At 38.1% G+C, this 144179-nt stretch overlaps 1 pseudogene; it reads right to left on the bottom strand.

Moving 5' to 3' along the window:
- Positions 1-29157: 29157 nt before the first annotated feature.
- Positions 29158-91291, bottom strand: LOC131874461 (aspartic proteinase nepenthesin-2-like; annotated as a pseudogene).
- Between the last annotated feature and the right edge of the window lie 52888 nt (positions 91292-144179).

Raw genomic sequence — 144179 nt, 5'->3', positions numbered from 1 at the left:
AATCTGATATCCAACAATTTTTCAAGCTCTACTTTGACTAATAATGCCACCTATGGATGCATCTTTCTTAATTTCTGTTTCACTGGTTTTGCCCCCGATTTAACCATCAAATGATGCATTACCAAATTCGGATCCAATTCAGGCATATTAGCATATGACCATGCAAAATTGATTTGTCACTCCATGAAGAAACTTATGAACTTTGATCTTTCTGTCTTTGTCAGGGATTGAGCTAGGAATATGTTATGTGGAATTTCTTCTGTACCAATGTTTGTTTTGATGGTCTCCTCTACCAACATAGATGATTTTTCTTCATATGAAGCTGGGAGAATGTCTATTCTTCCATCCTCGAGTGCCTCAGAGAGGTTTTTGCCCTCAGATACGTCTTTTCTTTTTACTTTTTTGGGGTCATATAGTGCCACAACGTGGTTTTCACCATAAGACCCTTGATTTATTTTTATGTTTTTGCGACTGGAAGCCCTGACACCCTCACCAAAATATGCTACGCTATTGAGTTCTATAGTGTATCCTGCCTTATGGTCCCCAAGGGGGAGATCATCTCGTATGCCTAGATAGTCAATAAAGGCTTCATCATTTTGGAATGTGTCGAACTGTGCAAGTCCTTCATGGTCCCAGTCAATAAGTTGGTGGTGAACAAGGGGAAAGCCTTTGATGTCTTCAAAGTTAGTAGGGCTAAGGGTGAAGATGCAGTTATATTCAAGTATATCGAGGTAATTGTCGAGGTCATCGTTGGCACTCTCCTCATTTGTCTTGATCGTGAATGAGTCCAAATTGTTATTACTAGTAGCACATTCTGGGACAGGTGTCCTCATTCTATGTGATTTCAACCTAGAACCTAGAGGCAAGGACTGTGTGGGATCCTCAGGGGTTGTTTCTTGACCAACTTTGAATTTTCTATAGAATTCCTCTTCTTCTGTGGGTTCACCTGGTTCTCTGAATGTCTCGGTGAGTTCATAGTCACTGGAGGACTTGTCTAAATCCCATTCCCATTCATTGGAGTCTTTGGAATAGCGATTCTCTTGTTGAACTTTGATGGCTCTGATTTGTAATGCTTCTTTTGTCTTTCGAGTGTTTTCCTTGGAAGACATGAAACCAAGTCCTTTCGAGCATTCCTTATTGAATGTTAATTCTGGTTGTAAAGGTTCAATGATGCCTTCCTTTCTTAAGCCAAGAGGACTTTTTCCATCATACCCAAATTTTTGTAGGATCTTGAACCCTTTGCCATATTTTTCACATGGTATGCTGATGTGATCTTGTGTATCATTTTTAGGTCTTTGTAAAGAATTTTGTATAAGTCTTCTTCTTCCACTTCACCCCACTTTTGGAAGATAGTAGGATCCCATTTCAATGTAATGATGGATATTCGTTTAGAAGGATGTGGTCATCCATATTATTTTGGTGAACTCATAACTTGTGGTATGTACATGGTTTGATTCAAAGTGTATTCACCCATGCCCTTGTCCTGAAACTTCCCTTTAAGCTCACCTTGTTTTGATATCGAAGGTTTTAATGATTCGGGATCAATGTATGTAGAAGAAGGGATAACTTCCCTATTACTTGGAATGATCGTCTCAGTTTTTTGTCTCAAGTTATTGCAGTATATGAATGGATTAGGATAACCATTAACTATTATTTCAACTCCATTGTGAGGAAACTTAATGCATTGGTGATAGTAGATGGGACTTCCCTCATTTCATGAATCCAAGGACGTCCTAGTAATATATTGTATGTGAGATCCAGGTCTAAGACTTGACAAACCACATCCTTTGTAACTGGACCAACTCTGAGAGGCAAGGCGACTGTGCCTTTGGATGAACGCTCTTCATCATCATATTCTTTGATGGTAATTTTGTTTGTAGAATTCACAGCTTTATCTGAATAACCCAATTGCTTAATAGTGCTCAATGTGCAAATGTTTAGACCTGCTCCTCCATCTATCAAGACTCATTTTATTCATTGTTTGTGTATGAAGGCTTCAATGTGTAAAGGTGCATTATGTGGTTGGCTCATGGAGGCATCATCAGCTTCTATGAATGTAAGGGAGTGTGGAATGGAAAGGTATCCCACCATGGCTTGAAACTGGTCCACATTCAGATCAGTGGGGACAACAGTGTCTCTCAAGATTTTGTCAAGAATAGCTTTATGTGTGGGGGATATGCGTAAGAGCTCAAGGATTGAGATAAGCGTGAGTGTCTTCCCTAGCTATTCTACAAGGTCATACTCAGGTTTGGTTGATGAGGAAGTGGTGTTTTTAGCTGGAGCACCTTGCAAAGTGAATTTACCTCGATGAGTTGTAACATTACATTCAGAGGTAGGTTCATCCAATGCCTTTTAGGACAATCTTGGGTCTTTGGGTAGAATTCTCAAGTGTTTTATCCTTGATGATAATGGTAGAGACATAATTGTCCATCGAAATGTGATTGATAGTTGAATCATAGTTATAAGATTCTTTGGTATAGTTGGTTTGGTCATCTGTGGCTTTAGATTTTCCCTTGTCATGCTTTGGGAATGGTTCTTTAAACATCTCATGTTCTTGATTGGATGAGTGTCCCTCAATCTCAATGTCACCTCTATCAATGAGATCTTGTATGATGTTCTTTAGTCGATGGCAATTTCCTATTTTATGACCCTTGCTCTTATGAAATTTCACAATACTCATCATCATTCCACTAATTTGGTTTAACCTTTGGCTCATATGGAGGCAAATCTGGAATTGTTATTATTTTGTTTGCCACTAGCTTCTTGAAAACTGATTCTAGTGGTTCTCCCAATGGGGTGTACTTCCTTCATGATTTGGAAGTTGTTTGAGTATTCACTTGATTGTTTGTATAGCTTGATCCAGAAAAAATGATTTTGGGTCGTATTGTATTGGCATCCACAACATCATCATTGACCGTGTTCTTGTTTTTATTCCAAAATCTTGGCTTATCTTTTCCTTTGAAGTCCTCTTTATTTTCTTTGAATATCTTAATGACTCCTTGCTCAATTAGGACTTTCTCTATTGCTAAGCCTTTTTCAATGACATCCTTGAAGGTGGAAAAACAAGCTTTTCTCAAGTCATAACCAATGTCTTTGTTAACATTTTGGGTGAACATCTCTACCATTTGTTTTTGTGGAATTTCACAAGAGCATCTGTTGGCTAGATTTCTCCATCTTTGTAAAAATGATGAAAAAGATTCTCCATCCTTTTGCTTGGTATTACACAAGGTAGTGACTGATATATCTGTCTCTATGTTGTATGAGAAATGTTGGATAAATGCCTCTGCTAGATCACCCCAAGACTTAATTCCAGGTGGGAGTTGGGAGAACCATTCCATAGCTTGATCACCTAAGCTTTGTGGGAATAATCTCATCAAATATGTCTCTTTTGTTGCTACCTCAATGCAGGCTATGAAAAACTATCTTATGTGTGCCTTAGGATCCCCTTTTCCTCTATACTTATTGAACTTAGGTGTCATGAAATGTGTAGGAAAAGGAGGCATTGGAATGCTTTTGTCAAATGGATAGGGACATATGTCTCTCATTGTGTAAGTTGGCTTTGGTGTATTTATGTCCTCCATTTTCTTTTGTAAGTCCTTGATTTGCTGTTCCAAATTATTCTTAGGTGGAGACCAACTTCTTGGACCATACCACATGCCTGAACCACTGGGTGGAGGAGGAGAATGTTGCATATATGGATGATATTGATCATACACATGTTCATATGGAGGAGGTCTATAATGATTCTGCGTATATGGACCACTTGGTATAGAGTCATGGTTAGGAATGGAATATCTGCTTTGTCCATGTATACCATACTCTACAGGAATATCATGAGTTTGTTCTAGTGTGTTGCCCCCAAATTTGACGCGAGGTTTTCTTGTGTCCAAATTTTGAACATGACTTTGGATATCCAATTGCTTTGGTGGTAGGTCCTTAGCATTAGCATGTGATTGAGTATATTTTTCTGCATAAGACTTCCATAATGGTCTACAAAGGTGATTATCATATGCTTGACCATGTGTGTATGGGACCTTAGATTTTTGAAACAAAGATGATGGTGATTCAAGCACCATATGTGGTCCTCTATTGCCTCCACTATTAGGCCTCCTTTGATCCATGTTGAGGTGAGGTTGTTGCAAAGGTCGATTTTCCATTATTTGAGACATGTCAAAATCATGAGGGATCTTGGCTCCACTTTGTGCCATCACTTGTAATAAGTATTGTCTATCTCTCCTCATTATTTCCTCAACCAATCGATTGAAACAGGGATCCATAATGGAGTCTTCCACTTCTGCTGAATGTACGAAAAAGCTGTCCATATTGTCATTATGTGTATCATTGTTGTTTGTATTATCCATGTTCTCAACATTTGGAATGTTTCTATAAGCATCCATGTTAGGTAATGTAGTATGATCAGAATTGAAAAAGATATCATTGTCATACTCATAGGAACTCATGTTTGCGGATTCTTGAACCTCTTTAGCTTCTCTCCTAGATTTTTGGGAACGGGTTTCAACCATGAACTAGGTATTGACCAAGATGTGTGAGATTAGATGAAAATGGAAAGATATGAAAGACCAAGAGTTGGATGGAATGTAAATGAATCTGAAGTGTACTTGCAATGTCCAATGTGTGAGACCAAGTATGTATGTAGTAGAGTAGGTGTGCCTGTTGGTATTTTGGTATGGTTTTGTCATTGATGTCAACACCTACTAAAACTCTAGCACTCTGGAGATCCAGCAACATTCACCGGCAAGCAAGTGACTTTTACACAGTCACCGGTATATGGTACACCGACAAGATATAATGATCACCAACACTTGGAATAGCATGGAAAACACTTGGTAATGTCGAAGACATTGTTTGGACATCTTAACTTGGAGAATTGTTTATTAGTATATTCATATTTGCATATTTGTTGTTACCAGCAAATAGGTCCAGGTTATGCACCAACAGGTTTATCTTTTCCAGATCAGCACGACACGCTATGGAGATGATTAATTATTGTTGTAAATGCATTAAGCCGACATGTTGAATCGGTTATTGCATCGGATATTGTATTGTTTGTAAAATGCTTTTATTGTAATATCTTGTAGAGCCGACCTACTAAAATTGGTCTTAGGTTATGGTATAAATGTAAGATCTTATTTGTAAGATCATGTGTGGAATACGAAATAGATTTGAGTGAAGGTATATGCAAGATTAAGCAGAGCTATACACACAGACATCATTTGAAGGTGAAGCTAGGTTTTTGTGAAAGCATATCAGAACTACACCGGTATTGAATCTAGCATATGAAGATGCTATTTTGTGCAGTATATTCTTATTGGATTTAACCATCCAATTGTAGTCAGTGTGACTTCCATTTGTGATTGAGCAGTGAGCTCTAGGTGCTTGGCCTTTCTGCATGTGCAGACCCCATCTATGTACACTTACTATCTGCAGTAGTATCATCTGATTGTGGGTAAGGTTTCCCACTATGGTTTTTCCCCTTACAGGGTTTCCACATACAAATATTGGTGTTATGTGTTGTGGATGACTTTGTCTTTTTGTTTCATGCTTTAATCTTTACCGGTATTGCATTTATCTGTTAAAACTATTCACCGGTATAACAGATTGGTTCACCGGTATTAAGTGATATTTTGGTTAAGTTGTTTTGGTTTAAATATTATTAGACAACTGATTCACCCCCCCTCTCAGTTGCCACTGGGACCTAACAGTGACTTCCAAAGAGATGATAGTTTCTCTTGATGAGGTAAGTTGACCTTGACTCTAAGTAAGACCAAATGAGACCCAAAGGTGATAGACCTTGATGAGGGACCACTTAGCAAAATGTTGTTGTATGTAGTGTGTTGACAAAGTATGATGAGGACAAGCAAGTGACCTTTTGACTCAAGTTTAGACAAATGTGTATGTAATGCAAGATGTAAAGCAATGATGGACTTTGTGAGACCCAAAGACAGGTTGAATGCTAGATGAAAACCCAGAGAGATACCTAGGAAACTCAATAAGTCTGAAACTGACTGTTCTTGTTTGTTAGACTATTAAAGTTTTTTTTAATTCTGAACACAGACGTGCCTGTATACTTCACAAACACGCTTAAATGACACAGACGTGATTCTGTCTGACACAGATGCGTTTCTGAAATGTTGTAAGTGCAATGTTGCTCAAAGGACCCAGACGCGTTTCTGCCCTTCATATACACGATTAGATGAAACAGACGCGGTTCTGTCAGACATAGATGCATTTCTGAAAACTTTGTGCAATTTTTCTAATCTGTGAAGTGACTTGTTGTGACCAAATCTGAATGTTTGACTATTTTCTGCAACAAGAGGACACAATGCCCCACCAGGCATGCCAAAATGTTTATGGTGAAAATGGATACAACAATATTGAGAAACTAAATGAATTCAACCACAAAACCCTAGCCTAACAACAAGAAAGATCCACCATAACATATGAAGATTACCTAAGACAATGCAAATCAAATGAAATCACAAAGATTATACCATCACATGTCCAATAGGGTTTGGATCTCCATTCTTCCTATCTCCATTGATCTTGTTTGATATATTTGCTCTCAGATTTTATATGTGCACAAGAGCTCAACAAAGAATGAAAGTGTGGTTACAAGTAGGATCGCATATGAAAGATTGAATGCTAGGATGCTTGATTAGAATGTATATGTCCAGGGCCTGATAATGAAGGAAGCATCTCCTTATATAGAAGACACTATATGAAATGGAGGGATAAGATTGAGAGGTGTAAAAGATAAATGGTTGGCTATGATTAGAGGGTAGGTAGAGAAAATAAGAAAATAATGAAAGGGTAGGTAGTGTAGGAATTAAGAGATGAATGACATATGTCATGGGTAGAAAAGGTTAATGAATTAATTAAATAAATAAAGATTTAATTAATTAATAGAAGAAGTGGGATCAATTAAATAAATAAGATATTTCTTTAATTTAGGAAAAGAGTAATTTAAATAAATAAAAGTATTTATTTAAATGAGAAATAAGGCTAGAAGAGGATAAATGAATTAATTAAATAAATAAGGATTTATTTAATTAATAGAAGAATTAGGCTAAAGTAATTAAATAAATAAATATATTTATTTAATTAGACATGACAATTTTAGGTGTCTACAGAGATATCAATGTCGATTAAAATGCAGGCAAAGGTAGAATGACCCATGGTAGTTGTGGAATCATCAACTTTCAAGAAACAACCAATAGAGTTACCAATGGCCTCATAACAAGAACACTCCTAGAAATAAAGAGGGGTGGGGGGTTAGGAAGGAAAACCCATACCGGGCGCACATTGAGTGGTTTAGTAAGAGGGCTAAAATAATTTGTCCAAGGTTTGACAAAGAGAGTTAACTCCCCAAGCCCACAACTTTCCCAACACTAAGTGAAGCAGTCACCGGTCAGGAGAGACCTCAAGGAGATCAGTCCAAATCAATCAGCAAGAGTAAACACAATAGAAACACAAGGACATGATGGAGGCAATGCAAAATAGATTGAATTATAACATGAAAACTGATTACAACCAACTAGTAACAACCAGGTTACAGAAACTGGCTCACAGGCCTGCTAAAACATGCTCAAAATACAGAACAGGTCACAACCGGGACCTCAAATCTTAAGATCTATCTTCTATGGTCAGTCTAACTTATTGGTTACATTCTAATGGTTGATTAAAATGATTTATACAATCCAAGGGGATCCGGTCGACCCAAAAAAGGATCAAAACCCAAAGAACAAAACCTAACATGCAAAACCAACAAGGCCAGCCTCCGCTAACAAATTCCTCTGGAAAATCCAAAGGATGAAGTGTAGATCATGGGAAAAGGTCGGCCACATGCCAAGGAACATTACAATCAATGCTTAGGGCTCTGCAAGAAATGGAAGTGATCTAGTAGATCACCAATGCAAATAGGTCAAGGCAACCAGTAATATGAAACTATCAACAACTAAGAGGAAATTGTCTCAGAAACCGGTAGCGATAACTTGTTGGAAAATGATCCAAATTCTCTAAGGTTTGGGAGTAAGGAAGATGATGATGTCTTCAAGCCAAAATCCAACTCCACAAGATCCAGTGAGCCAAATCTGGGACACATAGAAAGAAATGTTGACACTGCAAATAGAAAGCAAAAATGGAAAGGAAATATTTTTGGTTGATGCAAGATCGCAAAAATTGCACCAAAAAAGGAGCAAAAATGAGCAAGATATGGCCATTTGAAGTTGAACTGCAAAATCAAAAAGCTCAACGGGAGGGGCTTGTCAAATTTTCAAAAAAAAGTTGACGTCAACAATCTGTGAGGTTAAATTTGACGGTCGTATGGCCTTTGCCAAAACTTCGCCTCCCTGCCTACATGGAATCTGTATAGTGCGAACTGATGATGTGGTAAAACAGATGGTTCCACGTGTCATACGAAAAATCCAATGTGGTAGATGATAGGGTTTGTTGATTGTGTGTATGATCGTTGATATGGCTGTATACGTGGCAGACAACTGTACTCCACATGTTAGTCTGTACATTGACTATATCCTCTTGTGTGGTAGTCGATATGGCAGATGTATAGATCATTTAGTTGCAGGATCCACGTGGCTGGGTCGTGGAGCCCGTGTGGAAGTCTCACGATGTCGAGGTGTCAGTATCAATGACAATCGAGGAAGGAGAGATGCAGTCGGCCAATGGTGGAAGGAGCTAGTGGTCAAGCTCAAGTTGGAGGTTGAAGAGGTCAATGACGGTGTGGCGGCCCGGAAAAGGAAGTCAGGGTGCTGGACAGAAGCGTAGACTAGCCGGAGAAGAAGCAGCAGCGGGAAAGTACATGCTTGCACACCCTTTTCCTCAGATTACTATTCCAGCAGACCCTCCTCCTAGCTCAGGTGATGAGGAGGATGATTTAGATGATGCCATCATCAGAAGATGGAGACAAAGATGAAAGCTTATATTTCTTCAAGAGGTTAGAGGTAAGGGAGATGAAGTAGGAGATGGAGGAAGAGGCGATAGGAGACCCAGATGGAGAGGAGGTCAATTGAGAGTCTATGGAGGACCTTTTGGACTGATTGGGAAGGTTGAGATACCACTTCCCCTAGGAGGGAGAGATGCAGGACAAATTGAGAGGGATACTGGCAGGGTAGGTATGAGACCAGTGAGAGGATTACCCTCTATAGGAGGAGGCATGAGCATTGGAGTAGATGGGGGTTGTGGGAGAGGCATTGATTTTGTTCAGATTTAGCCAAACCCTAGGGTTATTGCAGCTCATGGTGGAGTGAAGGAGGATTCAGAGGATCATGTTCATTCTATGAACTTCTCTGCTAGTTTGACTAGCTTTTCTTCTAGTTCTATGACTTCCTCCTCTAGTTTGTCTAGTGAGGATCTTGCATCCCCAAATTCATCATTTTATTCTATGTTCCAGCCTTTGGGGTTTAGGGTTTAGGGTTTTACGCTTTTATAATTAAATCTTGTGGAAAAAATCTAAGCTTGTTATAATTTTGTATTACCTTTTTGTCTTAAGGCCTGAGGGTCATGTCATCGTCGGCGGGGCCATTTTATCCCCTAATTTGTACTTATTTATATTATCTTAGGCAGATCCTATTTAACATTTCAACAAACCCCTTTGTTTTTTCCTAAGTCTAATATTTTAATATTGTAGTCGGCAGCTAAACCGCGAGAAGATCCTACAACCCATGCTCCCCCGCACTTGAAGGTGTATGGTGGTTAAGGACCACGACATCACAAGATGATGCCATGTGTCCTCAGCGGGGAGGTTAAGTTGGTAGTTAAACCTTTACAACATTTGTTGTTACTGGTTCCCAACAAGTAAAGTCCAAACTACTAATGCTTCATCAATCTACACATGCTTATAATAGACGAAGATGTTTTAATTTCTACAAAGAAGATGCTTGACTGTTAAGGGACTTAAGAAGGTAGTCATTGTGGCTAATAGGTAAAGTGAGTCGATCCAACGAACCTCGTAACCTTGCGATGAAGAGATGCAAGGGGATTATGGACCGCGACATCACGAGATGATGCCACATGTCCAAGGTGGGCCAAGAAAAGTCGATGGTGGGGTTGCTGACCGAGGTGAAGTAAGCAGCGAGTTGGCTATGCCAAGTCATACTTTGGATGGACCCATTTGCCACATGGAAGGCCAATGTCAGATTGAATGACGATGATCGTGTGATTCATCGAGATGGATAAGATCTACAATGGAGTTTCAAACAATTCTAATAAGGGTGTTGTAAAGGTGTGGTATGTTATCTGCATGGGAAAGTTAGAATGGACAAAGTGCAAGCTTGTCAACTTGGAGAAAATAGCAACAAGGTAGGACGATTGGATGCCGACTCATTTTAGAAGGCCAGTTTTTTGAAGGTTTGTATTTAGTCGAAATTGATTTGACAAGCAAGGACAATAGTTTCAGAGGCATAAGAGAATTTGGATAACCTCTGAGTTGGAAATGAAAGATCACGGATTTCTCTGTAAAATCAGAGTTTGCTTGTTGTTAGGGATTCTCATGGAGAGATAGTAAAAAAAGCCTTCTTTGAGAAGATCTAAAAGAGGATAATCCGATGTTTTAAAAGAATTCTGAAGCAAAGTTGCACAGTCTTAGGATGAGAAGATCAAAACAAAATCATCCATGTAAGGTGAATCTTGAGAGAAAAGCACTGGATTGATTTTCCTTGTGAAAAAGCTGGAATTCGACGGTGCCTTGGGTATGACATTCATGATTTCCCTAGTTCATAGCTTGCATGGTGAACTCAAGCATGAATTCATTAACTTGAGTAGTAGGGTGTTGTTTTAAGGAAAAACCTTAATTATTTTCACATCATCAAATAATTATCAAAAGAAGGGTATTTACTAGAGCATCATCACTACATCATCTAGTTATTAATTTCAATCTTTTCACATAATTGTTGAACTAGTAACATGTATTTGACCAAAAGAATATTCCTCATGAGGTGGATCACCCACCGAAGGTGGAATGTAACAACAAGATCACACCATAAAAGGTGGAAATTCTCCTACATACACACTCCCAATGTATGCACATCTCCCTAAGTGTCTCATATGAAAACTACAATGCTACGCATGTACCTAAGTAAACTTAAGTAAAGTGTAATTATATCGAACATGAATAAATAATTACACCAACACTCTCATTCTTGTTTTTTAACCAGGCACTTGTTTTATTAGTGTGCAAGGGTGAGGAAGAATCTGCCCCCAAGACACTCACAATATATCTCCTAGGGTAACAGGCCAATTGAGGAGAAATCTTCTTTGGTCTAATTTCTGGAAAAAGGCAAAAAAATGGGTGTACCTTAGGGTGTGATAGGGTTGTTTATGCTGACGGAGTATCAAGATGTGGGTTGTGATAATACTTGTGACCTTTTGACCTTAGGAGAGTTTGCTTTATGTGATATCGAATTGCCCAAATACAATGAAAACAAAATGGGGTCTTGAAAAAGACCAACATTCATGCAAATAAGATTCAACATGCACTTGGATGGCCACATCTGATTTAACCATATTGCACTGTGCCACTGGAATTGTGTCAAGCCACCTTTGGTGGAGATGGATTGATGCAGACCTTTAGAGAGTGTTGAGCAGCACCACATAGCATGAAATATAAGTTGGCATTACTACAAGCCATGAGAATGGGCTTGGAAGTATGGTTGAAATTGTATATGAAGAATATTCCTAAATCACTTGTGGCTTGTTTATATCAAATTAGCCAAGTCAATTTTTTTCCGTTGCTTGTTTCTATCAAATTAGCCAAGTCAATTTCTTTCCATTGATAGCCTTGTCAGAGGTGGATGAAGATATGTTCTATAGTGAATTGTAAATTCTGCAAGGCTTTTATTTAGTACATTTTTTGTTTGTTTTGAAATTGATCTTTTGCTACAATGGAATAGTATGTGCCTGAAAGAAACTATTTGTTTTAGCTTATTATAGAACAGTATAATATGTGGGTTATTGGAGAAATATACATTGTGTAGAAAGCTAGATGATTGATTTACTGATATTGTCAGCGAGCTTAACTTCATTAAACAACTAAGGAAGCATGATACATTGGGGAATGTCAATGTCAAATGGTTGTCCACAACTTATACATGGTATTTGGAAGGAAATAATATGTTTACCTATGCCTTGTTAAGAAACCGTATTTTACGTATGCGATGAAATAGTGGATACAACATGAATTGAGATGGCGATTTGATGGCAGATATATTTCATAGATTTAACTCCACACTTGAGACAACAATAATCTCTTTCAAGGAGAGGCATTCTTTGTATTATAGCACTGTTGTTAAACTTTCTATATTATCTGGGCTGCCGCTAGTATTTGTTGAAATCCTGTCTCTTCTTGTGGATTGATATAATTACATTTCTTTCAACCATTCTACCATACTTGTTATCACCATGCCTTGTAAACAGACTACATGATGTGATCATATACCCATTACCCTGATATTGGAAATAACTGTATTATGTTATTCACCACCTTTCTCGGTAGTATAAATGTTGGAGTCTAATCTCACCTACTCCATCCACATGCTCTATATGCACAAGTGTTTACAGAATTAATGGCAGGATTTGTATTAGTTTTCAACATCTACTCCAACCTGTCCATCGTACCATCTATAGTCTTCAAACATTATTTTATATGCAAAAATTCTAGAAGTTTCCAGCTACCTCCTGACCATTCTAGAAACATCTAAGACCTCCATTAAAAGAGGCATTTTGTAATCATTTTGGGTATGAAAGGAAGAATGAAAATATGGTCTGATAATTAAAAATTTGTCTTCCTTATGTGCTGCTCTGCTTTTCTTCTTGCTCTGTTTTTGTGTTTTGTTTTGTTCTGTTTCATTTCTAGCAGTGGTATTAGAGCCGAAGGTCAAGAGTAGAAAGTGTTTTTGTTCTGCTCCATTTTGTCTTTGCTTTGTTAAATGTACTGCTCTGTGAGCACTCCAGTTTGCAGCTAGCGCATTGCTCTGTTTCTCTGTGTCATGATGCTTCTCTGCAGCCAGTGAGCAGAGTTATGTTTTGTCAACTCCTTGTGTATTGCCTTGCTGTGTTAAATTGCAACTGGCATGGATTGTCTAGTGTAGAACCCAAGCTCTATTGGGTAGTGTTGTTTTTGTGAACGACCAAGCTTGAGTGTCATTTAGTCTTTCGGTGGTTTGCACTTGTAAATGATTTGTGAAGAATGCAAAATCTATTAGGAGTGTTCTAAGTCTTGGAAGGAAATCATTCAGTTTGACTGTGGCAAAGAGTAAGTTGCCCCAATAGACAAAATGCAACAGCCAATAGTGTAGAGGAAAATTGCTTGAGTGAAGTGTCTAGCATCATAGCATTTCTGAGAAAAATTTCACCAAGGAAGAAGGAAGTGTTGCTGATCTCAAGAAGATTTTACAGGAAGGTGTCGAAGCTTAAGAGCTCACTAGTAAAAGGAAATTGATTGAAGCCAAGTTCGTGAAAAGCCTAAGAGATGAAAGAAGTCATTGATGAGAGAGAAGTTGTACAAATGTAGCACCTGTCAATTTGTTGTTTGAAAACATGGAGTCAAAGCCAAGATTTGTGAGATGCAGAAGTTGTTTTGTTTAAAGAAATAGTTCACAATCAAGCATAAAAAAAAGGAAATTCACAGTACAAAAATACAAGTGTCTAAACAAGGTAAGTTTAATTTTTTTTTGTTTCAATGGGTAAAGTGGACAGAGTAAAGAAAGAGAAAACAAATGATTTGGAAAAAGAATTGAAGGAATGTAAAAAGAAAATTTCAGAAATGATAATGCTTTTAAAAGAGAAGCAAATGGAAAAATGTGAACTGTTAGATGAAAATTATAATCTTGAAAAAGAATTGACTAAAGTTAAAGATAAAAATAAGGAATTAGAAAAGAAATTATAGTTATTTGATGATGTCAAAAGGAAGTTTGATGATTTGGAAGAAATGTCAAAAAGGTTAGAAGAAGAAAACAGTTTACAGAAAAGGGAACTCTTTTATCTGAAACAAGAGAATGAATGTTTGAAGTTAAAACCACTAGTTAGTAATGTTTCATGTGACACAAAAGATTTGTGTTCATCATTTAGTGAAGGTGATTTAGTTGAAACTCTTTGTGATAAAGAATGCAAGAAAGAAAATGAGAATGTGTTTGCAAATTATGTTAGTTGTGATGATGAGAATACTGGTTTAAAAATCATGAAGAAAATGGGTTATAAAGGTCAAGGATTGGGAAAACAAGAACAAGGAATTAGAGAGCCTATTGAGCCTATAATGAGGCCAAAGTATGAAGGTCTTGGATATGTCACAGGAAAAGAAAATGATGCTACTAGTTCAAGCAAAACAACCCATAAAAGACATTGTACTAGGTGTTCTCATTGCAATAGAGAAGGACACACAAAAGAAATGTGTTGGGACTTGCATCCATGTAAAATTTGTGGTTTGAAAAATCATTCTGAAAAAATGTGTTGGAAGAAAGAATCAATACTAAGTTGTATAAAAATGGATTGTGGATGGACCTAAGGACCTAGTTGGCAAAAGCTCACAGGTATGTTCAAAAGATTGTACAAATGTTCATATGTGAAGAACAATAGCAGTAATGAAAGCTTTGAATGTCCAAAAGGGATTAAAAATGTTTTCAGCCAAAAAAAACCATTGTCTAGCAAGACAACTACTGATTGTATGATGTTTTGAAGACTTCAAACCAAAGAGATTGAGAGACTACAACAGCAGTTGAAGAAAAATGGAGCACAAGAAAGAAAGAGAAGTTGATGAAAGAAATCAGAAAATCAGAGCAGAATATTAGTTAAAGAGAAGATATTGTGAATGCTGAAAATTGCAACAGCTATAGCAACAGCAAGTTAGCAAGAAAACCAAAGAAGAGGTTATAGACAAAAAGGGAAGATAGTTGAAGAAAGCTGGAAAGAACAAAAGAATGGATAGAATATTGGTAGTTGAGATTAAGGGGGAGTGTTGGAGTCTAATCTCACCTACCCCATCCACATGCTCTGTATGCACAAGTGTTTACAGAATTAATGGCAGGATTTGTATTAGTTTTCAACATCTACTTCAACCTATCCACCGTACCATCTATAGTCTTCAAACATTATTTTATATGCAAAAATTCTGGAAGTTTCCAGCTACCTCCTGACCATTCTAGAAACATCTAAGACCTCCATTAAAAAAGGCATTTTGTAATCATTTTGGGTATGAAAAGAAGAATGAAAATATGGTCTGATAATTAAAAATTTGTCTTCCTTATGTGCTGCTCTGCTTTTCTTCATGCTCTGTTTTTGTGTTTTGTTTTGTTCTGTTTCATTTCTAACAATAAATGCATACAAAATCAATGGATTTTGATTTATCATTTAATGAATGAACCATATGGATATGCATCTTTACTAATGTAAGAACATATGCATCTATGTACGTTTTCTTCATATAAATTTAATGTCAAGACTTTGGTGTGTAAATATATATATTTTCAATGATCATGTCCACTGATAGAGACACCATGATGGTGGAGACACCATGATGGTGTTGGAGTGTAATTTCTCCCTCATGTAATACCATTCAACCACCGCATGCATGCAGTCAGCCACCGTTAAACTCCGGTTCCATCATGAGTATGTAGTTACCAACAGTTCCATCAAATTGGAAATCATGCAAACCAATTATCTCCATCGGTCATGCAGACTTTTAGTTATTAAAAAAAAGACTAAATGTTATAATTCTTTCTAGAACTTTATTCATGCTTTTGAAGTCCTCTATAAAAGAGGCATATGTAATCTGATTTTTATAAGCAATCAATAAAATATGGTTTGGTGCTGTAGCACATAATTTGCTTTGTAAATGTCTGTGTATTTTCTGTGTTAATGAATAAATAGAAGAAATCTATTTTCATGATGTAGCATGCTATTAGTTTTTGCTCTGTTTTTATCTCTGTTGTAGCATAATATTGTTTTGCGTTTATTTTTAATCTATTCTTTCAGATGGAGGATCTGCTTGGATGGCACCGTCTAGAACATTTGTAGAGTTCATGATATGTGGATGGGACAATCCTCCTCGAACACTGCTCATGTATCATGTATATGTGATTTCTTCTCCAGAGTTTTACTTCCGCACACTTCTTTGTAACTCTCCAGGATTTTCAAACACAGTAGTTAATAGTGATCCGCATTATATATCATGGGACAATCCCCCAAAGCAACATCCGCGACCCCTTGGACTCAAAGACTTCAGAAGGATGGTCCTTAGCAATGCTCCATTTGCAGAAAGTTCAAGAGAGATGATCCAGTACTTGACAAGATAGACAGAGAGCTTCTGGTTCGCAACGTGAGCAACATTACACCTGGTGGGTGGTGCATAGCAACGGGGAGCGATCCATGCTCTATAATGGGTGACGAAACTCTACTTAGGTCTGGACTGCCAGAAACACAAAATTTATGTTATGTATTTCGCTTCTTAAGTTCTTACCTTACCTTGAACGAGAGTTGGGGCTCTCGCTGTGAGATAGTTCTTCTGGGTCTGAAATCTGCATATGTAAGAAGTGAATTCATTTCTGCATATGATTAGATCTAGGTGGTAAAAAGATATGTGGAAATAGGTGTATGAGTGAATATGATAAACGAAGAGATAAAAGGTGAATTTAGGGCTTCGGCCCTAGCTCACCCGGTCGTGGATCGCAACTTAAGGCGTGGGTATGCTCCCCATGGTCTTGAGTTCGAGTCCCTGGCTGTGTTAACTTTGTGTGTGTTGCTACCTTGTGAGTGGGTTGTACACACTGGGGGATTAGTCTTGCTTCGGCAAGGACACCTCCAGATTCCACGATAGTGAATATAAAAAAAAAGGTGAATTTATGAGAGTGTGTAGTAGGATAAGTTAAGATTATGTGTATAGGGATAAGCGTATATATGAATAGTTTGAATTTTTGGAAATCAGTTCACACAAGAATGTACACATGTTAAAACATTATTTCAAAATAAATAAAGAGTTAAATGAAAAATTATATGATTTATTATTATACTAATCAACATTATTAATTATATATAATTTTTTTAATTGTTTATCTAATATTTTAACAAAACATTTCCATTCAATCAGTCATTTATCTACCTTATTTCTAATGATAGCAAAGTCTTTCACTCAACAAGACTTGATCTCTGATAAACTTATTAAGAACCAATCAACTTTCTAACAGACTAAATAACCATTGACAATTAATATTATTTTAATATTACTTCTGTAAATAAATTAGAAACAAAAGTTAAAAGAAACAAATACGAAGCAGTAAGCGGCACCTGTTTAGCTTAAGAGAAAGGTAGGTTTCATTCCATAAAATGTTAACAACGGCTTCCCTTAGGCCTTAATTTAGGAAAATGACGGTTGCAAATTTGTAACTGAGCTCGAGCAGTTCTTTTTGTTTTATTTTCTGGAATAATTTTGTACGAATACATTTATTGGGCGTGCTCCTGAATTAGAAGCAAATCGCCAAAAGTGAAACAGAAATAAAAAAAGCAACGATCAACTGGAACAACACTATCGGGCGAGCATGCCCACTCGATTCTGTGGAACTTGCAGGCGACTCTGTAGAATTTGCAGGCGACTCTGTAGGCAGAAAGCTTTGGTCGAATGCTGGTTGGAGTAAGTCAGCACAAGTGGCGGGAGCTAAAGAGAGCGTATAATTGCCAATGTCATACAAAATATGATAATTCTGTTGCTGATAACTTCCCAGAATGGAAGGTGATTTCACTGCGGAAGTCTCCTCAATTTCCAAAATTAGCATGCACACCAAACCTCTTTGCTCGTCCACCAAACGGAAGTTATATTTCTGATCCACCACATACGGCACATTTCTGCTAAAAAAGAAGGTGATATCCGGAAAAACATACGTTGTATTACCTTGAGGTATCTGATAGCAGAGACTAAAGCCGCAATCAGAACCATCTGCTCGATCCCAACCCAGAGCCAAATCAACGGCCTCTGCAACTAGACTGAATGCCTCGGGTATCAAGTATGAGAAGGCGGAGCCCGAATCGATGATGAACCCTCCACTTCCATCTTCTTGTATATCAAGCCTCCCCTGCGATATATAGGCCATTCGGTTTCCCACAGCTATTGCTTCCACGGAGATGTAATAGAAGCTGTTGAGCTCTGGTCGGAATACGTTTGTCCTCAATGGCGTAGACTGAAGTCCTACCAGTTCCCTCAAACCGGCTAAAGAAAAGAGGGCTCGTATCTGAGGGAGAGTCGTCCATGAAAGAGGTGAGACAATAAGAGAATCGAGATCCCATCTGCGAGACGAGCGAAAAACTGCCTCGCCCGAGCCCTAACACACCGTCCGCGTCAGTAAAACCATCTACTCGTGGCGTGTCGTGGCTGCAGCCAAAAGTAAGCTCTTCAATGGCCTGCGGATTTCCGGTGCTGTCCTAGAGAGTTAGAGTCTCGTTTGATAAGACGCCGGTCGTATTGGAACCCTCGCCGAATGAAGAAACGTATTGGCAGTCTTGCGGGTAGGTCTTGCGGGGAAGGGTCGAAGAGCAGAGGGAGGAGTTACAGGGGATCTTGGCGTAAGTGCTCGACTTGGAGGGGTCGAAGATGGGGTCGGGCTGATCGTAGCAGTTTTTGCAGGGCTGACACTGCGTCCAGATGAGATCGCTGCCCGTGTCCACAATTGCAACCATTTTTTGCGGCGGTGTTCCGACGCCCATTGATACCAGGAATGCGCCCACATTATTTCCCCGGTTCACAGGACCCGTCATGTCCATGTCTGCAGGTTATCCTTTCACTGATGTTCCGATTTCTCTCAGCCTTGCACTGCTTCTGTGGACAGCAGCGCTGAGGCGTTGGGAAGAAGTCATACTGCTGCCATGCACACGCGGCTTCGTATCTGCTCGCAAGGCATTTGCGTGCCAGTCCATCACTGTTATCATCACTAATAACGATAACGCTACATTATTCCTGAATACCATTGCAGAGCCTTACAGCTAATTCAATTAAGCTCCAGACGGTGTATTTCGTAAGGGAAGGAAGATTTCCCTTTATAAGGATCAGCCGGATTGTTCTTCAGACTATCAACTGACTTATCTGTTTGGGGTCTTGTTGACGTGTATTTTGTACGCTGCCTAACACAGAATAAAATACCCAAGGGTACCTTATCCTCTCTTGAATAAAGTCTCTGATTGCTGAAGATGTCGCAAAAAAGGATCAATCAGGGTGACTCCAATGTTCTTTTATGTAGGGTCTCTACGTGTGGATAAGCACCAGTGGTCGTTGTGATTGCTGTTTCATCAAGGGGACTTACGTATCCGAATTGCAGGAACAAGATTTCCTAATACTAATGAATTCCAAAAAAGATCAAAAGGGGTAGGGTTTGCAAGAGATAAACTCTAATCTAATCCTAAGAATGACTCAATGCGGGCAGGACTTGGTAAGATCCTACCAACTTCAATATTGCCATGAAATAACTACTCAACTGAAATTGATGCGATCTTCTAAGGTAACAAATGATCTTTCAACTCATCAAGGATCATGGACACTACCACAAAGGCACATATCCAAAGCTCAATGATGATTGAAGGTTTAAGTAATTCAAGTTTTTCCAGTTGACCACACAAGGCGTTCCTACAATCAGTAAGAAGCTAGTGGTTTGGAATGCGAATCTCACCAAAGATCAAGCCCAACACTTAGTCTTCCGAACTTTAAATACTATTTTGACTGAGAATGATTCAAGAAAGTAAACAACCATGAAAATAACCACAAGAATTGCAATAAAACACCATAACTTCAATATTTTATTGATCTCAAAGCCATCATAAACAACAATTGTTTGAAATTCCTTCTTCAAAGCTCAATCTTGCTACAAAATAACTTGCTTCTCAAAAACTCTAACTATTTCTTATTGCTCTCTCTTAATTCTATATCTCTATATCTATATATCAAAATGAAAATGAATGAGGGTATAAATAGCATCCTCAATTACAATGAACGGTCCAGATCAAAAGAAGATCAATGGCCAAGATTATGACACCTAAACCCTATTTAGGGTTTATTACAAATAGCCCCCTTTTTATTGAACAATATTAAATGCATAGCCAAATATTAAATTTGGCACAAAAACCTAGGAGACATAGACCAATGATAATTAAGGTGCCACATCATCTATAACAACCTTTCTTCTAGAATCTTATTCCCTTTCCAATGCTCTTTCTTAGCATATGCAATGAATCTAGACACGATTCCTTCGATCTCAGCAATTGGAATCTCGAGAAGATTCCTCATTCGTTCTTCCAAGTGGATGACCTGATCGAAAGCCTTGAGAAGAGCAGTGTCCCATCCAGGTTCAAGTTCTTTGATTTTCTCAATCAAGAGCATGGTAGCAAACATCTGATCCCGTTACTCATCTGTAATAACATTCTCATCTTTGCAAAAGATGACCTTGACTCTATCTTCTAATTCTTGCAAATCCACATCTGTCTCAACTACAATCCTCCTGCCAAGAATAGTACATAATACTTCAAACACTTTGTCCTGGATCGGATGGATAATCTCTTCAACTTGATTGCATTTGTTACTGATGTCCTCAAAAAGAACTTCCTTCATCTGAAGTAAAGTTGACCATTGGAGTAAACTATGAGGTCCTCCATCCATTATCTTTTCTTGTGCTAGGACCTTCCTTGATGTTTGCCTGATTACTTGCAGGACAGGAATGATAACATCCTTAGTATGAGCAAAAGCAGCTACAGTTATCACTAGGTTGTGGATGATCTCAAGAACCTGAATAGCCCGATGAATAGTCTGCATCATTCTTGTTGCAAATTCAATAGCAACTGTATGGAATTTGTCAATCTAAGAGCTCATAAGCTGGACCAAACTCCTGACTCTCTCTGCCTCACCAATTGATTCAAAGGGAAGTGCCTGCGCAGGAGATACTGCTGGATCCTGACGCCTCAAAGGCTGATTGAGATGGCTAAAGTAGCCTCTCCAAGCACTGACCTCTCGCTCAAGCTTTCTATTCTTTTCCATTTCTTCTCTAAGCTTGTCCTTAAGTGCCTCAAATGAATCAGTGGCATCATCCAACGTCTGCTCGGCTGTGAGTGGACCAAGCTCAAATGTCTCTACATCATATTCCTCTGCGAGGATCTCACCTTCATACTTGTCCACTGCTGGTGTAGCTATCTGCAATTTCCTGGATCTTGTCTCATCTCTGATCATCTTGGACATCTTAGTAGCCTTCCTCTTTTCTGTCACTTCCTGAGAATTTCCAACAAGGCTCTCTAAATCAATCACATTATCTTCGTCCTTGATCACAATCACCCTTGTTAGTCTCTCTTTTAACCAATCTGGAATGGCAGATCTTGTTTCTCTAACCTGTATCTCCTTAGGCAAGGTTTCTTCTTCTCTGAGAGGAGATGTCACTTCGTCATTATTCTTGTCTTCATGTAGCTCATTGACTTGGAGAGATCGGCTTGATGAACATTGAGGTGCCTGTCCTTCTTCATGTTTATCGTTCTGTACCATTGATTCCATAGATTCCTCCATTTCAAGTGTCCTCTTCTCTTGTTGAGAAGATGTGCCGGATGAATGATCTCTATTGGCCTCTTGCTTCTTCTTGGAGGATTCTCTTTTTTTAGGTCTCTCTTTCCTTTTTGAACCTCTAGGATGGGGAGTACCTTCACTTGCACTTCAAAGATTGCCCTCACTTGTGTTTCTGGGATTAGGATTACCTTCACTTACACTTGCTCCTCCTTCGCCTGGCCTTTCCTCCAAAGTAAAATTCATAGATATGCCCTACTCTCTCAACTTTTGATGTTGCACATCAACCCATCTGCGAGTACAAGACAAAACTGGAGCCATCAAGGCATCTAGATCCAAAATTTCAGGTTCATTCCAATCTAGCCTCACTATTTTGCTTTCTCGGTCATAAGATGATTGGAGATGTCTGCCACTGTCCTGAGCTTGGTCGGCCACTCTGTAAATTTTGCATTTCCTGATAAAGTCTAAAGGCAATCTGGAATGTATCTTTCTTTTCACTTCAAGATCATCTGAGAGATTCATCACAAAGTCCTCTATCTGAGGTTCATGTCTGTATTTCCTTCCGACTGTCTCTTCTATATACCCATAAGGATCAAAACTCTCTCTCAAGGCAAAGAATGAAAATGAATATAAAGCTAACTCCTTTTCTGCATCATCCATGGCTAGAGCATTAGGACATACCTCAACTGAATTTCCTAGTATGATAGGTACAGGAACTCCATTTCCATGCCTGTGTCTGAATGCCTTCGCATAAGCTGCCAACTGTCTAGTTACCTTAAGTAACACTATTCTGTCTGTTGGATATCTCGGCAACATATAGGGAGGTGAAGGACATCCATGAACTCTAATATATGTAAACTTCTGAAATTGGATGAACCAAGCACCGTACCTCTTTACAAGCTCTTGTGCATCCTGAGATAGCCGATTGTGAATCCCGCCTTGCAATGTCCTGGTGATGTTCATCGTGAAGGTATCATTGACTAACTTGTAGTCACTTCCTGGAGGATGATGCAAATGAACATAGGAATCACAAACTCTGACTTCCCCGGGCCCTTTTCCGATCACTCCTCTGTGAGGTAATCCTGCATATTCAAAACTCCTTATCAAGGCATATATGATGTATGAACTCATGTGGAAGGACTTGGTAGCCTTCAGTCTTTTTAACTGCACGTCCAAGCAATGGCTAATCATTCTAGCCCAATGAATTGTTCCTTTTCCTTGAACTATCACTTGGATGAAGTAGAACATCCATTTCTCAAAATAGAAGGCTTGAGGAGCCCCTGTAACTCGGTTGAGTAAAGTTATCAAATCTCTGTACTCCTCCTGGAAGTCGATCCTATGTGGTGTGTTCGGAATCTTGCTCAAGCGAGGACGACTCTTGAGTAACCAATTCTTGTTGATGATGCTCAAGCAAGTGTCTGGATCATCTTCGTACATGGACCTGGCTCCTTCTAAGCTTTTATAGATCATATCTTTATGTTCTGGCAGGTGAAGAGCTTCACTGATAGCCTCCTCTGAAAGATAAGCCAAAGTGTTTCCTTCTTTGGACACGATCGATTTGGACTGTGGATCATAATGGCGAGCACACTCGATCATCAACTCATGGCACTGTATTGTTGGAGGGAAGCCGGCTGCCTTGATAATGCCACTTTCAATTATTCTCCTTGTGACAGGTGATGGCTTGCCAATGTAAGGGACCTCTCGAAACTTCTTCACACTGAAGTTTCCCAAGTTGGTATCTCCAATGTTGCTCCACTTAGACACGATCTTGGTCTCCAATTCTTCGTTCTTTTGATCTTCCTTCATGAGGGCTGGATGACTGGTAGATGCTCCTACCTTCAGGGTTGCCATCGTGACACCTACACAACATTTCATAATAAGTAATGGATTTTGCAATATAGAAATATAGATTAGATTAAAGATTGAATTTTAGGAAACTTCATGATAAATCCTTGAATTATCATTTCCTAAATATAACGACGCAATTTTGGAATTCAAGATTCAAATTTCAAAATTCAAGATTGAGGCAAGGACGATTCAAAATTCAAAATTTGGACAAGGGAGATCTTGCCATACCTTTCTTGAGAACTAACTCTAAAAAGATGCAAAATTAGGAAATTCGCCTAGGCAAAATGAAGATTGGAGTCTTCAACGTGAGCTTCTCCTAGCAAATGCGCCTCCTTTATCAACTTCACCACCTTGGGGTCTTCAATGTCTTAAGGGAAAATTCGCTCCAACTCTAACCACAAACAAAGCTCGCACTCCACCTTGGATGGAAATTTCGCTCCTCTCCTTGGACAAAATTCGCTCCTTTTATTGCTTCTCCAAAATCGCATATGATAATGATTGAATGATGGTTTAAAATGCTTCAAAGTACCCTTCCTATATAGGCACTCATCTCCTTATTCTCACATAGGCTGACTTTTAGAAATAAGGCAAATAATAAATAAAATTTAAATAAAAATGGAGGCCGACTTTTATAAAAAATATGGAAATATAACCCCAAGCGCTCTCCCTTTTTATTTAATTTAATAATTAATTAATTTAAATGCCTTTGTAATTAATAATTTTGATTTTTTTTAAAAAGGCCAAATTAATTATTAAATGCCTTATGCGCTATTTTAAATGCCAATTTAATTAAATAATTCAAAGTTTTTATCGAATTTTAGCATTTAATGTACTTCAAAATTCATTGGCGCCAAAACATGAGAGATATAAGGGATACTAACCACATCGCTTTGGTCCCTGGGAGAGGGACAGGAGTGCCTTAGCCAACTTGGATTGATTTTCACGTTCAAAGTCACTTCCTTTACGTCCAAACTAGGATCTTCATTTGTAACTTGGAGTTTGATCTATTCAATTTTTGAAATGAATGCCTCTTAGACCCTTTTTGCTCTGGTCCCTTGGTAAGGGACAGGAGCGATTTTTGCTTTTACTCCTTGGTCTTTGTCTTTTGAATCGCCAAATCAACTTGCGAGGTAGGCAATGATCATCTTTGTTTGTTCCACGCATGCCAATCTTGTCCTTTGCAAAGCAAAATTGATATTCTGGAGATTTTCGCCCTGGTCCTTGACTGAGGGACAGGAGCGAACTTTACATTTTAGCCAAAATTTGTCGAGCCTTGGGGTCAATTCCTTGTTTATCATCATCGAAAGGCATTCCTCACTTTGCACAATTCTTGCCTTGGCGTGATTCTGGAGGGAGATGTTTGATTTCATAGAAATCGCCTTGGTCCTTGACTAAAGGACAGGAGTGATTTTGTATTTATGGCACAAAATTGTTGATTTTTGACGTTAACTCCTTGTTCATCATCTTGTTAAAGACATTTGGGATCCTGCGTGACCTTGCCTTGACGTAGTTTTTGAAGGGAACGGTTGACTTTATTGAAATCGCTTTGGTCCTTGACTGAAGGACATGAGCGCCACTTTGTTCTTTGTGTGAACCCTTGATCATATCGACTTCCAATTGCCTTCTAAGCGAAAAATGTTGTTTCTTATTCCTTCTTCAGTCTTGCAAACGATAGTAATACTCTAAAATTAGGCACACTTGAAGAGTTCGCTCTGGTCCCTGGGAGAGGGACAGGAGCGATTTAGGCAATTCCATCAAGTTCTGTGGTCCTTTGCAACTTCGTTCTCCTTTAAAGCATTCCAAACATCATTTTGACTTCGTGTCTTGACTTGGACCCATTCAAATTCGGAGGGAGAGGCTAGATAACCAAGATTTCGCCCTGGTCCCTTGGAGAGGGACAGGAGCGATTTTGCATTTATAAGCTTATTTGTGTTTCGCCAACTTTCAAAATCATCTTCAACGGGGTGATCACGCCTTCCTTCCTTCATGTCAAACTTGAAACTTGTTTCGCTCTTGCTAAAAACTTATCTTTTAAGAAAATCGCTCTGGTCCCTGGGAGAGGGACAGGAGCGAACTTGTGTCTTGGGTCAATTTTCTCCTTCGTGGTCCATCCAAGTTATATTCAATGGAAAAAACGTACTTTACTTGATCTCTTCCAAGTCGTGAAATCATTTAATCTTGCAAGAATAAGGCAAACTTGGTGTTCAAGCTCCGGTCCTTCAGTGAGGGACAAGAGCGATTTTGTCATTTTAGCATATTTCCTTGTTTGCAAATTACTTCAAATTATCTTCAATGGATGAAACATGTCCTCCTTGATCTCCTCGAATCAAAGAATTGTCTTGGCCCTGCAAGGACAGTGCAACGTTGAGAAACAAGCTCCGGTCCTTCAGTGAGGGACAGGAGCGATTTTTGTCCTTAAGGTCAAAACTCAACTTTTCATTGCAAATGACTAAGTCTAGATACTCCATCATGTTGATTTCACCCCTTATTGCGTCCTTGACGCTTCAATTTGATCAAGTAAGGCCAAAAATGCCCCAAGTAAACCATTTCGCCCTGGTCCCTGGGAGAGGGACAGGAGCGATTTGGCCTTAAACTTAAAAAATTTGCCATTTTGAGTCTCAAAAAATCTTCAAAACCTTCAATTCATGCTCGATTGCATCTCCTGGCGACCCTGCACAAGACAAACGAAACAAGTCAATAACCAAGATGCATAAAATACCAATTTCGCCCTGGTCCCTGGGAGAGGGACAGGAGCGATTTTACCTCTATAGGCAAAAATATCAAGAATTTAGGCTTTCAGTCACTTCACAAGGCATAATTAGATCATCTCCAAGGCCAGGGGTCAATTATCAAACTTTCCAAAATTTGGTCCAAATTCACCCGGACAAGATTGCACAATTCCATCATTAACACTTAGGTAAAATTTGAACTTGCTTTCAAAATTCCGACTGGACCTAGACAGACACACCTGATATCCTGACAGACTCATCCTATTTCAAAATTGCAATCCATGCAAGGATGCTCAATAAACTTTCAAAATTTGACTGGACTTCGGCTTGAAAATATCAAAAAATGAAACCCTAAGGCTTAGCCCTAGTCCAGATGACTCACTCACTTACCCAAAACCCTAAAAGCAGAGAGAAGAATAGGCAAAATCGAGCAAAAAAGAGGGGGTCCCCATTTCAATGGGGTGATGTGTGAAATGGTCACAACAGGTCTTTGGATGACTTTACAAAATTTATTGGACGACAGTCATTGTTTTGGGTTTCACTAACTTTCTGGGCGTACGTACCAGTGCGGGTTTCATGGATTTGGGTGTTTGAATAGGGAATGCGGTTCCTGCCAAACACTAAAGATCAAAGTCCTTATGGTGACGCCAAGGAAGCCCAGCAAGCAAAAGATGGCAGGGAGTTGTCCACTTGGAATTATCCCAGAGTTATAATCTAAGCAGGATCTTTCACTCTTCAGAATAACAATCTGACCCTTCATCTATGAAATGCTTTTAGTTTTGTAGGATTCAACAATAATAGTTTTATATTTTTTTAATAAAATTTTGTGAAATTTATCTATGATTAGGCATTCTTAATTAACTGGAATCTTTAAATTTTTTATATAATCTGTAATTAAAAAAATATGTAATGGTTATGGCAATAATGAGAATGAAATTTTTTAGTCCTCTTGTTTCAAGAAAAGGAGTCTGGGGAGATGGAATAAATAGTTCTGATATCAAATGAAGGAATTAAAAAACACACAGAAGATTGTTGCTCAACAGCGATGAGATCAAGGATCATCTGATCATAGAGATCAGAAACAAAGAAAACATTACAATTTTACCTCAACAAATAGAGGTCTTTGGCACATGAATGCTAGCTAAAAATAGAAAAATAAATATTCATATTCATGCACAACTACAGTTAGCTTTTCATGTATATTATATTTCTAGGAAAGCATATCCTTAACTACAACTCTTCTTATGAAGCAGGAGAAATAAATAAAATTCTATTTTTATCTAATGCAATGGATTGCGGTTCAAACTACAGTTGATCGGATGCAAGTGGAGAAATTAGCATGCCAACAATTTTTTTGGGTTGTTCCAACATTCCTTCTATGATTAATGTTTCTTCTTTCTTAACGTAAAAGGTTCTATGTCCTTTCAAAACCCTACTTACCTTATAAAAAACAACCAAATAATGAATACCTTAAAGTAAAGAAGCTTATATGATCAAACTTTGAATTCTAAAAAATGATACCTATATATTAATGAAGTGCCCTACTCTCTATGTTAAATCTATGCTACATATTAAAGAACAAGTTTTTAGATTAGTTACATATGTATACTCTAAGTTAAGAAGTAGATCATCCCTCCATAATGGTGGTATGTTTTATAAATTTATCTAATGGATGATAATTTTCTCTACTCTTAAATATCTAGGGACTTGATGATATTTATAAATACCTTAATGAATATCATTTTATCATACAAATACAAGTTCTCCCAAATCAACTTCCAAAACTTAAATCAGGAATGAAAATAGTAATGAAGAACCCTAAGTATATAGATTTGTTGCTCATTTTATTAAATGAAATTGAAACATTTCACTATTATTTCCTCTAATTCTTGAGAATAAAGTGGTTTCAAATGCTTTTGTGGATGATTAGAATGAATGCAACAAACATCTTCAAATACTAGCACATAGTATCAAATTTTGTCAAATGTATGTTAAATTGGCTCAAATCTAGAGCTAAATGAGATCAATCATTCAAATTTGAATTTTATATGTTAGAATGAAACAGAACAAATATGTGATTGTGGAATTATCTTAAAATGGGCCAATGATTAGATCTAGGGGGTAAAAAGAAATATAGAGGTAGGTCTATGAGTGAATGTATTAAATGAAGAGATAAGGTGAATTTATGAGAGTTTGTAGGATAAGGTAAGAGTAAGTATACAAGGACATGCATATATATTGAATATTAGGAAAGGAATTTAACTTTACACAAGAATGTACACATTTCAAAACACTAACTCAAAATCAATACAAAACTAAATGAAAAATAATATGAATATAAATTTCACCCACATATATGTGTGTGTGGATTGAATATTAGGAAATGAACTCAACTTTACATAGGAATGTACGCATATCAAAACATTAACTCAAAATAAATACAAATAAATGAAATAGAATATGAATATAAATTTCATATATATATATATATAAACACACATACACATATACACACAAGCACGCACGCACGCGCACACACACATATACAGATATACATATACAGTTGATGGTTTTGTATCAAACTTAAATACGTTTTGCAGTTTGATATGGGTGCACAAGCCATAGGCTGGATCTCTTCAGCTAAGAGCAAAGGTTTGAGGGGTCTCCATTCTACCAATGTCATCTATAGCATGATTCCAAACATGATTCTGGTTTCATCCCTTGTGATGTTGAGACCTTGCATGTGGTAGACTTATTAAGAACCAATCAATTTTACCAGCAAACTAAAGACCCATTGACAATAATACTTTTTAATATTACTTCAATAAACAAAGTAGAAACACAAATATAAAAAACAATTACTAAGCAGTAAGCGGCACCTGTTAGAGAATGAAACATTTCATTCCATAAAATGTTAAAAATGGCTTTCTTACGCCTTAATTTAGGAAAATGACGGTTGAAATTGAGCTCGAGCAGTTCTTATTGTTTTGTTTTCTGAAATAAATTCTGACGAATGCATTTATTGGGTGTGCTACCGAATTAGAAGCAAGTTGCCAAAAGTGAAACGGAAATCACAAAAGCAACGATCAACTGGAACAGCACCATCGGGGGGGCATCAGCATATCCACGTGATCCTGTAGAACTTGGAGGCGACTCTGTACTTGTAGCTAGAAAGCTTTGGTCGAATACTGGTTGAGATAAGCTAGAACAAGTGGTGGGAACGAAAGAGAACCTCTGATTGCCATTGTCATACAAAATATGATAGTTCTGTTGCTGATAATTTCCCAGAATGGATGGCGATTTTGCCGCGGCTGTCTCCTCCATTTCCAAAACTAGCATGCACACCAAACCTCTTTGCTCGTCCACCAAATGGAAGTTATATTTCTGATCCATCACATACTCCGCACCGCCTCGCAAATAGAAGGTGATATCAGGAAAAACAAACTGTATTCCACCTAGAGATCTCTGGTAGCACAGACTAAAGCCGTAATCAGAACCATCCTCTCGATCCAAACCCAGAACCAAATCAACGGCCTCTGCAAATGGACTGAATGCCGCGGGTGTCAAGTATGAGAAGGGGGAGCCCGAGTCGATGATGAACCCACCACTTCCATCTTGTTTTATATCCAGCGTCCCCTGCGGAATAATGGCCAGTCGTTTTCCCACGCTGATTGCTGTCACGGAGATGTAATAGAAGCTGTTGAGATCCGGACGGAATGGGTTTTTAATCATGGGCGTAGACTGAACTCCTACCGCTTCCGTCAAATTAGCTGCACTGCCGAAGAAAAGAGGGCTCGTATCTGAGGGAGAGTCGTCCATGAAAGAGGTGAGACAATAAGAGAATTGAGATCCCACAGTGGACCCCATCTGCGAGACGAGCGACAAGCTGCCTCGCCCGAGCCCCAACACACCGTCCGCTTCAGTAAAGCCGTCTCTTCCTGGTGTGTCGTGACTGCAGCCAAAAGTGACCTCTTCGATGACCTGCAGATTTCCGGAGCTGTCCCAGAGAGTCAGCGTCTCGTTTGATAAGACACCGGTCGTATTCGAAACATCACCGTATGAATAGACGTATTGGCAGTCCTGTGGACAGGTCTTGCGGGGAAGGGCAGAGCAGAGGGAGGAGTTACAAGGGAGCTTGGCGTAAGTGTTCGACTTCGAGGGGTCGAAGATGGGGTGGGGCTGATCGTAGCAGTTTTTGCAGGGTTGACACTGCGTCCAGATGAGATCGCTGCCCGTGTCCAAAATTGCAACCATTTTACGCGGCGGTGTTCCGATGGCCATAGTTATCAGGAATTCGCCCACATTATTCCCCTGGTTCACAGGAGCCGCCATGTCCATGCCTGCAGCTTTTCCTGTCACTGATGTTTCGATTTTTTTCAGCCTTGCACTGCTTCTGTGGACGGCAGCGCTAAGGCGTTGGGAAGAAGTCACAGTGCTGCCATGCACCCGCTTCATATCAGCTCGCAAGGCATTGGCGTGCCCGCTGATCATCACCGTTATCATCACCAACAACAATAAGGCCACATTATTCTTGAATGCCATTGCAGAGCTGCAGGGCTAAGTGAATTAAGCTCCGGATGCAGGCGCATTTAGCAAGGTAAGGAAGATTCCCCTTTTATAAGGGCCAGCCGAATTGTTCCTCGGATTATTAACTGACTTATCTATTTGCAGGTTTATATGGGATCTTTTGATGTCTACACAAAATTTATTGGACAGTAATCATTGTTTTTGGCATTCACTAAGTTTCTGGGCGTACGTACCAGAGCGGTTTTCGTGGATTTGAGTGTTTGAACGGGGAGTGCGGTTCCTGCCAAACGCTAAAGATCGAAGTCCTTATGGTTGCGCAGCAAGCAAAAGCCTACGCCGTTCTCATATTTCAAGAGTAAAATAAAAAGATGGCATGGGGCTGTCCTCTTGGAATCATCCCAGGAAAAAAATTTAAGCCGGCTCCTTCACTCTTCAGAATGACAATCTGACCTTTCATCCATGAAACGCGGATTCAAATTATAGTAATACTTTTTTCCTAAAATAAAATTATTTGAAATTTATCAAAGATTTATAATCATTCTAAATTAACTGGAATCTTTTATTTATTTTTATATCTTCTAGAAATGTAAGGGTTATGGCGATAATGAAAATGAAATTTATGTAAAAGCAGATAGTAATTTATCAAATAATTTACAAAATTCATAAAATTTGATTTCTTTAATTCAAGACAAGCTATTTTTAATTTTATATATGAAGTTGGAATATAAATTCAAAATTATGTCATATTGAAATAAAATAATCAGATTTTTAGAAATTATTTGCAAATATTATTTTGAAATGTCTTCCTCTTGTTTACATAAGATTACATACACATATTTCCATGCATGTATACTTTTGGAAAGAGAATGAGTAGCACATATTCATAGATTTGACGATTTAGAAGTTATTGACATTATCATGAAGGTAAGATTCTAGTGGTCTATGTTTCCAATTTTTATTGTTGTTTTATTTATAGTTAGAGCTTATGTTTTATGGGTGATTAGTGTCTAAATCATTTTTAAGCGGATTTCTTGTTAGCTACTACATGTGGTTGGAGCAATTGGAGTCATTTATGTTTCTTATTTGTTCCATGCAAGTCTAATGTAATGTTGAAAGTTCACAAAAATAAAGAGGTAGGTCAAGTTATTTACTCTTTTTTTTTACATGATAACAATTACTTCATCGAGCACGCCATTGACAAGTCCAACTACAAGTAAGTCTTAATGCAACATGACTTCTTGTTGAATGTGCAACATCATATATGCCTATAATTATTCATCATCTAAATTAAACTTGATATGCCCCTTTTTCCTCAATAATGGAGGGTGCTACTACTATGGCCATTAATTTTAACATTTTGTTGGTTATGTAACCAAATTATATCTCAAATAAATATATGGACCAAAAAATTATATATTGCCCATTCACAAAAGGATTGCTATCAGTGTGTAGCACAAGGTGTTGTTAATCTAAGTAAACCTAATTTATCTCTTTTTTCAACAATAACTTCTAAATTTGCTAAAAAGTTCCAATTTTTCATGTCCATGTGTTTTCTTAAACAAAGAAAATGGATATGCTATTATTTATGTAATATGAATGAACACGTGTAATGCCCTGCCAAGAAACCCCTAAGGACAAGGTTAATAAGGTAATTACAATCATACAAGACGCTCCCTAAAGTTACAAGACATAATTCAAAAAATAGGACCACCTACTAGGTCCTAGGTGCCACCAATGGGCTCTAGCAAGCACCGAATTGCACTCGAATGCCCTCAACATCACTCAAACTCACCCTAAACAAACTAAAGACAAGAAACTAATATCTTTGAAATACAACTAAAACAAAGTCAAACTGAGATCCCAAGACCCCAAAAACCTTGTTAAACTCAACTAAAGGACAAGGGCACCCAAACTAGACATAGGCGCTTAGAAAGGACACATGCATTCCTGCAGGATACTAGCACAATGCACTAGTATATACAACTTATGCATTATTCCAAAACTCGCTATAGTCCTCAATCTGCACATAAAATTGAGAATCTTCTCATACAAACAATAATGGTGAGCATGCAAGTCCCAATGCTACATATGCAAGAATAGCACTCTAGGTAAAATCTAGTGCCTAAATGTGTGGCATGCCTTCCCAATACATCCTTTGCTTCATACTAGCACTCAAGGCATGTTTGGGGCACCAATTATCTTATTAGATGTTTTAATCAATCCCAAATTTTAATTAAGTTATCACTTATCTCCCTCTCTATGATGTCCCCATCCAAATGCTAAAACTCTAGAACAAACAATTTTAATAAAAGATTTGTATATTATCTTTATAGATGATAAAAGACATGAATAAACACTTACAAAGATATATGAAAAAGAAAGCAATTAAGATAGTCTCATTCAGATGACTCTTAGACTAATGAAGATTATAGATATGAAGACACATATAAATATGGATAACAGCAGACCCACAAGCAAGCATTCAAGACTATGATTAAAATCAGCAATGACGATATGAACAAAGTTGATGAAATGAGAAGAAAGCTGTTGGAGGAAAACTGAACATACAATGATAATGAGAAAACTAATGGTGCAATTAATGTAAAGTCCAGTGATGCATTAAACAAGAGGTTTAATGAACCATTTCTTAGTAATATATCTCCACATAATGCCTCAAATGAATGATTAAGGCGATTCTTTGTTGAAGATAAGATAGTAATCAACAGATGGCAAGCAATCTGCTTTAGACTATCATGACTAATCGACAATGCAACAGTCACGGATCTTTATGTCCTCAAGGAAGAAAAATGTGAATAGTTTCACACATGTGGCAACTTTATTATGAAGTATTAAACAGCGATAGATTAAAGGAAAGAAATAGCGATTATTTCTTCACAAGGCAGAGATTCTATATTAATCAAAGAAAGGACTTGATGAGGCAATAAAGGATCATATATATAAAATAATTATAGCATGGTAATTAAAACAATAATTAATGATTACATGACATATGGTTTGCCAAAGGTGCGATTCAAACTAAAAGGAGCGATTAAAGTTTATAAAAAGATAGCACAATTAATGAATTCTGAGCAGCGATTAAGACGAGAAGTAGTGATTTTGTAAGAGGTCATGTTGTTACGAAAGATCTCAATTTAATAAATGAAAGACAAAGTTTAGAATGCGATTAGAAGACTAGTCAAGAGGGGAGCCATTTAAATATCATACATTCAGTTTATATTTTTTGGGTTTAAAAGTATTAAATATTCAGAGTTGACTGATATTTTCTAGGCTTAATATGTTGCTTAATGTATATGATCATATTAAGAATACACTTTTATACTTAAAAGTGTTAAACATTAAAAATTGACGAACACTCTCTAGACTTAATATATTGCTAAATTTGACCGTCAAAAGATATCTTTTTTAAAGAAAAGAGAAAAAAAAAAGACATGACCTATTCGATTGAAAGGTGATGACCTGTAAAGAAAATCGCCTCTTGGGGCAGATATAAGATCATAATAAGAATAGGAAGAAGAAAAAAAAGCATCGAGGAAGAGTGATCGGATTATATGGATATTCTTAACAAAGATGGTTGACTAGATTGTCATATCTACAAAACAGTTATGGCTAACTCAAAGCACATTCATTATAAACTATGGTAATTATTATGCTCGCCGATCATCAAAGGTAGTTAATAAGGTAGACTATTTAAGAAGTTTTATCAAATGTTTCAAAGGGTGTGATGTATTTTAAGTGTCTAGGCGAGTTGTGATTTGTAAGTGACGAGATGCGATTCATTATGTGCAAATGAACTAAATTGAGTTGAGCAGTCCTTAAACAACAATTTATAAAAAGAGAATCAAAAGATTGCCTCTCTTGGAGAACGCACGTCATATGTGAGAGGGTATGTCTTTTAAAGAACATTGCATGTTTTGAAAGGTATAAATAGAGATTGTGAATTGTGGTGAGTGGTCAAAACGTTGAGGAGACAAATGAAATATACAAATAGATCTGAAATGAAGATTTAATGTGAAGGATTTTCGAGAGAGGAGTAATTTGTGTAGAATTTTGCAGCTATCCATGCAAAATTAAATAGGTCTAGCAGAAAAGAAAGAAACAAAACTTGCAAATAAATTAAAGAAGAAAATAAAAAATGAATTAATGCAATTCAATCATCTTCATTACAAATCTGTATGATTACAAATGATATATAGATTACAGGAGCAGAAATTATGCATGAGATGCATGAAATTTCTGAAGATGTAAATCAGTTAAACTGAAATAATAAGGTAGATTGAGTTTAAAACTCTTTAGTTAACGTAAATTCACAATGCATATGCAACGCCTGTTCTTCGTAAATCATAGGCAGAACAGAAAGTTTATTGTGCGCTAACACTCCCCCTTAAGTCTAACTAAGGAGAGATATGGATCCAGGCAACAAAGCCTGATTAGAAACCCAATTACAAAGAAGAAAGGAGAAAACCCAATTGAGAAAAACTCCTAACCATTATTCTAACTATAGAAGAAAGTTGTGATTGTCGATAACAAAGAACTGCAAATGAATCCACATTGCAACAGGATTGTACAGAATCATAGAAACCACTGCATGAGTACCTCTGGGATACTTTGAAAATCAGTTGTACATTATCTGGATTGCTCACATGGATGAACAGACAGGTACATAGTCTCTAAATACAGAAACTGATCATCTAAAGACAGGAGGATATGAATCTGCAGAAATGTGCTCCAAACTGAAGAACTTCAAAATGTCCTCCAATTAGGATGATGCCATTGCTTATCCATTGCTCAATAATGTCCCACTAGAAAGAAGCTCTGGAAGCACTCGATGATGCGACTTTGGAATCTCATGTACTCAGGAACCCTGCTAGAAAGAATCTCTAGGAGCAAACAAAGTTGCAACATTGGAATCTCATGTAGACAGGAATTTTAAGCAAAAGAAGACTTTTGGCTACCAATAGAAGAAGAGTGCAAATCTTATTGGTTAATAACTGTAGACACCTAAAATTGTCATGTCTAATTAAATAAATATTTTATTTATTTTATTATCTAAGCCTAATTCTTCTATTAATTAAATAAATCTTTATTTATTTAATTAATTCATTTATCCTCTTCTAGCCTTATTTCTCATTTAAATAAATACATTTATTTATTTAAATTATCCTTTTCCTAAATTAAATAAATATTTTTATTTATTTAATTATCCTACTTCTTCTATTTATTAAATAAATCTTTATTTATTTAATTAATTCATTAGCTTTTTCTACCCATGACACATGTCATTCATCTCTTAATTCATACACTACCTACCCCTTTCATTATTTTATTATTTCCTTTACCTACCCTCTAATCCTAGCTGACCTCCTTTTTACACCTCTCAATCTTATCCCTCCATTTCATATTGTGTCTTCTATTTAAGAAGATGTTGTCTTCATTGTCAAACCCTAATGACTAATGACTGATTTTGGAGTACTTGGCTACACTACGATCCTACTTGCAACCACATTCCGTTCTTTGTTGAGCTCTTGTGCATATAAAAATCTGAGAGCAAATATATCAAGCAAGATCAATGGAGATAGGAAGAATGGAGATCAAAACCCTATTGGACATGTGATGGTATAATCTTTGTGATTTTGAGTTATTTGCATTGTCTTAGGTAATCTTCATATGTTATGGTGGATCTTTGTTGATTGTTAGGCTAGGGTTTGGTGGTTGAATTCATTTAGCCTTTCAATATTGTTATTATTATTATCCATTTTCACCATACAAATTTTGGCACGCCCGGTGGGACATGGATTTTTCTTAGATCTGTGTTTTTTGCAGATTTTTCTAACCCTATATTGCTATTTTGTAAAACAATTTGGAGAATAACCTTGTGATGCTAGGGTTTTGGACACAAAATCAAGATCTTGGAGAGATTCGATCATATCTCACAAACGGCTAGGAAATTTTGCACCAAATTTTTTTTGCAGGTTGAAGAATGTATCAGGAGCTCTCAACCCAAAATTCAAAATTTTTGGAGCACATTTTCATTTTCTAGGAATTTTTTATTATTTTTCATAAAAAATTAATTTTGAGAGCAAATGAGAGAATTTTTCAGATTTTCTTACATTTTTGGAAATATCTCATAATTATACATAGGATCTGTTCTTTGTGAATTTAATTTTGATGCAAAATATTTCCCTAAAAATCGGATCTTTAAAAATTAGGGTTTTTTTTTATTTTGATCAGATCTCACAAACGGCTTCGAATTTTGACATAAAATGTTTTTTACAAGTCAGGAAAAGTATCATAAAGATTCAGTAAAAATTTTAGATTTTTTGGATCGAGTTTGCATTTTATATGAATTTTTTATAATTTTTCATAAAAAATTAATTTTGAGAGAAAATTAGCAAATTTTTTGGATTTTCTTACATTTTTGGAAATATCTCAGAATTATACACAGGATTTGTTATTTTTGATTTTAAATTTGATGCAAAATTATTCTTCAAAAATCAGATCTTTGAAAATTAGGGTTTTGCATTATTTTACTCATATCTCACAAACTGCTTGGATTTGTTGCAAAAAAAATTTTGTGTAGGTTTGGAAGACCATAAAGACTTTCCAGTAAAAAGTTTAGATATTTTGGATTAATTTTTCATTTTATATGAATTTTTTATGATTTTTCATAAAAAATTAATTTTTGGAGCAAATTAGCAAATTTTTTGGATTTTCTTACATTTCTGGAAATCTCTTAAAATTTTACAGGTGGTCTTTATTTATGATGAATCAGGTCTTTGAATTGGTCAACAAAACGCATTGTTGAAGGCCCCTATTTCACAAAGTCTTTTGGATCTAAAATTTACCTAACTTGTGTGCTTGCAGGAAGGGGTGATCATTTGAAACAATCCAAACTACTAATAAATCTTTGTTGCAGATCCTTGGCAAGGGTTTTTGGATTTTTATTGTGTGCCTTGTTTTCATAGACTAGCAAACACTTCAATTGGTGCACTAAAATTGAATCATTGTCTTTTGTGTCTTGAGCAATAGGCTCTTTTTGTTTAATCTTTAGAGGGCCTGTCTTCCCGTGTGGTCATTAGGACTACTAGTGAGAAGAGAATGACCCAAGTGGTAGCGAGGAAAACCCACCTCATCCAAACCACTATAATCAAATGTATTCATGGTAAAAACTATGAATAACGTGTGCTGATTAGTTCATACCGACACTATGTCTCCCCATAAACCCGTTTGATCAAATTTATTTGATCATTTGTAGGGTGTAACCCCTACCGGCTGGGAGCCTTCTGTATTTACAGAGCTGAAAGTGCCGCATGTATGGCCACACGAGCGGATGCCCTTACTAGCACCTTTTTGTTTTAGAAGCCCAAATCCTTCTAGTTGTTGAGGCAGGAGGTCGGACCTCTGGTAGCGGCCCACACACATACGGTTCTTAGTAGAGATACAAAGTTCGCCATGGGGAGTTTTCATGGGGACTGATGCTTGGCTGACCCGAGAAGTGAGTGCCGAGGGTGGAGCCAGTGAGGTCAAGCATCTAAGTATCCGCTCTGAATAGCGTAGCCTCGGGGGTAAAACCCCATGTGGGATCAACAACTATTGTCTTGGCCAGCCATAAGAATTGTGCTTGACTTATTTTAAACATTCAAAACATTCAAGACCAAACAACAAAACATTGTGTCTTTTGTGTTTTCAAGTGTATGCAAAACAATTTTACATCAAACAACACACTTTCTTGGAGTCATTTTGAAGTCTAAACACCTGCAAACATTGAGTCCTCAACAACATTGTGTCCTCTTGTCATGAAAAATAGTCAAACATTCAGATTTGGTCACAACCAACAACTTCACAAATTGGAAAAATTTTACAGTCCAGCAAACAAAAGAAATCAGTTTCGGAATACTTGAGCTTCCTAGGTTGTTTCTTAAGGTTTCATCTAGCATTCAACCTGTCTTTGGGTCTCACACAGCCCATCATTGCTTTACATCTCTCATTACATTCACAATTGTCTAAACTTGAGTCAACAAGTCACTTGCTTGTCCTCATCATACTTTGTCAACACACTACATACAACTACACTTTGCTAAGTGGTCCCTCATAAAGGTTTCTTACCTTTGGGTCTCATTTGGTCTTACTTAGAGTCAAGGTCAACTTACCTCATCAAGAGAAACTATCCTCTCTTTGGAAGTCACACCTACTCTACTACATACATACTTGGTCTTACACTTTGGACATTGCAAGTACACCTCATATTCATTTACACTCCATACAACTCTTGGTCTTCCATACTTTTTCCATTTTTCATCTAGTCTCTCACATCTTGGTCAAATACGTAGTTCATGGTTGAAACACGCCTTCAAAAATCTAGGAGAATAGCTAAAAAAACTCAAGAATCCGCAAACATGAGTTCTTATGAGTATGACAATGATTTATTCTTCAATCCTGAGCACACTACATTACCAGACATGGATGTTTATAGAAACAATCCAAATGTGGAAAGCGCAAACACTATAAACAACAATACTACACACAATGACAATGTGGACAACTCTTCAATACTATCAGCAGACATAGAAGACTCCATAATGAATCCTCATTTCAATAGATTGGTTGAGGAAATAATGAGGAGAGATAGACAATACTTCTTACACATGATGGCACAAAGTGGAGCCAAGATACCTCATGATTTTGACATGTCTCAAATAATGGAACATAGACCTTTGCAACAACCTCACTCCAATATGGATCAAAGGAGACCTAATAGTGGAGGAAATAGAGGACCACACATGGTACCTGAATCACCATCAACTTTGCTTCAAAAACCAGAGGTCCCACATACACATGGTCAAACATATGATACTAACCTTCACAGACCATTATGGAAGCCTTATGGAGAAAAATATGCTCAATCACATATCAATGCTAAGGATCAACCACCAAAGCAATGGGATATTCCAAGGCATGCTCAAAATTTGGACACAAGGAAACCTCATGTCAAATTTGGGGGCAACACAATGGAACATGACATGCCTGTAGAATATGGTATACATGCACAAAATAGATATGGGGTTCCTCAACATGAATCTATACCAAGTGGTCCATATATGCAACATCATTACAGACCTCCTCCATATGAACATGTGTATGATCAATATCATCCATACATGCAATATGCTCCTCCTACAACAGGTGCCTCAAACATGGGGTATGCTTCAAGAAGTCGATCTCCACCTAAGAGCAATTTGGAGCAACAAATCAGAGATTTACAAAAGAAAATGGAGGACATAAATACACCAAAACCAACATACACAATGAGAGACATATGTCCTTATCCATTTGACAAGAGCATTCCAATGCCTCCATTTCCTGCACACTTTGTGATGCCTAAATTTGATAAGTATAGAGGAAAAGGGGATCCTAAGGCACACATAAGACAATTTTTCACAGCTTGCATTGAGGTAGCGGCAGAAGAAACATATTTGATGAGATTATTCCCACAAAGCTTAGGCGATCAAGCTATGGAATGGTTCTCTCAACTACCACCTGGTATTAAGTCATGGGGTGACTTAGCAGAGGCATTTATTCAACATTTCTCCTACAATATAGAGACAGACATATCAATCACTACTTTGTGCAATACCAAGCAAAGAGAGGGAGAGTCTTTTGCATCATTTTTGCAAAGATGGAGAAATCTAGCTAGCAGATGCTCTTGTGAAATTCCACAGAAACAAATGGTAGAGATGTTCACACAAAATGTTAACAAAGACATTGACTATGATCTAAGGAAAGCTTGTTTGTCCACCTTCAAGGATGTTATTGAAAAAGGCTTAGCAACAGAAAAGGTCCTAATTGAACAAGGAGTCATTAAAATATTTAAGGAAAACAAAGATGACTTTAAAGGAAAAGACAAGCCAAGATTTTGGAATAAAAACAAGAATACAGTCAATGATGGTGTTGTTGATGCCAACACAGTGCGACCCAAATTCATCTTTTCAGGATCAAGTTCTACAAACAATCAAGTGAATACTCAAACAACTTCTAGATCACGAAGGGAGTACACTCCATTGGGAGAACCACTTGAGTCAGTTTTCAAGAAGCTTGTGGCAAACAAGGTAATCACAGTTCCAGATTTTCCTCCATATGAACCAAAGGTTAAGCTGAATTGGTGGAATGATGATGAATATTGTGAATTTCATAAGAGCAAGGGTCATAAGATAGGAAATTGTCATCGACTGAAGAACATCATACAAGATCTCATTGATAGAGGTGACATTGAGATTGAGGGACATTCGTCTAATCAAGAACATGCGATGTTTAAGGAACCATTCCCAAAACATGACAAAGGAAAAGCTAAAGCCACAAAGGATCAAACCAACTATACCAGAGCATCCTATAACTATGATTCAACTATCAATCACATATCGATGGACAATTATGTCTCTACTATTATCATCAAGGACAAAGCGTCCGAGCATTCTACTCAGAGACCCAAGATTGTCCTAAAAGGTATTGGATCTTCTTCTGAACCTACCTCTGAATGTCATGTTACAACTCGTCGAGGTAAAACTACGTTGCCAGGTGCCTCCACTAAAAATACCACTTCTTCATCAACCAAGCCTGAGTATGACCTTGTAGAACAGTTAGGGAAGACACCCGTGCTCATTTCAATCCTTGAGCTATTACGCATATCTCCCGCACATAAAGCTATTCTGGACAAAATCTTGAGAGACACCGCTGTTCCTACTGATCTGAACGTGGACCAGTTTCAAGCCATGGTGGGATACCTTTCCATTCCACATTCCCTTACATTCACAGACGTCGATGACGCCTCCGTAAGTCAGCCACATAATGCACCATTACATATTGAAGCCTTCATACACAAACATCGAATAAAGCGAGTTCTGATAGATGGAGGAGCTGGTCTAAACATTTGTACATTGAACACCATTAAACAATTGGGATATTCTGATAAAGCTGTGAATTCTACAAACAAAATCACCATCAAGGCATATGACGATGAAGAGCGTTCATCCAAGGGCATAGTCACCTTACCTCTCAGAGTTGGGCCAGTTACAAAGGATGTGGTTTGTCAAGTCCTAGACATCGATCTCACATACAACATACTCTTGGGACGCCCATGGATTCATGAAATGAGCGCAGTCCCATCTACATATCATCGATGTATCAAGTTTCCACACAATGGAGTTGAAGTGACCATCAAAGCGGATCCAAATCCATTCACATATTGCAACAATCTGCAACCTAGATCTGAAATAACAATTCCAGCTAATCGAGAAGCTATTCCTTCATCAGCATATGTGGATCCTGAATCCTTAAAAGCTTCTACATCCAAACAAGCAGAGCTAAAAGAAAAGTTCAAGATTAAAGACCTGGGATGTGGTGAGTATATATTTCATGTTGACCAACTTCCACTATCTCCTAAGGTATTCAGTCTACAGGAACAATCTATAAACAATTTGCAAGGAATTGGGTGTGAACCACCTAGTGTTCTGGCTACTAAGTTTGAATGCAAATCTCCTCTAGTGGTGCAAGCATCTCTTGATATCAATAGTCCTAAGAGTGGTTTCAGTGAAGAATCTAATGAGCGTATCGCTAGCCCTCTTGAGAACTCACATAGCTTTACCATTTCATCCACTCATTCCATTTCCACTCCACTCCCAGACTTGGATCAAAAAGAATCACAAAAGCCCTTACTCATTAGGGATCAAAAATCAAGCTTTGAAAAGAAAAATTTAAAAGTCAAAAATAAAGAAAAGTGCTTCAGTCCAAATCAAAATCAAAAGCTATTGGACTCTACAAAAATCAAAGTCAAGGATAAAACTCATATGAAGCAAAAAGAGCAAGAGTTGATCTCCCCTAACACCAAAATAACTGGGGGCAAAAGTTCTACAATTTTAAGTCAAAAAGCATACTTGTTGATCCTAAGTCTCCATCATGCTATCCTACTTTCACTTCTTTTCACAATCATAAGCCTTCATAACTCATCCACTTGTTCCACACATCCTTTTCCTTCTGGTGATACATCATGGACCTTTAATGGAGCTTCCTCAAAGGACTTTGCTATCAATGATGCCCAAACTTCTTTAGGTGACACGCATATGGGCCTGTGTAGTCCACACACTAGTAATTCTATCTCAGTTCTTTTATCAAGGAAGACAGTCACTCAAGCTACACATCATTCAGTCAAGGAACAATGCAGTTACAATCACAAAGTCAAGCCTCGCGCATTTGAGGTAGGTGACTTAGTACTCAGAGAGAACCCCAAGAATCAGCAAGACAGAGATAAGAAGGGCAAGTTCAAACCAAACTGGCTTGGTCCTTACATCATCACAGCGGTATATGGATCTGGGGCATATCAGCTCTCAACTACAGAAGGTGAACCTTTGGAGGATCCTATCAATAGCATGCACCTTCGTAGGTTTTACACATAGCTCTTCAGAATATCCTAATTCAAAAATTAAAAAAAAATTTATAAAACAAAAAAATCGTTACCTGGTGAAAACCTGGCAAACAGGCGCCTTGTGACAACAAAAAACATTGAAAAATTGAAAAAAGTAAAGAGAAATAATTTCGTCCAATGGTGAAAACCACTTCGGTGGCGCCCTGGGCAAGTACCATGGTGAAAACTGGGTCACCAGCACCATGTGTAGAGACATTGCTCCTCCCTCCTTCAGGATTCTCTTTATCATTTCACTTTGCACACACTCACAACCTATTCGTTCATAATAAACTTACCCATTCCCATCATGGCTTGTTATTGATCTACCCAAGATTGGTTAGCCATTCATAATAAACCTTCCTTTTCGCCTCCCTTTCCATCCATAATAAATCAGATCCTATATGTGGCTAAGGCAAATCCTACGTCTAGTGATGGGTGTGGAAATGAGAACATCACATGTTTCAAGGAGTACAGTTTCTTCCAGCTTCCTTCAGTCTGTTCGCACACAATCCACAATAAAGCAACATTTGCATCACAGATCCGCAATAAAGTTTCATCTTCTTCGCAATAAAGTATCAGTTTCATGGATTTAGTCAGTTTCAGATGAGACACAGCAGCAACAATGGGCTTCAACAAATCAAATCTTTCAACAGACTCAAACAACATTATGGTTCAATGCTATCTATCCTTTCTGTGAAAGTAAACATTGTGACCACAATCAAATAAGACTTATACAAGTGACAAGAGACACTAAACTTGATGACTACAGTGGATGTTGGTGTCGAGTCTTGGTTTTCTTTTGATTTCATCTTTTTTGGTGACATGTCTTTTAGCTTTTCCGGGATGTCTCTGACTAGAGATTCTATCTCCAGGATGTCTTTGACTAGAAAGGCGAGGATGGGGTATCGTCACCCATTTTCTTTTGCTGTCTGTGGATTGTCTCTTAGTAATGCTATGACTTGTCCAAGGATATGAGGACACTGTGAGTCTAGTATGAACTGGGGCATTCCTTGTTTGTGACTGTCTTATCTCCATGCAAACAGGTACAATGACTTTCTAGGTCGAACATATGCCTCGATTGTCATAACCTACTTACCATAATAAAGCTCAATGATGATAATGCACAAGAAGCTCTTTCACTTTCATATCTTCTATCTTCCATCCCCCTTTCTTGATTGACTTCCATCGTCCTTCTCAAGTCCGCGTAGCCTACTATCACATGACTGAGTATAATGACACACCAAAAACACTTGCATTTCATATAGTTGCACCTGCATTACCACATATAAGCATCTCATACATACATATAGATATCACAATTGCATCACATCCTGCACACAACACCTGTTAGCACAATTTACATTTGCATTATCATATTCATCTGCATTACATACATTCACATTTGCATTAGCATAACATATAGAATCATAAAAGAACAAAGATATTGCATTGCATCATATACATATTTGCATCCATATCATAAAACATACATCATGAAAAATCTCATCACATCGGTACACATGCATATAGCTTCCGCAAAGATGAATCATCTCATATATATATAAAGTGTCATGATACAATGATGTCAAAATCATATGGCTACAATCACCTGCAGGTGTCTACATCATTATATAAAATGGTACAAAACTGATACAGAGGAACTCACTGATCACTCCTGCCAACACTATTGGTAGTGCTAATCCTATCCATGTCATGGTATCCCATGCCACGTGTCTTTCTCTCATCTCCAGCCCGGGATCCTGGAATACCCGTCTCAGGGCCTCTCTGTCGCCATCTTGATCGTACGGAATCAACTCCCCATCAATCGGTATTCGCATAATCCTATATACATCCTCCAGGGTGACTGTCATCTCACCCATCGGCAAATGGAACGTGCATGTCTCAGAGTGCCATCTCTCAGCAAGCGCAGTCAGCAAACTCATGTTTGCCCAAAACTTAGGCACATACAGCACATGTCTCAATCCCATCTCCTCAATGGCAGCTCTATCCTGAAATGACAACACTGGTCGCAACCTCTGTGTGGACGGGAATCTCTCCCATGACTCCAACATAGGCAAATACTCCTGTAGTCAAGCAAATCAATCATGTCAGTTATAGTGGCATTCACTGTTTATCACAAAATGCTACTCACTATCTAAATGCATATGGCTATCTACCCTAGTGACACTCACTGTTCATCACAAAGTGTTGCTGATTATCCTAGTGGTACTCCCTGTTCATCACAAAGTACTACGTGTGTGACACTCCCTGTTCATCACAAAGTGTTACTCACATTTGCACTCCCTGTTCATCACAAAGTGCTGCTCATATTTTAGTACTCCCTGTTCATCACAAAGTACTTTATCTTGGTACTCACTGTTCATCACAAAGTGCCTTGATCTATCCTAGTCTTCCTAGAGGACCTGCTTGAGTGTATCCTCTTAGCAGCTTATCCAATCGACAGCGTATGTTCATCACAGAACTGCCGATTTGACCTAGAAGATGCAAATTCATACTTTTCAAATGCAAACGCGCTTTCCTGACATAAACGTGCATTTATTACATTACCTAGTATGCATTAATGACAAAATTAAATGCATCAAAGTACAAGGAGGTTTTGTGGTACTTACCGGCTCTCCTGCCTCTGCTGGCCTCTGAAATCGGCGAACGCGGTCGAATCTATGCACGAAGGCCATCACTGCTGACTGCTCCTGCTCTATTTTCGCTCTGCAATATGCTCTTGTGGATGCGTGGATGACAATGAGGATGTATTTTCCCCCATGGTCTATCTTATAGACTACCCCTAGCCCTCACTTTCGTTTCCCGAGTCAGTCTTCTTTATCCCGTGACTTTGTCACCTTATCCGGTCAGTCCATTCTAGCCTTTCTTTCTTATCGAGAGATTGTCTGCAATCTTTTCAGACATTTTCATCCAATCTCTCGAGGGGGCATATCATTCCCATTTTGGGGCAACTCTGTATCAGTTCATCTTATCTTCTTTGAAACAACGCGACAAGCCGCATTGTCTCAAAGAGGGGCAAAATGTAGACACCTAAAATTGTCATGTCTAATTAAATAAATATTTTATTTATTTTATTATCTAAGCCTAATTCTTCTATTAATTAAATAAATATTTATTTATTTAATTAATTCATTTATCCTCTTCTAGCCTTATTTCTCATTTAAATAAATACATTTATTTATTTAAATTATCCTTTTCCTAAATTAAATAAATATTTTTATTTATTTAATTATCCTACTTCTTCTATTTATTAAATAAATCTTTATTTATTTAATTAATTCATTAGCTTTTTCTACCCATGACACATGTCATTCATCTCTTAATTCATACACTACCTACCCCTTTCATTATTTTATTATTTCCTTTACCTACCCTCTAATCCTAGCTGACCTCCTTTTTACACCTCTCAATCTTATCCCTCCATTTCATATTGTGTCTTCTATTTAAGAAGATGCTGTCTTCATTGTCAAACCCTAATGACTAATGACTGATTTTGGAGTACTTGGCTACACTACGATCCTACTTGCAACCACATTCCGTTCTTTGTTGAGCTCTTGTGCATATAAAAATCTGAGAGCAAATATATCAAGCAAGATCAATGGAGATAGGAAGAATGGAGATCAAAACCCTATTGGACATGTGATGGTATAATCTTTGTGATTTTGAGTTATTTGCATTGTCTTAGGTAATCTTCATATGTTATGGTGGATCTTTGTTGATTGTTAGGCTAGGGTTTGGTGGTTGAATTCATTTAGCCTTTCAATATTGTTATTATTGTTATCCATTTTCACCATATACAATAACAACTTTAATCTTCTATTTTATTTAGGAAGAGTGCATGCATCTAGAAAAACAAATTTACATCTTTCATCATGATGATGACATTCTTCACATAAAATTGCCTGATGCTTCTTCTTTCTAGCAATCTAGCTCTGATACCATGTAGAATTTTGCAGCTATCCCTTCAAAATAAAATAGATCTAGCAGAAAAGAAAGAAACAAAACTTGCAAACAAATTAAAGAAGAAAATCAAAACTGAATTAATGCAATTCAATGGTCTTCATTACAAATTTGTATGATTATAAATGATATATAGATCACAGGAGCAGAAATTATGCATGAGATGCATGAAATTTTTGAAGATGTAAATCAATTAAACTGAAATAATAAGGTAGATTGAGTTTAAAACTCTTTAGTTAACTTACATTCACAATGCATATGCAACACCTGTTCTCTGTAAATCACGGGCAGAACAGAAAGTTTATTATGCGCTAACAAATTTTTTTAATCATATACACAAGAGGTGATGAGAAACATGAATGATTAGTTCTAGAAGACTAGATATATGAATTTAATGTATGCAGATATAAAAAAGAATGTGCCAAGTTGATAGGTGAAGCTTTTAAATGAAACACCAAGCAGATTTAAGGAAGAATTTTAGGACAGATTTATGAGGAAGTTGTAAGAAGTTTTGTAGCAAATTTGTAAGAAGATAGTAATCGATTTCATGGGAGATTTATGATTAGCATATATTTATTGTCAAAATAGAGAAAGCTATCAAGATAAGTCTATCTTTCAAACTATCCTTCGAATTTAAGTTAAATATTGTAATAAAAATATCTTTAGTTTTGATAAAATTACATTTATTAATAGATTACAATTCTCACTTTAAGTTGGAATTGTTGTTGCAAGACTAAATTATGGTGAGTCCCAATCGGGGACATTATACTCTCACTCTCCAATGGGTTTGATAATCTTAGAGGATCTGGTTAATACTGAGAGGGGGGGTGAATCAGTATTAACAATAATTTCAATTCTAAAAGTTGAACTTATAAAACTTGTTTGAATCAAACATAAACTAGTAATAAACTCTTTACCATTACTGATAATCACTGATAACAAACTATTAAATTGGTTTATCAGAATAGCTCGTTAAGTGTTCATCAGTATGCATAAACTGAAAGTAAAACATAATAGCACATAAAAACATTCACTATATGAACACCATAATTTTCGCATGGAAACCCAAATAGGGAAAAACCACGATAGGAATTGGTACCCACAAAAATTGTGCACTCTTTCGGAATGCGCCCTATTAGGAGCCTAGCTTGGTTGGAAGCTTACAATGATGCCTTATTAGGAGCAGACCTTGTCAAGAGTCACCCAGTTAAGGGATTTAGATGATGAGCCCTATTAGGAGCTTTGACCTGTTAGGATCAGCCTCGCAAGAGGATTTAACACTCTGATATAGAGCTACTCGGTTAAGGGATTTACAATGTAAGGCATGTTAGGACCTACCCGGTTAAGGGATTTTGACTACTGCAATTGTTAGAGAACAACAGTGAATGATCTGGGTACAACACTTAACTGCTTGCTTATTCAGATCCAATTAAGCTCCAAATCTGTTACTCTCTGGCAGATCACATACTTTGGTTCGGCTTCACACTTTTCTCAAAACCACCGACACACCAAACATCAACTATACCGACATAAATAACCTTTACAACTTAGTTAGTTAAAAAACCCTAAGACTTACAACATAGATCATCATAGATCTTTTAGAGCTCATTACAGATCATCATTGATCATCATATGGATCATTACAATCAATTAAAAATCAATTACAACCAGTGAATGATCATTGTATCTTGATCTGATATAAAGTCAAACCCTTAGAACACTTCGCTAAGTACTTTGCATATTCCCAAGAAATTTGCTCTCCAAACGCGCCAAAAACATATTTCAAACACTTCACGCAGTTTGTGCCACATCATCACCAACATTTTAACTTGATGTAGATCACCGCCAAACCAAAAATCATTACCAGTTAAGAGAATTGTTTACCGGTCCTTACACCCTTCTTAAACCCTAGCAAAAATACAACAAAAATCATAAACATGATTTCTGATAACCAAAACATGATGCGGTTTCGATCAGATACATATTACAATGATACAAGCTCACATTCCAAACCACAACACTTCAATCATCACCAATCGCAAGATCAAATCAAAACATTCCTTGTTTACCGATTAAGGTCCTAATTCCCAATTCACTATCTATAATACCGGTAAGGCAGTTCCAGTAGACCAAAAAGACTTAGATGAGAAAATACAACATAGTAAACATCAGTTTCCATAAAAAACAACACAAATAACTGATCAAATTCATCCGATCATGCAATCTCAATCTCTTCATTACAATGTCATCACAAACAGTCATTTACCAATTTAGCCACCATGCTTGATCTACATCAGTTATGACAATCATGCCAATAGGGTTATCTTGGTAGCCACTTTGGGCCGCAGCCCCCAATTAGAGTCACTCCCATGACCCACTTTAATACCTTTTCCTAAGAAACCCCATTCACAATGAATGATGAAATAAATCAATCCAATCTATGATGATTTTCACATACATTTATATTGCCAAAACCAAGGCACAATAGCTCATTATCTCATCACTATTCACATCACATCACAAAATTGGCATAAAACTAGGTCGATCGCCTTGCCACCATTGATGAACCTTCAAAAAGCTTAAAGAATCAAAGTGAGAATAAAAAATACAAAAATAGCCTTTTGGTTCAAATATATATGAACAACACATTCCAACCATAAAATCCTCGTTTCCATCATTGTACATAATTTTTGATAGCATAACCCTACCTAGGGCATCATTTTGGATTTCAAACAATGCAAATAATACAAGGTGTGAATGGATTTGGCTTAAACATAGAAATTATTCTAAAACCAATTACTATTCAAACAAAGCATATTTGAATCAAAAAGGAGTAAATTGGGAGAAATAAATAAAATCATACCTCAACTTGAGAAAATTTAAAACTTGAAGAAGAATGCACATAATAAATGGTTTAACGAATATTGTGAACAGTGACAAGATTTCCTCGAGAGCAATCCAACAAGAAAATACCCACAAAATTCCTCCCATTCAATTTCTCCGAACAAGCAATTCAAAATCCAAGTGTAGTGTGGCTTTGAGAGCAAAATTACAAATAAAGACTAAGTCTCAAAAATGGTTCCAATTCCCCATTGTAAAAGGCCACATTTCATATAAGATGAAAAAATAAACTAAAATCAATATCAAAATCCCCCAATTTAACCCTTGTAGAGTCCTAAATTTTACTCCCTTACGATTTAGTCCACATTTTGGGCCCTCACCTTAGTGTTCATCTCCCAATGGTTAATTAAGACCTGATTATGCTTGCATCATGCAAAAATGGCCTCATTTTCATGTCATACACTACATGGTCCCTTAGTTTGGTACTCAAATAGGGTAGGACCAGGGCATGGTGATTTGGTCCTCATTAGAACTAGGGCTCCATGCTCTTGTCCTCCTTATTTGGGCCCCATTTTGAACCCCTTTTGCATTTTCAAATTTGAGTGGGAAATTTTTCTGTGTTGACTTATGTCAGAAAATTAGCATTGTTTTTGGCAGGAAAGTATATGAGGAGGCTTTCCCCTCTCATTTGGATATATAGATGATAGGGGATACATGAAACAAGGGCGAAATTATAATCATCAGGTGTTCAAGCATTGAAGTATTCATCATCAAGCATCTCTAGAGGTTTTCAAGTCTACCTTCTTCATTCATCAATTGTGGAGCAATATTACATCTTTCATATTCAAGCATGTGTGTGTGATTAGGGTCTTTTCATGTGCATGCCATTTCATATGACATATGTGATTATATTCAAGAAGAAAAACATCATTATTAGTCATTGCAATCTAAGGTATATCCTTCCATTATTTATTTTAGTATTTGCAATATTTCAATCAAGGTTAATTCCTAAACTAGGGTTTGACTTAGGCAAGCCCCTATTCCCAACCTATTTCACTTTCTCTTTGTGTGCAGGAAACAGGTACAGAGCTACAATCTTCAGAATCAGAACTATTGACAAAGACGAATCAACCCCTTTTGGTGTGCAAAAAGTTTGAAGGACTAGAGCAGCAGGCATTATGGACCCAACATTTTTGGAGCTTTTTAGGGGATCAGATCCAAATCTTCTTATAATTCCTAGATCAAAGTGCATGCCTTAGTATCTCATATGTAGCTCATTTTTTCTGTGTTTTTATCTCCATTTTCAACACTTTACCCTAATTTCAATAATTCAACTCACAAAAGAGGGAAAACAAATCAACCCCTTGAATCCAATTAGTATTTATAGTCTTTATCATTACTAGTTTGTGACTAAATCAATTGGATTCAACCCTCTTTTGAATGTAATAGGTCACTAAGCAAAAAGTAGCAGTTTTCATTCTTCTATGATGGAAACCCTAATTTTTGACCCATTACATTTTGGTGAACCCGACTCCTTACACCTTTAATTTTGATTTATGTTCTCGGATATGATTTTTTATGCAATTTAAAATTAAAATTTATATTTACAAGTTTAATTTCCAATTAAATTTTAAAAATTGAGAGGTTAATTTCACAAAAACCGTAATTTTTAATTCTAAAATTAAGCTTGCGATTTGCCTAATTTGGATTAGTTGTTTCAAATCTGATTAAGAAACATTTCAAAATTCAAATTCAAATTCATAGATCTCATTTTAATCAAATTATATAAATTTAGAGGTTTAATTCATAAACCCTAATTTATTTTGGTTAATTTGATTTGTGATTTACTTTATCTTTCACCTTAATTTTTAGATATGATTTTAAAAATTCATTATGGCACTTAATGTATCTAATTTATTTTCTATTTCACATATAATTACTTTTCTTTTCACTTATATTTATCAAAATCATGTGTTGGATAATGGCTTCTTTCATTTCACGTTGCTTCTTTTCATTCATAGCACTTTGGCATATTGTGTTTTTAGGGTTTCAAAGTTACTTTCTTTCAATCAATTTGATCTCAAATCTTTCATATATAGTGCATGTTTTTTTATGTTGATGTTTTTAGGAAAGTGCATTTCATATATATATCACCTCAAAGCTTTGTAGATCCCTATTCTAAAGATGTTAATAGAAAACCTAAAACTTGTACCTCTCCTAGGGTATCTAATGTGAATAAAGAAAGAGCTAATACTCCTATCAATGATCTCTCTAATGGAGGGAAAGCATTGAAGAGAAACATGGCCCCATCTTCTTCTCATAAACATACCCTAGCTCAAAGAGGGCAAGATCAACATATTGATGTTTCCATCTCTCTAGATCCTCCTTATTCTCCAAGAGCCTATCTTAAGCATCAAAACATTTGTAGAGAAGATGATGTTATTTATTTTATTCATGATCTCTCTCCCCACATATCATTAAGAAAAGATGAGGCCTTAGATGATTTTGATCTTCCTTCCCAATCTACCAAAGAGGATATGCATGATGAAAGAAAGGAAAATCTTCTTTCACAATATATTCCTTCTTCATATACTAACCCCTTTGTTCCTTCTTAACTTTCTTACATTACAAACTTCAAATAAATTTATTATAATTCTCCTCCACCTTATCAATTAAAATATTCGTATAGGAGTGGATTTAACATAATATCAAAACAAGGTTTTAGAGGATGAGGACTTGGAAAATTTGAACAAGGAATTAGAGTCCCTATAAATCCTCCTACACAAATTACCACAGAAGCCCTAGGAAACGATAATAAATCACCTCTAGATGACTGTTAGGAACCAGGAAGGACAACTAAGAGGGGGGGGTGAATCAGTTGTGAACCAGTTATATATAATTTGTAATCCAAATGCAAATTATTCCAACTTAAACTTAGAGTCGGTAAACCAAACTTAAGTATCGGTAAAATAGATTAACAGTTATAGTAGTACCGGTATAACTTAATGCATGAAACAAAAAGAGAAACAATATCCATAACACATGACACAAATATTTTGATGTGGAAACCCGGTAAGAGGAAAAACCATGGTGGGAAACCTTACCCACAATCAGATGACACTACTACAGATAGTAAGTGTAACATCATAAATTGTACGCACTTGCTAAAGCGGTACAATTTAACACCTAGTTTAGCACCCACCTTGGGCAGTTGCATTTTGCATTACATTTCCCCTTTAGCACTTAATTAATCAAATTAATTAGGTCTAAAGGTTCTATTTCATCATTTTCCACATCATAAAGTCCGGCCCTTTCATTTAAGTGTGCCCCTTTCATTTTATTCCTCCAATACATCATCTAATCAAAAACCCTAATTAAGCCCTATTCTGAGCTTGGGGGCTTTATTTCGGGGGTCAAAACATCTCGAAATCACCTGTAACTTCGGGATTCTCTTTAAAATCATCATATCTGACGGCCCTGAAAATTTGGTGAAAAGTTGTCGGGACCGTGGCGCCCGGAGTGCACACGGTCCTGGACATTTTTCCCGAAATTTTAGGAGCGCGATCCAATCATAAAATAAAGCTTAACCCCAAGAAATTGGCGGGATATTCGATCTCTAGGTCGGCCAAAAGACGAAATTGCGATCTAGGGTTTCATACATAAGAGCTCTCTTTCTTCATTTGAAAGGATCGGATTTTTGTTTCCAGGAACCTCATATGCAGCGAAAGAGAAGATCTTTGAAGACTTCAACATCTTACAACATCCCTCTATCAAGTATTTATCAATTCCATTCATCCATCTAGGGCTTGGAAGACATTGAAGAACAATAGGAGATTACCGACTGAAGATTGGCTTGTACCTCTCCCTTGAGGGTTGGGTATGATTTCATGTTGTTTTCATGTCTTTGCATAAAGCTTAAATATATCCTTCATTCATGCTTTAGATCACTTTGCATCTTGATTTAGAGCATTTACATTATCATTTACAAGCAATTAGGGTTTACTTTCTAGGTTGCTCTAGTTTGCTTTCTTGCATTTTAGGACCTTGCACACACACTAGGTTTGCACACACAATACATTTTACAAAACAACTTGGCTATTCGTGGAGGTGGAAATCATCAAAGTGGGGGTTTGAATAAGGCAAAACCCTATATAGCCACCCATACACCCTTTTTCAGATATAAGTGCAGGTTTCGGGACTCGGACGACGCCGCAGGATACAGATCCGGAGAGAACAGGTCGAGACAGCACTCTGTATCAAATTGCAGAGCAGAAGGCTGGGACAGGAGCGCTGGGTGCCCTGGTCCTACCAGGATAGGGGCGCTGGGCACCCTGGTCCCTGGGACAGAGGCGCTGGGCACCCTGGTCCTCCGGACAGACAGCTTTCCGACAGTGTTTCAGAGTGCAGAACGACAGTTTCCGGTGCAGTTTTCAGGACAGTGGCGCGCCCGCGCCCCTGTCCTGCACATTTTCAGTCCGATTTTGACTCTGGGTACACATCTGCATTCTTATTTCATCCTTGTATTTACAACTTTCCATTGTTTAAGTTCAATTCTGTAATCTTGTTGTTAGCTCATACTTGCATTTTAGGGTTAGGAATTGAACTTGCATAATCTTACCTTTCAATTACAACAAAGGAATAGAAACCCTAATAGGTAGCCCGTGGCTCTCTCTTTCACAAAAAGAAGTAGCCAATTGTGCGATACCTCTAGGCTCTTTCGTATTCCGTAGTGTGTGACAAGAGGTAGGATTAGGGTATGATAACCTAGTCTCACTTTTTCCCCCACACATTTTGGTGAACCCGACGTGAATCTATCATTGCTTCTTCTTGCATTGCATCTATTAGATCTAGATCTAGATTTAGTGTGTTTTCATTTCATTTTCATTAAAAAAAGAGAGAAAAAAAAAAGAGTGTGTTTCTTTGCATTGTGTGTTTAAATTTCATGCACTTTTTATGTCAAAATGTCAGACTTTTATTTGCAAAATGTTCATGCTTATGATGATTATTATGAGTATAGCCAAGATGAATTAGATGAAGCTTTAGATGAGTTTTTGAACCCTAAAGATGCCAAACCTTCATTTTACCAAAAACTCATAAACCTTGTTACTATGCCATTTCGTTGTGATGAGAAAGATAAGTTGAATGAGTCCTCTCAAGGGTACATTCCTGTCAACTCTTCCACTAAATCTAGTAACATGGTTGTTTTCAACAATCCCCTCTATGAGGAGATGTCTCCTTTTGAATCAAAAGATAAACCTTTTAATAGATATGATCATGCTTTGTTGGATGATGCTCTTGATGACTTTGTGGCTTTATCGAAATCTCTAAACAAAAACAAAACTTCTAAATTAGTTAACATGATAAACTTGAATGAGCGTAAAAAGCCTCTCTTTGAAGTCCAAGGAGCTTATCCTTCTCCCACCTTTCAAGTTCCTAAATCACCTCTCCTTACTGTCCAAGGAGGGTATGATCATGATTCCTTTCGTACTCCGAATAAACCAATCATCACTGTGCAAGGAAGAAAACCTATAAGTCCTTATAATTATGCCAAGCAAATAACTAGAGAGAATTATCATGCGGTTGCCCATACTTATCATACCAGAAATAATAGGCAGCCTAGTCCTCCTTCTGTTATCCCAGTTTCTCTTCCGAATCCTCAACCGATTCTTCCACAAGCTCCCCGTATTTCGCAAGTTCTTGGTAAGGAATATGATCTCATAGAACAACTTAAAGCTACCCCTGCTAAGATATCCCTTTGGGATTTGATTCAAACTTCTTCCACTCATCATGGAATGTTACAAGATGCCTTGAAAGATTTGAATGTTCCTCCACCGAATACATCTAGTAATATAGCATCTTTGGTTAACTTTGTGATGAATCCTAAAGCTCAAATTGTGTTTACCCAAGATGAGTTGCCTACTAGTGAAATCCAACATCAATATGATCCCTTGATGATTGTGGTTATCATGAAAGACACTGCTATAAGACGAACACTAGTAGATAATGGCTCTGGTCTTAATGTGTGTAGCATTAATCTTTTGCATAAGATGAATGTGGATACATCCTTAATTGAACCAGATTCTCGTCCTATTCGAGGCTTTGATAATGTGGCTAAAACTTCATTAGGTACTATCACCTTACCCATCACAGTGGGGCCTGTTACTTTGCCTACACCTATCCATGTTATGTCAGGAAATCTAACGTACAACTTGCTACTAGGGAGACCTTGGATTCACAGTATGCAAGCTGTCCCCTCTACATTGCATAGACAAGTTAAATTTATTTATAACAATAAGACATATACCTTGATAGGTGATACTAATTTTCAAGCTTATTTGCAAACATCTACTTCCAAGGGGGGTTCTTCTAAGCCGTCCTCATCTAGTGATGACTCTTTAAATAAGATACCTATCGGTGAATCCTCGCTCTCCGATGATCAAAATTCTTCGGATGAGTCTGGAGCTCTTGAAGAAGATTCTTCTCGACTTGAAACTACACATAAGAAGGATTTTAATCCTAAGAAGGTTCTCATAGACGACGATTGGGGATCCCTTGATTTTAATCCTACCTTTGTAGGTGAATATAAGGTTCCTTCTAGAGAGCTTAAAGTTGAAAAGAAGGAAGAAGCTAAAAATCAATCAATCTTACCCGAACCTATGAGTAATAATTTTGTGGCCGCTTCTCAAACTTCTTCTCCTCACACCTCTAATTATGAAGAGTTTGATTCTTTGTCTTATGAAAAACCACCTTCTCTTCCTGAAATGGCTGATCGTTATGGTCGTGGTTTTCGCATTTTTGCTAAGCATGGGTATCATGGAAATGGTTGCGGTGCTCATGAACAAGGGATAAAAGTTCTTCTAGAGACTAATTTTCACAGTTATGCCTTTGGACTTGGCTATAATCCCTACAAGTGCACTAAAGCTTCTAAAAGACCATGCATTAGTGTTAATGTTATTTCTACCTCTCTATCAATGCAACACCCCGAGTACATTGATGGGGATCCTTCGTGTGCTTGTGCTTTTGACGTTTTCCCTACCGATGATGCTTTAGCTGAATTTTTAGGAGCATATGACACTCTTCCTCATTATCATCACAATAGGGGACTCCCTTATTGTTTGAACACTGAAGCCTACTTTGGAAAAGAGACGGATAATGATGAGATTGTGAAAGAATTCCCTCAGCTAAAGGATACTCCTCAACAAAGTAATCTTCTCATAAGTGACACCACTAATGTTAAGATGGATCCTTGCAATGAAGAGAAAGTTATTAAAATTGGAAAATGTTTGGATGGAGAGGAACAAAAACAATATGAAGATTTATTGCATGAATTCCCCGAGATCTTTGCTTGGACATACTCTGACATGCCTGGTATAGATCCTAAGATTGTTACTCATAACATTGTCCTAGTTCCTGATGCTAAGCTCGTGAAACAAAAGATTCGAAAAATGAATCCTAAGGTAGCTTTGCTTGTTAAGGCTAAGATTGAAAAGTTATTGGAGGCTGGATTTATCTGCCCTATTGACTATTCCCCATGGATTTCAAATATTGTCGTTGTGGCTAAACCAGATAACAAAATAAGAATGTGTACCGACTTTCGGGATCTAAATAAGGCTTCTTTAAAAGATGATTTTCCTCTTCCAAACATTGACATGATAGTTGATTCTATGGCAGGACATGCCTTGTTATCCTTCATGGATGGTTTTTCAGGGTACAATCAAATTTTTATTAACCCTCAAGATCAATTCAAAACCGCTTTCACTACTCCTTGGGGTACGTTTTGTTGGATAATGATGCCTTTTGGACTTAAAAATGCCGGTGCAACTTATCAACGAGCAATGACCCTTATCTTTCATGATTATATGCATAAGATTTTAGAGGATTATGTTGATGACATTTTAGCCAAATCCTTTCTTCGCATGGATCATATTAAAATCCTTCGTCAAATCTTTGAAAGGATTCGTAAATATCACATGCGCTTGAATCCCCGAAAATGTGTTTTTGGTGTGGATAGTGGAAAACTATTAGGATTCATAGTTTCACATCGTGGGATTGAGGTGGACACTAAGAAAATAGATGCTATTGTCAACATGCCACCTCCTAGAAATGTGTCTCAACTTAAAAGCTTACAAGGAAAGATTCAAGCTATTCGTAGGTTTGTATCTCAACTTGCGGATCGTACTTTTCCTTTCACTCAACTTCTCAAAAAGAATATCACTTTTCAATGGAATGAGGATTGTCAGCAAGCATTTGAAGATTTAAAAATGTATTTAGCTAATCCTCCTATCCTTCGACCGGCTAAACCTTCTAAACCTTTCCTTATTTATATGGCTGCATCCTCTCATGCTCTTGCAGCATTATTGGCACAACATGATAAAGATGGTAAAGAATGTCCGGTTTATTACATAAGTCATACCTTACTCGATTATGAGACCCGATATTCTGCGATAGAAAGACAATGCTTGGCCTTGGTGTTTGCGACTCAGAAATTGAGACATTATCTCTTAAACTCAGAAGTCCACGTCATGGTAAAGTTTGATCCGTTGAAGCATCTTTTCTCTAAAACTGATTTATCAGGACGCCTAGCTAAGTGGGTTATGATGTTAACTGAATTTGACCTTAAATTTGTTTCACAAAGAGCAATTAAAGGGCAAGCATTGACCGATCACCTAGCTGAGGCCCCTTCACCTTTCTCCTTCCCTAACCCTGAGTCTTTTCCTGACGACTTCATTCTTTCTATAGAGAAAGATGAAACTTGGGAGTTATACTTTGATGGCTCTAAGTGTCGTACGGGATCGGGGGCAGGTGTTGTTTTGATTTCTCCTACAAAGAAACCCATTCCCTTATCCTATCGTCTAAATTTCTTGTGTACCAATAACATTGCTGAGTATGAGGCTCTTATAGCGGGAATAAAAGCAGCGTTAGCTCTGAACATAAAACACATACATATCTATGGAGATTCGCAATTGATTATAAGACAAGTAACAGGAATATATCAAGCAAAACAAGACAAGTTATCACAATATAAAGACCTTGCTATCTCTTTGTTACAAAAATTTGATTCTTACACCATAGAACCTGTTCCTCGAAAAGATAATCGACATGCGGATGCAATGGCATGTGTGGCTTCTCTTGTATCTTTAGAGGACCCTGTGGTTGATCTTAAATTTTTTATTCACAACCTTATTTCTCCAGCTATTGTAGATGATCCTAGTCTGGTAACATGTTGTGACTTTATAGACTCAGATGAATGGTACTCGCATATCGTAAGATATTTGACCGATGGTACCTTTCCTGATTCTGCTAATAGAAACACTAGGGCTAGAATCCGTAAGTTGTCTACTAGATATATCATTATTTCTAATGTCCTTTACCGAAGGGGTTATGATGGTCTTCTCCTTCGCTGTCTTAACAAATCAGAAATCCCCATTGCTCTTGAAGAGGCGCATTCAGGTGCCTGTGGGGGGCATTTTGGAGGCAAATCCTTGGTTCATAGATTGCTTCGTATGGGATACTATTGGCAAACTATGCAGAAGGATTCCTTTTCATTTGTTAAGAAATGTCATCAATGTCAACAACATAATAATCTGATTCATGCTCCTACCCAAGAACTCCGTTCTCAAGTAGCTTCTTGGCCTTTTTCCGCATGGGGTTTGGATCTTATTGGTAAAATCTCTCCTCCTTCATCTCAAGGACACACCTTCATTATAACCGCAACAGATTACTTTACGAAGTGGGTAGAAGCTATTCCCCTTCGCTCTACCACTGCTGAAGTGATTTGTCAATTTCTTCTAGAAAACATCATTTCTCGATTCGGGATACCTTCTACTATAATCTCAGATAATGGGACATCATTTAAGAACAAGGACGTGAAGAAATTCCTCGAGAAGTATCATATCAAACATCGATTTTCTACACCATACTATGCTCAGTCAAATGGTCAAGCTGAATCATCCAATAAAATAATCGAACAAATTCTTCACAAAACCGTGAATAAGCATGGTAAGGATTGGAGTAACCAGCTAATCTATGCTCTTTGGGCCTACCGAACGAGTGTACGAATTGCTACAGGAACTACTCCTTATAATCTTGTTTATGGTGCTGACGCTATTATGCCTTTAGAGTTAGAGATTCCGTCACTTAGGGTTTCTCTCAAAGGTATAGTAGATGATGACTCTTATAGAGAACAATGACTTCAATAGCTTGAGATGCTTGATGAACAGCGTATAAACGCTCTTGAGCATATTCAAGCGTATCACAAAACTCTACAACGAAGTTATAATGATAAGGTTATTCAACGTTCCTTCTCAGTAGGTGACTTAGTCCTTTATGAGAATCAGCGCAATGTGAATGCCTTACCTGTAGAAAAGGGAAAATTTAGTCCTAATTGGCTTGGACCATATATCGTTATTGAGGATTATGGATCAGGTGCTTACAAAATAGCGGATGTAGACGGTACGCCTCTTAAAGAACCTATAAATGCTATGCACTTGCGTAGATATTATGCTTAGTTCTTCTTCTTTTCAGTTCTTCAACATTGGGTAATATGTTAGTATCTCCTAATTAGAGAAAAATAGAATTAAATGTTATGATGTTTAATCTATATTGCTTCGTTCTTGACAAGCGTGTTTCCTTACTTCATGGTTTGTCTTGAATTCATTTATGTAAGTTGTAAAAGATTTACATTTCCATTATGCTAGCATATTATTCAGTGTCTTTATGTGTTAAGTAGAATTGTATCATGTGGTGTTTAAGTTCAAAATTAAATCACGTTAGTTATATGATTCTTAGACTTAATGCATATTTCTTCCCTATCATCAATGTAGTACTTGATTAAATATTTAATTAAGTCACACATGTATCAATTTAATCATGGAGCATTGAGAAATCAATCACATGGAAATTAAATTCTGAACATACATGTACATTTACCAAATGTATTAGATTTAATCAAAACAAAATATACATTGTTTTAAGCATTAAAGATAACACATTTTGAGACAAAAGAGAAGCATGTATATATACATATATATATGTGGATCGTATACAAATATAGGTCACTATACATCCAAAATGTGACCTCTCCTACATCATAAAATCATCTCCTATCCCTAGGACTAGTGGCTGGAGAGTGTCGACTGGACGCTCCCTCCTGATCTAGCCGTGAAGGTGGACCCATGGGTGTGTAGCGCGATATAGACCGTGAGTGACTCCGAGAGGAACTCCTACGATCCCTATCCATAAGGATCGCGTGATAGGTGGTAGCCTCGGCCTGAGCTGCTGCTAGATCTTGCCGCGCCCGCTGAAGGTCCTCTGATAGGATTCTCTCTCTCTCCCTCCATATGTCTACCTGAACTCGGAATGGGGAAAACAAGTCCTCATGCCGACCCACGTTCCCTTGAGGCCTATAGGCAATCTGTGAGGAACTGGGGATCTGTGCTATCGTGGAAATGTCTGTCACTGCCTGCTGAATCAGGGAGCGCCACTCCTGCACATTAGCTGTGGCAGTAGAATAGATTTTTGTATTAGTACCATTCTATATCATCAAAACATTAATAATCAATTTAAACCTACTATACCTGGGTCTCCCTCGCGCCAGTAGGGATCATGATACAGTAGCATCTGTGATTAGGATCTACTAGGCTCCCCTCGCTCGACTAATCTGTGCATGATGGGTGTAGGCTGGATGGTACTAGGAACAGGTCTCCGTATTGCCTCATGTTCCCCCTGTTGGGGAATAAGAGGAGGATCCAGAGCTATGGTATCATCCCCTGAATGGTGAGGAGCTACATCTGACTCCTCCTCATCATCTCTATCCTCATCTGCATCCTTGTTCTCCTCATCATCAGTTCTCTCTTCCTCGTCCTCATCTCTATCTGTATCCTCCTCCTCCTCGGCGCTGGGCTGATCGCCTGTAGGTGGATCAGGATCTCCTGCCTCCTCATGACCCTCTCTCTCCTCTGGCTCCTCTGACCTGGATCCCGGGTCCTCATCTCGGTCTCCATGTCTCCATGGGCCTGGATGGCCTGTCGGGTGATCTGGTGGAAAGATAGGACCTGGATATGATCTCATAAACCATGAGACATACCTGCGCTGTGCTCCAGGCTCTGCAGAATAATCAGTGACTACATCCTGATCAAATCCCTCTATATCTGTAATCTTGATGTCATCTATCGTCGGTCTCGCTACTGCTCTAGGTCTGGGAAGGACCCATGAGTGTCGAGTATAGATGGGCACATCGGCTGGAACACACTGCTCTAGCCCAAACTGCCTCCGTACTCGGTCAAAGTAGAAAGGGACTATGATGTGTGAATATCATCCCTGTAGTAGGCGGTTCCTCTGTAAGCATGCTAACTGTCTCTCCATCCCATCCCATCTATGCATCCGTAGGTAAGGTCCCCACACTGTCACCTCGGCTGTCAGTCTATCAAAAATAACTCTCCAATATAACAGATCTCCAAATCTCCACTCGCTGGTAAGTGGATAAGCAAACACCCTAGGTCGCTCGCTAGCCGTACTCAGCGGAAAGCCAACAGGCCTGGTGCATGTGAAGTGCTCTAAAATCCATACCTGCAGAAGTGTGCATGTCATCAAACTGCAACCCTGTCCAAATACATACTCCTCAAGGTCGTGATAGAGATGTGCAAGCATACTCCGACCCCAAGCATACACTCTCCTGTGTCTCTCCATCGCTCTGACGCACCATGTGAGACCCCCATGCATGTGCGTGCCTCACCCATTAGGGCAGACGGCTAGTGCTATGATGGCGATCATGAGGCGTCTCAGAAGGGGTACCTCCCCTGTAGGATGTAAGAGCCAGCTGACCATGATGCGACCTCTCCTCTCGCTCAGCATGACTCTCCCTATGCAATATACCTGCTCCCTCTGATGATCCTTCGCTGACCGATCGGTCGCGTATGTAATAGTCGCTCCTCTAATAGGAAGACGAAGTATACGGTACACATCCTCGAGTGTAACCGTCAGCTCCCCTACTGGAAGATGAAATGTGCATGTGTCAGGATCCCATCGCTCCATCAATGCCATCACCATTGCAGGATGGAACCGAATGGCTAGCATGAGGATCACACACCATAATCCTACTATTGACAATGTGTCTCTCTCTGCCTGAGTAAGCCACGGAATCTGATCTCGCAAACTGCGAAGAATATGTCCCGTTGTATGCTCTCTCATGTATGGAAGGCCCTGCAACACAAAAACATAATCGTAATCAGTACTCGATCATCAAAATCACTCATGCAAACTGTCGAACATCGTATGCCAAGCCCTAATTGGGACCATGGTGCCCTGGTTGGGACCATGGCGCCCTGTCAGGGACCATGGCGCCCTGTCAGGGACCATGGTGCCCTGGGGGGACTAGGGCGCCCCACAGGGACCATGGCGCCCTGGGGGGACCATGGCGCCCTGGGGGGACCATGGCGCTCTGAGTGGGGCCCGGGTCAGCCTTCAGGGCCCGCAAACGATCACAGAAAAGTCAAAATGCAAAAAATCAAAAGTCAAATGTTCAGTCAACTCACCTCGTCCAGTGGCTCGTCATCAATCATGGCCTGGTGCAGGATCTCAACCCTCGTGGGATGCTCCGGTCGTCGTGAAGGAATGATGATGGCTATGTGGGCTCCGCTACAATGAACAGTACTCAGAATCAACAAAGTGACAAATGCAAATGTCTCTTTCAAGGTATATACGTTCATTTCTTTACCTTTACTTTCAAAACCCTAATTTTCCTCTTTCACTCATTCCATCATAACTTGAGTTTGGGAGATGCGATTTTCGAACCGTTTGTTGCGTAGGAATCGTATTTTCATTCCCCTACTCTCGGGATGTTCCAAAAAGTTCTCTAATGAAGCCTTTCCAGTGAACATCCCTCATCAATACTCTCTTACACAATTTGTCGTAAGTAAACATGCTACCCTGTTTCACCTCCCTAATAAGCAAGTCGAAATAGGGGGGGCATACAGCTACTCACAAATTTCATCATTTTCCTTAGTAAGCATTAGGCAATTTTTGTGATCTAACGTGTGTTTTGTAGGGTGCGGTTCCTAACTGTGTACTGCAGATACCGTTGGGGGCTTCGTCCGACAACTTATGGATATATCCTTTTTTCAAATGATGTTTACTTTTCTGTACTTTAGCTTGCATATGCACGTAGTACTCATATGACCGCTAAAGTGGGGGCTAAATGTAACATCATAAATTGTACGCACTTGCTAAAGCGGTACAATTTAACACCTAGTTTAGCACCCACCTTGGCGCAGTTGCATTTTGCATTACATTTCCCCTTTAGCACTTAATTAATCAAATTAATTAGGTCTAAAGGTTCTATTTCATCATTTTCCACATCATAAAGTCGGGCCCTTTCATTTAAGGGTGCCCCTTTCATTTTATTCCTCCAATACATCATCTAATCAAAAACCCTAATTAAGCCCTATTATGAGCTTGGGGGCTTGATTTCGAGGGTCAAAACATCTCGAAATCACCTGTAACTTCGGGATTCTCTTTAAAATCATCATATCTGACGGCCCTGAAAATTTGGTGAAAAGTTGTCGGGACCGTGGCGCCCGGAGTGCACACGGTCCCGGACATTTTTCCCAAAATTTTAGGAGCGCGATCCAATCATAAAATAAAGCTTAACCCCAAGAAATTGGCGGGATATTCGATCTCTAGGTCGGCCAAAAGACGAAATTGCGATCTAGGGTTTCATACATAAGAGCTCTCTTTCTTCATTTGAAAGGATCGGATTTTTGTTTCCAGGAACCTCATATGCAGCGAAAGAGCAGATCTTTGAAGACTTCAACATCTTACAACATCCCTCTATCAAGTATTTATCAATTCCATTCATCCATCTAGGGCTTGGAAGACATTGAAGAACAATAGGAGATTACCGACTGAAGATTGGTTTGTACCTCTCCCTTGAGGGTTGGGTATGACTTCATGTTGTTTTCATGTCTTTGCATAAAGCTTCAATATATCCTTCATTCATGATTTAGATCACTTTGCATCTTGATTTAGAGCATTTACATTATCATTTACAAGCAATTAGGGTTTACTTTCTAGGTTGCTCTAGTTTGCTTTCTTGCATTTTAGGACCTTGCACACACACTAGGTCTGCACACACAATACATTTTACAAAACAACTTGGCTATTCGTGGAGGTGGAAATCATCGAAGTGGGGGTTTGACTAAGGCAAAACCCTATATAGCCGCCCATACACCCTTTTTCAGATATAAGTGCAGGTTTCGGGACTCGGACGACGCCGCAGGATACAGATCCGGAGAGAACAGGTCGAGATAGCACTTTGTATCAAATTGCAGAGCAGAAGAATGGGATAGGAGCGCTGGGCGCCCTGGTCCTACCAGGACAGGGGCGCTGGGCGCCCTGGTCCCTGGGACAGAGGCGCTGGGCACCCTGGTCCTCCGGACAGACAGCTTTCAGATAGCTTTCCGACAGTGTTTTGAAGTGCAGAACGACAGTTTCCGGTGCAGTTTTCAGGACAATGGCGCCCGCGCCCCTGTCCTGCACATTTTCAGTCCGATTTTGACTCCGGGTACACATCTGCATTCTTATTTCATCCTTGTATTTACAGCTTTCCATTGTTTAAGTTCAATTCTATAATCTTGTTGTTAGCTCATACTTGCATTTTAGGGTTAGGAATTGAACTTGCATAATCTTACCTTTCAATTACAACAAAGGAATAGAAACCCTAATAGGTAGCCCGTGGCTCTCTCTTTCACAAAAAGAAGTAGCCAATTGTGCGATACCTCTAGGCTCTTTCGTATTCCGTAGTGTGTGACAAGAGGTAGGATTAGGGTATGATAACCTAGTCTCGCTTTTTCCCCCACATAGTAAGTATATACAAATGGGATCTACACATGCAGAAAGGCCAACCGCCTAGATTTCACTACTCAATCGCAAGATAGGAGTCACACTGACTACAATTTGATGGTTAAATCCAATAACAATATACTACTTAAAATAGCATCTGCAATGTTGGATTCAGTACCAGTTTGAGCTCTGAACATGAGTGTCAAAAACCTTCATAACCTTCCTTCAACCTTCAATTAATGTTTGCATGATTCGCACAAGGATCTAGTTATTTTCGCTCTTCAATATTCGCATAGACTCATACCATATCTGATCTTTAATAAGATCTTACAATCATTAATACAAAACCTAAAACCTATGCATGAGGTCGGCTCACTAAAGATATTACAATTAAAATCAATTACAAATAAGTCTTGATGTGATACAATATGTCGGCTCAATACATTTACATATTATCCAGTCAATAAACTATTTCCAAAATGAGTCGTGCTAATCTGGAATAGATATCATGTACCGGTCTATAACCTAGACCTATCTACAAGCAAAGGCAAATCTGTCAACCCGATTAGACCAATAAGCAAAACACCAAATCCAAACTTCCAGTCCATGTATTTGACATAACCAGATGATCTCCAAGTTATCATCGTTGTCGGTGAACCATATATCCTGCTAGTGAGCATATACCAGTGACTGTGCATAAGCCAATATCCATGCCGGTGAACACAATATGTCGATTCAATAATAAACCAATATAACCATAGTGCCAAATCAACAATGTAGACCTCCAAGAAGATAAGTGTTGACATCAATGAAAAAACCAATGCAACACATGACAAAGTCATCCATAATACCAACAATCTCCCCCTTTGGCATTGATGGCAACACTAGATGGAAAATAATCTAAGTGCCAAGAATAGAATGCCAAAAACCAATAAACCAACAATCTCCCAAAATAGATCAATACAAAGTTTGATATAGAAATAGAAACCATAATACATCTCCCCAAAGAGTGTGTCTCTCCCTAAAGGTATAATGTTTTTCCATAGATATCTCTTCCCCTTTGACATCAAATGCCAAAGCAGATAAGAATTCAAAACATAACATTTAGCTAGCTACTCCCCCTGAGAAGTAGCTCTCCTTCATTAAAGCCGAAAAAAGATTTTTATGTTAGTCCCTGTCGGTTTGATGCCAATCTTCATTATTCAAGTCTCTGTCAGTGGAGAAATTACCCCAAGCTACTCTCTTAGATATTCAAATGTTTCCTTAGGAAAAGGCTTTGTAAAGATATCTGCAATTTGCTCTTTAGTATTCACATAAACCAATCTCACTTCATTTGCTTCAACATTCTCTTTTAGAAAATTGTACTTAATAGAAACATGCTTTGTCTTAGAGTGAAATACCAGATTCTTTGATATATCAATTGCTACTTAATTATCACAATAAATAATTATCAGTTCTTTGCATTTTACCTTTATATCCTTCAACATTTGCTTGATCCATAATACTTGAGTACAATTAGTTGCTGCTACAACATATTCTGATTTTGCTGTAGATAATGATGTACAAGTCTACTTCTTACTTACCCATGAAATCCATCTGTTACCAAGAAAGAATGCACCGCCAGTGGTACTCTTTCTGTCATCTACATCTCCTGCCCAATTTGCATCAGTGTATGCACATAAATCAAAATTTTCATCCTTAGGATACCATAAACCAAGATTTGTTGTGCCTTGTAGGTACCACAAAATCCTTTTAACTACATATTCATGATTTTCTTTAGGATTGTTTTGAAATCTTGAAACAATACATATTGCATTCATTATATCAGGTCTAGTTTGTGTTAAATATAGTAATCCTCCAATCATAGATCTGTACCTAGTCGGATTAATAGGAGCTGAATCATCCTTCAATGTTAATTTATCAGTTGCAGTCATAGGAGTGCTTACTAGTTTGGAATTTTCCATACCAAATTTACTCAAAAGTTCCTTCAAGTACTTTGTTTGACATATGAATATACCTTTATTTGTTTGTGAAATCTACAAGCCTAAATTTCTTTTTATCTCTCCAATCATAGACATTTCAAATTCTTCCTGCATCTTGTTAGCAAAGTCCTTACATAATCCATCTTCACCTCCAAAAATGGTATCATCCACAAATACTTCAATAACCAAAATATCATCATTGGTAAATTTGTAATACAATTGTTGTCAGCATTACCTTTTGTGTAACCAAGCTTCAAAAGATATTTATCTAATCTAGCATACCAAGTTCTGGGATCTTGCTTCAATCCATATAAAGCTTTCCTTAACTTGCAAACCATATCCTTATTATCTGTCAATTAAAATCCATCAGGTTGTTCAATGTAAACTTCCTCTTCTAGATCTCCATTAAGAAATGTACATTTTACATCCATCTAATAAGCGTTATAGTTCTTATAAGTTGCAAATGCAAGAAATGGTCTAACTGCCTCAATTCTGGCTATCGATGCAAAGGTTTCATTTTAATCTATTCCTTCTTTCTAGGAATAGCCTCTACAAACTAATCTTTCTTTGTTCCTGATTACTTCACCATCTTCATTAAGTTTATTTCTATATACCCATTTAGTTCCAATTACATTTTTGTCTTTAGGTCAGGGAACCAATGTCCAAGTATTATTCTTTTGAATTTGTTCTAATTCATCTTCCAATGCTTTTATCCAATGTTCATCTTGACATGATTCAATAATAGATGCTAGTTCAACTTGAGAAATTAAACATACCTCTTTATTTGTCAATCTTCCTCTAGTCATAACACCTTGATTCTTGTTTCCAATTATCTGATTCTTTGAATGATTTAATCTTACATACTTGGGTTTGTTCTAATTTACATTCACATGATGTTGTTCTTTAGTCACAGTTGAGTTATCTAATGATTCCGGTGTGACTAGATCTTCACTTTGTACCTGTGCAATATGTGTTGGTTCATTTATAATCATTTCAACTATCAGTTCTACAGATCTTGAATCTCCTCTAAAATGTTGATCTATCTTCACATTAGTACTCTCAATGATTTTTTGTAACCTTTTATTAAAACATCTATATGCCTTACTTCTAGAAGAATAACCAAGAAATATTCCTTCATCACTTCTAGGATCAAATTTGCCAATATACTCATCTCTTCTAATATAACATTTGCTTCCAAATATTCTGAAGTACTTAAGAGTAGGAGTATGACCAAACCATAGTTCATAAGGGGTCTTACCGTTTTAACTTTTGATGTGAACTCTATTGAAAGTATAAACCGTTGTATTCACTGCTTCTCTCCAGTACACATGAGGTAGATTTGCTTCCATCAACATGGTTCTTGCTGCATCCAAAATAGTTATGTTCTTCCTTTCTACAACTCCATTCTATTGGGGTTTCCGGGGTGCTGATAGTTGTCTTTTGATTCCATTCACTTCATAGAATGCATTAAATTCTCTAGAGTAAATTCTCCTCCTTGATCTGATCTCAAACATTTAATTTTCTTGCCAGTTTCATTTTCTACCATTTCCTTGTATATCTTGAATCTTCCAAAAGCTTCTAATTTCTCCCTGAGAAAAGTAACCCAACACATTCTAGAATAATCATCAATTATTAGCATAAAGTATCTTTCACCCTATAGACTTCTTGTTCTTGTTGGACCACATAAATCAATATGAATTAAATCAAGAATATTATTGGATTTCTCATTAATTATCTTAAATGTTGTTCTAATTTGATTTCCCATTTGACATTCCTTACATACCGGATTATGAGGTTTCACAATCTTAGGTAAATCCCTTACTGCCTTAGTTGAGCTGATCTTTATAATGCAATCAAAATTCACATGACAAAGTCTTTTATGCCATAACCAACTTTCATCAATGTGTGCAATCAAACATGTCTTATCACTGGTATTCAAATGAAAGATATTACCTTTAGTTTGATTATCGGTTGCAACCTCCAATCCAGTTATGTTTATCATTTTACATTTTCCATTCTTGAATTGTAACTGAAATCCTTTTTCCACTAACTAACAAACACTCAAAAGATTATGCTTTAAACCTTCTACATAATAAGCATTGTCAATATTGTGCTTACCATCCAAAGATATAGTGCCTCTTCCTTTGGTTAAACAAGCTTTATCACCTCCAAATCTTACTAGACCTCCATGAATTTCCTGAAAAGATAAGAATTTTCTTTTATCACCTGTCATATGATGCAAGCATCCACTATCTATTATCCATTCATCCTTTTCTTCAATTTTTGCTGCCAGTGCCTGCTCTACCGGTTTGACAATAGATGTGGGTTGATCTTCTTTTATTGCAACAAAATCCCATCTGCTATCCATTGGATCTTCATCTGAATCATCTGTAACACCTTCATCTACATAGTAACATGACTTATCTCTGTTTTTCTTAAATCTAAATCTCTGATATTTAGGGTTAGGCTTATATGTTCTTTTTGCTTCCTCCCTTAATCTTGCATGTCTATCAGGACACCTAGAAGCCATATGACCAACTTTATTGCAATTAAAATATTTGAAAGGTGTTTTACCTTCATACTTACTTCCTGTTGGACCTTTAGGCATCTTCCTTGCAAATAGTGCTTCAAGTTCTTCAAGTTCTTCATTTTCTCTTCTCATATCTTCAAGTTCTTTTGCATAAAGTGTTTCCCATTCAGTTTTCTTAGATGATGATGATGCTTTGAAATCTAACGAAGTCTTGACTGTAGCAATAGGACCAAACTCTTCAAGCTCAAATGCTGAAAGTTTTCCAACCAAAGTATTTCTAGAAACTGATGTATTAGGCATTGTTCTCAACTCATTAATAGCGGTCACTTTCATTTTGTAAGCCGGTGGCAAAGCTCTTAAAACTTTAGACACAATTTCATCTTCACTTAAGGATCCTCCACAACATTGTATTCCTAAAACAATTTCATTCTCTTTCCATAAATGCAAAAACTCTTTCATCTTCTTCCATTTTTTAATTTTCATACCTAACCCGGTAACATTCCAATTTTGCAATCTTGACAGTGGTATCTCCTTCATTCAGTGTTTCTAGTTTATCCCAAATAGCTTTAGCAATAGATTGGTCTGATAATCCCATGATTTGTTGATCTAATAATATGCTCAAAAGTGCTTCTCTTGCTTTACAATCATTCTCCAAGTCTTTAGCCAATGTTGATGGATGAGGTCGATTCGAAGTAGGACCAACATAGCCATTCTTAGTAACATCCCATATATCTCTTCCAATACAGTTCAGATGTATTTCCATTCTGATCTTCCATATACTATAGTTAGTTCCATCAAGTTTTGGATTGTCCTTCCTAAAAAATATTTGTTGCCATAGGATATCCTCAATTTGTTAGGCTTCTGCAAAAAGAGGACTTGGTTCTGATACCAATTGTTAGGAACCGAGAAGGACAACTGAGAGGGGGGGTGAATCAGTTGTGAACCAGTTATATATAAACTGTAATCCAAATGCAAATTATTCCTACTTAAACTTAGTGCTGATAAAATAAATTAACAGTTATAGTAATACTAGTATAACTTAATGCATGAAACAAAAAGAGAAACAACATCCACAACACATGACACAAATATTTTGACATGGAAACTCGGTAAGGGGAAAACCTACGGTGGGAAACCTTACCCACAATCAGATGATACTACTGCATATAGTAAGTGTATACAAATGGGGTCTGCAAATGCAGAAAGGCCAACCTCCTAGAGCTCACTACTCAATCTCAAGATAGGAGTCACAATGACTACAATTGGATGGTTAAATCCAATAACAATGTACTCCTCAAAATAGCATCTGCAATGCTGGATTCAGTACCAGTTTGAGCTCTGAACATGAGTGTCAAACACCTTCATAACCATCCTTCAACCTTCAATTAATGTCTCTATGATTCGCACAAGGATCTGCTTATTTTTTCTCTTCAATATTTGCACACACTCATACCATATCTGATCTTCAATAAGATCTTACAATCATTTATACAAAACCTAAGACCTATGCATGAGGTCGGCTCACTAAAGATATTACAATGAAAATCAATTACAAATAAGTCTTGATGTGATACAATATGTCGGCTCAATACATTTACCACATTATCCAATCAATAAACCATTTCCAAAATGTGTCGTGCTGATCTGGAATAGATATCATGTACCGGTCCATAACCTAGACCTATCTGTCGGTAAAGGCAAATCTGTCAACCCGATTAGACCAATAAGCAAAACACCAAATCCAAACTTTCATTCCATGTCTTCGACATAACTAGATGATCTCCAAGTTATCATCATTGCTAGTGAACCATATATCTTGCTAGTGAACATATACCAGTGACTGTGCATAAGCCAATATCCATGTTGGTGAACACAATATGTCGGTGCAACAATAAATCAATATAACCATAGTGCCAAATCAACAATGTAGACCTCCAAGAAGACAAGTGTTAACATCAATGACAAAACCAATGCAACACATAACAAATTCATCCATAATACCAACAATGACCTCCTTAGGATTCAAGATTTCAAAGATCATCTTGCAAAACAACAAGCCATTTGTTCTAGTAAAAGTGTTTCTTCTTCAAAATCTCGTTTTTGTTCATTTCATCAAACTCATGATCATCATGTTGATGATTGTCCTAATTTTTAAAACGCAATGATAGAATTTATTAATAGTGGAAAAGTTAAAATCATAGATGAAAATCCTTCTTCTAATAATAATAAACCTTGTCCTCAATCGCAAAAGAATAAGCCTACACCTATTGATGATCAAGAAAAATTGGCTACTAGAATATTTTGGAAATTGAAGTATGACAAGAATGTTGTTTTTCCTTTTGTGAAATTCAGCACTAAGCATAAAGAAGGTAGTGGATATTTTCTTTTTCAACATGGTGGTTCTCATTCTCTCGGAAATTGTAAAGCCTTTTAAGTAATTTGTTCAAAAATGGTAAGACCTTTCTCATATGTCTTTCAATAGATCTTGCTCTCTTTCTTGGTGAAATGGTAGTGCCTTAGAACTCCTTTCACCCTCATTTTGCTCCTCGCCCTATGACACAAGTAGTTAATTTAATTTAGGACTCTTTTTCATTAGAGGTAGTGCTTTTTCAATTTCAAATATCTTGGGGTGCAACATGATTCTCCCTTACCTCTCTCTTATGTTTAAAGTTTCAACATTTCCTTCATGGATTGCATTCTTCATAACTTGATTTCCTTTCTTGCATAGAGTGATCTTTCATGTGAATACATGTGTGTTCCTTGGTTAGGACTTATTATTTGTTTGAAATGGCACGTCTCTTATAGATAATCTTCCCTTAGGAAATGTGTGATCCTTTGTTCTCATTTATCCTTGTCCTCTTGTTTGCGGAGCAAGGATAGCATTTTCCCTCTCTCTATTTCTATCTAAAGTATCACTAATCCTTTTAGGAGTTTCATTTTTCATGTGTTGATATCTTTTCTTGCATGGAATGGTATGTCTCTTATGATTAATCCCTCCTTAGGAGAATCTATGACCTCTCTCTCTCTCTCTCTCTCTCTCTCTCTCTCTCTCTCTCTCTCTCTCTCTCTCTCTTTGAAGATTTCCACTTCTTTAGAGTTGCATTTTACATATACTTTAATGTCTTTTCTTGTATTGGGTATTTATTCATGTGAGTACATTGTGCATTTTCTTATGTTTAATCTCTCCTTAGAGGTTGTTTAATTCTTCTCATTGTCCTTGCACTTGGGGGGCAATGATTTATCTCTCTCTATGTCTCTCTTCTTTCTAAGGATGTAATTTTCCTTTGTTGAGTGGTATTTTCTTATGATTTGATGTCATTCCTTGTGTGTAGTTGTTTTTTACTCAAGGATTCTCTCTTATGCAAGAGGTGTAAGTCCTTAACTACAACCTCTTCTTCAATTGTAAATGCATATCTATTATGAACTTAACCCTCACATTGGGCCAAAAGTGGGTCATCCTTAATCAAGAATCTATTTCACCTAGAAATAGGGGGAAGATATCCATTTTTGTTCCCCTTCCTTTATTTTAGTATAAGATGTTATATTTATTCAAGATAGTTGCTCTTGGAGGTAGATGTCTTTTGAACAACGATCTCTTCTCCTCCAAGGATCTCCTTTACACTTGTTGCAAGATATCTCTTTTTCAACTATCTTATCCTTGCTTATAAGAGTATTTCTTATTTATCTTGGATTTATGACATTGTTTCCTAAAGGATATCTCCCTGTTATTGAAGACAGGTATCCTTGTTTCTATCTTCCTTAAGACATCAACATAGGGCTATGTTGACATCTTAAGGGGGGGCACCCATATCACTCCCTTTGTACCATATTGTATCATTTTTGCATGTCTTAAATGAGGTGTTCATTCTCGAAACCAGAGTAACTAAACTCTTAGAGCGAGATGCTTCACACCCAAAACTAGATGCAACATTGATATATGTCTTAAGAAGGGTTATACATCACTGAAACCAGAGTAAAAAAACTCTTACACGGTATGCCCTCAAAACCAGACATGTATCTATTTCAATTAGGGTTACATATTCTTGAAACCAAAGGAAACTCTTGGAGCAATATTTTCCAAAAGTTAGACATTTTCCCCTTGGCATTTACATATTCCCCACTTGTAATTTCCATTTACATTGCATGTCTTAAATAGGTTGATGCACACTCTATATGGGGTGTTATATACTTGAAACCAAACATCACTTGCACACACACACGAGGATGATTGGAACTAGCTAAAAATAGATAAACTATTCCTACTCTCGTCCCCAACATGGATCACCTAGATAAAAATATCTAGGGGCAAGGTATCCATGTCCTTTCCCATCATTCTTCTCATGGATCATTTAGAAAAGAACATCTAGTGTGTATCTATGTTCTTGCTTTCCTTCTTCTCATGAGATCATAGACTTGCTATTGATATTTCATGGATGATGTGTGCTTTGCTCTTTTATGTGATCACTCGTGTTTGTGAGATGACATTTTTTGAAGAAAGATATTAGTTGTTGAGATATTTTTATATCGAGGTATCTTTGGCTAATTGACTTGAGGTCTTGTCTCTGGTCTTTAGCTTTTGTTGTGTGTCTTTTTGTGTATTTTGCAGTTGTTTTTTTTGCTTTTGTTTGGCTTCTTATTTTTGTCTTGTTTTGCGTGCCCTTGAATATGATTGAGTGGGTTAAGATCCTAAGATTTGGGACTTGGTTCCTCAAAATTAGTGATGTCTTATACTCCTTGTGATTTTTCTCCTCATTCCTCTTCTTTCTCATCTCTCTTTCATCTACTTTACCGTGAGTATTTACATAAGCTCATACTCCTGCTAAAGTGGGGGCTAAATGTAGCATCCTAAATTGTACTCCCTCACAATTTAGTCCATATTTTGGGCCCTCACCTTAGTGGTCATCTCCCAATGCTTAATTAAGACCCACTTATGCTTACATCATGCAAAAATGAACTTATTTTCACTTCATACAATGCATGGTTCCTTAGTTTGGTCCTAAAATAGGGTAGGACTAGGGCATGGAGCTTTGGTCCTCATTAGGACCAAGGTGCCATGCCCTGGTCCTCCTTATTTGGGCCCCATTTTGAACCCCTTTTACATTTTCAAATTTGAGCATGAAATCTCTCTTTGTGTTGTCCTATGTCAGAAAATTAGCATGTTTTTTGACGGGAAAGTATATAAGCTGGCTTTTCCCTCTCATTTGGATATATACATGATAGGGGATACATGAAACAATGGAAAAATTATAATCATCAAGTTTTTAAGTATTGAAGTATTCATCATAAAGCATCTCTAAAGGTCTTCAAGGCTACATTCTTCATTCATCAATTGTGGAGCAACATTACATCTTTCATATTCAAGCATGTGTGTGTGATTAGGTTTTTTTCATGTGCATGCCATTTCATACAACATATGTGATTACATTAAATAAGAAAAGCATAATTATTAGTCATTGTGGATCAAAGGTATATCCTTCCATTATTTATTCCAGTATTTGCAATATTATAATCAAGGTTTATTCCTAAACTGGGGTTTGACTTAGGCAAGCCCCTATTCCCAACCTATTTCCCTTTATCTTTGTGTGTAGGAAACAGGTACAAAGCTATGATCTTTAGAATCAAAATTATTCATAAAGACGAATCAACCCCTTTTGTTGTGTGAAAAGTTTGAAGGACCAGAGTGATGGGCATTCTGGTCCCGATATTTTTGGAGCTATTTTGGGGATCAAATCCAAATTTGTTTATAATTCTTAGATCTAGGTGCATGTCTCAACGCCACATTTGTAGCTCGTTGTTTCTATATTTTTATCTACATTTTTAACACTTTACCTTGATTTCAACAATTCAACTCACAAAAGAGGGCAAATAAATCAACCCCTTGAACCCAATCATTATTTACAGTCCTTATCATTACTAGTTTGTGACTAAATCTATTGGATTCAATCCTCTTTTGAATGTAATAGGTCACTAAGCAAAAATTAGCTGTTTTCATTCTCCTATGTTGGAAACCCTAATTTTTACCCATTACAACCCCAATCCTCTAATTAGGCAATTGCCTTTATTTTAAATACATATAAGACATAGAAAAGCATTTAATTATTAAATTTCCACAATAATATTAAAACATCGTTAATATATTAAAAAATATAGCGATAAATTGCAAATAAGTCAAAATGCTCAAACACTTTATAGGTCGACTACACATGAAGACTAGGTTTTTTTAATACTACCAACTACGATAGTCAGGTCTCAAATATTAAAATACAAGGAAGTCATCCTTGTTAAGTAATGATGGGTTTGGATCAAGGATATTCTGGCTAGTGTGCTATCTCTTGCTAATCATTATTGTTGAAATAAGCATGCTTTGACTTGTGAAAATAGGTGGATTTGATGTCTTATATAATTGCAACCACCTAAAAACAATAAGAGTACCCATGCGCATTCATCATAGATAAAGCACATATATCTAAATATAATATTCTCCCATCGAGGTCAACATAATAACTGTAGACACATAAATCTGTCCACTTAATTAAATGAATATTTAGTATTTATTTAATTATTTAACCATCAATCAATAATTAATTAAATTAATTCATCTTGAACCTCTTCTTCTATTAATTAAATAAATTATTCAATTTATTTAAATTAATTCATTAAACTATATTCTAACAATTAATTAAATGAATAAAGCTTATTTGTTTAATTAAACCTCTTTCCTCATTTAAATAAATAAATATTTATTTAAATCTTCAAATCTCACCCCACTTGCATTCTCCTACAAATGCAAGTTGCACCAATAAATAGATTTTATTTCTAAATAAAATGTTATTTCCTCTCACCCACCAAACTCACTTGCCTCCTAAATCCCTTCTAGATTCTTCTAATCCATTCCAAATTAGCCTAATCCCCCTCCCTAATTATTGTCACATTCCTAAGAAAAAAGAAGTCACTTCTCAAAGCCCCTAAAGTCTTTGAAATGCATTAAATGATTTTTATCCTTCAACAGGTTAACCCCCAAAGTCTTCTAAACCATTTATGGCTCTTACATAACCATTAATGGTTAAACTCAACTCACCCACATGGTTAGAGGCTTTTCCTCTAGCTCAACCTTCATTTAACTCATGGGTCTCTTCAATAATTCATTGCTTTGACTGTGGTTATCTCCATTAACTCTTGCACAAGAGTTTATCCATTGGATAAGGTATAATTCATTGGATAAAAGCTTTATTCACTAACTCAGACCTAACCAAACCCTCCTAGGGTTACCTTCATGTCATCTCAAGTATTTAATGCTTCTTCCATCTCCTCTCAAGCCATCTCATGTTGACACTTGTCATCATGGGATTGGGTTGAAATCCATCACATGGATCACAAACCCATCAATCATAACCCTTCATAAGCTTGCTCAATCTTGACCATCCATTGCCTTGTTTCTCCTATAAATAGAGCTCTTATTCTTCATTTTCAATATCAGAAGTCTTTTGTGCATCAAACTTATAGTCATTTTAGAGAGCATTAAGAAGCATTTGCATTGTTATTATACTAGGATTCACATAGACTAATTAGGAGCTTTCTTATAGTAAATCATTCACACTTGCATAAGCATTTATTTTCATTTTCACAACCATCTTGAATCTTCATATGACATCCATGGATAGTGCAAAAAGCTGAGAGCTACACTCATGTTGGACTTGGAGAGGAGAGGAACAAGGGAGGAACATCTGTGAGCATTTTGGGGAGCATCTTGGGGGGTCTTCTTTCCCTTTTTCGTTTATGCATGCTTCTTATTGTGTGCTTTATATCTCTCTTGATATGCATGTTAATGTTTTTAAGTTCATTTGTGTTTCATTTTGGTTGTGACTAATCTACTAACATTTGAACTTGTCTTTTGTGCCTTGTGCCCCTTTTGATGTGCATCATTTGGTTAACCTGACGTGAATCGAACATGCAACCTTCTGATCCTGATTCTAACTTTGTTTTTTTTTTATGATTTCTTGAATGTTCACACACTGGTTGCGCTTTAGCACCTTTGTTTTGCATTTTGGCACCCTTGTCAGAAGAGTTTTAGCGCTTTAGTTAGATTTTTAGTGCTTTTGTGCATTAATCAATGCCTTTGTAATTAATTTAGCACTTTTGTCCTCTCTGTCTGTCAGTTTTTAATTGTCTAGCATTTTAATATAGCGCTTTTGTCAATGGTTTGGCGCTATTGTTAATAGTGTTGTGCTTTTGTAAGTACTCCGGCACTGTTGTTAGAAATAGCACTTTTGTGTTTTCACAGAGTAGTGCTTTTGTAACAGAGAGCTCAAAATTGTAACCAAAAAATTAAACTTAGTCTTGTGGAAGCCCACATAAGATTTTAGATTTTTCTAACTTCATTATTTGCAGGTTTTTTACAATTTCTTGCAAGGTGGAGGAGTTTAATTTAGGATTTTGATTTCCTTTTAACTTCTTTTCTAAAATTGGTTTAAAAGAATTCATATTTCCTCTTTTTCGGTAAAAAGAACCTTACATTTTAGTTTTTGGTATTTTAAAACAAATCAAAACTTGTCTTTGTGGGCTTAAAAAGAACATCATTTGCAAAGATAAAATTTACAACAACCTTAACATTTCTTTTTGCAAATCCACACTTCAAATTTGGGCTATAAAAAGAATAAACAACTTGTCCATTTTGTTTACAAAAGCGATTTACTATCAAGAAAACGTGCTTTCATTTTGTTGATCAGGATTTCACTTTCCTAGTTAGAAAACAAATTGCTTTTGTGGGATAAAAAGAACACCATACCTATTGGAGCAACATCTTCAAATAGCAAATAGATCACATCTGCAATAAAAGGTTAAAAAGAACAAGTGTCTTTTGTGTTTGGCATGCTTGTGCAAACCTATAGAGTGGTCCCAGTTCTAACACAGACTATCCTCTCCCTTGGCTCTCGTGATCCTAGGTGCAAGAGAAAAGTGTTAGTAACACTCTAAATTTTCTATTTTTAAGAGAGGCCTGCCAAGAGACACATCACTCTTGGGATGACCTTGCATAGTAAATTCTTCGAGCCACTATATAAATCAGGTGAGAGTGAAAGTTGTAGCCTTAGGTGTAGTTGTTCCTACAGTGTAACTTGTCGAAAGGATATATGGGCCTCACTGTGAGTTACAAGGCTCTTAAGTGAGTCACTACAAAATGAACTTACATCCAAAGACATCAAACATTACTAGACACCTCTTATTTTAGAAGCCCACCCATTCTATTGATTGAGGCTATTTGTGAAAAGTTTAGTGCAAAAGCATAGATGGTTTTGCTCCCAAGATACTCACCATACATATTTCCTTGAGTGCTTTTTAAAGCCTACTTGTAGTCTGATGAAAGTGATGACTCCCCCATCATAGGGATCATCTATCTATTATGCTCATGCAAGACTTAGTATATCACATCCTTACCTACCATAGCGGGATACATAAGGTATATAGTACCAAAGTCAAAGAAATATCAAGATGTAGGAAGAAAATATCGCAACTGGCCATGACCTTAGGGATAAAAAGTGTTTGAGTTGTTGTCATCTTGTTTTAGACCAGTAAAAATTTGTACCAACTTTAGGCCTTGGGAACATACATACATTTATAAAGGGTCAAAAATTTCATTGGGTTGATTTTGACCCACACTTGTTGTGCCTTTTATTGAAAAAGGGCAAGATTATATGCTTGTATGCTTGCTATATTTTCTTGTCAAAGGATTCAAAACAAATTGAAACAAAGTATCAGTTTGTATGACCTGTTGGCATATGTGCAGAGTATGATGACATGATGATATTGTATGTTGTCATTGATGTCAATATGCTGAAGAGTGAACCAGTATATTGAAGTAAGCAACTTGCAAGAGAACCGATATGATGTTGTGAACTAGTATATCTGAAAAAGTGAAGCATTATGTCTGTCCAAGTGAACCGGTATGTTGGAATGTGAACCGGTATATGGAATGTTTTGTATCAAGGTTTCATATGGTATGACTACCGGTTGGTAGTCTTAGCTTCAAGGTTTCCGGTTGAAGTGTTCTATGCCTGTGTGATTCAACCGATGACATCATGTGATGAGTTAGCATTGTAATGAAGAATAGATTATGTTGCCACATCAGCCTTGTGCGTGTGAAGGATCTTGCATGAAGGCGATTGATCCTATCTACCTTGGGAATGTGTGAAGTCTTTGTAAATGGTGGAGAATGCGTGATGGGTTATCAACCTCCAAGAAGCGGTGAAGAACGAATGATGGAGAATGTCTTGAGATCTGTTCAAGACTATTATAATCAATGCAATATGTTCAACAGTTAGGATTGAATCAACTGAATTTCTTAACCTAAATGTTTAGGGTTTAGGGTTTATGCTACCAACCTATCTTTACTATAAGGTCGATGTTGTTTTTCATGTTGAGGTTGTTGGCAAATGTTGTGTGTGTATCTAAGTGCAGAGATACGTGATTCTTGCCAGACCAAATAAGAGAATAGATACCTGTAGAATGTGATTGCAGAAGGAAAGAAATGAAGCGGATCTGCATTGGAATTGAGTGTTGTTACCAGATCACTGTAATACCTGTTGATCTCTAACCACTTCAATAGTTGGAAAATCCCTTGACAGGGTAGCTTTAACCAACTTGATGTAAATCCTTTAATAGGGTGACTCGAAATCATTGAGTTCCTAAAATCCTCTAACAAGGTAACATTTAACAGGGTTTAACCCTTAACTGGGTATTTAGCCATCCCTTAATCGGGTGATCCCTAGTAGGATCAGTTCCTAACATAACCTATTGTAACAATCTTTAACCAGACCAGGCTCCTAATAGAGCGGACCTCAAAAGGGTTCAAATAACAACTTGTGGGTATTCATCCCCACCATGGTTTTTCCCAGTTGGGTTTCCACGTGAAAAATATGTGTGTCATGTGTAATGCCTTTTCATGTGATGCTTTGTTATTTTCTATCAATTGGTAAATCATGTTGAACTAGTAGGTTATTATATTTCTGATTGTTGAGTACTAGTGTATGCATATAGGTGAAGTGGAAATAAGATGTTAGATTGTGTGGAAAGTTAAGTGTTACCAGTTTAGGTCCTTCACCGTCTCACTGTGTTTAAGCGGTAGTAATCTGGTTTAGACCGGTGTTAGTGATTGTCAGTCAAGTGCACTATTTGTAGTCAAATTGGTTCATGAAAAATTGATTTTTGTATGTACTGATTCACCCCCCCCCCCCCCTCTCAGTACCAATTTGGTACTAACTGTTCATCATTTATTCATCAATTGGTATTAGATCATCTTCCAGGTCCTTTGTGTTGTAAGCTTAACTGCTTCAGGTAAAGATCCTACTCTAATGATGAAGAGGGAAGGTCCAAAGTTCAACAAAGACAACTTTAAAATATGGAAGGATAGAATGAAGATATACATCAGAAGCATGGGTGCTCAACACTAGAGCTATGTTGAGAATGCTTATGTTATCCCTACCGGTACTCTCACCGATGATCAAAAGAGAGAGATTCGGGAGAATGGGTAAGTCATGGAAGCCCTAATCAACATCTTATCTGACATTGAGTTTATTGATGTTCAGGATAAATAGAATAAAGAGAATCCCAAAGAAGTATGGGATGCCCTTGAGAATATGTATGGCGGTGATGAGCATGTGAAACAAGCTAAGGAAGAAAGCCTTAGGGGAAAGTTTGAAGACATGTGGATGGTTGAAGGAGAGACCATTCAACAATATTGAATAAGAATCAAAATGGTTGTAGGAGATATCAAGAGTGGAGGTGGTAAAATAGAAGATTCCACTGTTGTTAGCAAAGTTTTGAGATCCTTATTACTGGTCTATGCAATAAGGGTTGCTGCTATTCAAGAGTTGAGGTATGTAGACAAGACAAAGGTATCCCTAGAATCCATCATTGCAAAGTTAACAGCTTATGAGCTAAATAATTATGATGGAAGTATTCAAAAGACTAAATGAGCTTTTAGAGCATCTGCTGCACCATCTAGAAAAGGCAAAGAAGCTAGTACCAGTGGTGAACCAAGACAAAGTAGAGAAATGGATGATGAGGAGATCCTGATGGAATTTTAAGCTCTTCTTGCCAAGAGACTTCCCAAGGGAACCGGTAAATACAGAGGTAAGATTCCTTTGAAATGCTTTTCTTGTAACCAGATAGGACACATTGTTGTAAACTGTCCTAATGGTGACAACAAGGACAAACCGGAGAGGTTCAAGAAGTTCAAAGGAGGAAACCAAAGAAACTGTTTTGTAGTAGTTGATGAAGGTGTCACTGATGAGGAATCAGAAGATGAAGAAAATGAAGATATTGTGTTTGTATTTGTCAAGGAAGATGTGTCAAACAAGAAGGCTCTTGTCTCCCACTTTGATAATTCCAATGAGTGGATTATTGGTAGTGGTTGTTCTCACTATATGACTAGTGACTGGAGTAAGTTTCTATCTCTGGAAGAGTATGATGGTGGTGTGGTTTGTTTTGGTAATGATGCACCATATATGGTAAAAGACAGAGGGTCAATCTCTCTGAATGGAAGAAGAAGTGCTAACAATGTGTATTGGGTAGAAGGTCTCAGATACAACCGTTTGAGTATTGCTCAACTGAATGATAATGGACTCACTATGGAATTCAAAAATGGAGTGTGCAAAATCAAAGGAAAGAAAGGTGAACTGATGGCTACTGGTATGTAGACCAAAGGTAACATATTTCAGCTAAATACTAATGTCAGTACATGTCTAATGGCTAAGTGTGAGGATAGCTAGATATGGCATAAGAGACAATGCCATGTAAACTTTGACAATATTGTGAAGGCCAGTAAGATCAAGGTAGTTAGAGGATTGCCTATGCTGAGCAAACTGAAGAATCCTTTGTGCAGAGAGTGTCAACTGGGGAAAATGTCTTCCTCAACCTTCAAAGGTAAACCTTTCACTGCAGACAATGTACTTGATCCTGTGCATACTAATTTGTGTGGTCCTATGAAAACTAGGAGTGTGTAGGGAGATAGTTATTTTATGATTCTTATTGATGATTTCTCAAGAATGATGTGGGTCACATTCTTGAAGGACAAATCTGAAGCTTTTGGAAAGTTTAAAGCCTTCAGAGCACTGGTTGAAAAAGAAAGTGGTAAGAGGATCAAGTGCTTAAGAACTGATCAAGGAGGAGAATTCACTTCCGATGAATTCAACAAATATTGTGAAGAGAATGGCATCAAGAGGCAAATGTCTGCCCCCCAAACTCCACAGCAGAATGGCCTAGGAGAAAGGAACAACTAGACTGTGGTTGAAGCAGCTAGAACTATGTTGATCCAAGGAAAGGTTGCTCACACCTTTTGGAGAGAAGTGATGAGCACTGTAGTCTACACAATGAACCGGGTACTCATCAAAAAGGGTAAGGATAAAACACCTTATGAGTATTGGACTGGTAAGACACCAGTGGTAAGCTTCTTCTGAGTGTTTGGTAGTAAATATTATATCAAGAGGAGTGAACATCATAGCAAGTTTGATGCTAAATGGGATGAGGGAATATTCCTAGGGTATTCCACAAAGAGAAAAGATCTCAAATGTTTCAACAATAGGACTGAGAGAATTGTTAAAAACATCAATGTTAGAGTTGATGAAACCCCTGAGAAATCTGAGGAAACCGGTAGTGAGCAAGTAGGAGATGAACCGGTAGTAACCTTTTGGGAACCAGTTGCAAAATAGCCTAGCACCAATAACAATGCTCCTACACCGGTAGATGTTGATGCTGATGAAGATGAGGATGAAGAAGAAAAGCAAGAGGAAACAACCAAGATCATTCCTAGGTATGTAAAGCTGAATCATGATCCAAAGAAGATCATAGGAGACAAGGATGCAAGAATTCTTACAAGAAGAAAGGTCAGAGAAAACTCTTGCATGATCTCTGAATTTGAGTCTAAAACATTCAAAGAGGCACATAAAGATGAAGACTAGATCAAGGAAATGGAAGAGGAACTTGACCAGATAGAAAAGAATGGTGCATGGTCTTTGGTACCCAGACTGGAGCATAAAAATGTCATTGACACCAAATGGGTTTTCAGAAATAAGCTAAATGAAGATGGCTTAGTGGTTAGAAACAAAGCCAGACTGCTGTGTAAAGGATATGCCCAATAAGAAGGAGAAGACTATGGAGAAACCTTTGCTCCTATAGCCGAATTGGAAGGAGTTCGTATGCTTCTTGCATATGCAGCTTTTAAGGGATTCAAAATATATCAAATGGATGTAAAATTTGTATTCCTAAATGGAGTGCTTGAAGAGGAGGTGTATATAGAGCAACCGGATGGGTTTTCCCTATCAGAAGACAGTGACATGGTGTGTAGGCTACATAAAGCCTTGTATGGACTAAAGTAGGCACCTAGAGCATGGTATGAATGATTGCACTCCCATCTTATGAAGATTGGATTTGAAAGAACAAGTGAAGATAGAAATATCTACTTGAAATCAAAAGGAGATCAGGTTCTGATCTGTGAAGTATTTGTTGATGACATAATCTTTGGTGGAGATGACAAGATGAGTCATGACTTTGTAGATGAAATGAAAGATGGAATCTTTATCACTTAGTCCAAGTATGTCAAAGAGGTATTGAAGACCTTTGGCATGGAAGACAACAAACCGGTTAGTACACCAATGGTGATCGGTTGTAAATTATCAAGAGGATAACTCAGTGTTGGTAAATGAGAAGGAATACCAATCAATGATTGGTAAGTTGCATTATGTAGTACATAGCAGACCAAACATTGCACATGCAATGGGCATTACTGCATGGTTCCAGAAAAGCCCAAGAGAATCCCACTTGATTGTAGTCAAGCGGACTCTTAGATATATGAAGGGAACTATTGATTATGGATTGTGGTATCCATACAGTAATGATTTCAACCTAAGAGTGTTTATAGATGTTGATTGGGCTGGTAATGTGGATGACTGAAAGAGCACAACCAGCGGTGCATTCTTTCTTGGTGGTAGACTGGTCTCATGGATGAGTAAAAAGCAGAGTTGTATCTATCAGTCTATAGCAGAAGTGGAGTATCTTGCAGCCTTTATGAGCTGCACCCAGACAATCTGGATGTATCATGTATTAAATGGCTTCAAAATTCCTATCTCTGAACCGATAAGTATATTTAGTGACAACACAAGTGTGATTAACATCTCCAAGAATCCAATTTTACATTCTAGAACTAAGCACTTTGAGCTTAAGTATCATTTCTTAAGGGAAAAGGTTCAGAACAAAGAAGTTGTATTGGAACATGTTTCTAGTAAGGAGTGGTTAGCAGACATACTCACCAAGCCTCTACCGAAGGCTACCTTTACCTATTTGAGAGGTGAATTAGGGGTGCTACCCCTTAAAGAGGTCAACTAAAGGTGTTTTCTCCACATCAGCTAGGTCTTCAATTGATTTTTTTTTTTTCAGGATTGGTGTGTTGAAGGATGCTACTCCTCAGGGGGAGCAACATAGTAGAACATAGATATATATGCCTCCACTTTGGCATTGTTGTCAAAGGGGGAGAGGATGTGAAGTGGAGAGTTATCTTTGTATATTGCCATCAATGCCAAAGGGGGAGATTGTTGTCATATGTGCAGAGTATGATGACATGATGATATTGTATGTTGTCATTGATGTCAATATGCTAAAGAGTGAACTGGTATATTGAAGTAAGCAACTTGCAAGAGAACCGGTATGATGTTGTGAACCGGTATATGTGAAAAAGTGAAGCAGTATGTCTATCCAAGTGAACAGATATGTTGGAATGTGAACTGGTATATGGAATGTTTTGTATCAAGGTTTCATATGGTATGACTATCGGTTGGTAGTCTTAGCTTCAGGGTTTCCAGTTGACATGTTTTATGCCTGTGTGATTCAACCGATGACATCGTGTGATGAGTTAGCATTGTAATGAAGAATAGATTGTGTTTCCACATCAGCCTTGTGCGCGTGAAGGATCTTACATGAAGGAGATTGATCCCATCTACCTCGGGAATGTGTGAAGTCTCTATAAATAGTGGAGAATGCATGATGAGTTATCAACCTCCAAGAAGCGGTGAAGAACGAACGTTTTAGAACATCTTGAGATCTGTTCAAGACTATTGTAATAAATGTAATATGTTTAATGGTTAGGATTGATCCGACTGAATTTCTTAACCTAAATGTTTAGGGTTTAGGGTTTATGCTACCAACCTATCTTTACTATAAGGTTGATGTTGTTTTTCATGTTGAGGTTGTTGGCAAATGTTGTGTGTGTATCTAAGTGCAGAGATGCCTGATTCTTGCCAGAATAGATAAGAGAATAGATATCTGCAGAGTGTGATTGTAGAAGGAAAGAACTGAAGCAAATCTGCATTGGCATTGAGTGTTGTTACCAAATCATTGTAATACCTATTGATCTCTAACCACTTCAACAGTTGGAAAATCCCTTAACAGGGTAGCTTTAACTAGCTTGTTGTAAATCCTTTAATAGGGTAACTCAAAATCATTGAGTTCCTAAAATCCTCTAACAAGGTAACCTTTAATAGGGTTTAACCCTTAACCGAGTATTTAGCCATCCCTTAACCGGGTGATCCCTAGCAGGATCGGTTCCTAACAGAACCTATTGTAACAATCTTTAACTGGACCAAGTTCCTAACAGAGTGGACCTCAAAAGGGTTCAAAGAACAACTTGTGGGTATTCATCCCCACCGTGGTTTTTCCTAGTTGGGTTTCCACGTGAAAAATATGTGTGTCATGTGTAGTGCCTTTTCATGTGATGCTTTGTTATTTTCTGTCAAGTGGTAAATCATGTTGAACTAGCAGGTTATTATATTTTTGATTCTTGAGTACTAGTATATGCGTATAGGTGAAGAGGAAATAAGATGTTAGATTGTGTGGAAAGTTAAGTGTTATTGGTTTAGGTCCTTCACCGTCTCACTGTGTTTAACCAGTAGTAATCTGGTTTGGACCGGTGTTAGTAATTGCCAAACAAGTGCACTATTTGTAGTCAAACCGGTTCACAAAAAGTTATTTTTGTATGTACTGATTCACCCCCCCGCCTCTTAGTACTAGTTTGGTACTAACTGTTCATCATTTATTCATCATGACCATCACTCATATCTAGAGAAAAATAACTCTTCATCAAAAGACCAAATTAAAGAAGAGACAACTTGGTTCAAGGGCCCTTATCAAAAGAAGGATATTTTTCTATATCAATAGACAACTCTTTATCTGACATAGAGTATTCTTGTGTCATATGCACTTATACCTTCAGGGAAAATCCAACAAATTTGACAAAGAGTCTTTGAGCAATAGAGCTTTCACTCAATATAGAGCTTTTGATTATCACAAGAACAAAGGGGACAAGATCAATCTCACTTTCTTTCCTAAAATTTGTATCACATACAATAAAGTTCGAGAGGAACCATGAACCCCTGTAGGAGAGGAAGAAGTAGAAACCCCCTTCATAATGGAAGAATTTTATTGAGACACGTATCCTTTCCACTTTCACATCCAAACATCACAAATTCACTCAACTCTCAACACAAAGAGGTCTTGTCCTTAGTCCTTTTAGATATTTCTTAAACAAACCAACAAATCTCTTTTAGGGTGTCTCTACATCTAGGATCAATCATCCTAAGAGGCATTTCTACACATCTATATAGGTTAAAACTAGTTTATGATTGCATCCTCTCATTACTAGGTAGCTTGGATTATAACACATCTCAAACCTTGCTATACCTCATCACATCAAATTGTTGAAAAACACAAAAGCAATTCATAAAGAACTCTATTGACATCCAACTTTCAGTATTAGAGATCTATCTTGCACCCAAAATTTTAAAAAACTTGTCTTCCATCAACCATTTCATCACCACCTCATAGTCATTTTCACAACATCAACTTTTAAAACATTTCTCAAACAAGAGCAATGAAAAATTGACAACCAGAAATTGAAGAGGAGGATGAAAACCTCAATGATTTTCATGAGGCCTTTGGAGGAGGCACTAATGATGAAGATCCCAACACTCCAACTCCAAAAGAATTAGAAAGAGCACAACATAATCCAAAATTCAACAGATTCTTTGATGAAATTCTTAAAAATGATGCCAGTGCTCATTTCTTGAGACTCACTCAAGAGGGTGCCAAAGTTCCCTCCAATTTTGATACAATATAATTAAGATAAACATTTGAGAAACATAGCCATCATGATGGTGGAGGAGGTAGAGGCTACTTCTTCTATGACCCTAATCATCAAGGGAATATTCCACCTCCTCCTCCTTTAGAAATAGACATGTTGAGGCAACAAGTAGAAAATCTCACCCAATAATTGAACAGTGGAGTGAAGACCAATCGATTCTCACTTTAATGACATTTTTCCATATCCATTTGACGGGAACATCCTTATGCCACCTTTTCCATGAGGGTTAGAAACCCAAATTTGAAAAATATAGAGGCAAAAGAGATCCTAGGGACCATGTACGTGAATTTCACTCAGCTTGTTTAGAGGTGGCTTATGAGGACACATATCTAATGTGCCTCTTTCCTCAAAGTTTTGGGGGCACAACCACACAATGGTTTTCATGACTGTCGGGTGGTATTAGAACATTTGAAGAACTTGTATTTATTGCTCATTATACACACAACATAGAACGTGACATCACCATGGCAGATTTGTGCAACACAAAACAAAAACCAGGGGAGTTATTCTCAACTTTCCTACAACGGTGAATACAACTATCTATCAGACGCTCCCTTCACCTACCTGAGCAAGAATTAGTGGAAATATTCATTTCCAACTTAAATGATGAAATGGAATTTCATTTGGACATGAAGAGCATAGAATCCTTTGAAGAAATGATAACTCAAGGGCTCAAATGTGAAAGAGCCCTCATCAAAAAGGGACTTATCAAAATTTATAATGAACCCAAAGATGGTCCTCATCCACATTATAATAGCGACAAACCAAAATTTTGGAAAAAAGAATTACGTTGTCAATGACAAGATAGTGGATGCAAGAATAGTGAAAATTGCACAACCTGTGGTTAGGTTTGTAGGACAAAATCACCCTTCTAACAACAACACCATCAATAATCAACAAAATCAAGGCACAATACACAACAAGAGGAACCAAAACAAAAGTATCAAAACTACAAGCCAAAACGCACATATACGCCCTTAGGGGAACCTATCAAAACAATCTTACGTTAATTAATATCCTCCAATCTTGTGACCTCACCAAAAACATCCAATTATGAGCCTCAAGTCAAGCCTCCATGGTGGTGAGATCATGAACATTATGAATTTCACCAAGGAAGAGGGCATAAAACAAACAATTTCTATTGGCTAAAAGATCTTGTTTAGGATCTTACCGATAGAGGAGAAATTGAAATTGAGGGACATGGCCCAAAAACATCCAATGATGATCACTTAATGTTCAAAAATCCACTTCCATCACATGATCAAAGGGGTCCTTCAACCTCAGGGAGAAACATAGATACCATAACAAATTACACACAAATCACATACAATTATACTATGAATCACCTTTATGATGTGGATGAACAAGTTGCAACTCTTACCATAAAAGATCAAAATCCTACATGCAACGTTGTTACACATCGTAGAAAGATTACTATTCGAGGGGTACCATCAGGAACAACACCCCTCCCCAAAAAATATAATCTTGTAGAGAAATTGGATAAGACACCAACCCTCATCTCCATATTAGAGCTTTTACGCTTATCCCCCTCACATAAACCAATCTTGGACCAAGCTCTCCAAGAAGTGTCTGTCCCCACCAACCTCAACATAGATCAGTTTCAAGCCATGGTTGGTAGTCTAGAGTCATCACCATGTCTCACTTTTACTGAAAGTGACAACACATCCTTCCAACAACCCCATAATGCCTCCCTTCATATTGAAGGATTGTAAACCAACATAGAATCAAGTGAGTCTTGATTGACAATGGAGTCGGTTTAAACATATGCACCTTGCAGTTAGTCATAGTATTTGGTTATGCAGCAGAATTAGTGGATGTCAGCAAGAAGATAACCATTAAAGCATATGATGATGCAGAACGTTCTTCCAAAGGCGTTGTTATATTACCCATCAAGGTTGGGCCAGTGGTGAAGAATTTTGTCATACAATCTCTTGTTAGGGAGATCTTGGATACATGCCATGCAATCTGTTCCATCTACCTATCACCAATGTATCAAGTTTCCACATAATGGGGTAGAAATTACAATCCTCGGTGATGCTAATCCATTTGCATATTATAATAATATTCACCATCACCTAGAGATCATCGTACCTAAAAAATAGAGAAGTTATCCCTTCCTCGTCATATGTTAATACAGCCTCTCTTTCCAGCTTAACAACCCCTACACCAAAGTAGGAGAAGTTAAAAATGAAAATGGATGAGGAAGGTCCTGGTGAATATAATCTTAGCCAACTCTTTTGTGCTGGGCAGTTACTCACAGCAAACCCCAAGGTTTACTTCAAACACCATTGTCCAAAAGAACTTGCACTTTGGCACAATTCACCCCTGGTAAAAGCCAAGAGGAGGAAACCATAGATGAAGACCTGGAAGAATGGATCTACATAGACCCTCTCAAGAAAGAAATCCCGAAGACTAAGCTCCCCACTGATAAATAAGGAAGAGGCTTCACTATAATGCAACAAATGGGCTATGATGGCCATAGTGCTTTGGGACCTTGCAAGCAAGGACGACAAGAGGCCTTGCAACTCGAGTTGAAACCAAGAGATAAATTTGGAGTAAGTTTTCAAAGAGAATATCCTCCTAAGCTTCAATTCAAAGGAAAACCCAACAAACCCCGTGTATCAGCCAATTACTCCAAGGATGCAATCCTTGATTATATCTACACCACCAATAACCCCACTAGCAGCACCAGCAACACCAACAGCACCAGCAACCCTACCAGCAACACCGACAGCACCAGCAACCCCACCTCCAATAGTATATAAGTCAGTAACTAATGCACTATTCAATTCAAAATACATCCCAGCTTGGTACAGTAATTGGATGCTAGAGAGTGATCCTGAGATAGACTCACATGAGTGGGAATGGGATTCAGTGCATTTAAATACTTTAGACAAGGAGGAAACATCACCTCCTCCACCTCATAAGGATATACCAGTTTATGGAGAAGCATGGATTAAAAAATTTTGGGTTCCTGAGCTAGAAGAAACTTCCATAGGACCTACGTCAAATCTTGCGCCCAAATTTGACAAGGAGAGTACCATCGATGAAATTCACGCCTCCATATTAACCCTCACTGATGCCTCCTATGAACTTAACTTAGTCAATGAAGTAATGCCTATCATTCATCTCGAACTCATTGAATGGAACTAGCCAAATCCCCCATGCCTTGACCATTTCCAAAATGATGAGGCACTCATTGACTTTCTAGAACTATGGGATAACATACCAAGTGGGGATCATAAAGTTGGGTTTTCCATTGAACTTAACAGTGCAACATACTTTGGGGCAAATGCCAAACCTTTCAGCTACAAAAATATTACAATAAAGCATGGATCTTCTAGTGAAAACCATACAGTGGCACTTTTTGATCCCAAAAGAGTAAAAACAAAGAGCATATCCAAAGGTGAAAACCTCTCCGAGGCACCTAAGGATGAAAGGTTTGACATCCTCCCCTTAAGTAAAAATCAGGAGAGATCAACCATCCTAATGGAAGAAACAAAAGAATTCAATGTGGGGACCCCTGAGATACCTCACAAAATACATTTGGTATCTCTATTAACTCCTGAAGAAGAGCCAAAATTTATGAAATTCTTCCAAAAATGGCAAACCAACTTTGCATGGTCTTATGCAGACATAACCGGCTTAGATCCGGTTTTGGTCATGCATCACTTAATTGTAGCAAAAGGAGCTAAACCTGTCAAGCAAAAGCTCAGAAAGATGCACCCACAAATTGTCATTTTTGTCAAGGTTGAACTTAAAAAACTCTTGGATTTTGGTTTCATCATACCAATTGATTATGCAGAGTGGATCTCCAATATTGTACCTATCGGTAAACCTAATCGGGGCATCTATATCTGTATGGATTTCAGAGATTTAAACAAAGTATGTCCTAAAGATGACTTTCCCTTACCAAACATCGACATGATTGTCGATCTAAAAGTAGGTCATGTGACACTTTCTCTTATGGAAGTCTTTTCCGGATACAACCAGATTAAAATTGCTCCAGAGGATCAACACAAAACTGCTTTCACATGTGCATGGGGAACATACTGTTGGAATGTAATGCCATTTGGTCTAAAGAATGCAGGGGCAACATATCAAAGAGCCATGACTACCATCTTCCATGACATGATACACACAACAATGGAAGATTATGTGGATGATTTACTAGATAAATCATTAACAAGAGAGGTTCATCTTGCAATATTGGATAAAATCTTCAATAGATTGGAACAATACCATGTCTGTCTCAATCCAAAGAAATGTGTCTTCGGAGTAACTTTCGAGAAGCTCTTAGGATACAATGTCTCAAGTAAAGGCATCGAGGTAGATCTTGCGAAGGTCAAGGTGATCATGGACATGCCACCTCCAAAGAATATCAGTCAGTTAAGGACATTACAAGAGTGGCTACAATCCATTCAGCAGTTCATTGCACAATTGGCTGATAAATGTCATTTCTTCACCCATCTGTTACATAAGAATATCCGCTTTCAATGGGATGCAAAATACCAGAAAGCATTCTGAATGCCTAAAGATTACCTAATAAATACACCATTGTTGATTCCACCAAATCCAAGCAGACCTCTATTGTTATACATTTCAGCTACAAACACAGCATTAGGAGTATTGCTTGCACAACATAATGCAGAAGGAAAAGAATATGTTGTCTAGTACATCTCTCGAACACTAGTCGGCTATGAAATCAATTACATACCTATTAAGCGAGCTTTCCTAGCAATTATCTTGGCAGCCACCAAATTAAGACACTACATGTTAACACACAAGGTACAACTTATTGCCAAGATAGATCCACTCAAGTACCTACTCAACAAGGCAGCATTGACAGGCCGCTTGGCCAAATGGGTTATGATCTTGAGTGAATTTGATATTAAGTATGTGGACCACAAAGCTATCAAGGAACCGGTTATTGTAGATTAGTTGGTTGATGCATCACTCAAAGGTGACCATCCTCTTATTTCCAACTTTCGAGATGAGTAAATTTTCATGATCGCATCTACACAACCCTAGAAGCTACATTTTGATGGCTCATACACCAGACATGGCTCGAGGGAAGGTATTCTTTTTATCACACCTCAAGGTGATAGTATCTCAAAGTCCTACAGACTCACTTTCCCATGCATAAATAATATAGCGGAATATGAGGCCTTGATCATAGGACTCAGATTAGCCATAAAATAGAATCTAAAAGAGCTACATGTGTATGGAGATTCCTAGTTGTTCATCCGACAAGTCATTGATGAATACCAAACAAAGGATGATAAGCTCATGTTGTACAAAAGGATGGTGGATAGTTTCAAAGAATCATTTACAACTATCACATTCGAGCAAGTACCAAGAGATCAGAATCAAGCTGCCGACGTAATGGCTACAATTGTATCTCTCCTGGATCTTCCACAAAATTTGACACGCTATGAGTTTTTGGTAGAATAGCTTTGGATCCCCACTTATTATATCCTTGAATCTGAAATGATATGTCACCTTATCAATTCCAACTCCCCATGGTATGGTGAGTTTTTCACTTACCTACATTACCACACACTTCCCCCTAACCAATCAAACAACCAACAAAAAACAATTATCTGCCAAACCACTCGATACACCATCATTGTTGAAACCCTATACAGACGAAGTCTTGATGGTACTCTCCTTCAATGCTTGGAGTAAGATGAGATAAAAAAAGCCTTGGAAGAGGTATATGAAGGAATTTGTGGGGCTCACTCAAGCGGTCCTTCACTAGCAAATAAAATCATGCGAGCTAGATACTATCGGCCCTCCATGGAGAAGGACTCCTACTACTTTGTCAGTAAGTGCAAGAAGTGCCAAGTTCACAGAGATCTGATACATGCCCTAGCACAGGAATTACAACCTATCACAACACCATGGCCCTTTTGTCAATGGGGACTTGACCTTGTGGGTAAAATCCATCCATCTTCATCCAACAATCATAAATTTATCATTACCACCATAGAGTACTTCACGAAGTGGATCCAAGTCATTCCACTCACCCAAGTTGTCATCAAGAAGATCACCTCATTCATCCTCAATTACATCATCTGTCGGTATGGTGTACCCATGTCCATCATCATAGATAACAGGCTCCCTTTCAAAAATCAAGATTTGTGAATTTTATGAGAAGTTTCATATCCAACACCATTTTTCCACCCCATCTTACCCATAAGGCAATGGTCAATCCAAAGCATCAATAAGAATATATTAAGGATCCTAAAAAAGACATTCAATGATGTTGGTCGTGATTGGCACATTCGTTTAAATCTAGCACTATGGGCATATCGAACTAGGATTCGAACCCCTACAGGCGCAACCCCCTACTCACTAGTTTATGGAGAAGAAGTGATCTTGCCTATTGAGGTTGAAATACCATCTCTATGGGTCTCCTTGCACAATCTAATAAATGATAATGAATACCGAGTCTCACATCTTCAGGACTTGGAACTGCTTGATGAAAAGCGACAAGTTGCCTACAATCACCTAAAAGACTATCAACAATGCATGAGAAGAAGCTACAATCATAGGGTCAAACCTTGCACATTTAAAGTAGGAGATCTTGTTCTCAGGGAGAATCCTCACAATCAACCGAACAAAGAGCATCAGGGAAAATTTGAATGCAATTGGTTGGGTCCATATGTCATCACTGTCATCTTCGGGTCTGGGGCATATCAGTTAGCAACTTCAGAAGGAGAACCACTAGCAGATCCAATCAACATCATGCATCTCAAAAGGTTTCATACATAAGCTATGCAGAGCATTAGGCTCCTCCAATATCATAAAATACCAAAAACATTCAGAAAACAGTCCTGAACAAAATACAAAACTACAAAAAATCAAGAAAATAGTATAGAAAAATCATTCATCCAAACAGTGAAAACCACTCCAGTGGCGCCTTGGGTAAGTATAGTGGTGAAAACCTGGTAAACAGGAATCATTCGTAAAGGCTATGGCTCCATTATCTTTCAAACTTGTTGCGATCACATCCATTGCATCCATTCATCCATTATTTATACCATGACTTGTTATCGATCTGCAATCAAGGTTATTAATTCATGTGTCTCGCATCATGCTATCATACCGACATCTAACTAGGGGCAAATGTTCTTAAAACTATTGATGGGAGTGGATTATTCATTGCTTGTGATTCATTGAGTTGCTCATTCAAAAACATCTTGAAACAATACCAAAAACATTCATAAAATCTTCAAAAATGCCAAAAACATTTGCAAAAAGTCCCAAAGATAATACCAAAAACATTCACAAACATTCAAAAAATCCAAAAACATGACAAAAACATCAACATCAATCAAAAACATTGCAACATATATTATTCCTTGTACATACACATCACAAAAAGACACAAAACAACATTTTGAGCTACTCAAACGATGATCACTTATCAAATCAACCAGCCAATCAAAACATTTGCACATGATTGTATTCACAAGGATACATCCCTCCTCATAAACAAGACATGGTAACATTTTCTTTGACAAGAAAATTTTGTTTGGCTGATAATTACTTGGTTGATTTGTTATTTATATCAGGTTCCTATGCCACTCCAGGATATCCACAAGTAATTAGAGTAGCCGGGATGGTTCCTGATATCTTTTTCTTTGTTTGTTGTGTGTAGATTGTTTCAATGAAGTTCTAGGGCATATACTAATGGTTTCTATGTGGGAAGTTCACTAAGCTACGTGATCCTATGCAAAAATACAGTCATGGATCACTATGGCTTATTGACTATAGTGTATACCTCGACCATTTGTACATGAACCATAATGGAGGGGAACTTTCCTTGTCTGAGATGTTTTCTTATAGGTGAAATGCTCAACCATGGTTTTTGATACCTCAACCAAGATTGATACTACCATGATCGATGATGAAAATTAAGCACTGTGAATAAACCATGGATTGGGCCATTTCATCTCATCTGTATATATTACATTATGTTGCATTCCATACATCCCTAAATCCATATCGCTGCATATCATTCATACATAGTCATGACAATAGATAAAAAAAAAAATTCTTCTTCCACAGGAATGGGTCGTAGGTCCTCCATACCTTCTATCTAACATTGAATCCCCCCCCCTCACCCTCCCCATCTCGATCATCAACATCACATACCCTACATCGTGTCCCATCAAACCAATCAAGCCACATTCATCACCGTCCATCTCTAAAAAGAGGGGTTGCGTAACCTATGTTATCCTAGGTCATCCTATAAGCAAAGCAAGGTACTTTGTCTACACAGGTACATCGACTCACGCACACCTAGACTATCAACAGATACTTTTTGATCAAGTGTCTTTGGGTCTCAAAAGGTAATCAATTATGGAAATCCTAGACTACAATAGGCATTTACATCACTTTCCTAGTCTCAATGGGTGTGCTAAGTCCAACAAATGCCACAAACAACCTACAACACAAACACTATCAATTGATCAACCAATCAAACACAATCAAAACAAACAATTACATCAATTGTCTAAGTCTCAATGAGTATTTTTCTTTAGATACCTTGACTTCATTGGGCAATTACATCAATTGTCTAAGTCACAACAGGTCACTTTGATTCACTTACTTAGACTTTATCATGTCCAAATGAACAACTAACATCAACTGTCATGCTTTGACTCAACCAGGGCAATTCAACCGATTGCACCAGATTGTCTAGCCCATTTTTGATCAATTGTATAGAATCAATCACAAGCACAACACTACATTTGCATTTTATCTCTTGCATGACCTAAGAATACTCACTGGCTTTCCCTTTCTCTATTTTACCCCCATTTTCCTCCATTCTCTCACCATTATCTCTAATTTCTTCTATTCTACCTCCCCCTAACTTCTTTCTCTTTTTCGAGAGATCATCCGATTTTTCAAAAAAAATCAGCCCATCTCTCGAGGGGGCATACCACCCACTAAATTAACATTTCTGGGGCATATTTCTCATACATATCTTTCTTTCTTTGAAACGACACGATAAACCGCACCGTCTCAAAGAGGGGCAAACGTAGACACATAAATCTGTACAATTAATTAAATGAATATTTAGTATTTATTTGATTATTTAACTATCAATCAACAATTAATTAATTCATTTTGAACCTCTTCTCCTATTAATTAAATAAATTATTCAATTTATTTAAATTAATTAATTCAACTATATTCTAACAATTAATTAAATGAATAAAGCTTATTTGTTTAATTAAACCCCTTTCCTCATTTAAATAAATAAATATTTATTTAAATCTCCAAATCCCACCCCACTTGCATTCTCCTACACATGCAAGTTGTACCTATTTATGGTCAAAATGGATAAAACAATATTGAAAGACTAAATGAATTCAACCACAAAACCCTAGCCTAACAATCAACAAAGATCCACCATAACATATGAAGATTACCTAAGACAATGCAAATCAAATGAAATCACAAAGATTATACCATCACATGTCCAATAGGGTTTGAATCTTCATTCTTCCTATCTCCATTGATCTTGCTTGATATATTTGCTCTCAGATTTTATGTATGCACAAGAGCTCAACAAAGAATGGAAATGTGGTTGCAAGTAGGCTTGATCACATATGAAAGTTTGAATGCTAGAAGGCTTCAAAGATCGATTAGTTGAATAGATTGATTAAGATGACTAAGAGATTAGTTGAATAGAGTTGATAATGAAGGAAGCATCTCCTTATATAGAAGACACTATAAGAAATGGAGGGATAAGATTGAGAGATGTAAAAGATAAATGGTCGGCTAGGATTAGATGGTAGGTAAAAGAAATAAGAAAATAATGAGAGGGTAGGTAATGTAGGAATTAAGAGATGAATGACATGTTTCATAGGTGAAAAAGGTTAATGAATTAATTAAATAAATAAATATTTATTTAATTAATAGAGGAAATGGGATCAATTAAATAAATAAGAGCATTTATTTAATTTAAGAAAGGGATAATTTAAATAAATAAATGTGTTTATTTAAATGAGCAGTAAGGCTAGAAGAGGATAAATGAATTAATTAAATAAATAAAAATCTATTTAATTAATAGAAGAATTAGTCTTAAATAATTAAATAAATAAAGATATTTATTTAATTAGACAAGTCAATTTTAGGTGTTTGCAGTACCAATAAATATATTTTATTTCTAAATAAAATCCTATTTCCTCTCACCCACCAAGCCCACTTGCCTCCTAAACCTCTTCTAGATTATTCTAATCCATTCCAAATTAGCCTAATCCCCCTCCCTAATTATTGTCACATTCCTAAGCAAAAAGAAGTCACTTCTCAAAGCCCCTAAAGTCTTTGAAATGCATTACAGGCTTTTTATCTCTCCAAGTTGTTTGTGAGATCGGATCAAATCTCTCCAAGATCTTGATTTTGTGTCCAAAACCCTAGCTGCGCAAGGTTATTCTCCAAATTGTTTTACAAAATAGCAATATAGGGTTAGAAAAACCTGCAAAAAATACATATCTAACAAAAATCCATGTCCCACCGAGCGTGCCAAAATGTTTATGGTGAAAATGGATAAAACAATATTGAAAGACTAAATGAATTCAACCACAAAACCCTAGCCTAACAATCAACAAAGATCCAGCATAACATATGAAGATTACCTAAGACAATGCAAATCAAATGAAATCACAAAGATTATACCATCACATGTCCAATAGGGTTTGAATCTCCATTCTTCCTATCTCCACTGATCTTGCTTGATATATTTTCTCTCAAATTTTATGTATGCACAAGAGCTCAACAAAGAATGGAAATATGGTTGCAAGTAGGCTTGATCGCATATGAAAGTTTGAATGCTAGAAGGCTTCAAAGATCGATTAGTTGAATAGATTGATTAGGATATTGATTAGGATGATTAGGCGATTAGTTGAATAGGGTTGATAATGAAGGAATCATCTCCTTATATAGAAGACACTATAGAAAATGGAGGGATAAGATTGAGAGGTGTAAAAGATAAATGGTCGGCTAGGATTAGATGGTAGGTAAAAGAAATAAGAAAATAATGAGAGGGTAGGTAGTGTAGGAATTAAGAGATGAATGACATGTGTCATAGGTGGAAAAGGTTAATGAATTAATTAAATAGATAAAGATTTATTTAATTAATAGAGGAAATGGGATCAATTAAATAAATAAGAGTATTTATTTAATTTAGGAAAAGGATAATTTAAATAAATAAAAGTATTTATTTAAATGAGAAAAGACTTAGAAGAGGATTAATGAATTAATTAAATAAATAAATATTTATTTAATTAATAGAAGAATTAGGCTTAAATAATTAAATAAATAAAGATATTTATTTAATTAGACAAGACAATTTTAGGTGTCTGCAGTACCAATAAATAGATTTTATTTCTAAATAAAATCCTATTTCCTCTCACCCACCAAACCCACTTGCCTCCTAAACCCCTTCTATATTATTCTAATCCATTCCAAATTAGCCTTATCCCCCTTCCTAATTATTGGCACATTCCTAAGCAAAGAGAAGTCACTTCTCAAAGCCCCTAAAGTCTTTGAAATGTATTAAAGGCTTTTTATCCTTCAACAAGTTAACCCTCAAAGTCTTCTAAACCATTTATTTCTCTTACATAAACATTAATGGTTAAACTCAACTCACCCACATGGTTAGAGGATTTTCCTCTAACTCAAGCTTAATTTAACTCATGGGTCTCTTCAAGTATTCAATTATTTTACCATGGTTATCTCCATTAACTCTTGCACAAGAGTTTATCCATTTGATAAAGACATTATTCATTGGATAAAAGATTTATTCACTAACTCAAGCCTAACCAAACCCTCCTAGGGTAACCTTCATGTCATCTCAAGCATTTAATGCTTCATTCCTCTCCTCTCAATCCATCTCATGCTGACACTTGTCATCATGGGATTGGTTTGAAAGCCATCACACGGATCACAAACCCATCAATCCTAACCCTTCATAAGCTTGCTCAATCTTGACCATCCATTGACCTATTTCCCCTATAAATAGAACTCTTATTATTCATTTTCAATATCATAAGTCTTTTGTGCATCAAACTTATAGTCATTTTAGAGAGCATTAAGAAGCATTTGCATTTTTATTATACTAAGATTCACATAGACTAATTAGGAGCTTTCTCATAGTAAATCATTCACACTTGCATAAGCATTTGTAATAAAACCCTAAAAAGGCCGACTTTGTTTGTTGCCCTAAAAACACATGTTATAAGGGGCTAGGATGCTTAAGGCATTGTAAGGTTGATGTACTATTTTTGCTGGATAATAAGAAAGATTGGATGGTTGTGTATGGTGGATGTAACCCATTCTGGGTGAACCACGTTAAATCTCTGTGTTATCTGTGTCCTGTTTTAATTCTTTATCTTTTGTATTTAAATATGCATATAATTTTTAGTTCATATTTGCTTCAGATCTGCTTGAAACCCTAACAATTGGTATCAGAGCAAGGTTTTCTATAAATTGGCAAGACTTTCAGATTTGAGTGGGAGCAGTGGAGGATTCCAAATTCAAGGTCAAAAAGTTTAATGGCCAGAATTATCAGTTATGGAAAATGCAGATGGAGGATTACCTGTATCAAAAGGATTTGTGGCGGCCATTGGAAGGAAAGGCAAAGAAAGCGACCACAATGTCAGATGAAGAGTGGGATATTTTAGATAGAAAGGCACTGGGATCCACTCGATTGTGCCTTGCATTGTCTATAGCATTCAATATAACAGAAGAAAAAATGATTGTAGATTTGATGGCGACATTGGCTAAGTTATATGAGAAACCCTCAGCTTCGAATAAGGTATATCTTATGAAGCGTTTGTTTAATTTGAAAATGAGTGAGGGAGGATCTGTAGCGGAGCACTTAAATGAATTTAATACAATTACCAGTCAATTGTCTTCGATAAAAATTACCTTTGCAGAAGAGGTTAGGGCTCTCTTGATTTTATGTTCTTTGCCAAAAAGGTGGAATAGCTTGGTTATGGCTATAAGTAACTCTATCTTTGGTAAAAATACTTTGATATTTGATGATATTGTTGGTGTTATCCTAAGTGAGGAAATGCAAAGGAAAAGCACAGGTGAGACTTCAACATCATCAAGTAGTGTTTTGAATGTGGAGAATAGAGGAAGATCAAAGGAAAGAGGAAAAGACCCTTGGAATGAGAAGTCACGAGGGAAGTTAAAGAAAGGACGCTCTCAATCTAGAGAAAAGAAAGATTGTTGGTATTGTGGAAAGCTTGGTCATCTAAAGAAAGACTATTGGTCTCGAAAAAATAAAGGAGACAAAAATGAAAATGATAGTAAGGAAGCTAATATTGCAAGTAATACTTTACAAGATGATTTAATCTTATGTTTGGATAACGTTAATGATTCCTGGGTAATTGATTCTGGGGCTTCATTTCATGCTACACCCCATAGAAAATATTTCTAGATTATGTTCAAGGTGATTTTAGACAGATATATTTGGGTGATGATGAACCTTGTCAAATTGTTGGAAAAGGAAAGATAAAGATCAAGTTGCAAAATGGAAGTGACTGGTTTCTGCAGGAGGTAAGACATGTTCCTAACTTAAGAAGAAATTTAATTTCTGCAGGGCAACTAGGTAGTGAAGGTTGCATAGTTACCCTCTCAAACAATATCTGGAAGGTCACTAAAGGATCATTAGTAGTAGCTAAAGGTGTGAAGGTAGGCACATTATATCTGTGTACTGGTAACACTTACTCTACCTTAGTTGCTACATATAAAGTTACTGCAGGGACATCAATAATAAATGTTGCAAGAACAGCTTCGATAATGTGGCATCATAGGCTTGGGCACATGAGTGAGAAAGGGATGAAAATCCTTCACTCCAAAAATCTATTACCAGGACTAAAGAAGATTGATTTAGAGTTTTGTGAAAACTGTGTTTATAGTAGACAAAAAAGAGTCAGATTTCTCAAGGTTGGGAAAGAGAAGAAGAGTGAGAAGTTAGAGCTTGTGCATTCAGATGTATGGGGACCGGCTTAGGTATCATCTCTTGGTGGCTCTTGTTATTATGTTATTTTTATTGATGACTCAACCAAAAAAACATGGGTATATTTCCTAAAACAAGAATCAGATGTTTTTGAAACTTTTAAGAAATGGAAAGCTTTGGTTGAGAATGAGATAGGAAAAAAGTTGAAGTGTCTCAGATCAGATAATGGAGGTGAGTATTGTAGCAAAGCATTTGAAGATTACTACTCCTTAAATGGGATTCAAAAGCAAAAGATAGTTCCAAGAACTCCACAAGAAAATGGTGTGTCAGAGAGAATGAATAGGACTATCATGGAAAGCGCGAGGAGCATGAGATTGCATGTTGGATTGCCCTAGTATTTTTGAGAAGATATTGTACATACTGTCGTCTATTTGATAAATAGAGGACCTTCAACCCCTTTGAATGGTGGTATTCTAGAGGAGGCATGGACTGGTAAAAAGGTAAATTATTCTTTTCTGAAAACCTTTGGTTGTGAAGCTTTTGTCCATGTTGATAAAGAAAATAGAACCAAGCTTGATGCTAAATCTCAGAAATGTACCTTCATTGGATATGGGATAGATGAATATGGCTATCGGTTATGGGATTTTGAAAATAAGAAAATAATTAGAAGTAGAGATGTTATATTCAATGAGAAGGTTATGTATAAAGAAAAGATGCAGGAAAAGAAGCATGAACAGGACAAGAAAGAATATGTGGTGTTGGATGAGATTCCTAAAAATGAAATGCCATAGGTACCTGATGCTCAGCAACAATAGAATGTCTCACAAAATCCTGCAAGTGTTAGACATTCTACGAGGTCAAGTAGACCCCTTGAAAGATTTTCTCCTTCTTTGTATTCTATATTATTAACTGATTCTGGTGAACCAGAAGAATATGAAGAAGCAATGCAGATGGATGCCAAATAATAGTGGGAGCTAGGCATGAAAGAGGAGATGGACTCCTTGATGAAAAATAAGACTTGGGACTTAGTCCCTTTACCTGCAGAAAAAAGAGCCTTGCCTAACAAATGGGTTTATCAGCTGAAGGACGAGGAAGGATGTCAGAAAAGATATAAGGCCAGACTTGAGGTAAAAGGTTTTGCACAAAAAAAGGGTATAGATTATGATGAAATATTTTCTCCAGTTGTAAAAATGACTTCAATTAGAACTATACTTAGTCTTGTGATTGCAAATGATTTACATCTTGAATAATTAGATGTCAAAATAGCTTTTCTCTATGGATATTTGGAGGAGGAAATTTACATGTTGCAACCACAGGGATATGAGGTCAAAGGTAAGGAGAACTTGGTGTGCAGGTTGAAGAAAAGTTTGTATGGCCTAAAGCAAGCACCCCGACAATGGTATTTAAAATTTGATAGTTTCATGGTTGAACATGGTTATCATAGATGTCATTCTGATCATTGTGTATATTTTAAGAGATTGGATAATGGCTATATATGGTGAAAATGGATAACAATAATAACAATATTGAAAGGCTAAATGAATTCAACCACAAAACCCTAGCCTAACAATCAACAAAGATCCACCATAACATATGAAGATTACCTAAGACAATGCAATCAAACGAAATCACAAAGATTATACCATCACATGTCCAATAGGGTTTTGATCTCCATTCTTCCTATCTCCATTGATCTTGCTTGATATATTTGCTCTCAGATTTATTGTGCACAAGAGCTCAACAAAGAACGGAATGTGGTTGCAAGTAGGATCGTAGTGTAGTCAATTGATCAAGTAGTTAGCTCATTAGGATGCATCATTAGCTCCTTAGGTCATTAGGGTTTGATAATGAAGGAAACATCTCTTTATATTGAAGACACTATATGAAATGGAGGGATAAGATTAAGAGGTGTAGAAAGGAGGTCGGCTATGATTAGAGGGTAGGTAAAAGAAATAATAAAATAATGAGAGGGGTAGGTAGTGTATGAATTAAGAGATGAATGACATGTGTCATGGGTAGAAAAGGCTAATGAATTAATTAAATAAATAAAGATTTATTTAATTAATAGAAGAAGTGGGATAATTAAATAAATAAGATATTTATTTAATTTAGGAAAAGGATAATTTAAATAAATAAATGTATTTATTTAAATGAGAAATAAGGCTAGAAGAGGATAAATGAATTAATTAAATAAATAAGGATTTATTTAATTAATAGAAGAATTAGGCTTAGATAATTAAATAAATAAAATATTTATTTAATTAGACATGACAATTTTAGGTGTCTACATTTTGCCCCTCTTTGAGACAATGCAGCTTGTCGCGTTGTTTCAAAGAAGATAAGATGAACTGATACAGAGTTGCCCCAGAATGGGAATGATATGCCCCCTCGAGAGATTGGATGAAAATGTCTGAAAAGATTGCAGACAATCTCTCGATAAGAAAGAAAGGCTAGAATGGATTGACCGGATAAAGTGACAAAGTCACAGGATAACAAAGACTGACTCAGGAAATGAATGCGAGGGCTAGGGTAGGCTATAAGATAGACCACGGGGGAAAATACATCCTCATTGTCATCTACACATCCACAAGAGCATATTGCAGAGCAAAAATAGAGCAGGAGCAGTCAACAACGATGGCTTTCACTCACAGATTCGACCACGTTCGCCGCTTTCAGAGGCCAGTAGAGGCAGGAGAGCCAGTAAGTACCACCAAACCTCCTTGTACTTTGACGCATTTAATTTTGTCATTAATGCATGTCGAATAGGGTAATAAATGCGCTTAGACTAGGATCCAAAAAGTGTCAAAAAAATTTTAGGCGCGTCTGCGCTTGTGCCAGGCACGTCTGTGTTTGATAGGCACGTCTATGTTTGTGCCAGGCACGTCTATGTTCGGACCCGCGTCTGTGTCAAATGCGGTCGCGTCTGTGCTGTTCAGGCGCGTTTGTGCCAAGAAGGCACGTCTATGTATCCCAAGTGCGTCTATGCAGAGCATAGGCACGTCTGTGTCAAGCAGGCGCGTCTGTGTTGTTTAGGCGCGTCTATGCAGTCTTTGAGCGCGTTTATGTCATGTAAGCGTGTTTGCATTTGAAAAGTATGAATTTGCATCTTCTAGGTCAAATCGGCAGTTCTGTGATGAACATACGCTGTCGATTGGATAAGCTGCTGAGAGGATACACTCAAGCAGGTCCTCTAGGAAGACTTGGATAGATCAAGGCACTTTGTGATGAACAGTGAGTACCAAGATAGAGTACTTTGTGATGAACAGGGAGTACTGGAATATGTGCAGCACTTTGTGATGAACAGGGAGTGCAAATGTGAGTAACACTTTGTGATGAACAGGGAGTGTCACACACGTAGTACTTTGTGATGAACAGTGAGTACCACTAGGATAAATAGCAACACTTTGTGATAAACAGTGAGTGTCACTAGGGTAGATAGCCATATGCATTTAGATAGCAAGTAGCATTTTGTGATAAATAGTGAATGCCACTATAACTGACATGATTGAGTTGTTTGACTGCAGGAGTATTTGCCGATGCTAGAGTCATGGGAGAGATTCCCATCGACTTAGAGGTTGCGACCTGAGTTGACGGTCGAGGACAGAGCTACTATCGATGAGATGGGTCTGAGACATGTACTGTATGTGCCTGAGTTTTGGGCAAACATGGGTTTGCTGACTGCGCTAGCTGAGAGATGGCACTCTGAGACGTGCACATTCCATTTGCCTATGGGTGAGATGACAGTCACCCTGGAGGATGTATACAGGATTCTGCGGGTGCCGATCGATGGGGAGCTGATCCCATACGATCGAGATGGAGACATGGAGGCATTGAGACGGGTATTTCAGGACCCTGGATTGGAGATGAGGGCAGGACACGTGGCATGGGACACCATGATAGCCACAGGGTTAGCATTGCCGACAGTGATCGGAGGAGCTATTAGTGGGTTCCTGTGTCCAGATAGGGCGACACGGGGATTGGCTGTGGGCTGGGGGGGAGCATTGGAGATGCTGATGACATAGCATACCAGATATGCCTGGGGACCGTGTGTGCTGGCACACTTGTATTACGAGCTGCATCAGTTTGTTTATCATGGATCAGTGGGATTGGGCTGTGGAGTGACATTGCTGCAGGTATGGGCCTACGAGCATCTACCAGTTACCCGACCGATACACTTCAGGGGCAGAGGTCATGGACGCAGCTTTGTGCATTTGTACGATATGATCACATCACAACCGCGGATTGGTAGGCTAGAGTACTGGCGGCGAGTGATTGATGACATTGATGAGGTCATATGAAGACCATATCTAGGCTGTGAGCAGTGGGAGGATGATGCAGTTGAGCTACCATACACCTTTCAGAGTAGGTACCTGATTGGGTAGACGCCCTATGTGCTAGAGAGGCAGCTGGTAGACAGGATTGGCCAACAGTTTGGTCGGATTCAGAGGATGCCCTGGGGATCAGGCATTTATGCCCGCACGGTCAGAGATCAGGTACAGCTTGGGTCACTACTGTCATATGATCAGGCAGTGACTCAGCTAGTGGAGATGATACCTCTTCCTTGGGATATGTGGCCTGAGATCGAGGACGTCGGGATGGATGCTGAGTATACAGTATATTGGATAGAGCATCCATTCCCCTGATTGATAGATCCAGGAGAGGCACTAGAGGGAGATGGTGGTGGTGATGAGGATGATGGTGGAGGCGAGAGGGATCGAGGTTGACAGAGGAGGAGAGGAGTAGTTGGGGAGAGGCGAGTTGCACCTCGGAGGGAGGGTGGAGAGGAGAGGCAGGCTCGGGTGGTGAGGGGTCGCGGTGGATTGCCTTTACAGGTGCCAGTAGCACAGGGTCCCAGGTAGGTGCAGATACGGGGAAAGGGATAGAGACAGGTACCAGTACAGGCATAGGGGCAGGCACCCGCAGAGGAGGAGCCACAAGCAGGGGCAGAGGCAGAGGGGGTTGACCCAGTGGAGTCTGAACTACTGGATCTGAGGGAGATCTGCCAAGGCCAGGCAGATGAGATTCAGGATCTGGAGAGGGAGAGGGATCGGCTTAGGACCAGGCTCAGGGATACTGAGTGAGAGCGGGATCAGGCTATCCAGTGCTACACAGAGGCTGAGACAGCACTGAGGGCTGGGAGGCAGGCAGAAGAGGACACAGGGGCCAGATATGCTTATGTCCTACGAGCAGGAGAGGAGATAGCCTACTGGAGGGACCTCTACTATGGTGCAGTGCTAGCAGATCAGCGGGCGAGGAGCTTCCATAAACTATCACGTACAGCGACAACTACGGGAGGGAGCCGGAGGAGACAGGCATCGAGTGGTGGGGTCATGGGTCCTCCACCACCACCAGATAGAGGAGATAGGAGGGATGATCTTGGGGCGAGTCCTTCAGGGGCTCAGATTCCATCGAGGCCAGGCGGCTCCGAGGGAGGGAGTTCATCATAGCCTTAGAGGGCTCCCTTTGTATCAGTTTTGTACCATTTTTGCATTGTAGACACCTGCGGGTGATTGTAGCCATATGATTTTGACATCATTGTATTATGACACGTTATGATTATATATGAGATGATTCATCTTTGCGGCAGCTATATGCATGTGTACCTATGTGATGAGATGTTCTTATGATGTATGTTTATGATGTGGATGCAAATATGTATATGATGCAATATTTTTTTGTTCTTTTATGTTTTAAAATGTTATGCATGATGCAAATGTGAATGTATGTAATGCAGATGAATATGATAATGCAAATAATTATTTACATGATGAAAATGTAAAATGTGCTAATATGTGGTGTATGCAGGATGTGATGCAGTTGTGATATCTATATGTATGTATGAAATGCTTATCTGTAGTAATGCAGGTGAAACTATATGAAATGCAAATGTTTTTGGTGTGTCATTATACTCAATCATGTGATAGCAGGCTATGCAGACTCGAGAAGGACGATGGAAGTCAATCAAGAAAAGGGGGATGGAAGAGAGAAGATATGAAAGTGAAAGAGCTTCGTGTGCGTTATCATCATTGAGCTTTATTATGGCAAGTAGGTTATGACAATCGAGGCATATGTTCGACCCAGAAAGTCATTGTACCTGTTTGCATGGAGATAAGACAGTCACAAACAAGGAATGCCCCAGTTCACACTAGACTCACAGTGTCCTCATATCCTTGGACAAGTCATAGCATTACTAAGAGACAATCCACAGACAGCAAGTACAAATAGGTGACGATACCCCATCCTTGCCTTTCTAGTCAAAAACATCCTGAAGATAGAATCTCTAGTCAAAGACATCCCGGAAAAGCTAAAAGACATGTCACCAAAAAAGATGAAATCAAAAGAAAACCAAGACTCGACACCAACATCCACTGTAGTCCTCCAGTTCAGTGTCTCTTGTCACTTGTATAAGTCTTATTTGATTGTGGTCACAATGTTTACTTTCACAGAAAGGATAGATAGCACTGAACCATAATGTTGTCTGAGTCTGTTGAAAGATTTGATTTGTTGAAGCCCATTGTTGCTGTCTGAAACTGACTGAATCCATGAAACTGATACTTTATTGCGAAGAAGATGAAACTTTATTGCGGATCTGTGATGCAAATGTTGCTTTATTGCAGATTGTGCGCGGATAGACTGAAGAAAGCTGGAAGAGACTATACTCCTCGAAACATGTGATGTCCTCAGTTCCACACCCATCAATAGACGTAGGATTTGCCTTAGCCATAGATAGGATCTGATTTATTATGGCTGGAAAGGGATGAAAAGGGAGGTTTATTATGAATGGCTAACCAATCTTGGGTAGATCAATAACAAGCCATGATGGGAATGGGTAAGTTTATTATGAACGAATAGGTTGTGAGTGTGTGCCAAGTGAAATGATGAAAGAGAATCCTGAAGGAGGGAGGAGTAATGTCTCCACGCATGGCGCTGGTGACCCAGTTTTCACCATGGTACTTGCCCAGGGCACCACCGAAGTGGTTTTCACCGTTGGACGAAATTATTTCTCTTTACTTTTTTTATTTTTCAATGTTTTTTGTGTCACAAGGCGCCTGTTTGCCAGGTTTTCACCAAGTAACGATTTTTTTGTTTTATAATTTTTTTTGAATTTTTGAATTAGGATACTCTGAAGAGCTATGTGTAGAACCTGTGAAGGTGCATGCTGTTGATAGGATCCTCCAAAGGTTCACCTTCTGTAGTTGAAAGCTGATATGCACCAGATCCATATGTTGCTGTAATGATTTAAGGACCAAGCCAATTTGGTTCAAACTTGCCCTTCTTCTCTCTGTCTTGTTGATTTTTAGGATTTTCTCTGAGAACTGAGTCACCTACCTCAAATGTGCGAGGCTTGACCTTGTGATTGTAGCTGCGACTCATTCGTTGTTGGTAAGCCTTAAGATGATTAAAAGCAGTTTGTCTTCGTTCATCCAATAGTTCCAGCTCTTGTAAGTGAGAGACCCTGTAGTCTTCATCACTGATGATGTTTTGCAAAGAGACCCGTAAAGAGGGTAGCTCAACCTCAATAGGCAAGATGGCTTTAGAACCATAGACTAGTGAATAGGGTGTAGCTCCTGTAGGTGTACGGACACTTGTACGGTAGGCCCAAAGTGCAGGATTAAGTTGGATATGCCAATTACGACTAGCATCGTCGACTGTCTTCTTTAGGATTTTAAGGATTGTTTTGTTAGACGTCTCAGCTTGGCCATTACCTTGGGGGTAGTATGGTATGGAGAAACGATGGGCGATATGGAAGCGGTCACAGAGTTCGCAAACATCCTATTTTTTAAAGGGACGCCCGTTGTTAGTGATAATGGAAACAGGAATACCGTATCAGCAAATGATATAGTTAAGGATGAATGTAGCAATCTATTTTCCAGTAACTTGTGTGAGAGGCATGGCTTCAATCCATTTTGTAAAATACTCTGTGGCAGTGATAATGAATTTATGACCATTGGAAGAAGGAGGGTGAATCTTGCCTATGAGATCGAGTCCCCACTGACAAAAGGGCCAAGGAGACGCAAGTGGTTGAAGTTCTTGTGCTGGCGCATGTATGAGGTCTCCATGAATTTGACATTGTTTGCATTTCTTGACAAACTGATATGAGTCTTTCTCCATATTGGGCCAGTAATATCCAGTCCTGATGAGTTTCTTGGCCAAGGTAGGACGACTAGCATGTGGACCACATATCCCTTCGTGCACTTCCCGTAACGCAATCTAAGCTTCGTCGCTTTCTAAACATCTAAGAAGAGTGCCATCTAGACCTCGCCGATATAGGATATCAGCTAAAATGACATATCGAGAGGATTGGCGAATGAAAGTACGATGTTGGTTATTTGATAGATCAGGAGGTAAAGTATTGTCACGTAGGTATGTGAAAATGGAACCATATAACTGGGATTCGGGACCGACAACACATAGCGTCTCAGTAGGCATGATCTCATATGAAGGGACCAAAAGGTTATCCACCAAGAACTCATAGCGGGTCTCATTTGGAGGTAAATCAATTAATGAAGCAATTGTAGCCATGGCATCTGCGACTCGATTCTGTTCTCTTGGTATCTGCTCAAAGTCTATCTTTGTGAAGTGTTGTTTTAGATCATCCACCAGTTGTTTATAAGGCATTAAATTTTCATCTTTTGTCTGGTAATTACCAGTTGCTTGACGGATAACAAGTTGGGAGTCCCCAAAAACACGAAGTTCCTGGATCTTCCATTGAACTGCAATTCGTAATCCTGTTGTTAGTGCCTCATATTCTGCTATATTGTTAGTGCAAGGAAATGATAAGCGGTATGATTTTGGTATAGAATCCCCTTGAGGAGTTATAAAGAGGATGCCCGCTCCTGCCCCATGTTGTGTATAAGAGCCGTCGAAGTACAGTTGCCATGGCTTTGCATGTGACATTGTCAAAATGGATTCATCTGGAAATTCTGAACTTAGCGGAACATCATCTAACATGGGAGCATTTGCTAATTGATCTGCAATGGCTTGTCCTTTTATTGCTTTTCTATCCACATACTCGATGTCGAATTCATTCAGTATCATTACCCATTTGGCCAGTCGCCCAGTAAGTGTTGCCTTATTGAGAAGGTATTTCAATGGATCTATCCTTTCAACTAACTTTGTCTTATGAGTAAGCATGTAATGTCATAATTTCTGTGAAGTAAAGACCACAGCAAGGCATGCATGCTCAATTGGTGTGTAGTTTAGCTCATATCCCACCAATGTGCGACTGATATAATATACTGCTTTTTCCTTGCCTTCAGCAATTTGTTGCGCTAAGAGTGCCCCCAATGCTGTTGGAGTAGATGAACTATATAATAACAGTGGTTGATCTGGAACTGGTGGCATCAGAACTGGCAGATTTAGAAGATAATCTTTGAGCATCTGGAAAGCCTGTTGACAGTTGTCATCCCATTTGAATTTGATGTTTTTATGTAGCAGGTGCTGAAAAGGATTACACTTATCTGCCAGTTGTGCTATGAATCTTTGGATGGACTGGAGTTTGCCTTGTAAGGATCGAAGTTGACTGATATTTCTTGGTGGTTGCATTTCCAAGATGTCCTTCACTTTTGCTGGATTGGCTTCAATTCCCCTTTTGGATACAATGAATCCTAGGAGCTTCCTGGAGGTTACTCCAAAGACACATTTCTTAGGGTTTAATCTTACTTTGTATTTTTCCAACCAATCAAAGGCAACTGAAAGTATGTCCAAATGTGTATTTCTATCTATTGATTTGACCAAGAGGTCGTCAACATAATCTTCCACAGTTGCATGCATGAGATCATGAAAGATCGTAGTCATGGCTCTTTGATATGTAGCACCTGCATTCTTTAACCCAAAAGGCATGACATTCTAGCAGAAAGTTCCCCATGGACAAGTAAATGATGTTTTGTGTTGATCCTCGGGTGCGATTCTTATCTGATTATAGCTAGAGAATCCATCCATTAATGATAGCATTCCATGACCTGCTATGAGATCAACAATCAAGTCAATGTTTGGTAATGGGAAGTCATCCTTTGGACAAGATTTGTTGATGTCTCTGAAATTTGTGCAAATTCTTATGCTGCGATCTGGTTTACTGACAAGTACCAAGTTGGAGATCCATTCAGGATAATCAATTGGGCGTATGAATCCGACATCGAGTAATTTCTCAAGTTCTGCTTTGACTAGTAATGCCACTTGTGGATGCATTTTTCTTAATTTCTGTTTTACTGGTTTTGCCCCCGGTTTGACTGTCAGATGATGCATTACCAAATCTAGATCCAATCCAGGCATATCAGCGTATGACCAGGCGAAGTTGATTTGTCGCTTTTTGAAGAAACTTATGAATTTTGACCTTTCAGACTTTGTCAGTGATTGAGCTAGGAATATGTTGTGTGGAACCTCTTCTATACCGATGTTTGTTTTGATAGTCTCTTCTACCAGCATGGATGATTTTTCCTCATAAGATGTTGGGAGAATGTCGAGCCTTCCATCTTCGGGCGCCTCAGAGAGGTTTTCACCCTCAGATACATCCTTTCTTTTTACTTTTTTGGGGTCAGATAGCGCCACAGTGTGGTTTTTGCCATAAGACCCTTGATTTGTTCTTATTTTCACATTTTTGCGACTGGAAGGTCCGACACCCTCACCAAAATATGCCACGCTATTGAGTTCTATAATGTATCCTGCTTTATGGTCTCTAGGGGGAAGATCATCTCGTATGCCTAGATAATCAATAAAAGCTCCATCGTTTTGGAATTTATCCAACTGTACAGGTCCTTCATGATCCCAGTCAATGAGTTGGTGGTGAACAAGGGGAAGGTCGTTAATGTCTTTGAAGTTAGTGGGGCTAAGAGTGAAGATGTGATTATATTCGGGTATGTCAAGGTAATTATTGAGTTCATCGATGGCACTCTCCTCATCAGTCTCGATCGCAAACGAATCCACATTATCATCACTAGTAGCGCATTCCAGAACAGGTGTTCTCATCCTATGTGATTTCAACCTAGAACCTTGAGACAAGGACTGTGTAGACTCCTCATGGGTTGTTTCTTGACCAACTCTGAATTTGTTATAAAACTCCTCCTCTTCTGTGGGTTCACCTGGCTCTTTAAATGTCTCGGTGAGCTCATAGTCACTGGAAGACTTGTCGGAACCCCATTCCCATTCATTGGAATCTGTGGAATAGCGATTCTCTTGTTGAGTTTCGGCAGCTTTGATTTGTAAGGCTTCTTCTATCCTTTAGGTGTGGACCTTGGAAGTTAAGAAACCAAGTCCTTTCGAGTGTTCCTTCTTGAAAGTCAATTCAGGTTGTAAAGGTTCAATGATGCCTTCCTTTCGTAACCCCAGAGGACTTTTTCCATCATACCTGATTTTTTGTAGAATTTTGAAGCCTTTGCCATATTTCTCACATGGTAGATTGACGTGATCTTGTATTTCCTCTTCATTATCTCTGAAAAACATTTGGTATAAACCTTCCTCTTCTAGTTCACCCCATCTTTGAAAGATAGTAGGGTCCCATTTGAGCGTCATAATGGAGATTTGCTTGTTAGGATGTGGTCTCCCATATTCTTTTGGGGAACTCATGACTTGTCTTAAGTACGTGGTCTGATTGAAAGTATATTCCCCCATGCCTTTGTCCTAAAACTTGCCTCTAAGCTCACCTTGTTTGGATGTCGAAGGTTTTAATGACTCAGGATCAATGTATACCGATGAAGGAACAGCCTCCCGATTACTAGGAATGATGGTCTCAGTCTTTGATTTCAGGTTATTGCAATATATGAATGGATTAGGATCGCCGTTAACTATTACCTCCACTCCATTATGAGGAAACTTAATGCATTGGTGATAGGTGGATGGAATTGCCCTCATTTCATGGATCCAAGGACGTCCTAACAATATGTTATAAGTGAGATTTAAATCCAGGACTTGACAGATCACGTCCTTTGTAACTGGCCCAACTCTGAGAGGTAAGATGACTATACCCTTGGATGAACGCTCTTCATCATCATATACCTTAATGGTGATCTGATTTGTAGAATTCACAGCTTTATCAGAATATCCCAATTATGTGATAGTGCTTAATGTGCAAATGTTCAGACCTGCTCCTCCATCTATCAGGACTCTTTTTATTCGATGTTTGTGTATAAAGGCCTCAATGTGTAATGGTGCATTATGTGGCTAACTTACGGAGGCGTCATCAACTTCTGTGAAAGCAAGGGAGTGTGGAATGGACAGGTATCCCACCATGGCTTGAAACTGGTCCACGTTTAGATCAGTAGGAACAACAGTATCTCTCAAGATTTTGTCAAGAATAGCTTTATGTGCGGGGGATATGCGTAAGAGCTCAAGGATGGAGATGAGCATGGGTATTTTCCCTAACTATTCTACAAGGTCATACTCAGGTTTGGTTGATGAAGAAGCTGTGTTTTTAGTTGGAGCACCTTGCAAAGTGATTTTACCTCGGTGGGTTGTAACATTACATTCAGAGGTAGGTTCAAAAGAAGATCCAACACCTTTTAGGACAATCCTGGGTCTCTGGGTAGAATTCTCAGACGTTTTGTCCTTGATGATAATGGTAGAGACATAATTGTCCATCGAGATGTGATTGATGGTTGAATCATAGTTGTAAGATGCTCTAGTATAGTTGGTTTGATCCTCTGTGGCTTTAGCTTTTCCCTTGTCATGTTTTGGGAATGGTTCCTTAAACATCTCATGTTCTTGATTGGATGAATGTCCCTCAATCTCAATATCACCTCTATCAATGAGATCTTGTATGATGTTCTTCAGTCGATGACAATTTCCTATCTTATGACCCTTGCTCTTATGAAATTCACAATACTCATCATCGTTCCACCAATTTGGTTTAACCTTTGGTTAATATGGAGGAAAATCTGGAACTGTGATTACCTTGTTCGCTACTAGCTTCTTAAAGACTAACTCAAGTGGTTCTCCCAATGGGGTGTACTTCCTTCGTGATCTGGAAGTTGTTTGAGTATTCACTTGATTGTTTGTAGAACTTGATCCAGAAAAAATGAATTTGGGTCACACTGTGTTGGCATCAACAACACCATCATTGACTGTGTTCTTATTTTTATTCCAAAATCTTGGCTTGTCTTTTCCTTTAAAGTCATCTTTGTTTTCCTTGAATATTTTAATGACTCCTTGTTCAATTAGAACCTTTTATGTCACTAAGCCTTTTTCAATGACGTCCTTGAAGGTGGACAAACAAGATTTCCTTAAGTCATAACCAATCTCTTTGTTAACATTTTGTGTGAACATTTCTACCATTTGTTTTTGTGGAATTTCACAAGAGCATCTACTGGCTAGATTTCTCCATCTTTGTAAAAATGATGCAAAAGATTCTCCCTCTTTTTGCTTAGTATTGCACAAAGTAGTGACTGATATGTCTGTCTCTATGTTGTAGGAGAAATGTTGAATAAATGCCTCTGCTAAGTCACCCCATGACTTAATTCCAGGTGGAAGTTGGGAGAACCATTCCATAGCTTGATCACCTAAGCTTTGTGGGAATAATCTCATCAAATATGTCTCTTCTGCTGCTACCTCAATGCAAGTTGTGAAAAATTGTCTTATGTGTGCCTTAGGATCCCCTTTTCCTCTATACTTGTCAAATTTAGGCGTCACAAAGTGTGTAGGAAAAGGAGGCATTGGAATGCTCTTGTCAAATGGATAAGGACATATGTCTCTCATTGTGTATGCTGGCTTTGGTGCATTTATGTCCTCCATTTTCTTTTGTAATTCTCTGATTTGTTGCTCCAAATTGCTCTTAGGTGGAGATCGACTTCTTGGACCATATCCTATGTTTGAGGTACCCATTGGAGGAGGAGCATGTTGCATATATGGATGATATTGATCATACACATGTTCATATGGAGGAGGTCTATAATGATGTTGCGTATATGGACCACTTGGTATAGATTCATGTTGAGGAACCCCATATCTATTTTGTGCATGTATACCATATTCTATAGGCATGTCATGTTCCATTGTGTTGCCCCCAAATTTGACATGAGGTTTCCTTGTGTCCAAATTTTGAGCATGCCTTTGAACATCCAATTGCTTTGGTGGTTGATCCTTAGCATTGGTATGTGATTGAGCATATTTTTCTCCATAAGACTTCCATAATGGTTTGCGAAGGTGAGTATCATATGTTTGACCATGTATATGTGGGACCTTTGGTTTTTGAAGAAAAGCTGATGGTGATTCAGGTACCATGTGTGGTCCTCTATTTCCTCCACTAGTAGGTCTCCTTTGATCCATATTGGGGTGAGGTTGTTGCAAAGGTCTATGTTCCATTATTTGAGACATGTCAAAATCATGAGGTATCTTGGCTCCACTTTGTGCCATCATTTGTAAGAAGTATTGTCTATCCCTCCTCATTATTTCCTCAACCAATCGATTGAAATGGGGATTCATAATGGATTCTTCCACATCTGCTGAATGTACTGAAAAGTTGTCCACATTGTCATTGTGTGTAGCATTGTTGTTTATAGTGTCCATGTTCTCAACATTTGGAATGTTTCTATAGGCATCCATGTCAAGTAATGTAGTATGATCAGTATTGAAAAAGATCTCATTGTCATACTCATAAGAACTCATGTTTGCGGACTCTTGAGCCTCTTTAGTTTCTCTCCTAGATTTTTGAAGACGGGTTTCAACCATGAACTAGGTATTGACCTTGACTCTAAGTAAAACCAAATGAGACCCAAAGGTAAGAAACCTTGATAAGGGACCACTTAGCAAAGTGTTGTTGTATGTAGTGTGTTGACAAAGTATGATGAGGACAAGCAAGTGACCTTTTGACTCAAGTGTAGACAATTGTGAATGTAATGAGAGATGTAAAGCAATGATGGACTTTGTGAGACCCAAGGACAGGTTGACTGCTAAATGAAACCCTAGAGAGATGACCTAGGAAGCTCAAGAATTCTGAAACTGACTGTGTTTGTTTGCTAGACTATAACAGTTTTTCAATTCTGGACACAGACGCGCCTGTATACTTCACAGACACGGTTTCCCGACACAAACGCTTCTCTGATTAACACAGACATGCTTCTGAGATTTTCTTGTTTATGTTTGCTGGACTGTAACAGTTTTTTAATTCTGGACACAGACGCGCCTGTATACTTCACAGACGCGGTTTCCCGACACAGATGCTTCTCTGATTAACACAGACATGCTTCTGAGATTTTCTTGCTTGCCAAATGCAATGTTGACTGTTGGAACACAGACGTGATTCTGTCCTTCACAGACGCGACTAGACAACATAGACGCTATTATGCCCGACACAGACGCGTTTCTGCAAATTTTGTGCAATTTTTCCAATCTGTGAAGTTGTTTTGTTGTGACCAAATCTGACTGTTTGACTGATTTTTGTGACAAGAGGACACAGTGTTGATGAAGACCCAATGTTTGCAAGTGTCTAGACTCAAAATGACTCCAAGAAAAATGTGTTGTTTGATGTAAAAATGTTTTGCATACACTTGAAGACACAAAAGACACAATGTTTTTGTTGTTTGGTCTTGAATGCTTTGAATGTTTAAAATAAGTCAAGCACAATTCTTATGGCTAGCCAAGACAATAGTTGTTGATCCCACATGGGGTTTTACCCCCGAGGCTGCGCTATTCAGAGCGGATACTTAGATGCTTGACCTCACTGGCTCCACCCTTGGAACTGACTTCTCGGGTCAGCCAAGCATCAGTCCCCATGAAAACTCCTTGTGGAAAACTTTGTATCTCTACTAAGAACTGTATGTCTGTGGGCCACTACCAGAGGTCTGACCTCCTGGGCCAACAACTAGAAGGATTTGGGCTTCTAAAACAAAAAGGTGATAGTAAGGGCATCTGCTCGTGTGGCCATACATGCGGCACTTTCAGCTCTGTAAATATAGAAGGCTCCCAGCCAGTAGGGGTTACGCCCTACAATTGATCAAATAAATTTGATCAAACGGGTTTATGGGGAGACATAGTGTCGGTATGAACTAATCAGCACACGTTATTCATAGTTTTCACCATGAATACATTTGATTATAGTGGTTCGGATGAGGTGGGTTTTCCTCGCTACCACTTGGGTCGTTCTCTTCTCACTAGTAGTCCTAATGACCACACGGGAAGACAGGCCCTCTAAAGATTAAACAAAAAGAGCCTATTGCTCAAGACACAAAAGACAATGATTCAATTTTAGTGCACCAATGGAAGTGTTTTCTAGTCTATGAAAACAAGGCACACAATAAAAATCCAAAAACCCTCGCCAAGGATCTGCAACAAAGAGTTGTTAGTAGTTTGGATTTGTTTGAAATAATCACCCCTTCCTGCATGCACACAAGTTAGGTAAATTTTAAAACCCAAAAGACTTTGTGAAAATAGGGGCCTTCAACCAAATGATTTTGTTTCCAAGACAAGCTGCACCAATTTTGTTAGCTAGATATGAAAATGTTAGTCCAAAAATAAAACCAGATCTGAAACCCTAAATGCAAAATCCAAAAACTGAATCAATGAAAAATGCAAAATTTCAAAACTGGTGAACACAGACGTGGTTACCCTCTACATAGACGTGCCTCTGTGACATAGACACGGTTCTGTGAATCACAGACGCTGATAAAAAACACAGACGCACTTCCCAGACGCAGACGCGGATTAAAATGACACAGACATGTTTCAGTAACACAGACGCGCCTTTCGGAAACCTGCAAAATAAAATTTTGTCGAAAACACGGACGTGATCCAAGATGTCGCAGATGCGCCAGAAAATCAAAAACGCGATCCGAAAGTTCGCAGACGCGGAAATGTCGAAAATATTGTCGGAAATGCCAGATCTACAACTTCAAAATACAAAATCTACAACAAGATGTTAAATGCAAAAAGGGACAAGAGTCCCACCGGGCGTGCCAAAATGTATATGGTGAAAATGGATAACAATAATAACAATATTGAAAGGCTAAATGAATTCAACCACAAAACCCTAGCCTAACAATCAACAAAGATCCACCATAACATATGAAGATTACCTAAGACAATGCAATCAAACGAAATCACAAAGATTATACCATCACATGTCCAATAGGGTTTTGATCTCCATTCTTCCTATCTCCATTGATCTTGCTTGATATATTTGCTCTCAGATTTATTGTGCACAAGAGCTCAACAAAGAACAGAATGTGGTTGCAAGTAGGATCGTAGTGTAGTCAATTGATCAAGTAGTTAGCCCATTAGGATGCATCATTAGCTCCTTAGGTCATTAGGGTTTGATAATGAAGGAAGCATCTCTTTATAGAGAAGACACTATATGAAATGGAGGGATAAGATTAAGAGGTGTAAAAAGGAGGTCGGCTATGATTAGAGGGTAGGTAAAAGAAATAATAAAATAATGAGAGGGGTAGGTAGTGTATGAATTAAGAGATGAATGACATGTGTCATGGGTAGAAAAGGCTAATGAATTAATTAAATAAATAAAGATTTATTTAATTAATAGATGAAGTGGGATAATTAAATAAATAAGATATTTATTTAATTTAGAAAAAGGATAATTTAAATAAATAAATGTATTTATTTAAATGAGAAATAAGGCTAGAAGAGGATAAATGAATTAATTAAATAAATAAGGATTTATTTAATTAATAGAAGAATTAGGCTTAGATAATTAAATAAATAAAATATTTATTTAATTAGACATGACAATTTTAGGTGTCTACAATGGCAGTTATATTATCATGTTGTTTTATGTTGATGACAAGCTTGTTGCTAGGTCTAACATGCAACACATAAATGATCTTAAATAGAAATTAGCCAGGTCATTTGCTATGAAGGATTTGGGTGTAGCTAAGAAAATTCTCAGTATGAGGATTACACGGGACAGGAAAAATAGAACCTTGAATTTGTCCCAAAGTGAGTATATAAAGAAGGTGTTGAAAAGATTTAGCATGCAGGATGAAAAAGCAGTTAGTACACCTTTGGCTAGTCATTTGAAATTGACTAAGGAGATGTGCCCAAAGGTATAGGAAGAGGTAAATAAAATATCTAACATCCCGTATTCATCAGCTGTTGGTAGTTTCATGTATGCAATGGTATGCACAAGGCCAGATATTGCACATGCAGTGGGAGTTGTGAGAAGGTTTATGAGTAATCTGGATATGGAACATTGGAATGCTGTGAAATGGATTCTTCGGTATTTGAAAGGAACTACTATGAAGGCATTATGTTTCAAAGGATCTAATGCTACTTTGAGTGGATTTGTTGACTCTGATCTGGCATGTGATATTGATTCATGGAGGAGTATTATAGGGTATGTTTTTACTATAGGGGGAACTGCACTAAGTTGGATTTCTAGGTTGCAAAAAGTTGTTGCACTTTCAACCACTGAAGTTGAGTATGTTGCTTCTACAAAAGCTAGCAAGGAGATGATTTGGTTACAATGTTTTTTGGAGGAATTGGGTCAGACATGGGAGGATCGCCCATTGTATACTGATAGCTAGAGTGCCATTCATCTTGCAAAGAACTCTTCTTTTCATTCAAGGACAAATCACATTTAGCCCAGGTACCACTTCAGCTAGACTGTTTTAGAGGAGGGTCAGTTACGGCTTGAGAAGATTCACACAAGTGAGAATCCTACCGATATGTTCACGAAGGGACTTCCACAGGAGAAGCTGATTTCTTCATCAGTTTCTATTGGTCTTCTTGATTGATAATTGTGGAATTTATACCAGTCAAGTCCAAGTGTTTTATCTAGTGGATGCTGCAACTACAGTGGTGTCGTCTTGTATCAGTCTCCAAGTGGGAGATTGTTTGGTGTGGAGCCTGATCAGTCTCCAAGTGGGAGATTGTTTATATGTGGCGACTGATCAACAAAGTACTATACACTCAACACGTATCCTTGTCGAGGTTTGGGGTCAGGCCCCAAGAAAGTGGACGGTAGCTCATTGCAGGGGTTCGGGGGTGGCAGCCCCTGAGAAAAAAAAATTGCCATTTTTTGTTGATGAAAACCGACATTGTAATAAAACCCTAAAGGCTGACTTTGTTTGTTGCCCTAAAAATAAATGTTATAAGTGGTTGGGATAATTAAGGCATTGTAAGGTTGATGTAATGTTTTTTCTGGATAATAAGAAAGATTGGACGGTTGTGTATGGTAGACGTAACCCATTATGGGTGAACCACGTTAAATCTCTATGTTATCTATGTCCTGTTTTATTTCTTTATCTTTTGTATTTAAATTTGCATATAATTGTTAGTTCATATTTGCTTCGGATCTGCTTGAAACCCTAACATGAACATCTATGAGCATTTTGGAGAGCATCTTGGGGGAGTCTTCTTTCCCTTTTTCATTTATGTATGTTTCTTATTGTGTGCTTTATATCTCTCTTGATATGCATGTTAAGGTTTTTAAGTTCATTTGTGTTTCATTTTGGTTGTGACTAATCTACTAACATTTGAACTTAACTTTTGTGCCTTGTGCCCCTTTTGATGTGCATCAATAACATACTCAAATTCCTAATACCTTAGATGAATGCTTCATCTCCCATATATATAGGGAAGTGAACAATGTTGTGGACCTATTTTCTAACTTGGGTGTTGTTAGTGAGTCTAGGCATTGGTGGGTGATGAACAACCCTCTCCCCCTTGATATTATTTCTTTGATTTATAATGAAGCCCATGATTGCTAATCTAGTGGACTTTCAACTTTTAATGATTACTTTTATTCCCTTTAAATTTCTAGTAGGGAATGGGATCTTTCAGATCCTTCTAGATTTTTATAGCATTTTTGTTATGCTTACTTGGCTTGCTTTTCCTTTATGACTAATGATTACTACTAGTCCTTCCATTCTACACTCCACATGGATTATAGGTATTTTTTAATTTAACCCTGGCTCTATTTTATCTCATCACTTTCCTAGGTAATTCTATAGCTTTCATTTGCCCTTTCTTCTATGTTATAGTTCCCTACTTATCTTCTAGTGATCCCCTTATCTCCATGGGGTGGACAAATTTCACATGGAGCCTAATTCCTGTGAGAAGTGACAAAAGATTAGATCAATTTGGAATAAATTGGTGGTGGGTGGGGTTACCCCATTTTTTGAGTGGCTTTATGGCCATGATCCATGAGTGAAAAGGGATTTCCTTAGTGATTGGAAGAATGGGACCCTCTTTTCTTACAATTTGGAGTTGGTGGTCTTTGAAGACTTGATTTCTAAATTCATTGGCTTGAATTGTGAGGGAAAGAAGATTTACAAAGACTAGAAGGCATCTAATGAGCCCATTGCCTTATTTTTTATAGAGGATGAGTTTGAGAAAGTGGAAAGGACCAATTCTGGGGGATACAACTGTAACACCATCAAACCATTCTGGGCGGAGATGGTGAAAGTTGTCATGAGACTTGTACTTTACCCTAATGGCCATTTTAAAAGTCTTTTTGGTCACCATTTTATTCTACTCAATTACTTTCACTATAAGTGTTTTGTTTCCTTCCCATTTTACCCAATTTCCTCTCTTACTACTAGCATTAATGGTCATAAAAATAAATCCACCTATTTAGTTCTCCATGAGGGCCTTGTCCTTCTTATTATGAAATATTCTAAGCATGTGTCTATTACCCTTAAGCCCCCTATGGGGAAGCATAAATTGGACAATGCACTACTCTGATATGTCTATAGATTCTAAGGATGAAATCTCGGATGAAGAGGCATGATATCACATTGTTGATAGAAAGAAGGCTTATTCCTAGAAGAAAGCCAAGAAAATCCCCTCTCAATCCTAGTTTAAGTGTTTTTAAACTCAGGATGAGGTTGAATTTGTGTCTACTATGAGACCTAGCATGCTTGAAGAGCTGCTAGGGATTTTTGATAAGGTGAAAAGACATTATAGGGTGAGCCTCATTATTGATATTGGGGAACGTTTTTAACCCTATAAGGGAAAGAAGGTCTCTCATGATATTATAACCAAAAGGGGTATTATGGAAATGGGTGGTAGTGAGAATGTGGAGTCTAATAAGATTAATGGGGAAAGGATGGTGGTGGATATAAATGAGGACCTTCAAGAGAGCAGTCAACAAACTAGTCATGTTTCTCGAGATGGTATTGAGGAGGAGACCCCTAATGAAAACTATTCAGATGCCTTTGAGGATGTGGAGGTGCTTCTTATAAAATATTCTAAAGAATAGAGCAATCTGATAAATTGGATTGTGTATGAGATTATGCATATTAGAAATTAATCTTAGTTCTCTCTATAACAAGGTAGATAGTATCCAAGTGATGGGGAATAGGGGTACTGTGATGTCCTAGCCTAAATGTTGTGATGGTATGGATTCTCTCTAGGTGTGTACCTAGGGTTGGGACCCACCCATGATCAATCAGCCACGTGTCCATGAGGGAGCTAGCTTGTGTTAGCACTCTGGTGGGATAGAAACCCTGACTCTTAACACCACTGGGTGTCATTCACCACCAATCTAGGTTGTTAGCGTAGTGGTGGCCGATGTAAAACCCCTTCCTTAATGCCATTAGGTTCCATTCACCACCATTCTAGGCTTTTGGAATAGTGGTGGCCAAGCGTCAAAGTGCTAGTGTAGTCCATCCCCCTCGTGGATGTGTGGCTACCCAATCATGGGTGGGTCCCTTCCCTAGGTACATGCCCAATGGGAATCCACACCATTGCAACATTTAGGTTGTGACATCATAGCTCACCACGCTCTATAGGGCTTGACCTCGAGACCTCAACTTTGATACCAAGCAAGGCCACCACTATGCCAAAATCCTAGAGTGGTGGTGAATGGTGCCCAATGGCACTAATAGTGGGGTTTTTCATCCCACCAAAGTGTCAGCGTAGGCCAACCCCCTCGTGGACACCTAGGTACCCAATCGTGGGTGGGTAATATCCTTGGGTACATGCCCAACATGAATCCACACCATCACAACATTTAGGCTAGGATATCATAGATATGGAAGTTAATGAGTCAAAGATGGCTTTGATCAAGGTCGTAGTCAATGATGTGAAACATATGAAGTCCAACTAGGAGAAAATAATTATCTCAATTGTCAAGGTTAATAGTAGCTCAATATGGTGGTTAATGTTATCATGAGGATGTATAGAGGAATGATAGGGGACTCTTCATGTTAAATGAGACTTCGTAGAACCTAGGAATAGGAGGGAAGAATAAATAAGATAAAATCGTAAAGCTGGAAGGCCATTTGACCTTGTTGGTGGTTCTAGTAATCGATTTTTAACTAAGGCGCAAAGGCCCTCATCTAGGACCCATATCTAGTCTAAGCCTATTAAAGATCCTACCCAAGTGATTAAAGAGGTCATGGATATGCATGAGGTCAGATCATTCATAAGGATATTGAAGTTTCCAAGATTCTAAAAGTACTCTAGTAAGCTGCTCTGGGCTCTTGCCTTGTTTTTCTTTCTTTTCTATTTTGGTTTTTTTGTTATTGTTGCTAGTTTGTTTCTTGTGTTAGCTTGTTTTATCTTTTGGCACTAATCTAGTATCCAGATAAGGAATGCAATCAACCACAATGCATAATTTCTCACATCTAGGCACAAGAAAGTAAACACAGATCTCAATGCAACAATACAAAATTTATCACCAAGAAATTGATCAACATGTTATTGGGCCAAAATGATCTTGAAACACATCAAAATAGAACATATTAATAATCCCAAAAATAATATGCAGCTCAACAAGCACCCATAACAAGGTCACATCATCATAAAATATCCACATCATCATACTAAAAATCATAAAATCATAAGCACCATGCCAAATTCACATCAAGAAATATGCAATGTGAAAGAGAAAACTAGGCTCAAGATTGTCATTTTTTGGAGCTAATTTTTGTTCTATTTAAGGCCTTTTGTTGTAGTAGAACTGAGGTTGTTGCTATGGTTTGAGATGAACACTAATTGTGCTTTAGTATCAAATGGTTGTTTAGTTCAATTGATGTCATGATTCATAATTAGCATATTGAGATGTTTATATAAATGTTAGAATGAAAAGATGATTTGATCATTTATTAAAATGTGGCAAGTAATACTTTCTGTCATTTTATTTAATTTAAGATATTAAATGCTTTTTATTGTAATTGATAGGATATAGGTTATATTTAGTTGATATGATGTTTGTAATGTTTATGATGATTATGTATTGACCATTTAATTATGTTTTTGATAAGTTAAAACATGTTTTGGAGGGGCCCCAAAACCATTTACAATTAACAACAATTAACTTTGATTTTATTATGCTTAGTTTCTTTTGGACTATTATTGTTTAGCTACTAGTTGGCTATGTTCTATCTCTAGGTAGCATTCTATTATAGGGTTTTGGGTCCCTTCAAAACCTGTTGGCTTGGATCCACTATGGTCTTTTGTAAAGGGTTTCGGTGCCCCTTCTAAACGTACTTTACCCCTAATCAAAAACTAAATTTTTCTCATAAATAAATATATTCAAAAAAAATTTATATTGCTCATTTGCAAAATGATTATTATTATTTAGTTTTTTAGATTGCAAGAGTCTAGTATAGAACCCCCTATAAATTGTAGTGCACTTGGAAATTTTTTTGACATGATCGATGATATTGGTGCAACATGTCCTCCAGTACCACATGGGTCGGGGGAAGACTAGACCTTGTGACCTCATGCTTTACCACTGTAAATTTGTAAAATGATTATTATTAGTGTGTGGCATGAAGTATTATTAATGTAAGTAGACCTAATGTATTTCCTTTTTCACTGATAACTAATAAATTTATTTCCTAAATATCAATAGACCTAATTTATTTCCTAGAGCTAACACTAGTACAAAGTAAAACTATTATAATTGAAGAAATCATATGAGAGGATAAAGTTTCTTTTATAGTGAAGTTCAAAGATAGGACCATGATCCTATTTTCTAAAATCGATAATGAATAGAATTAGAGAAATGCTTCCTTTACTAAATATCTTTAGAAAACAAAAAAAAATCCAAGATGTGGGAACATGACATCCACTACTAGATTAATTAGGACGCTTTATCTAATTATTCATTAATTAGGTCCTTTAATTACTTTATTCACTTAAGCTTTAACTTAGATATTTTTTATCTTTTATTAATTAGGCTAATAATAGCTTAATTTGTCTCATTCACTATGATAGTGACACTTGGTGCTAGCTAATTTAATCTTGATTTAGGGTTTTGCATCTAGGTTTTCATTCACCCTTTTATAAAGATTCATTCATTCATTATAATCATAATCTTGTGTAAAATCAATAAAAAATTCCTAGGTTGTGTGGAGCATATTGTTCTCTCTTGATCTCTCTTATGTGAGGTATTTTTCTTGCTAATGAATCTTGGCTTTTGTGGATGTATCATCAAATTCTACATGGTATCAGATTAATATATATGTTAAGTTCTTATCCATATGCTTGAGAGATCCATCTGTGAGTGATTTTTATATGCACATTGGTCTCAAATGGAGGTTCTCATTGTGTTTATAGCATCCCAAAACCCTAAGATTGACTGTTGTTTTATCAAAATCTAAGTAATTGAAGTTTTGGGTCAATTTAACTAAGGGAAAGAAAATCGAGGCAAAATATAGGGGTTAGTAAAAATTCTAGGCACTTTGGAGCAAAACGGAGGTCACCATCATGCTTAGAAGGCCCAAAAACCTTAAAAATGCTTGTCAAATCATTGAAATCAAAGGTCAGCATTTTTTTTGCTATTTTTTTGGCACAAAAATCTATACTATGTCATATGGATCACTACAGATCTGTACAATTCCTACCAGCAATAACACCATGTACTTTACATCAATAGTAAAAAAAATTAAACATGAAGTCTTTCATTTTCAAAAACTTTTTATTAATTTTTTGCAAAAAATCATTAAAATCTACAAAGGCAAGGTCAATTTTTCTTAAAAGAGGTGTTTTGTACAATATATTAGGTCCATATGGACCTGGGCAGCCCTACAATTACCTACTTCATGCTAACATCAACAAACCTTTTGGGCTTTGCCAATTTTGGTGACTTCACTACATTTAGTAAGCCTCTAATTTTGGAGGCATGGAATCTTTGAAGAAAATTTCCAAAAAAGGCATATTGTTCTCACTTGATCTCTCTTATGTGACAATTTTTTTCTTGTAGATGATTCTTGGCTCCTTTGGTTGTATCATCAACTTCTACATCGACTAACTAGGATTACCTACACAAAAGAGACATGTCAATTGGGAGATGTAAATTATCGACTAATAAAATTGTTAGCTAGTTTATTAAATATTAAATCATAAAAACCAACCACATATGACAAGCTATGAGTTAATAATTTACTTACTTCAATAACCCTCCATTTTTACAAATAGATAGGAAAATATGAAGATTGCATTATGACACATGCTGGATCCTCCAACTCAATAACCCTCTATGCTCACAAATGGATAGGACATGATGAAGATGACATGAAAACATATCCAAGCTATGATAATTAAGACCATGATATGTATAGATACTAAATATTACATATAATGAGATCAATGCCTCCCAAAATATCTAAAGGACCACATGAAATAATATTTTAGGATGATTGCAAGGAAATGGTGTACAAAAAAGTGGACAAACATCCATTTTTTCTTAAAAATTTATCACATTATTTCAAAAATCATATAATGTTCTCATATTATGGCTTTATATAACTAATCCATAATATGACATGATTTATGGTTTTAAAAAGGTAATCACATTATGTTGAGAATAAAATACAAAAGTATTTTAGGATCACCAAAACACACTTAAATTTTGTGTTCACCATAATGTGAGTTCACTTTGTAATGATAAAAGAAAAAAAGTATTGCCTCACTTTTGCAATCCATAGAATCGACCCACAAAAATACTTTTCTACTTGTTCTTTGTAATATCCTAATTAAATTTTCTATAATAAATTCCAAATATGGAAATTGCATAAATGAAAACTTCATAATTTCAATACAAAATAGCAAGCTAGTTAATGTTGTATTTACACCAATTGAACCCAAAATGTGTGGAAATTTACATAATGACATAGTTATGTTTTTAACATCAAATAGGAATCTTATGAAATTCATTATATCATCTACAATAGTGAATACAAATTTGAAAACAACTACTTCAAAATTTGATATAAGATCATTTGGGTCCATGAGCAATCATAAGTCACTTAAAATCAATTCCTATTTTAGTTTCAGCTTGCTTTACTTTTTGTTGCTAATTTTTGGTGAGTTTTTTAATGAGGAAAATTTGAAAGAAATATAACTAAGGAGTCCACCTTGTCAAGAAGTTTAATGGGTACCTACAATTCAAATTTGGCATTATTTAGAATTAAATCAGCTAAGTTATGGTAAATTGAAGGTTTTAGCCTCATAAGGAATTATTTGAAGGTTATTATTCTTCCAAGAATTGGTGAAAGTGATGATACTTCTTGTTCTTAATAAAATTACCATTAGGATAATTTCTTTGTAAAGTAAGGTTTGCATCATGAAGAGGAGTCCAATGAGTACCTAAGGTTTGAGGTTGGATAAGTTATGTCAAGTTGGATATTTGTCCCTTATTGGGAACAAATTAGAGGTGCATTAGATCTCAAAAAACCCATAACCTATCAATAGGTTCCTTCTCCATGAAAAATGATTGAAACACTTAGATCACTTTGAGGGGATGACCTCCAATAATCAAATAATAACATATGGATTGAATAATAAATGATATGATGATATGAGAGAGATTTCTCATCCTTATCTATAGGCTTAACTATTTAGGGACATGTTAGGGGTAAAAACGTATGTTAGTATGAATAATAATTATAAGTGTGTTATGTGTGTTTATGTTTTGTTGTTGCCGAGAGGTTCCCGTCGGGTAGTTGGGAGTTGGTGACAGTTGGCAACCTAGCCAACCATCGAGTCTATATATTTTTTGGTCGGAACCTTGACAGGAGGAGATTATGTATGGACAATTCTAGATATTGGAATAAAGATATAACTTTCTGGTCTAATTATTATCATTTGTCATTTATGTTATGATGTACAATTGTTCTGTTCCATGAATGCTTGGTACATGCAGGAACTACTGTGTTATTTGATTATTCACCAACTATGCATTTAGGACTAAACATTTTGGCCCCGTTGCCTGAATGAACCTGGAGATAACTATGGCGACAGGTGGAAGCAATTAATGGGCTGACCATTTAACCAGCAGTTAATTGTTGTGGACAACAACATGCATGAAGAGAGTACCACGGAAGAGGAACGAGAGGATCAGTTGATGGTAGACTTGGTGGAGTTGTGGGACGTGTTAGTCACGCAGTACATATGACGAGAGGCATCTCGGAAGGTACTGTATGTGGTGAACTCACCGTCAGCACCCCCTTCTTTGACCTACTTGGAAGTATTCCAAGGTTACTCACCAGGAATTTGATTGCCCTCCAAGACCAAAGGGAGGAAACAGAAAAGGAACTTCGGCGGTAACAAGTTCTTCGATAGTATGAGGAATGAAGTCATATGGAGGAAGAGGAGAGGGAGGCCAGTCAGCGTCGTACTTCTGGCACTTGATGCCCCTATGACCAAACAAAGGCAGATGTACCACTGCTACCGAAGGAGTAAATGAGGGAACTGTATGATGATCTCTCCGCATAAAAGAATAGGCCGACAAGAGATGACGACTAAGAGAGGTTGTCGACTTGAGGAGTCCAAAGAAACATAGCAAAAGTCAAAGTGTTAGTCAGAGTCATAGTCGAAAGAGGCAAAAACCGTGTACATGGAAGGAGTTGGCTGAGGTCGCCAGGAACCTGCCAAATTCAGATGTAGCGGAGGAAGATCTCACCGACCAGGCCCCACACTCAACGTCAAGTGAAGAAGACTCTAGAACCAAATCACAAAGCACCCAATCAAAATTTTCTAAACAAGGAGAGGAGGCGATATGAGACCTACACAAGGAAATCGCCACTATTTTTGAAGCACCATTTTCTGGCATTAAAAACTTGTCCTTGTTGGAGGGCATCAAAATAGGAAGATCAGATCTGGAAACCCTGGGAAGGAGGGACTATAGAAGTGAAGGTGACCAAAGTTCGGTTGGCAGGGACCCAACTAGACTAGGAGTGTATGGTACCCTCCGGACACATAGTACCTTCCCAGCATATAGCCATTTCCAGGCACTGCATAAAACCGCATAGAAAAGAATGATGGCACACATTGCAGAGAAACAAAAACTTCCAAAATTCATGGGTGACGGGTCAGAGGACCCCGTATGACATTGCAAGACATGCGTCACCATCTGGGAAGCAAATGGCCAGGACGACCGGGACTACTAGGTAAAGGCATTTCCGGCCACTCTGCAAGGAATATCTATTGACTGGTACATAGACCTTGATGCTCAGCATAAAACATCCTGGAGCAATCTAAAGAAGGCCTTTGAGGAAGAATTCAAACTCCTACGGGATGACAATGAGATTGTGGCAGAAATTTACAACACCAAGCAAGGAAAAAATGAAAGTGTACGTGCATATAACAGAAGGCTAAGGGAACTGCTGAACAAAATGGAGAACCAGCCAGCAAATGGCCTTAAGAAGCAGTGGTTCATGGAAGGATTGGTACCATCTCTGAGAAGGATGATGAAAGTAGTCCCTCCGCCATCATACGATGAAGCATACAACCGCGCCATGGATATTGAAAGTGAAAACAAGACATCCTAGGGGAAGCGACAGACTAGCGATGGTGACAACACGAATGACAATAGTGACGGGGGATCCAAAACTGTGCAAGCACTTTGCAAAGATATGATGAGGATGATGAAGGAGTTAAAAGGTGACAAAGAAAGTGGTAGGGAAGGAAAGGAACTATGGTGTACTGACTACAAGACTGAAGGACACACTAAAGGAGGTTGTCCTCGTAAAGTTTTTTGTGACATCTGCCAAATAACGGGACATTCCACTAAGGAATTCCTGTACAACTTGAAGGCATGGAGCACACAAGTTCTCTGTGCCCAACCTGACCAAACCACACTGCTGGCGACACTGCTGAGGCCAACAACAAACTCTGACGCCTCACCTAGAGGGTACAAAAATAATCGGCGGGGTAACAACAGATCCAATAATAACACACCAAGAAGCAGAATTCAATACGATGGGAAGGGGTGACCCATGATTCAGTGTAGGAAGTGCAACGAATGGGGTCACTTTGCCCAAGAATGCCAAAACAGAGGTGATGTAGGAAGTTTGTTGTGCAGATGGTGCGATCCAGGAAATCACGAGGACATGGATTGTCTAAAGCAAAAAGGGGTGAACATGCTCAATGTGGAGGGATCAAGAGAAGACATACTGGAAATCACAAGGCTACAAAACAAGAAATCCATGTACCCAGACCCTCACACAGAAAAAGAAAGACTTTAGGAGGCAAGGGCGGATATCCAGCGGGTGATGGCTGGAGAGCGGAGGACCTTGCACTTGGGTGTCGATACGCCAGTCTAGTCGGAACCAGAGAAGGCTATCATTAAGAAGATGTTACAAACCACAATACTCATACAGGTGTATGACCTTTTGCAGACCATGCCACAGATAAGGATGGCTTTGACAAATATAACCATGGACACTACCCTTAGCCAGGAACACGAAACGGTGGTAGAACCATGTAGTACGAACTCGGTGAAGGAACCTAGTATGGATGCCATGAACCCTATGCTACTCATGGTGGGCATCGGATGGAAACCAGCAGTAGTAAAGATGGATATAATAGGGCAAAAGCTTACAAACACCATTGTTGATGGTGGATCCAGAGGCAACATACTACCAGAGGAAACTTGGCGAAGCCTCGGCAAGCCTACACTCTGGCCACCAACCTTCCAGCTGGTCAGTGCTGACCAACACGGTATCAAACCCCTCAGTACCCTCATGGCATAAAAGGTGGTAATTGGGATGCAACAATTCCTTCTGGATTTTGTAGTCATCCCATTGGAAAGGAAAGCGTACGACACTCTTCTAGGAAGGGGGTGGCTGATCATGGCCAAATCTAATCATAATTGAAAAAGGAATACACTCTTAATCAAGAGTGACAGTCATAAGTATGTAATTGATCTTAGGAACCAATCCGTCAGTGAAGAGCTCACGTCATCGGACTCTAACTCAGAAGATTCCAATCGATGGGAGTGGGGCTCTGAAGGAGGCAAAGGAGGGAAAGAGCCCGATGAGGAAGGAGTGTTGGAATTGGACAGGTGTTAGGAGGATGGAGCCAATTCACTAGTGGGACTTTTTCATTGGCAAATGGAGGACTACGAGGTCTTCCACCCAGAATGTCACATGCTACAAATATGTGAGTTGGGAGAATTAAGTGGTGGGACGGAAGAACAATCTTTTCCCCCAGAGTACGGTAGATATCAAGAAGGAATGGCAAGAGTGGATGACATGCTAGCACACCAGTTTGAAAGGGATAAACCCATCGAGTACAAGGAATGAGATGTGGAGAAAATTAATTTGGGCAATTAAGCAGAACCACAGGTGATACTAGTAGGAGATGACTGGAACCCTGTGCTGAAGGCAGCAACCTTCAAGATATTTCTGGAATATAAAGATGTCTTTGCCTGGACCTACAAAGACTTGAAGGGGGTACCACCAGAGCTATGCGTGCATCGCATAACCCTCATACCAGGAGCCCAACGGGTACGAAGGAGGCCATACAGGATGAAAAAAAACTATGCAGCCAGAGTCAATGAGGAGATCAATAAAATGTTGGAAGCAGGGATTATATTCAAAGTGGAAACAAGTGACTAGGTTTCTCCAATAGTCATCTCCCTTAAAAAAGAGGCTAATCAGATAAGGATATGTGTGGATTTTAGGTACCTGAATGCAGTAACCATCAAGGATCCATTTCTGATCCCATTCACTGACAGTATTTTGGAAGAAGTTGCAGGGCATGAAATATACACATTTCTAGATGGATTCTCCAGGTTGTTACCTCATCATTCATCCTTCATAACAGGAGTAAATCACCCTATAAAATTTTATTTGAAGTCCTTATCTTTCTTGGAATTCCTCAGTTCAATCCTTAATTCATTTGTAGATTGTCTTTTAATCTGAAATGCCAAGTTTTAAAGGTTGGTTTGAACCCCGTGAACTCATTGAACCTTTTTGAAGCAAGTTCATAACGTTTATTTAGGTTCTACAGGTTCTTAGGTGTCTAGGGGGTTTTTATACTAACATTCACTCAAAGTGTTTTGCAGCGGTTCTCTTTAATGGTTGCATTCAGTGATGTGTTATATCATCTCTCTCCAGGCTATGAACACTTTGAACCTAGTTCAAACGGTTCAGAAGTGTTCAACATATTCAATGCGGTTCAAAAGGTCAACAGCACTTAACAGAGTTAATCTTTTCAAAAGAGAATTTTCTTGGCGCCGTGTACGCCTTGAACTACTTGAACTCTGGTGAAGTCAGTTCAGATTGTTCATGTGTGTTCAAATCAGGTGGGTCCCATGAGTGAAAAGACATGATGGTGCACTTATTGCCAAGTATGATGAAGATTGAACCATATCTCGGGTGACGTCAACTATTTGAGTTTTCGAGGCAAGTAATCATTTCGGGAACTGGTGGTTACTCCAAAAACACCACCATGCATTCAATGCATGTGTGCGATGTCCAATCCAAAAGCTCAGCACATTTAAAATGATGATTGGAATTAATGCACTTAATAAGTACGTATCACTGCTTTTGTTATAAGGTATGAGGGGATTAATTCTCTGAAAATTTGTTCCTCATTGTTGCGGAGTTACTTTTCTTGGATAGAAGGTTTCTTTGCTAGTAGTCATCCGATTGCTCTCAGCTGTGAAGGTGATTTTATTTCTTGTCCTCTGCAGTGATTTTTACCTTCTTTTCCTCTCTCGTAATAAGATTTGCTGAGAAAATAAGGCTTGTTATTTATGAATTATGAAGTCCACATTACACCTTTTCGGGAACATTTTTAGTCTTGCATGTATAGAGCCCATAGTCAGTGATATAGACTTAAAAGGGGAAAATATTGAAGTTTTAAAGGAAAGGGTGTTCAAGGGAATTGATGGTTCCTTTGGTGTGGAAATTTTGAGTAGTGGTCTCATAGAAGCAACATCTTTCCCCCCAGCTATCCCTTGCCCAGAACTGGTTAGGGAGTGTATTGCTAGGTATGATCCACTTTCCGAGACCATCAAAAGAGATAATGGTGAAACCCTCCTTGCCATTAACCGCGAAGTTATTTCCTTCATTTTCAAACTACCTGATTATCCATTCTCAAACTTTTCTCCCGCCCAATCAATTTTTGAGTTCAACACAGATAGAACTAGGCACTGGAATAATGTAGCAAAATATTGGTTGAAGGTTCCCCAAAGGGGTGGCTCTAGGTTACCCAAGAATCCTAACAAGAACCATATGCTTCCCCACATTCATGATGTCATGTTACTATTGCACTGAGTCAAAGGCTCGGCAGAGGCCTACAGTTTTGACGACTGGATTTATTGCTATGTACAATTGTTACTAGAAGGAAAGCAATACCTCAATTAGGCATCTTGATTGGCGATTCCATGAGGGAGTAGCTGAGTATGGCCAAACAGTTCAAGTAAAATTTCTTCATGTCCTCATATCTGATATATTGCTTGGCATGTGTTAAGGAGATAGTGGGAATACCTAGGTAGCTCACTGAAGGAGAGGTCTCTGTGTATGATTTTTATCCTATGTTACAAAAGGATAATACTTTGCAAGACTTTAGGAAGGTACATAATTCCTTCCTGGGAGATTTGTGTTACAAAATAAAGAACATGAAAACCAAAAGGATGTCTGAGGATGCACAAGCATTAGTGAAGAGATTTGGTAGTTTCTTTATTCAGTTCCCTCGCTTTTTCTACATAAGAGTAGGTGGTTTCGAGGAAGAGCCTTTCAAGCTTCCTCATTTTTGTTTAGATTATTTTGTTTTGGAAAAGATTTGTAGGTAGTTGGCTACCATGATTAAGAAGGCTCAACCCAGTGATAAATGGGAGGATCATTTTCCTATTCATTTGGGTATTTTATCTTGCAGTTCAATGTCAGATGCTTTAAGCATTGGAGCTGACTTGAAAAACTTTAATTTTTCATTGTATCATGAAAGAAAAGGATTTGACAATAAAGGTTTCTCACGGAGACTCGGTTTGATGTCGTACCTCCCAATTCGACACCTAGAGGACTTTTGGGAAGATTGCAGTGATGATCTCGAGGTGTTTAAGAGGGCAAACATGAGAATGATGTTGGAGCAAGTAATTTCACTACAGGTGAAGCTTGACATAAATGGGCTTGAAGAGGATTATCTAGATCTTTTTGAACCTGGATACTTAGACCAAGTTGAAACTGAAGTATCCTACATCAACTAGGATGTGGAAGAAGAGGATGACATACAACTAAAAACAAAAAGGGTTTTGGAGAGAACCGCATAATGGGTTGGTAGGAAGAGAGCGATGAGATTAGGCGCCAAGTCTAACTCTGTGAGAAATAGTGAGGTTACTTTACATTCACCAAAGCATTTTTCTAATCACACTTATATGCTTGTTCATGCAGGTAAGGATAAAAAGCCATCTCACATTAGGCACAAGCCCAATCTGGCTCTGGACTTCTCTACTCCTCGACATACCAGGTCATGAAGTGCTGCGCAGAAAAGAATGGACCAGACCAAAGATATAGAGGCAAAGGATAAAATTCTTTATGCTCAGATATTTGAAGTTGAAGATCTTGACAGTGACATTGTCAACACCATGGATTCCCATGTGGTTACCGTAGCCATGATGCCACCCCCTAAAGTGATTGGAGGAACAACTAGTTCGAGTGCAACTCCTAAGTGGATAACCACTTCAGTAAGCAAAAAATAGACTTTCATCCCTGTGACCATCCCAATTCAGGACATGGTAGTTAAGTACACAGAGAAAGGCCCCAAGCAAAAGAAGTTCAAAACAACTTCCAGACTGGACAATGATGAAGGAACTAGAAAGTGGGTTGCCGAGATTGCCTCTTACAAGCCCAAAGACAAAGATAAGGAAGTCAATGTTGAGGACTTTGAGATCACCAAGGTGGAGCTTGAGAACATGAGTAGGGATTCGGATAATCATTTCTTCCAGGTATCGGCTAAGAAAATTCTCACCAGGTCAGGAAAAGATGGGCGGGAGAAGAGAGAGCTAAAGCAACATATAAAAATTCTCGCTCAATTCATTGATAGCATTGGTTGCTTCAGAGCACTCCCCATATCCCATGCTACAGAGATCTTTGACCCTACTTCACCAGAGAATAAAAAGCTAATGATTCAAGTTCAATGAGCTAAAAGCATTGTGGAGGCTGTGGAGAGATGGATTGAAGGAGTAATTAAAGACAGAGAAAAGTATATCACAAGCTCCAGGAAGTTATGTGATGAGATGCAGAACCTCATTGCAGAAATTCAAAACCAGATTTTGTCATGGGAAAAAGAGGAACATAAATGGGAAAATGTCTTGCCTATGCTCACCAAAATAGAAGAGTACGAAGCCACCAGATTCCTGACAGAACATTCAATCAAGTTGGTAACCGATGAGTGCCAACTCTTCGTATTGAAAAAGACCATAATGTGGCGGGTACTCACATTCAAGTCAGTGATTTTCGATGCCAAGACTTTTGTTTATGAACTTCAGGACCTCCAATGCAGTTTAGTTAACAACAACAAAGTGGTTAATCTGGACCATGATTGGCAGCTGGGGATTTGTGGACTGAACACGTAGCATGCGATAAAGGCTTTTAGGCTATACATGAAGAAAGTTAAAGCTAAAGGCAATTTCACCCCTAAAGATATAACACAAGTCACCTGGATCGAGTCCATTATGTTTATCGGTAACGATCAGTTACCGAAGCATGCTGAGAAAATGGTGAAGCACAAATGGGACAAAGAAGCAACAAAGGCAAAAATCAATGCTATGAAGAATCTGAGGCAATCTATAATCTAGGAACTTGCAACTACCTACGATGCCCAGGAAAGCAGAGGAGAAGATGATGATGGAAAAGGAGCATAACATGTTGATAATGCTCTATTTTTATTTTATGTTTTTTTTTTTTCATGATCTTGCAAATGACATCGGGACATCTGTCCCAAATATACTCTGTTAGTTTTCATAACTAATTCAGAGGAGGTCAAGTTTTCAGGGAGACCTCCTCTATTCTAAAGACTATAAATTCGATTAAGAAATATAGAATAAGGGTTAGATTTTGGTTAGAATTTTGTTAGTTTTTACTTAGTTTTTTTTGTTTTTTAGAAGTTTTATTTTGTTGAAGGAAGTCATCAGACATTGAAAATATGGAATTGAAAAGGATTTATACATGTATTGTTGTGTCTTTGTCACATAAGATATATACATATAAACGATCATATTGTTTTGGGGAGAAAGAAAACCTTTGAGTTTTGAATCTGTGTAGTGATATATCTTTGCATATATTAATCTAATCAAACGACAGTGATTGCCTTTCTGATGCAGAATGTTATTATTATTCTGGGACTCCTTCCTGTGAGATTTTAAAAGATATGTGCTTGAAAAGAGATTTTATTTCTCTTATCTATTTTATGAACTGTTGAACTGGTGTTCTAAACTTTGTTTCGAACACTTCCATTCCTCATGTTGAATCATTTTGAAGAATATTTTTTCTCTAAAATATGTGTAAATCATTAGCCTCTCATCTAAGAATGAAGTACTTAGCCTTACATGCTTTCAGGTTAAAAGCATACCAATTAAATTTAATTAGATTATTCCCTGAATAACTAATGGAGGGAGCTGTACCTATTAAAAATTTAGAGGGAAGTAGTATATGTACACTTACCCAACTATTTAGCTTAACTTTTGTCTTTTAAAGAAGGCGACAGAGTTTGAAATTATTTAATTTGAAGAAAGGCAAAAATCTGTTCACTAACACAGGTACAACCAGATAAGTATTGCGGAAGAAGATAAGCTAAAAACCACATTCATGGTGGAGGAAGGAGTGTATGCCTATAATTGCATGCCCTTCGGGCTATGCAATGCACCTGTGACCTTCCAATGAATAATTTTGCATATTTGTGACAAGATGTCGGTAGGGAATTTCATAGCATTTCTAGATAATTGGTCAATTTTTAGTGATCAGGACACCCATTTGAAGGCTTTTGGGAGAATGTATTTAAAGATGTCGGAAGGCTAGGTTAGCCTTGAATCCAAAGAGGTGCAGGTTTATGGTACCACAAGGGAAACTCCTAGGCCACATCATCTGTAAAGAAGGATTGAAGACAAACCTAGACAAGATAGGAGTAATCGTCAACATAGAAAGCCTAATGAACATAACAGGGGTGAAATCATTCCTCGGCCATGTCGGCTACTACCGGAGATTCATCAAATGCTTTGCGCAGGTGTCGTGGCCATTAGATAAGTTGACAAGGAAGGGAGAGTTGTTTGTGTGGGGTACGGAGCAAGAGGAAGCTTTCAAAGAATTGAAAGACCGCCTGGTGAGTGCACCGATATTAGTGTACCCAGACTGGAACAAGGAATTTCACATACACATCGATGCCTCCAACTTTGCAATTGGTGCTACTCTCACCCAAGTAGGGGTGCAAGGACTAGACCATTCTATCTTCTTTGCAAGCCGACTTCTATCAAAGGCCAAATGGAACTATAGCACAATGGAGCGAGAAGCACTGGGGATGGTGTACATGGTACAAAATTTTTGGCATTACTTGTTGGCTACGCCATTCACATTTTATGTGGACCTTCAGGCACTAATGTACCTAGTGAATAAACCAATCATTCAAGGGAGGGTAAGTCGGTGGCTATTGCTCTTATGAGAATTCACCTTCACAATTGTTGTACGGCCAGGGAAGTCCCATGTAATAGCCAACCAACTATCAAGGATCAAATCAGGGGAACCGGCTGAGGGGGTAAACGAAGACATTCCAGACGCACACTTGTTTCAAATCGCAATACTACCAACCTGGTATGAAAAGATAGGTCAGTACCTATCTACCTCCACATTTCCAAGTGAGATGCCTTCAGGGGAACAGAGGAAGTTGGCACTAAAGAGAAAAACCTTCCAACTATTCAAGGGACTTTTATATAAGATGGGTCTTGACCAGATCTTGAGGAGGTGTGTCATGGAGGAGGAGATTTGTGGTGTACTAAGGGAGGCACACAATGGATTGATAGGTGGACATATGGGACCAGATGCAACTACCAGGAAATTACTTTTGGCAGGTCTATGGTGGCCAACCCTACACACCGATGCCCGAGAGTGGGTGATCAGATGCAACACTTGTCAATGAGCGAGAAAACCTCTCAAAAGGGACTTCATGCCTCTTTTCCCATCGTAGCCACAGGAGTTGTTTGAATGATGGGGTTTGGACTTTGTGAGACCTCTCAAGCCAAGTAACCTACACCAGTGCAAATATATTGTAGTTGCCATGGAATATCTCACCAAGTGGGGAGAAGCTAGGGCCTTGCCGGATAACAAATCTCTGAGCATAGCTAGGTTCCTGTACAAACAGATTGTCACCAGGTACGAGATACCACTCCAAATAACCAGTGATAGAGGAGTGCACTTTGTCAGCCAAGTGATCCATACCATGACCATGTAATTTAAAATATTCCATAACCTATCCAATCCATACTACCCTCGCGCTAATGGACAGGCAAAAGCAACCAACAAGGTGTTGGTATCAATAATCTACAAATCGTGTGGGGTGGAACAAGAAGACTAGGAGGAAAGGCTACCAGCTGTGCTATGGGCCTACCATACAACATACAAAGTCACTACTAGGCATACACCTTTCCAGCTCATGTACGGGCAGGAGGCAGAAGTATCAATTGAGTACATCGTGCCAAGCCTTCGGGTGGCGGTAGAAAATCAACTAGGGGACACCGAGAGCATGAATACAAGGCTTGATGGGTTGATAAAGCTAGATGAATGGAGACTGATGTCACAATAGGCAACTGAGGTGGCACAACATCGGCGGAAGCATTGGCACAACCAACATCTACGGAAGGCCAACTTCCGGTCGGGATAGTTAGTTTTGAAGTATAACGGGCGGAACGAACTTCAACCAAGGAAGTTCAAGGTCCGTTGGCTCGGACCCTATAAAATCATAGAGGTCACTAGGAATGGAGTGGTGAAGCTCATGACTTTGGATAACAATCCAATCAGGGACCCGATATACGACTCCCAGTTAAAAATATACAAGGAAAGAAATAAACCTGTGATTGGGATCAACATGCTAGGATACGCCACGAGAGGACAATGGATGATTGGTCAAAGCAAGGAGGTCGAGGAAGACCTGGTAGTTAAAAGAGAACCCTATTGGAGGGATGATGAATGGGTGAAGCCCTTGCTGACCATGGAAGAATGACTTGTGCCAAAAAGGGTGGAAGGTGTAGCGATTCCCAGGATTCACAAACATCTCACAAATGTGTATTTCAGAGACCCAGCTATGTGGGTATGGGTTTCAGGAGATTGGAAAAAGCAGGCCCCATATGAAGGAGATCAGGAGGGGTACATTGCATATGACATTGACGAAGAAGCAGAAGTGCGGAGGAAAGCTGAGAAACCACTAAAAGGGGTAGAGTTGGTGGACCTAGAGGAAGAACTCAACTAGGAAGAATATGGGGCAACCCTAAGACCATGTTTAAAAATGGTACTAAAGACAGAGGACCTATTTGTCATTGCGTCCCGAGCAGGAGAGATGGAGGTCGGACCTAACTCATTATACCGGGTGATCCCCAACCCAGCTAGACCACCGAAGATTGACAGAGAAAGAGTAAAATGGGACCACCAATATGGGGACCGATACATTGACAGTCGCTACAAGGGTGTGGGACCCACCCCACTGGTGGACAAAATATGAGACTTGGAATACATAGGGACCTGCTGTGCACAAGAATGCTACAGAAGACTACCACATGTGTGTACATGGTTGCACGACTCAGAAATAAAAATGAGGATGCCCAACAATACACCAGGAGTAAAAAGGAGGAACAATGAGGAAGGAGACTCCAAACAAGAACTAAATAAGAGATGGAAGGAGGACAAGGCAAGGAACGATGAACCAGGGAAGAAATGGAGGAAAAAGAAAGGAGACAAGGAAACCCATTGCGTGCAATAATGAACTCAGTAAACTGGCCAGTAGCCTACATCAGAGGGCACAATCAGGCCAAGCGGTACTAAGGTAAACTAAAGGTAAGGAAGCTAATATTGAAAAAGCCCTGCCAAACAAAAGAAGTAAGACAATTACCAAAACAAGGGGTCTTAAAAGTTGAAGAGGGGAAAAATAGGGAAAAAGTTAAGAAGGCCAAATCAGCAGGCATTAAAAAATTGGAATGTCAGGAAAGTACAAATAAACACAGTAAGGAAAAATTAAGGTTACTAAAAAAGAAAGTATTTTATGTTAAATTAATAAAACATGTATACCTAACCCTAACCCTCACAAAGAAAAGTGCTTATAAAAGTTGCCACGAGACTCCATTAGGCAAAATGCAGGAAAAAAAGCAGGGTGAACTCGATAGCCAGACAACATTGAGCAGAACCACTGGTACGGACCCCGAAGGAAGCCAGAGGGAGTTGATCAATTCATATGGTGTACGGACTGCATAGTTTGGAAGGCAAGAGCACCAGGAAGCTAGGCCCTATGGCTTACGGATTGCAGGGAGTTGTCAACAAATTATATCGTATAGCATACGGATTCAAGGCATAGGGGAGTCAAGCAGGAGCCACTGTACGACATACAACACACAAAGCACAACAAAGAATGCAAAGTCACCGTACATGTACGACATACGAAGTACGGACAGGCACGAACAAGGACCATCGTACGATGTATGTCCCCCATTCACCATACGTGTATGGCATATGATGCACATTGTTTTTGCGTACAAAAAATGGAGTAATAGTCAACGAGAAATACCATACAGTGTACGACATGACCGTACGGACAAAGAATGAAGAAGGGGCACATATTCACCATATAGTGTACGGTCTGCACAAACCAGCACGTGCTGAAGCAGACAAAATTTGTATGGCGACAGATAGGGAAGGGTAAGGAGTGTGACAACAACACCCTACCCATACGGTAGGCACTTGTTAGGACAATCAAAGCACACAGGTATAAGAGGTGAAGGGCAGGTCCACCAGAACACAAGGAAGAGACCATACAACAAGGAAACTGGAAGTGACACAATGGGCCATAGCAACTAGCGAGACAATCTGGTAGACGGTTATAATAACGACTCAGGAAGGGTTATGGACATAAGAGAAGAGAAAGGCAGTTGCAATACAACCATGACTACCATAGAGCTTGCCAGTAGTAGGAAAACCAGGAGCAAACTAAAGGCAACAAAGGACTCAGAGGAACTCACGGTAGCAAATGTAGCATTCGAGAGTGTGACTAGCAGTGAATGTCATACTTGGTGGGAGGAAAACCCTCCAGACCATGTGATGAAGGAATCACTCAAAAAAGCACAGGTCGACCATGCTATGTACATGTCCATATTCAACATTAAAGAGTTAGAGCCAGTCCTACGAACCATGGTATTCGGCTATAACCCACACAAATGAGCTTTGGTCATCCATTTTCAAGGGCACATAGTGTGGGTTTCATTCAAACCTGAGGATTTCAGGTGCGTATTTGGCATACCAGATAAAGGAGCATCTACTACCAAGCCAGCCAAAAAACTCACCAGAGAAATGACAAAATGGTTGATGGACCTGGTGTGCAGAGATGACCTCACGGAAGAACAGTGGAAGAGCGTCTGGGTCGACAATAGAGGAATGAAGCGTAGCTTTATCGCACCAGGAGAATGGAGGATGTTAATGGACCTGGTTAAAAGTTGCCTAACAGGGGCCAGTCGTGCCTCTAACATCACCATATGGATGATTAGATTAATGAATGGGATCAGATGTGGGAAGGTGTACAACTAGGGGCAACTCCTGGCAGAATGCATCCACGACTTCCTGAGATTGGAACACAAAGCATTCTACATGTGTCATCATGCCATCAGCTTGTTCTTAGATGTCGTACGCCTGTAGGTACCACCAAAGGCTTGGGGGATGTTTGAACCTCATAGATGGTTTGAACAAAATAAACCCACCATGTACTACTACATTCACCTGGACATCATTGGCAACATAGCACAACCCACACGGAAGAAGAGGAAACTAGACACATCTGTAGAAATTGAAGAGGTTAGCAGTGTCGAGGATTCAAAGGAGGTGGAAGAAATAGAAGAATAGGAAAGTGGGGATGAAGGGTTCCATCTGTCAGGACACACCGCTATAGAGGAGGAAGAGGAAACAAAGTCATGGCAGTAGGAAGAAGATGAAGAAGAGGAGCAACAGGGGGGATTGTGGGCACAATGGAAGAGTATGAGGGTAAAATTTACACCCTCAAAACTAGCCTCGACACACCTGGTACCTCAAGAGGTGCTTACAGTCACCTACCTAGTAGGTGATGTATGACCAGTGGGGGTACTATTCCAGAAGATTAGAGAAGGGGAGTCACCGGCATAGCGATGAGTATCGTTGCCACAGATCAGTCTGGCTGTACTGGCAGCATGAACAGAAACTAGGATGACGATAGAAGGAACTAGTACGACGACAACAGAAACTGGTATGGCGGTAGTAGAAACTAGTATGATAGAAGCAGAAACTGGTACAGTGTCAGCAGGAACTGGTATGGTGTCAGCAGAAACTGGTACGATGTCAACAGGAATAGGTACGAGATCAACTAAC

The sequence above is a fragment of the Cryptomeria japonica genome, chromosome 3 (genome assembly GCF_030272615.1).
Source record: "Cryptomeria japonica chromosome 3, Sugi_1.0, whole genome shotgun sequence".
NCBI lineage: Eukaryota > Viridiplantae > Streptophyta > Pinopsida > Cupressales > Cupressaceae > Cryptomeria > Cryptomeria japonica.
This window is presented reverse-complemented; position numbering and strand designations above follow the sequence as displayed.